Raw genomic sequence first — 144,179 nt, 5'->3', positions numbered from 1 at the left:
GTTACAGAATCCTGTGATTATTCACCTCCAAAAGAATGGAATATGAAAAGACTCTGTGAAGAACAAGAAACACACCTTGGCATTCAGAAAGTACCATCATGAAGTAAAAAACATTAAAAACTGAGTTAAATCAGGCCTTGCATGGGAATTTACATAAAAAGCGAGAGCTTTTTGATCATGTAAATGAAAGAAGAAATTCATGGGCTGCTCTGTAGTGAGGTAGGTTTTATGGAAAATTTTGGACTGTGCCAAAGCCTAGGGGTGGCCTTGTCCCACAGATGTCTGGTTCACAACTACAGTACTAAGCGTATTTCATTTCAAAAACCATGTCTGTGTTCCAGGGAAAAGTCACTGGTTTTTATTTCAACCTTATTTGGATCCATATACTTTCTAAGCTGCCATAAAGCAGGTATGAGGAACAACTCATTGAACCATATTCCTGTGGGGTGGCTGGCTGGAGGGGCATCTGCTCCAGGCAGGGGAAGACATTGCTTTCCTTGAGCCATGTCCCTCCTGCTCAAGGAGAGGACAGGTTTCAGAGCCTGACAGATGAAGCAAGTAGCAGGTTGCAGCATGAAGGTGAGGATGTCTGCCTTGTGCAGAAAGGTCAAAAGGTTGCATTGAGGATCAGCTACAGGCAGGCTTCCCAGGGAAAAAAAGACGTGCTTAAGGACCAGAGGGGACCAGGCAGAGTATGTTGCCTTTCAGACACTGAGTTAGCTGGAAAAAAGATCTTGCCCTTGATCATGCCTTCAAGAATGGGCAGAAGGAAGTTATATATTATGTACAGACACACACATATATAGAAAAGAAATAAATATTTTTATTTCTGTCTATCTGTCCTTGCCACTGATTTTTATTTTAGAAGATTCAAGCTTTAATTCGAATGATACTTGCCTTTTTTTGAGTTTAAAAGCTTTCGGTCTTTTGAGAGGACTAATTCACCTCACTCAAATAAGAAAGGCTTTCATAGAATTTTCATCATTAATAGCTTTATATTAAATCAGGCAACAGAGCTATTGGGAAACTGAAGACATCTTATGCTTAAACTGAGCTTTGTTTCAGCCAAAAGTCTAAACAAATGGAAGGGATGATCATGTCCTGCCTGTTTTTACACTCAGTAATAAAGGCAGGGAAAGGTGACATGTCAACAGTGCAACCACACCACTGGTTATGTTTACCTGTGTCATGGTTTTAGCTGGGATAGAGTTAATTTTCATCACTGCAGATGGCCTAGTGCTGTGCTTTGGACTTAGTATGAAAACAATGTTGAGATAACACACAGATGTTTTGGTTGTTGCTGGGTAGTGCTTGTACTAATCAAGGACTTGTCCAGCTTCCCATGCTCTGCTGGGTGCACAAGAAGCCAGGAGGGGAGGGGGCACAGCTAAGAGAGCTGATCCAAACTGACCAAAGGGTTATTCCATATCACGTGACATCATGCCCAGTATATTAACGGGGGGCAGCTGGCCAGGGGTGGGCTGTGATCATGGCTTGGGGACGTGGTGTCAGTCGGCGGGTGGTGAGCGGTTGCATCACTTGTTGGTCGAGTTTCTCCCTCCTCCCGAGGTTTCATATCTCTCTCTCTCATTATTGTCTTTTTCATTATATTACTATTATTATTATTGTTGTTGTTATTACTGTTCTATTTTAATTATTAAACTGTTCTTATTTCAACTCGTGAGTTTTCTTACTTTCGCCCTTATGATTCTCTTCCCCATCCCCCAGGGGTGGGGGGTTTGAGCAAGAAGCTGTGGGGTATTTGGCTGCTGACTGGGGCTAAACCACAACAACCTGCCATAATTATGTGTAGTCCTGTAATAGGATTGTCAAAGGCTTTTCTGATGGTTTATGATTATGTTGAATTTAGTTGGTCTCAACTGTTAGAACAGTTTTCACACAGTTTACACCAGACACTTTGAAAGTTTATACTTAATTGCTTATTTATGCAAAGCCACAAATAGTTGGTGAACACAACCAAATCGTTTTAGCAGACTGCCAATATATTCTTTTTCTGAAGTAAAGGAATTCTTTGCAGCAATTTTAGCAAGATAAAGTCAAATGCAGGTGATGAAAAGTTGTCCAGAAGAGGATGTAACTAATGATTTGTAAGAATTGGGTCTGTAGGATACCTTTTATAACTCTTGGGTCTGTTTTACCTAATACCATGACTTTATAGCATAGCTGCTGGAAGTGTTTTAACTGAGGCTGCTTAAAAATGATATGTTCTTCATGATGTGTTCAGTGACATTTCCTCTTGGCCTAATTAGCAGTGAGTATTAATTCTTTCAATAGTACATAGCCAAGCCACTCTGGGAAAGCGAGCTGATTTTTGTTCTACATCATATCAAACATTATTCTTTATCTGAACACTAGCTGAAGAACCCAGGCCAAGCTCTCATTTATGGCAGTTTAAATAAGAAAAATTTTTAAACCCAGTGAAGAACCAATTATATAGACTCGTATTAATGTTTTTGATCTGATATTGTTGAAGATATGATCTTCAAAGATGCCAAGCATGTGCAGCTCCCACTGACATCCTGAAAGTTGCAAGTGACTGCTTTGCTGTGGCCCATAGGTGTTAGCAAGATTCGTGGGCATGGGCCTGCTTTTTCTTGCATGAAATAGGAGGGTTTTGCTTTCTAGAGCCTTTCTTATGTTTCGGCTCTTGCTTTCAAGCATCAACTCATGATTTGACTTACCTATTAATAACTTTCTTGTGAGACTGTATTTCTGTGATCAAAGCCCTATAGGTCTCACACCTATTAAAAGAGCTCTGCAGTAAGTGATCTCATACATTTAGGGAAGGGGAAAAAATAATAGAAAAATTACAAGGCTAGAAACCTTGATTAGGCTGTTGGGTTTTGGAAGGGAGGGGCATGTTTTATTCTCATCTATACCACCGGATCCTGTGGTTGGTTAACAAGTCCGCAAAATGTCCACTGAGTTCATTTCAGTCCATGACTTTGGGCTCCATCTTTTATGGTGGTCACTCAGAGCAGAAGAGGTGGTGCATTGCATGGAGTTACTGGGCACCAAAGCCAGCTCTGGTTGGGTCACTACTATGCTTGCACTGCTTCTTTTAAGGCTTGTCCTCCATTGGTTCAGGTGGTTCCTGCCATAGTAATTCCCATAACATGCAACTCAGATAATGGGTTACAACAATTTAAAGGTATTTCCATTACAATCTCCACCCCTGGCCCCTTTGGGCCAGATTATAAGATTTAGCATTGCAGTGAACTCCTCCCCTTGCTCCTAGCCTGGCTTGGATTTATCCACAGACTGTAGTCCCTTAGGGTTGTATCTGCTCCAAATGGAGCCTTATCTATGAGCCACAGTCTCTCCAGGGGTGTACCTACTGCGGCATAGAATTACCCACAGCCACAGTTGCTTTGAGGTGCACTTGTTCCAACATGGCCTTCTCCATGGGCCACAATTCCTTCAGAGATACACCTGCTCCAGTGTGGCCTTACCCACAGCCCACATTGGAGTTCACACTGGAGTTCCAGCCTGTCCAGTACAGCAGCACAGAAATGCCAGTGATGCCCTGGCCGTCTGCCAGCCCAGGTGCATGGCTGTTGTCCAAAAAGTGGACTCGTTGCCCAGTGTGCAACGAGTCAATAATCACACATTCAGGAAAGACATTGCTAATTTATTTCAGGGTTGCACAAGTCTGGGTGCTCAGTGGTTTCCAAATCAAGCACACAAAGCTGGCTACCTCATTATATTTATGCAATAAATTCAGACATATTCTGCCTATCTAATACTTATTCATTCTAATCTACATAGGTTGCGTAATGGCATTATGTCACTCCTCTTGGCTCCCCTTCAGATCCTTCTGTGTATGCCTTCCTCTCTTCAGGGGTCCTGGGTGGTCTTTGCAGATGAAGTACCCTAAGCCTTTTTATCCATATATGGTCGTGTGTCACCTAAGGACCATTCAGGGCTATTTTCTCTTGCCAATTCTCCTTTATTTTTTTCCAAAAGGAACGTTTGCCCTTGATTAAATGGATAATGCTGATGGCTAAGATATCTCCTCTTAAGCTTAGGTTAAATATTAAAACATCAAACATTGCCTGATCAAAAAGAAAGGAGTCTAGCTTCATGCTAATTAAACACAGATAATACCTCTTCTTTCCAAGGGGGGTTGTTCTCTTACATGGCGATTGCTGTTATCAGAATGTTGCCAGGCACAGCACAGTAAGGTGATAAGCAGTATAGCAGTACAGCAAGCAGTGAAAGCAAAAAGCAGCCACTAACAAGCACTAGACTCTAATATACAGTAAGGCAAGCAAGCTCCATGGCAAACACAGAGCCTGCTAAACAGCAATAACAGCTATAAATTCAATCTAGCACATTCCAATCAAATCTGTCGTTATCTTGAACCCTTCAACCCCCCTGTTGGGTGTCAAAAAGGCCTGTTGTTGTTTAACCCCAGCCAGCAACCAAGCATCACACAGCCACTCGCTCGCTTCCCCTGCAGTGGGATGGGGGAGAGAATCGGAAGAGTAAAAGTGAGAAAACTCATGAGCTGAGATAAAGACAGTTTAATAGGTAAAGCAAAAGCCGTGCACACAAGCAAAGTAAAACAAGGAATTCATTCGCTACTTCCCATGGGCAGGCAGGTGTTCAGCCATCTCCAGGAAAACAGGGCTCCGTCACATGTAATGGTTACTTGGGAAGACAAATGCCATCACTCCAAATGTCCCGTCCCCACACTTCTTCTTTCCCCAGCTTTACATACTGAACATGACACCAAATGGTATGGAATATCCCTTTGGTCGGTTGGGGTCAGCTGTCCTGGCTGTGTCCCCTCCCAGCTTCTTGCATGCGCATACCCAGCCTCCTCACTGGTGGGGTGAGAAGCAGAAAAGGCCTTGGCTCTGTGTAAGCACTTGCTCAGCAGTAACTAAAACATCCCTGTGTTATCAACACTGTTTTCAGCACAAATCCAAACCATAGCCTCATACTAGTTACTATGAAGGAAATTAACCCTGTCCCAGCCAAAACCAGCACAGATCCCCACTCCAACACTTCAGGTTCTGCATCACATCTGAAGATGGGATGAGAGATGTTTTGAATGTGGTTAAAATCCTGCAAAAACTGTAGTTCATTCTACTGTTGGACTTACCTTGCAGAAGCCTGAAAAATCAGATCACTCAGAAGACGCGTTCTCTCCCCAGATAATATTGCTCAATATATCTTCATTTCCTGCATCCATTTCTTGATTAAAAACCTCCTGAAATTCTGGTGATTCTGTTTAAATAACTGACCCTGGGTGTGTCCAAGCTAAACCAGTCCTGGAGGCTTGCACCTCAGCTGAATTGTGGATGAAGATCTCTCAGCCATCCCCAGATACAGGCAATGCCCCTGCTGGCATGCAAAGGCCTGATCCCAGATCCATGCACCTTGTTCTCATTAGCTTACTGAGACCTGACTGAGGTCCAAGGCTGTCCACAACCAAAAATTCCTGATGAACACTAGCACGTTGACAGCTGTGAAGATCCTTGTGCTTTGTCACGTTTTGCTTGCTTCCTAAGGTTGCCTTGCACTTCGTTACAACCATTAATGAGTGATTGCAGGCAAGTCACTTCCTAAGCATTTCATGTAGGAAGTGAAAAATAAATGTTTCATTAGACTGAAGATTTTGAGTAAAAAAATTACATACTGACTGCCCAAGGTCACTTGTGATGTATATACAGCAGTCTCAGCACAGTGCTGTGTTTTGTGTTGCTGAGGACTCCGCCCTTTTCCTCAAAGAGAAAACACCTCCAGGGCTCTTTTCCCGACCTTCCTCCCTTGCATCACTCAACCTCTTTTCCCTTTCTCTGAGATGCTGTTTCAGGACTAGGGAGGAAAGGTAATAGATGAGATTAGGGCATGAGAAAAAGAAGTGAGGAACACAAGATCTTCTTTGAGCAGCTGAACATGGCCATCTCCCATTTCCCAGCCAGGTCCTATGAAAATGGTACCATCAGTCCCTTTGCCATCTCCTCAGATGGGAGAGCCTCCCTCCCCTTGTCAGAAGGCAGGAAAAGTGCTAACTGCTCTGAAGTAGCAGCATGGTCAGACTCATCCTGTCAAAGGTCAAACCCCTGCTATATGCTGTTATCTGTATGTGAATACGACCACAGGTTTAGCGAAACAAACACCTTTTCCCTGATACAGCTTATCCAACTTTGATCAAGTCATAGGATCTTAATTTATGTAACCGAGTACAAGGATAATTAACAATCATGCCAGTGATAGTACATTTATTCAAATTAAGTCATATATGAGTAATCTGTGGATTTTTTTTTTGGCCAGCTCAGATGAGAATCAATTAGCAGCCAAAATTAGACTTCTCTAAAAGAGAAGAACAAATTCTAGAGGCTATTCCTGCTTTACATGTTAAGAAGGCCCTGGGCTTCCAAGAATAATATTTACATGATTCAGAAAACTCATTTTCTCCTTTTGCTGCTCAGTTATGGAAGAAAAGGTTTTGATCTAATTGCTTTCCTTCCTTCTTTTTCTGTCCATTCATCCTGTACCTTTTGGGTGGGACATCTGCCCTCCACACCATGGTTAAGAGCCATAGCACAGCTCGTTGCGGGCAATGGACACTGTTAAGCTTACAGCTGTTTGGTTTCCTGGACATGAAAGTTGCTTGGGTACAATTATAGCCCTTAGTGAGAATTTTTTTGATAATGCCACAGCTGCTGACTAGTGAAATCCCTGCACATGAACTCCTGTGAGACTCTTCCAAGTAATTTTATGCTGTGTATTTTACTGCTCCTCTGGCAGAGGGGTACGGGAAATATGGACACAGAGGTACTGTAGTTGGACACTGAATCAATGTATGTCCATGTGGACCAACAGCCTTGTACTGGGGGTGCACAGCATGGTTCGGAGGGTTCTTTGAGAGCAGCACCTGACACTTCAGGCCTCACACATGGCAAGAAACCCTGGTCCCTCACTGCACCTGCCAAGGCAGGGTGCATACCGTGGCCAGTGCTGACCTTGCACACCAATCTGCTCCCTCCTGAAGGTCTCCCTTCTGCTTTCTTGATACCCTCCCCTGTCAGGTACATCTGCTTTGCTGAGGGCTTGGTAGGGACGGGGCTTCCTGAGGTTCGGGGCGGCTGTGTCTGCTGTCTGCATGCCCAGGGTGCAAGGGTGAACTGCTTGGTGTCACTTGAGGGCAGCAGGGCCTAAAGACACACTTTTACCCTCCTGTTGGCCCCCTAACTCCAATCTATCTGCCCTGAAGGCCACCTCCTGCTCCACAGGGATCCTTCCTGAGGCAGAAACAGGACTGGCATCTCCTTCACTTAGAATAAACATTTTCATGCATGTGCCAAGGCATGCCCCAGGAATCAAACCAAATAACACATGAATTAAATTGAAAGGTCCTACAGCAAGTATGTTAGAGTTTAGTGAGTCCTGTCCATTTATTCCTTGATAATATGAAGCTATAATGAAGGTAACACATTAAAACAATCCTCTTTTAGGCAATATTTCCAAGAAGGGATTTTTCAGAACGTTCTCCCCACCCAATCCTTGATGAAAACCCATGTGTGTCAATGGTACAGATACCAGGAAAGTGGGGACATAAGCAAGCTGAGGACAGTGTTCGGTATTGCTCTGATTCAGAGATGAAGGACAGCATGCTTTCTGCATCAGGACCTCCCTCTGCCTGGTGTTTCCCTTCTGCACTCAGTTGACCTTGAGGGAGCAAACACTGGCTTTGCAGGTCTCAAAGAACTTTAGGGCTTTTTCTGTGATTTTTCTTAGAGGAAAACAGAGATAAACTCTGTTCTACATACCTCTATTAACTGCTTTAAGAGAGATCCACATCTTCAAAAGAAACCCATAAAGCATGCAAACAAACATGCATTATTTAAAAGCAGCTGTTGCTGTAATGACTGTGTGCAAAGAATAAGAGCCACAAATCCAAAGCACCACATCCTGCAAAAAAGTCTGTGCGGATGTAACCCTAAGACCTCATTAGTCTAATGGGACTATGTACAGTTAAGCATCATGCTGGCACAGGCCAATGGCTTTAACGCTTTGCAGTCCAAAACTCAGTTTTTTCCCTTACTTCTACCAGTTGGCCCAGCCCTGGGAATGTTGCCATTGAGAGCCAGACTGGCTCATAACAGTAAATAGCTGGATCAGCTCAATTTTCTGGGTGCTTGAGAAAACTGTTAACACACACACTGAATCCCAGTCAGTAGACAATGACAATTTTTGGTCTATTTGGCCTAACAATGGAAAAATGCAGTATCAGTGATGGCTCGTACTAATTAAATCTACCTCCCTAAAATTAGGCCATATGCGATATTGACTCATTCAGTCACGGGGTTTCCCACTGCGGATGTAATGATAATGCAGAGACGGCAAGCTGAGTGGCGTATCAAAGCAAAACACACAGCAGACACACACCACCAAGAGACAGAAAATAGCAAAAAGGCACTAGGCAAAGCTCTAGAAGTACCACTTACATGATCCTGATGAAAGCTCCAGAAGGGGGATTTTTGGGTGCTGTTTTAAAAAAGCAAAGGCTCAAATATGTTCAGTTTTGCGTGCCCAAGGCACTGGAATTTGGATAACTGCTCACTGAAAACCAGTAACTATTTCTGTTGCATTTTCTGGATAAGCACTGACACCAAACAGTCACTCAAGTAAGCAGGAGAAGGGTTGGTCCCTGTAGGAGTCTTGGGAAAGACAATTTCTTGCATGACCGTTGTACAAGCTGAAGTACAGAGCCAGTGTCCCCCAGCATCAACATTTACCACCCTGCCAGGCACAGAGCATTGTTAGCTCACTTCTCACTATGAAACCACAAAAGTTATAGGTTCTTTGGTAACTAAGCCCTGAGGAAAGCTCTGAGCCCTTCAGAGTTTTTTTATTTGCTCCAGTCTGCACTGCAAAGGTGAAGGATGATGTTGCAGCAATGCTTCCCCATGCACTGCTCCCCTGAGCTGAGCTGAGCTGAGCCCAAAAGATACAGACTGCAGCAAATGCTGACTTTAAACCCTTGCTTTTCATCCCATGCCAAGGCAAAAGTTGGGATATATTATTCTGAGAGAAGGCAGAATAAATCACTTCAGCATTTGCAGAATCAGAGCGCTTTGTTTTAACATGCTGAGTTGATCTTGTCAGTAAGTTCATTCGATACTGTCCACTGTTTCATGGGAATTCCAGCTCAGGTTTGATGATTACTTGATTGACCTTTGTGAGCAAGGGTTTGGAACAAATTCAGGGTGGTGTGACCTCCACAGGACACTGCGTAACACGTCCAGAAGGCGGCATGTGTTGTCCAGTGGGACATACTGTTTTCTACAGACTCTGTCCCATGAGAGGAAGGGAAAGGCAAAACAAACCAGGATTCCTTGAGCCCTGCAGACTCAAGCCAATTCATGACAGTTCACAGAATGCTGTGAATTACTTCAAACCTATGCAAAAAAGAATTTTTGTCCAGGAAAACACTCTTCTTTTAAAAAAATTATTTTTCCCTTAAATGCTTTTCTAATAAAAGTTTTCTGGTCAATCCTAATTTTGAAATCAAAAAAGTATAACCAGAAGTTTAATTTTTTGAAGGGGACTTCATAGGCTTACCAGCCTGGACTTCTAAATACAGTAGGAAAATTTTTCTGACAATAGAATTTCAGCAAAAATATTTTTTGCTCTTGTTCAGATTTATTGAAATGAGCAGAAAAACCCAAGGAACTGTTTTGAGATCCACTTCGTTCCCATGAAAGATTACCCTGGGCTGCATAACACACTCCAGAGCTTGAAAGCATTCAGAGAGAAAAAAGACTCTAAAACCAGAAATTTCTACATATTCTGTTCTGCGTTACTTGATAAAAGGGTAATTTCAAAATAATTCCAAGGAGTTTAAATAAAGCCGGCTTGCAGAGGTACCCACAGGATGGAGAGGTTTCAGCAGGGCCTCCCCAAAGGGTTCTGATCCTGCACTTGTTCCCGTTCTCTCGCTGAGGGTGGAAAGTGGTTATTCAAATATGACAGTCACAGAAATTGCCACTTGGGCAAAAGATTAGTTTACCCAGTCTCTAAGAGGTGAACCAAAGGACAGCACCTCTTTGATCCCAATTATGAGCACCGGGGATGGGACTGAGCTTATTGCATTTGTGGTGGAACCTGACCCACCACCTCCTCCAAGCAAAGCCAGCCTCCGAGTCTGCTTTTAGTTTGCCATTGGCCATGAGGCAGCTATAGTGCTTGCCATGGCAAACAGCCTTACACTAATCGTGTGAGATAAGACCGCTGGGCAGCCCGGCCTTCTGCCCAGCTGATGTTGCAGCTTCCATCCATCTTCCTTTTTTCTCTGAAAGCAAACAATTTGCCTCGGCTTTGAATCTTGACTTTAAAACAAGAGAAATAGCTGTCTTTTTTTTTTAGCCTTTAAAAAATATTTTAATCTATTCCTTTCCGACAGCCAGATATAGCTAGAATTGCCACTAATGGGTTTCAATACATTGAGTTTTATGACTCAGTGACTGACACTCTTTATATCACGTAGGTTTTCATTTCTGTACATTCTGTTTGTCTTGATTCCCAAACCTCAAATTTATTTGCAAAGAAGAGCTGGCAGGGCTGATGCAAGGAGCAGTGTTTAAAATATATTTGTCAGCCAAAATGAGTCTGTGATATAAAGTGCCTCTCTATGGGTTTCATGAAAAATAAGCCTTATTGAAAAGCCTTTTTTGCTGGAGTTGTGCAATTACCCTGTTCATATATATGTACACAAACATACACGTGTACCAAACAAGTTCGGAGCACTCATCTGTCTTGTATGATACATGAGAAGAAATAAAATTTACTTTAAATGGATGTAAAGTTTTCCAAAGCTACAGATTATTCCAGTGGCCAAGAAACTAAGGTAAAATAAAACAGAGACCCATATTTCACTAGCATTCTTTTGGTTGCAGATGCCTAGCTATAGATAGCTGTGGCTGTACTTTCAGATGTGCTGCAATCCACAAATTTCCATGGATTTACCTGGACTCTAACAGCCATGAAACTGTAGTACCCCCTGCTTTCTGAAGCTATCACATCTCACAAGGCACAAAGTAATTTGCCTGAGGCCATGCAGGGTTTTGCAGAAAGCCCAAAACTTATTTTTCCTGTTCCGTCCTGCCCACTTCAACCAATATGTGCTCCACACCCGTTGTCTTGCTGGTAAACTGCTGTTGCTTCTGCAGTACCACTGCTCCAGCTTCTTCTTCATGTACCCCACTGATGCTGCTCTCCATGGAGGACCGTCCCAGGAGCTGGCAGAGGGAGGGAGGTCACTTTTCTAGCAGTCCCATGGAGGCTCCACACAGAAATCATCTACCCCACAGTGACCCTTGGTGGGGGGCAGCACTGATTCACATTCTCTCAGTCTCTGTGGAGTTTCATCACCTTTGCCAGGACTGCAGCACAGAGCAGTGCTCTGAAAGGAGGAGATTAAATACCCCTGAGCAATAGGTACATGCAGGAAAAATTGCCACAGGCCTTGAAAATCAGCTGGGAATGACCCAAAGTGTTTAAGGAGATAGAGACTGTCTGGGAATGTGCAGGTGGGGAGGAGAAGAAACTTTTATGGCTGACCACTATTTAAAAACTTTAACCAAAGATCAACCATTACTGGGGCCTAGTTTTGAATTAAATTTTGCTTAGAGTCATAACTAAATCATCACCAAAAAAGGATTTCAGTGGAAACTGACATAAAATATAACTGAGAGGCCATCAGTTTTTGAACATTTGAGTTTATGTATTTTTTTTCTAATATTCAAGCATGATTTGGAGTAAAGATCCTTATTACATATACAGTAATATTTTGGCTTATAAATGTCAAGGAAAGCCAGGCACTCCGAGACATGCAAAGAATTGTTTTTACTTTTTTCAAAATGAAATAAGTTGGTCCCTTCAGTGCTGTATTTTTTTTTCTTGTTAGCCCTTAAAGATGTCTTACTATGTGTGAGCAGCTGGTCTCACACTGTTTGCTTGGGTCTCCTTTCCTTTTCTCTGCATGTCTTAGAGCTCTTCCCACCCCCACCCCCACATACCCCCTCTGTTCCCTGCTTTGCATGACTGCTCAGGCCCTCCTAAATCCATGTGTGTCGTTCACCCTTTCCCAGGGACACTGCCATGCCTCCCTCCAGCAATGTGCCATCTTGCCCACCTCACTTCTCCCCCAAATTGTGCACCCAGCTTCCAGGAGGGCGTAACAGCTTTTGTTCTGCAGCACATTGGACTAGACAGTAACTAATTCCTTCCAACCTTAACGCCTGTGGCCAAATACAGTGATATCTGTAGTGAGAAGAGAATTGAACCCTGTAATTTCTGGTACCTTTGAGTACCTGTTACTTCTCAGGAGACCTGCTCTAGTAGTGGTGAGAAGGTCCAAAACAGACCAATTTACAATGGGTTCATGTCCCAGAGAAATCTGCAGGATTACTTTTATGCCTTTATTGTTTAAGTAGAAAGAAGCAAATGAAGTTGTGGAAATTAAATTATTCCATGTCCAAAAAGTGAACCTCCCAGTAGGGGAACTGTAAGTTTCAGTTAAGCTTGGAAGTGCAAATACACAGAGCTTGAAAGCCAATTTCATGCAGGAAAGAGAATGTTTCTGGAAAGGGGCTACTGAACTTTTTACATTCAAGAACAAAGATGAAGCAACCTTTTTCTCTCTTGATGTGGGTAAAGAGGCTTTCCATGTCCAGGGGAACCTGGACAGGCCCCCTCTCTGCTGGGAGCCTGAGGCTGCTTTGGCATCACCTGCCTAACTGAAGCTGTGCAGACCGAATGCGACACCCTGGGCTTCACTTAATTAGGACTGCCCTGACAAGCAGGGTCTGAGGCTCATAAAGTTTTTGTGAGTAATGAATCATTTCATTTCACCTTTAGGAAGCACGACATGTGAGTGCAGGACCAGTCCCTGGCTGCCGTTCATCTTGGCACTTGTGTGAGCTGCTGGGCGTGTTGTTTTGATGCAGCTCCTAAGGATGAAAAAAACCTGATAACCAGAAAGCTTTTCTCACTGTGAAAGTAGATAGGAAGCACTTTAAAATTGTTTGATTACTGCCTTAATATAATACTGCCTTTTACTAAACACAGTTTGAAATCCTGTTGTCAAGACCTCTAAGAGCTCACTGACATATTAAGGGCCACCTCCAGCTCTTTGCTAACCTGAGAGACACCTACTGAAGGCCAAAGGTGTTTAACCAATGCAGCCAAGAGCAGAACATAAAGCATAATGCTGGATAGTATTTTTAGAAATTACATGATTAAGTAAAAAAAGTAAATCAGTAATGGCTTTCTGAAATCCCTCTGCTGCTGCCTGGGGTGTGCAGCAAAAGGAGAGAGCTGAATGGGAGGTATGAAAAATCCTGCAATGCATGGCAATACCTCATATAATGAAGACAGCATAGGTAGTGCTGTGACCATGAGCACAGTAGAGGCAATGGGTGAAAACTGAATATTCTCCAGGACACAAGTCTGTGGGGTAATGAGGGATATAGGGCCATATAGCATTCAGACCCCTGGCTCTGTATGAAACCCTGGTGAGACACAGAGAGCTCCTTTGCCCAGGCTGTGCTGTTGCAGTTGCAGTTGCCAGAGGCGGCAGTTGGTGGCCAATCTGCCTGTGCAGGTTGGGGGATGAAGGAAAGGATCGACGAGCCCCAGCTTTGTTGCCTCTCTGCCCCAAAGCTGCTGCTGTGGGCACCAGATAAAGCCAAGCTGATGCAGGCTCGAGCCTGAGTGGAATGACCATGAGGTTGCCCAGGCCTTTCAGACTTAATTCCTTAATTCTTCCTGAATTAAGACAGCTACTTGGTGCACTTAGCTGGAGACTCTTAGGCATAACAAGAGCAAAACAGCCTGATTTCCTGGGAAAAGGATGTTAAAAGGAATCCCATTGTCTATGGAGAACTTTCTCCCAGTTTTGTAGAGAAATGGTACCACTGCAGTATTCACAAGTACTGGGTGAATTGATTAAAGACAAAATAGTTAACCGTTTATTGGTCATTACAGGCTGCAAAACTCCCCCCTTTTCATTGTGTTTTTATAGCACCGAGCTCTGCCTTTTCCTATAAAGCTCTTCCACTTTGAGTCAAAGAATCACACAGAATCACAGAATCACAGGTTGGAAGGGACCTCAGGATCATCTAGTCCAACCTTTCTAGGAAAAGCACAGTCTAGACAAGATGGCCCAGCACCCTGTCCAGCCAAATCTTCAAAGTGTCCAACATGGCCGAGTCAACCACTTCCCTGCAGAGATTATTCCAATGGGTGACTGTCCTCACTGTGAAAAACTTTCATCTCATGTCCAATCAGCATCTCCCCAAGAGCAACTTGTGTCCATTCCCCCTTGTCCTCTCCATGTGACTCCGTATAAAAAGGGAGTCTCCATCTTCTTTGTAGCTGCCCCTTAAGTACTGGTACATGGTGATGAGATCCCCTCTGAGCCTCCTTTTCTCAAGGCTGAGCAAACCCAGTTCTCCCAGCCTAAGAAATAAAGACGACTATTTGGGCAGGGAAGTAAAATTTAAGACTGTATGAAAAAGAATTTCTAAAAGTGTTATACGCCATGGGATTTGTTAAGTAATACCAGTTCTGAGAGCCAAGTGGTGTGAAAATTTAAAGTGTTTGAGGAGGAACTGACAGACCTGCAATTTTCCCTGCAGGACAGATGAAATGTCTAGAGCTTTGCAGCACGGCTGTGAGGAAGCCCCACCAGGTTAATCCTCTTCTGTTGTTTTCACAGAGCACTTCCCTGTGCCTGTCTGACAGGGCTGATCTACAACACTTGACAAATAATTAGGCAAATAAAAAAATTGTTACGTTCTTCAGCCTGTAGGTAGATATCCTTTTTTATCTCCCTTATTCAAAAAGGAAATTATTTGAGACACTTGCCCAGCAAAGATTATAATGTTTGCTATTCAATAGCTTATTGTTTAAAATCCCTGCTTCCTGCTGCTAGGATAAACAGTCATAATTCTCTATTCTATAACGTCCTCAAGTAAGTGATTTAAAGTTAGGTTTACCCTCGTTTTGTCTGAAATCAGACCACAGTTTTAGAGCTGCTGTGGACTAGTGCTGCCCATGAAGGATGCTGCTGCTCGGACACAGGGGCCGTGCAACGCTTGCTCTAGAAAGGGGTGCTGCGTGCAGGGCTCATCAGGGAGTCAGGATGTTTTGCTGTGACCATTGGTGATCTCAGGGGCAATTCTGCTCCTGGAGAAGTCAATGACGTGAGCTCTCACTATATGGGCAGCGATATAGTGTTGAATAGTAATGAATTCACGGATTATGGTATGATTTTGTCTGGGGGCTCTACATGCCCATGAGTACATATTATGTAGCAGTATGGTGAGTTACACATGGATGTTTTATACTTGCTTTGAAACTATCTTGAAAATAATTAGAACTTCACAAAGGTATTTTAAGCTATTTGTCTCCTCCTTAATAAATTTTAAAACATATTTGATAATTTCAGTAGGAAGAGAGCTCTTATGCAACATTTGGATGTGTACTTCTTGAATAATTAATTGTACCCTGAAGGGGATGACTCAGTCAACTCAAACGTGATTTGTATTTGTCTAATGTGGGCTATTTCTGTTTGTGCAATAGTTATTCCATAAAATAGATTACAAAGAGTGCGTTTAAAAATAAATTCTAAAAAGATGGAATTAAGATAGTCTTGCAACGTTAGTCACAGCGCCTAAGATATAAAAACCAAATAGCCACTAATGAACACCATATTTATTTAACTTTATAACTTTATTTTTAAATTTATATAACTTTGGCCTTTCAGTTACTGTAACAGGGAATGTAAATGAACCTCTGGTGCAGAGGGATACTCCATGTCCACAGTGAGCCAGCCAGAACTCTGCTAAACATTCCTTAGTAGGAAAGATGGGCAACTGCAGCCTTGTCATTTGCCTGTGGGCCTCATACATTTCTTGGTCTCAACAGATACAGCAGCTACTCAGCCAGGAGAAAGGCAGACCTGAGATCTGCATACTGCTCCTCTGGGTGTATAAGTGCTCTATACAAGATGGAACATCTTCAACAGCAACCTGCAATCACTGCTGCTCTGTGTAGTCCAGTGGCTCCAGGTAGCACAGAGGGTTTCTGCTTAAAGCTTAGAGGTAGGTGTTCAGACTCCCTCTCCGATGACCTCACATCTTTTGGGTAATGCAAAGCTTTGTATTCTGGACGGGATAAACATATCCTATCACCACCAGTAGATGTAGAAACATCTTGTCTGTAAACCCCAGGTGAGCGCTAAAAGTCTTACCATTGCCACACCATCATAGAATCATAGTATCATTAAGGTTGGAAAAGACCCTTAAGATCATTGAGTCCAACTGCTAACCTATCGCTGCCAAGTCTACCACTAATCCATATCTTCAAGCACCAAGTCTACCCTTCTTTTAAATACCTCCAGGGATAGAGACTCAACCACTTCCCTGGGCAGCCTGTTCCAACGTTTGCCAACCCCTTCGGTGAAGAAGTTTTTTCTAATGTCCAACCTAAACTTCCCCTGGCACAGCTTGAGGCCATTTCCTCTTGTCCTATCGCTTGTTACTAGGGAGAAGAGTCCAACCCCCACCTCGCTACAACCTCCTTTCAGGTAGTTGTAGAGAGCGATAAGGTCTCCCCTCAGCCTCCTCTTCTCCAGGCTAAACAACCCCAGCTCCCTCAGCCGCTCCTCAAAAGACTTGTTCTCTAGACCCTTCACCAACTTCATTGCCCTTCTTTGGACACGCTCCAGCACCTCAATGTCCTTCTTGTAGTGAAGGGCCCAAAAGCGAACACAGTACTCAAGGTGTGGCCTCACCAGGGCCGAGTACGGGGGCACGATCACTTCCCTGGTCCTGCTGGTGACACTACTCATTACTATATCATGACTGAGGATGTTCTGGCTGCTCTACCTAGAGGGTACTTGGGTATCTGAAGAGTTTAGACAGAAATATTTGCAGTTGTGGAGTCTAAGCCTTGAACTTTAATGCTTGCATCCCTTTGGGGTATTCCAGCCCAGGTGAAGAGGGCACTTCAGAAAGGGTGAAAAAATTACACCTGAAAAAATTTTACAGGACAGTATAAATCATTAACCATATGTTCCCCTATGTTGTACCATTATTTCCCAGTCCGGTGACTGTGAGATGTAAATACAGGATCTTTATGGTGGTGACTGTGTAAAATAGTTCCTCAGAACTGTTGAACACTGAGGTTTGACAGAATCATGGGTCTTTGAAATAGGTTTTATAAATGTATATGCTCCACAGAGATTGCTACTGAAATTTGAGTCTTGGGGTTTTTTTTTTCATTTAAGGATGGGAGAGGAAAATTGATTGGTTATCCAGAAATCTGCAATTAATAACTATTTTTCCACTGTTCAGGAGGACTTAATAGAGAAAAGGACACTTTTTTGAGGGTCAGGGACACTACAGAAGACAGTGTTCATATCTTACAAGTTTAAACAGCTTATGATTGTCATCTCCAAGCTATCACCCATAGGTCAGATCCCTGAGAGCTAACTAAAAACCATAGTTATATTGCCTCTTTAAATGAATCCACTGCAAAACTTTGCTCTGCTCAGCCCAGCCCTTGCACCCAGCAATCAGTAATTCCTCTGAAGGCTGACACAGAGCCACAGGAAGCCAATGCCAGTGAGTGGCTCCTGGCAAGAGGGCACCAATTCAGAGCTCGCTTGCCATTCCTGGTATGCTCCGTGCTTTTCAGTGGGGCTGCCATTGAGCTAACTGGCTGCTCCTGAAGTGCTCTAGAGATGCAAACTGGTTCTTCACACCTATTGGGGCAATTGCTGAAGAAATATATTGATTTTTTTCTCACCGTGGAAGCAATTTCTTTAGAATATTAAGGGAGATATCTGCTTGCACCAGTGCCTTCGATGCTTTGAACTCTCTGCTCAGTCTCAGAAGCATTCACTTTTCTTATGTTCTTTGCACCGGTAGAGAGGCTCTGGCATGGAGAAGCCTCAGTCTGATGTGCAAATAGCCAACACAGTGAAGTGTGCACTTTTACGAGCAGATTGCCTGTGTGCTGGAGGGAAGAGGCACATCCACACCGGAGTGTCAGAGAAGCCACAGAGCAAGTGGGGAGTTGGAGGAAATCACTGTTCCCTTCCTGAGCACCTCCAGTGTTATACCTGCGCCGTCCAAGCAATGCAACCCCTAGGAAGGCTGCAGTAAAACCCTTATGCTAGATACTGGCAATGAGCCCTGCAAAGGGGCAAAGTGTTAATTAAAAACAGACTCTCCTTCACAAGCAAAAGATTTAAAACCTGCAGCTCACAGCGGTAACTGCTCAATTAATTTCCAGCAGGATGAGGGCAGCAGGAGGAGTGCATCGCATAACTCATCACTAGTGCCGGTGGACTGATTTGCAGATCCGGAGAGCTAGGTACGGTGACAGGGTGGCTGGAGGCACAACCAAGCAGGAGAGCGAGGCAGCAGGAGAGAGGGGCTGAGCAGTGATGTGAGGTAAGAGATGCAGACAGCCTGAGCAGCTTCCTATGGGGCGTGAGCTGTAGATAACCCTTCCTGCAGAAAGGTGCCATGTGCGGGATGCCAGGGCATCAAGGAGCCCGTGTGGCTCTCCAGCTCCCAGTGCTGCTGGCACCAGCCTCGCAGGGAAGAGAAATGGAGATCTGGGGGACTTGCTCTGCATAGCTGCGTAGGTGGGATGAACCCCGGTGGCTGGGACTCGCAGAGGTTTCGTGCTGCAGCTGACAGGAACTTTAAAAAGCAGTAGCATTTTGTATAAATGTTACATTTGAATCTTTTTGACATTTCCCTCTTGGTGCTAATTATTTCCAGCAGCTTCTCACCATGCAGCAAATGCCTGGCACTGTGACAGTTATTAAAAACCTGTAAATGGGCTTTGGAGGAAAGTGCCCAGAGTCACCTTGCCAGGTTAAAGAGAACCTGTGAAGTAAGTAAAAATAAATTGGAGGTGAACCTGTGTTAGGCAGCTTCAGAGACTTCTCAGAGGCAGAGGCTCAGGGAGGATCTTATCAATAAGTATCTGATGGGAAGAGACAGAACCAAAGTCTTCTCAGTGGTGCCCAGTGGCAGGAGAAGAGGCAATGGGCAAAAAAATGAAAGAACAGGGAAGTCCAATGAAACGCAAGAAAACCCTTTTGTACTGCAAAGATCATCAACCACTGGCACAGGTTGCCCAGAGAGGTGGTGGGGCCTCCATCCTTGGAGATATTCAAAAGCTGTGTGGACATGGTCCTGGGCAACCTGCTCCAGGTGGCGCTGCTTGAGCAGTGGGGCTGGACCAGATGACCTCCAGAGGTGCCTGGGCTATTCTGCGATTCTGAGTTTCTGTAGAAATGTGCTGCTTTCTTGAGAAACAGCTCTGAGAGGCACTCCCAGAGGGAAGTAAAGTATGAGGGAACTGCTCACCCAGAAGCATCTAGTACCGCATTGGCGCCAATCCTCTCAGGGACTGCATGTGATTAATACTGACTGGAGTAAATGAAATACTCATCTGGAATAAGCATTTCAGCCCAGCTAGAGCTAGGTTCCATCTTCTTCCTCTTCTCAGTCCAGGAGAAATCGCATGGCTCTGTTCAGAGAACCAGTATTAAAGGGACTTTGCAGGATATACAAAGCTAGAGTTTCTGCTATGCACAAGTGAAGATTATAGACAAGACCATGAAATTTCCCTGCTTGGAGCTTCAGCTTTCAAGCAGCAAGTCCCTGAGAGCAGCGTTTGGGCAATGGTGGCACTGCACTGGCTCAAGGCTGGATTTCCACACAGCTACTTCCCTCATCTCTCTGACAGTTTGCTGTGGTTTTAGTAATAAATGACTACCTTTAGAGCCAAGCTGCAGCAGGAATTGCAGTGTATCAGAGGACAAACACTGAGGGGAATGTGTCACTTCTGAACTACTGGGGTTCTCTTAATAATTTACATGTAAATTCTGGTCTTATGGGTCTGTATGCTGTCCACACCAGGAGCTGGTGGAAGTATTGCTCCGTGGTTTAGCTGTAGTAGGTGCACAGGTCCCCCAACACTATTTGCCAGAGCTGTGCTGAGGTTACTGTTTGCATAAAGGTGTTCAAGAACATTTGGTCTTGACCAGATGCGTAGTCTCAAGTGTGCCCTTTCAAATGGCAAAGCCAGAAAATCATGGTGTAGCAAAACACAGGGAAGATAGCCTAGCAGGGCTATCAAAGCAACTGCTGGAGTATGCCCAAGATGTTTGGCTCTGTGGATCAAAAAGAACAGAGCTTTCTTGGGATCCAGGGCACCCAGGATCTCAATCTTGATGGTGCGATGTAAAAGGAAACAAAACAGGTCATCTAAACATCTAGTTTGAAGGAAAATGTCACAAGCATGGGAAAAGCTTCAGGTATCTGAAGGGGCATGCTACTGATGAAGTTTGCTAAGGATGATCTGCCATAAGTTTTAATATGTGCCCAGCGGAAGCAGTGGCTATCAGGAGGTCACTTTCAAAAATAGCTGTGGCAGCGAGTAAGACACCCAGAAACTCAAAAAAGGCTGCTGTGACAGACATCAGCCCTGATGATGTGAGGCATCCTCCAGGAAAAACCTTAACTAGGGCCCACAAAAACTGATGAGATCTGTGGGATGTGGAAATCTTTAAAGAGGCTTTACTGGAGGGTGATGTGTGGAAATCATCCACAAAAAACGGAGTCCCTCAACCCTAGCAAACAGCACAAAGTAATGGAAATGAAAGTCCCATAATGGAGATCTGGCCTTCCCCAACAGTGGGGTCTGTTCTCCTCCTGTGGGTGGCCACCAGGCCTCTGTCAGCTGCTTGCCAAAGATGAACATATTTCACCAGCACCTACGCTGTGAGGGAGGACAGGTTTGGATAGCAGGACCTCCCTGAGTGTTTTGTGAGCAACGGGGGCAGGAGGGGAAGGGGCTCTGGGTTTTTTCCTGCCACATTAGGAAAGCTAGGAACCAGAACTGTTTTGTCCAGGTGGAGGCATGCTGAGTTATGGTGCTCTGTCTGAGGACCCTGGAAGTCAGCCAAATGAGGGAGAGGCATAAATTATCCCTCTGAAACACAGGATTTGGAAAGAACTCAGGTTCAGCCCTGCCTTCCACAGAATATCTGGCATTTCTAGTTAGATTTTGGAGCAGGTTGATCTCAAGTCACTTTGTCCTCAAATATGATCTTGAGAAGATCAAACTCTAACTCCTATTTGTAATGCAGGGTTTAGAAATGGCTGAGAGCACCTCCCAGAGTGATCAGCCCTCCTGATAAGGAGACTACTGACAGATGGGTCTGGTGGTGCTGACATATCAGCTCCAAAGCTTGTTCCTGATACAAAAAATTGTTCAGTTTCTCTGGGATCCTAAAACCGTATTCAGTGAAGAGAGTTTGGCTGGCTGCCCTGAAGAGCCTGAGCTTTGGGGTCTTTGTCTTTGGCATGTTTCTTGGCCCATAAGTCATGGTGAACCAGCACTTAAGTTTGCATGCATGCAAGACCCATCATCCAAGCCTTGACAACCATTTTCTTGTCTGAAGGCCTCTGACATTGTCATGGCAGAGGAGAGCAGGGGTTTGACAGATCCTCTGTTTTGATCCATTATCATTGAGGTGGCTCTGGACTTGGACAATCACAGGATACTCGATATACAGGCACAGGACCTGAAGCACTACCCAAAACCACCATTGGCAAAACCCCAAAACCCTTTTGAGTTGAACTTTGTACATAGCAATATAACATAGGAAGAGTCATACTGAGTCAGGGCAATGGTCTGTTGAGCCCAGTGTACCTGCCCAGTATCAAGTAATAGGAGTTTAGAGCCTTAGCTTGAAGACGTTTCTTAAAAACCATTGTCTTTATTAGCCATTTATGGACCTTTCTGCTGTGATTTTGCACAATCCTTTTTTAAGTTCTTTTGCACTTTCCAGCCTCTGCACCGCTTGTCCCCTCAGGTTCTGCAGTTCAGTTTAGTGCTGACAAAACACACTTGCCTGTATGGAAACTACCCTGACAAGTTTGTTGTGTACCTCTCAGTACCTGGGTTATGAGATTGAAATATCACTCCCTGTTCTCCTTTCCTGTTTCATTCATGATTAGATGGACTTCTGCCCTGCTTGCGCCTTTTCAGATGGATACTTCTAGCCTATTTAGTCTTTCACTGAAGAAAAACTGCTCTGTATTTTTACAGATCCTTGTCACCCTTCACATTGTTTCTCACTATCTTTAGAAATAACACCAAGCAAGTTCTGGAATAGATTACTTTTGAATTTGAAAGGAAGATATTTCCTACTTAAATAAGCATTGACAAGCAAACAACTCCATGGGCCATAAGAATCTGCTTGCTCACTGGATTTAATGTTTCTGTTCAATCTCTCTTCACGTGTGATACGGACAATGACAATACAATGAGCCAGGACACATTATCGCTTCTTGGGATGTATTCAGTCCCTTCTGCAGTACAATCTTGCGTTTTTCAGTGTTTGTGGAGCAGCATGCCTACAGATCTTTCTATAAATAATGTTTCACGATACTCCATTGATGTAATTTCCTATCACTCCTTTTCATAGCCTGCTTTCCAAAACAGTTCTTCCTTTCTTTGTGAATACTTTTGGCCTCTGTATGCATTACAGACACTTTACCAAAGCCATTTCATTCTTGCCATCCAAATGTAGGTCCCAGTTAATCTCATGAGATTTCTTCTGCTGATTTCACTGGAGGCACTGCTGCTCCCTGACTAACAGGGACACAAGTGAACGGGTATGAGCCAAGGGACTCAGCAAAAGCAGCTCAGTGCAAATGGACCATTCACCTCCCTCTGCCTCCTCTAGCCCCATGGGTCATTAGGCCCACAGGTCTTTTCCTGTAAACCACACACTGAGATTTGAAAAGTATGAGGAATTTTCTTCTTCGGACAGGACTTAAATCATCAAGTAGCTAGTTACATGATGACTACCACTCTTAAGACTGTATTGACAAAGCTAGTCTTCAAACATGAACATAACATGAAACAAATTGAAATAGAAAAACTAACTACCTACAAATCAATATTGCATCTATTTTTTGCTCAATGAAATGATTACTTCAGGATGTCAACCTGAATGTGACTAGGGAGGTGAATTTGTTCTATACTGACAAGGTAGGCGTGTGCACCTGGGTAGCAGGGAAGGCAAAGCAACTGTGCTGCCATGACCTAGGACCTGAGAGCTAGAGGTGCATCAGGCAGCATTAATGGCAGAGTCAAGTGCTCTGAGTTTCCTCAGTAAATGTACGATGAGGTGGCATCAAGGAGCATTTTGCTCCTTATTCTACATTTCTCCTTCAGTTTCCTATCAACAATAAGCAGAAGCAATTTCATTAAAGCAAACTCAAATATATTTATTATCATGGAGTCCAGTGAACAAAAGCCTTAGGAGTTTTATGGTGGTGTGAGAAAACAAACCTCTTGCTGCTTTTCCATGTTTTTTGGGTAATGAACTGGCATTACCGGCTTTGGAAGCACTTCGTAGTAGCATGTTATGGTAGTCCTTACCCAGTGTTTACCTCACTTTCTGGGATTCTAACGGAATGGCGTCTTGGGCCTCTGGCTGAGACATAGTTCCAGCCATGATAACAGAAGTCCTAAACCATGAGAAATTGAGGAATGAAAATCAAATAATTTGGACTCCTCCCTCCAGTCAGCAGACATTATTGCCCGTGTTCGGGCAAAGTTGTGCTGCACAAAATGTTACCCAGCTGGCAAGCTGCCTCAGACTCCTGACCACTTTCATTCTTACAAGAGACAAAGGTCAGTTCCTTTTGGGTTTCTCCAGGCCTGGGCCATCTGCAGATGTAGGGAAATAAAAATGAATTCATGGCCCTCATTCTCACTTGTCTACTTCATCTCTCATCATTTAATTGTCCTGCTATACTGAAGGCACCAGCATTTCAAGATTTTTTTGGCTCCTAGGAGCAGATTAACCAACCACCCAAATTATCAAGAGAATGCCATGAAAGAAATAGCTTAATACATAGTAATTTTCTATGTTATAAACATTAAAAACAAACAGTCAGTCATGATTCCTAGATTTTCTTTTTCACACCACAATTCTGGAATGTCCCAGAAAAGGGAACTTCAAGCAGTAAATCAACTTTGCAGTCCCATTTTAACGTTTGTTACAGAAGTGAGTTGTGAATTCCCCTTCTCTTGCTTTGGTTTAAACATTACACCATTTCTAATCCCCTCGATTCTCCTTAGAAACATTAGTACCATTCAGGCTCATTAAGGCGCAATTTTGTCTTTAGGTTTCAGATAGTAACAGCCTTGCTGAGTCTTCTAAAACTAAATTTAGTGTAGGATATATCTTGTTTTCAGAAACACTCTGCAATCCTCCACTTGAAAAAAAATCTTAAATTTTTTAGTTCATGGAATAAAAGGTCACTTTTGTCATGCTGCTGCTAGGGTTGCATATCATTAGTTATGTCTCAAAAGTCAGAGTTTTGGGGATAGAATACTTGAGTAAATTACTGCTTCATTGCTTTCAAAACTATAAAGATGGGAATCAGAAGCGTAATGCTTACTAATACCTCCAGAATCCTTGCAGTAAAGCCCAGACCTAATAGCAAGAGGAAAGATTGGCTTTAAGACAGCTACTATAACATTTGTCAGACCAGAATTAAAAGTCTGAGTAAGCAAGCAATCAATGGATGAGTCAATAGCATCCCATCTCTAAATAAGACAGAAGCCAACAAGCGCAACACAGCATGGACCCAAAGCTACTTGTCTTTCCCTGACCTATTCTATCTCCACAGGACTCAAGGAGATGTGAAACATCATCAGTTTGAAGTTGGAAGTGATTGGACTATGTTGCAAGACCTTTGGATAATTTGATAATGACATATATTCTGTGATGGCATCAAGATTCCTAATCACGAGGTGCCCATTTGCAAATGCATTTTTCATTTGTACAAAACTAGAGACTTGAAAATTAACCTAATCTGGGGAAGCATGTCAGGACAGAATATGTGGGGTGGGAGAAGACGAAGTTTAAGCTACTTTTTAGTACAACTGACCATAGAATACTATTCAGGTGATAAAATTTTGACATGGATGCTTAAATAATCCGGTACTCAGTTTGCAAAGAGGAAGAAGGCACGAAAGGTTAAAGAAAAATGCTTTTATTGAGCTTTCAGCTCTCACAGTTCTAAACAGTAAACATAATTAACAATTCACCCATGGTAGTGGAGAATGTAGTCCTGGTATCAGTAAAATGTCTACTGTTTAAGGCACTGATAGTGGGAAGAAAAAAGGAAAAACACATATCATGGATTGCTCCTATTTAATCAGAATTTGGATCTATTATGAATATGTGCTTGCTATTCAAATGTTTAAATTCCACAAGGTACATTCACAAGCAAACGTTTATACAGCTTCAGTAATTACTGAAACAGGAATCAGTGGCTCCCCTACTTCGACTTAAGAGCAAGTACTGCATTACTTTGGAGTGGAATAAATTTTTAGCCTACTAAAAGAAATCAAAACACAAATTACTTCAGCAGTATGGCTTTAAGACCCTGTATTTGGTTACCATATAGCAAGCAAAGTTAAATAACAGCATATGAGTGCCATATACTGTCATCTTAAAAGGAGCTGCTGTACAGTATAAAAATTAGTTTAGAACATACTAAAGCCAGTTTTTGTACAAACATTTTTACGAAACTGAATTAAAGAAAAAAAAAAAACCAAACATTTTAAATATGAATCACTCTTTACATGTTGTACGCATAAAATTACTTATCTTGATGATATAAATTAGGAATACTACAAACTTTTTAAAGCTGGCATCCATATACTATTGAAACGCACACATCAGAAAGACTGAAGTGTTAGCTCTGCAGAAGTCCTTAAGAATCACATTTATACTTGCCAAATAGATACACAGCGAATTAGGTTTCCAAAGGAGCCACAGTGACCTCCCGTGGCCACTTAAGAAATCCCCATCCTTAACCTTTTTTTCCAACTTGAACACGACATCCCTCCAAGTTCTAATAAACTGACAGGTACAACAGTGGTTCTTGCTTGGACCATCTATCCCAGGAAACGACAATATTTCAGTAAATTGATGCTGTCTGACTCAAAGTCCAAACCAGAACGCAGATAAAGTTGTATGAGACATTTTAAATGTGTGACAAGTTCATTGGTATACAAAGCCCCAAAACATTTTAAAAAGAAACCAAGCATAAAAAACCAAATCCAAAAGTCAGTTAGGTGCCTTCTTCCATTGTGCTGAAGGAATGTAACAAGCAGGAACGAAACACTGTCTCCTATGTCATGAACAGATGAACAACATGAGAACAACACAAGAATCACAGTAGCGACTGTCTCTCACCTGCAGTACATTAATCAACATTTAAATTCTTCTACTGCTTATAAATCCTCCCTGTTATATCCAACTTTCTTTCCATTAAGTGACTCTTCTGTGTTTGGTGCCAGCCATGTGAAATACTCCTTCACTGGATCAATATTCCAATGCTTGTGAAACGATACTGGAATTTGGTGAGCAAGGTAGCCTTTTGGGTAGTCCATTGGTCGTGCCTAAGATGGAAGAATAAACCAAACCCACTAGTACTCAGTGATGAAGAATTTCAGAACAAGAAAGTGTCACCATTCAATGGCCTCTGTATCATTACAAAGCAATGTGGCACTGACAAAACATACAAGATTGTAACAGAGAGGTTTTTACATCATTCTATTAAATTGATTGATAGGCATTAGTTTAGATATTCAGCTCGCGCTGCAGCCATCGTGCTATGAAGTTCACTGATATTAAATATGCCCTGCTTCTCAGGATGAAATGGTCACCATCTATGAAAGCAAGTGATAAACAGTATAGTTTGTATTGCACCTTTTTTAAATATACAGTTTTGGTTCAATGATGACAAAATGATTTTGAGTAGTATTCTCCTGCTCCTCCTCTTAATGAGAGTTGCAAGCACTGCCAGTGTGATTGTAGGATCCTAATAAGGCCATAAGCAGCCAAAATACATGAAGTTTTATGATGGGGAAAGGTTACTAAATGCAGAAAATATTGTGGTGCCAGAAAACTGTGGTGTTATTCTTTACCAGGTTATATCAAAAGAGACAGAATTACAACGCAGCCACATGATGCAATTGACTTCTTAATGCATCAGGCATGTTTCATTTTCTCTGAAAGTTTAATGGCAACTAAGTGCATCATTCTATAAAAAAACACACTTGTAGCGGTCCCTGGTAAAATAACTAGATTTTGCCATTGTAAATAGGGTTTTTGTGACGAGAAATGCATGCAAGGCACACGTATTTTCTTTCTAGATGTAAAACACAGGAAGAAAATTGAGTTATTTGGATACTGAATCGCTGATTTGATGCCTAAGCTAGTAACTGATTTAATACTGCATGCCTCACCTACTTACGGTGGTATTAATGAATTCTACATGCTGCATTCTTCATGTAGTTCCCTATACATTCCAGTCATAAAATCAGGCAACAGAACTTGACATTAAGAAATTTGAATATATATATATAATTTTAATTTTGATACTAAAACTACAGAGTGTTTATTTTTAAAAATTCCATTTGAGAAATGAAGGGGGGGCTTATCTCCCTCATGGTTTTGGAAAATATTCTGATGAATATTTTGGTTCCAACAACCGAAAGAATTTACCGCAATTTACTTTGCATGGAGAGTTTTTAGATATCTGAGATCAACTTTTTTTTCTGTTTGAAAACCAATCAGCTTTTAATTGAGCTATAGGCAAAATGTTGATATGCTAATAATCTTGGAAGAATAAGATACGCTCTGATAACTATCGTATTTGCTCTCTGATAATCACACCGCTTTATAGGTGGTTGACCTTAAGATATAAATTCCCTGAATTTCTTCTTCCTTATATTTTGTGGAATCAATTACTGTAATCTTTGGGGGTTTATTTTTTTTGTGCTAGAATTTGTATTTGGTATTTTACAACAGCCAGATATATTGCTCTTGCCCAGATTTTCTATTTTAAGACCACAACCCTGACTGCTACTCAACATGGGAAGATGCCTGCTCTCCTGAAGAGTCTCATCATGTCAGAAGCCTCTGGAACAGGTTGCAGAATAAGTGCCTACCTTAGCATGTAGCAAACAGGAAACCATTAAGAAAGAGCAAACACTATTACATCACAGACACTCTAAGGATGAAGATATCTTTACTTCTGTTTCATAATACATACTCAGTACAATTTTGGATTAATGTACTTCAAGGAACATTGCACATCATAATATTTCAGTCAAGTCTTTAAAAAATAATTTTTTGGTCGACAGAAAATCCAATTTTGGTTTTCTCATTTTAAAAATATTTATTCCATAATAGTGGAATTTGTAGAATAAGCACACTTAATTTTTATTCAGTAGTCTTCCCCCCAGGGCTAATTTCTGTTTAAGGTATCTTAAATTAGAATTTCTTATAAGTGACAGTAAAGATGAATTTCAAGTGAAATTTTCTATCTGGAAAATCAAACTGCTAGGATTTCACTTTCAAAGTGATTCAGTATCAAATGCAAAGCATTAAGGATTACAAGGAAGTGCTTTGTGTTGTTGTATAATGGCCATTCCTACAAATCTGTAAAACGGGTTCTGTTCTTTCCGACTCTCCTTTAATTAGGTGGTGGGTTTTTTTAAGACAACACCTGTGCAAGACAGAAAAAATTCAAATCTATTCTAATCCACTTCTTGCAAACTGGAGAATATACTCACAAGAAAATATGGTTTGTGACCTTTTTTTCTATTGTGTTAGCATAGGGCAATTTATCATATTTATACCATTCTTCAGAATCCACCACAAAAGCAACAGTTCTGGAAATACTTTTACATCTTTTATCTCTTCGCTGATGAGATATATTTCAGAATAGTAAACACTGAATCAACAGAAAAATTGGATAACTAGAGAAGACAAATTTACTGAAAAATTTCACAGTCAGTTCTCTGTTACCTGAAGAAAAAAGTATTGTGGCGTGGGTTTTTTTTCTTTTCTTAGAGGACATGTCACAAGTATTCAAAGCACGTGGCTCCTAATTCTATTTGTTTTTCAAAGTTCCCACCTCTGACTGCATTTTTTATAAAATGTAGTCACAGGGTAACTGAAATACCTTATAAACTATTAAAGCATTGTAGTAATCCGTGCTTTGAGAATATTCTTATTTGCTTGACCAAACTTGTTCTGGAGAGACATAAGTTATAGCAGCAGCGTCTTGGTTATCGTTATTAAGCATTGATCAAGTTTGCAATATTTATGAGCATGCAATACTTATGAGTCCTGTTTTATGTCTATACTTAGAAGAATTAAATATATTTTGAATACCAGTAAAAATAACTCTCTGACCTGATGGAAAAGAGGACTATGTGTTATAGGGATTCCTAAGCCACTGAAACACATCCCAAGGACCATATCATCAGGTGCGTCCATGCTGTAACACCGGCATTTACTAGCAAGTAGTTTCTGAACAGCTATTCTGCTGAAAACCATCCTGAATAAAAAAAGCAAATGAAATGTGTGAGACAGTAACTACTACAGAAGCCAAATGACTGTAATTAATAAATATTGCTAAATGATATAACACTGCAAGACAAAATGTAGCCTTCTGGTACAACATAACTGAAATTTCAAAATTTGAGAAGTCAGTACTGACAAGTAGTGCAAGAATTATTTTCTGACACATAATTACTTTATATAATGAAAATAAATTACACCAATTTTGCCAATTGTTGTTATTCAAACAATTACTTACCTAGCCACCATTTTTACTGCAGCTGATAGTTCCTCCTAAACTTTAAAGGGATATTCTCCTCTTATTCAAATGTATTTTCCAGTTAGTTGTCACGTATAATTTAAATGAAAAGAACTCTAAACCTGAACTGTCATTCCTTGAATTCTTGGTTATACAGAGTTCTCTCCATAAGTGAAAAATGTTCCTTGAAGCCATTGCGAGGCTCTTCTGTTCATTCTAACTTTCTTGCTCATCGAAATATCAACCAGAAACTAGAGCTGTTAGATCACTATCACTAAAATAAGCTTTCAATAGACCAGAAACATGATGATGTCTTAAATTCAACAGATGAGGGAATGTACTTATGCCTGGTATTCCATAGCTTCCTTTTCTGAAGTTATGTCATCCACCCTGTCTGATCAGAATACAGGGTACTCTAGCTACTACAAGTTATTCTGAAAAGATTCAAACTCAAATTGCTGCATGGCTTCATGAGCTCATTCACGATATGAGAATCCTTTGTTTGACACTGGGACATGGCAAAGCTTCTACAAATACTGAAAACTAAGGCAAAAAGACTGACCTGAGACTATTGTCAGATTAAAGTTGTAAAAGACTCCATCACAGTCATTGCAACTTTGAAGACTGCATGTATCATAAAAAGAAAAAAAAGAAATGGAGAGCACAATAGGAAGTCACATCTCAGTACTCAGATCAATTATAGAGGGAATAATAAGCTAGAGCTTGGGGGGGGGGGGGGGGGGGGAAGGAAAAAAAGAGTCGGAACTTGTGACCAGCATGTGTTGCCACACAGGCATGATGTAAATTGCAAACATTTGGGGAATATTCTTGCTAGTTGGTTATCTGGACTGTGTCCCTTCAGTTATATAGAATTTTTCACTTACAACGAACCTTCTCAAAATCACGGTATGGAGCAAGGCAGATGATCTGTGCCTCTATCTGCTCTAACTAGAGAATGAAAATAACCCCCAGACTTTCACATCTAGATGACAGAATAGAAACTAAGAGATAAACACTAAAAAGTTATAGAAGTATAGGACTGGTAACCAACAAACATACCAGCACCAGTAGAAGGTTTGTTTCTTAACTCAAGCACAAACCATACTTAACTAAGATTGTATGCAACTATGCAAAACAACGAGAAGGCCAATCTTGTGGATGGATAAGAATCTATTAAGTTATTACAGACACAACTTTTCAGAGAGAAAGACACTGAGGACATCCAGACGTCCACACTGCTTGCTTTAGACATACAAGATGGACAGATCAGAGTCTTAAGATTGTTCTTACTGCAATATGAGCCAATCTGAAAGTTCATATACATGTTAATTTAAGCCAAATTTCACATACAATCACAGGTACCCCGAGTGTCATGCGTGAGATCAACCCACAGTGGTTTCTCTGTACGAGAAGCTATTTTTCAGGACATCAACATCAAACTCCTTGCTCAGCCACCTCACCATAAATCATCTCAGGAAGTTCAAAAACAGGAGAATCACTATCATTTTTCCCCATGCTTGGACAAAGAAAGAGATCAGGAAAGAATATTCTCATTGTGGCAGTTTGCATCCCTAGGTGTGCTGTTTTGGGTTCTCCTGCAAGCCCACAACAGTTCAGATTACAACTGTATGGGTTTTTTTAAGCAACTAACTCAACTGACTCTGCTTACTACACTTTGAATCACATTGTAAGACGGTCTCCGAGCATGCAGAATGAATTCTACCAAATGAAACAATGCTGCATGGTGCATATCAGGAGAACATGTGGTACAGATAACTGATGATAGGCGCTCTGTTCACAGGACCAGTCAAGCCAAAATGACCCCCCTGAAACAGGCATGGTCCTCAGCATCAGCTGTTTTGCTCTACAAATCTGTTCCCAGTAGGCAGCACAACTTCTTACTAGTTAGAACATTTGGGTCTTTGAGCATCATTACATTTTAATTGTACTAGGAAACATCACTCTTTCTGTTGCAACTGATTTATGTTGTAATTCAAAACATTTGCATTCAAAGCAGGGACTAATGTAGATCTCAGTAGGAGTTTAAATAAATTACCCGCCGCCTCCAGTGATATAACTATATCCTCCTGTTCCCAAGCCGTAGCCATAACGCTCTCCAAGAAATACTGGTTCATTTGGGTCATAGCAGCTGAGCAATTTTCGGAGCCTGAAGATACTGTAATATGAAAATCCATTTTAAAAAAATTAAATCATGTAGACATTCATTTTGAAACAGACATTGCTAAGCTAAATGGCATTCTAGTAAGTAGCACAAAAATGAAGAAAAATTTGGAAATTCTACAAAAACCAGAGATACAAACTTTTAAAAAGAAATTTACGATGGGTTATTTACTATGAGATGTGATCGCTGAATTTGGCCAAATGATAAATCAGCTTTAAAATATTTTTCTGAAGCAGCAAGGAAAGTTTCTCAACAAAAGTGAGTCTCATCTCAGCGAAAACATGAGAAGTTTTTTTCCAAACAATGGCAATATCTTTGCAAATTTTCTTTTCTCCTCAGGAATTGAAAAACAAAAAGGTAGATTTAGTTATATGAATATTGCTTCATCTACAGTTATAGCCTCTTCCAAATTCTTCTTCTGTCACATAATTTAATGTAAAGTACTATCCTGAACCACTTATTCTCATGTTCATGACCACGTGATCCTGCTGGTTGATCACTGTGCCTTATTTCGCTTACACTGCAGTGTTAGCTTTCACGTGAATGAGGTCTGATTTTCCAACAAAGGCAAGTCCCTGGACACCATTCTGGGTGGCTTTGACGACTGACCGTAGCTTACAGAACCTTTCTTGTGGCACATTTATGTCAGAAATACGTCTTAGAAAGTGTATGAGCAAATGACTAAAACCAATCAGCTCAGACATGCTTACACCGAAGAATCATAAAGTATGACAGTTTGTAATCATATTCAGACTATATGATTACATAATAACACTAACATGCATAGTTTTTATCAGGTTACAAGATTGCATTGGTTTTAGTATCAGTCAAGGAATGCTGAGGGAAAGTGACAATTTTTTTCCTTCAAGGAATATAAATCCACATATATAAAATAGCTGTACCTCTTAAATACAGAAGAAGAGATGAATATTGCTAAAACTCCTACTGACATGAACAGTGGTAATTCCTGACATATTGCACTGTATACCTTATCAGTGTGTCATCATCCACTATGACTAACCAAGGAGTTCTGCGAGAGCTATGATTCAAAAACCTTTCCAAAATGGCAAAAGTTTTCCCACAGTGACCTAAAGGAGGAGAAATAACAGAATATGTATATTTAAATACAATGATATTTTATAATAAGCAATTATTCATGAATTAAATATTTTACAGCACTATGCAAAACATTTTGGAAACAACTGTTAAAGTATTTGAGATACTTTTGAAGGATGTTGCAGTATGGAAATTATTTGAATTATGAAAACCTGAAAAATAATCTATATTCCAGATATCCTATTAAGCTCTTGGACAATACCTGGCAAACTGCTACTCTTAAATTTCCAGAAGTGTAAAATGAGGAAACTGTGATAGAAACATGTTCTGCAAAATACACCAAGATATCATCACAGTATTTCATGATGCACCAGGCAGGTCCACTGCTTGCCTGTGAATATTTATATCTACATTAATCTACCATACTCGTAACCAGCAACCTGATTAATTCCTCCAAGGAAAGGTCTTAACATTTAGCACAAGGCTATAATAAAGCTGAGAATTAGAACACCCTTTACTAGGAGCTAAGAAATGAAACACCCTTGTTCAGAATGGGCAGGACAAGAGAAACAGGAAATTTCACACTTCTTCTGAAATTTTTAGATCTTGGAAAAATCTAATTGCAAACAGTCTTTATTCATCTAGATCACAGTTTATTGGCTAACATGCTATCATTATGACAATTACTAAACAAGCATTAAAAAAATAACAATAAGATACTATATTTGAAGGTACTTCCTGTTAAAATATTTTTTGATAAAGTGCACTAACTCGCAGCTTAAGAAATGAAGGAAGTCCTGGCTTTGATGATTTTTTGAAACATGAACTTAAGGTACACTGACATGTAAACATTTACAACATCAAATCCAAGATTTCTATATTATATTCCATGACAAAAAAATGGACAAAAATAGCATTAGAGTAAACTCGGCACAATTTGTTTAGTTTAGAATGCCAGTAGCCCGTAAGTCCCACTGCTCCCCACAGCAACGCTCAAAGGCCAAATGTGGAAGGTCCCTTCACCCCGGTGTGACTAGAACTACTGGGCACAGATTCTACAGATGATCCACGCAAGCCCAGCAGGGCTGCTGCCTCCTGAAAACACTCACTGGCTGCACATGTCACACTGCACCTGTGCAAATGGAAATCCCTGCCTATTCGCTCTCTGCCTCTAATAGACCCTGTGGAGGACAAAAACAGGGCAGCTGAACAACTGACAAAAGAAAAACTGACCTAGTGGGCCAGATAAAGCTCATAGGCCACAGCTCTGACACCTCTAACTCAGAAGGTGACTAATAGCCTGTAGCAGAGACTATAAGCCTAGGAACAATAGATCAAATTAAAGAAAAAGCCCTAAAATTCATAAACTCATAGAAGCCATCATATCCATAGACTCTTTTCTATTCAAACACAAAGTAAATTACTTTAAAACCGTATTATTTGTCCTAAAAAGATCTTCCAATCTTAACATTTAGTTTTTGTGCTTACATCAAGACATACTAGACAGAAGCGTATAATATTTGAATACCATATGGCAAGTAGTTTATGCTCAGTAACTAGCTGGCACTGTCTGAGGTCTTTCGACATAAATCTATAACTTCTGCTACCACTGACAATCTTACTCAGGATCATCAATAACTCGAGAGTTAGTACTCTTACCCAGACTAACAACACTGACTTTTGCCTCTTGGAGTGTATCAGTGTACCATGCTTTCATATTCACAGTGTTTAGGTTTCTACTAAAAGGAACATTCTACCTACATAAGTGAACTGTACTCCCCATTCATCTGCCACGTGGCAAAAGCTTTCTTTTAGTTTAGACTGCACACATGTGCTACAGAAATACTGAATTTCTAAATTATATACTATACATGAAATATACATATCATCCATAAAACTTACCATCTTTAGACAGTTATTTGCGCAAAACTGACAACAACAGTCAACAGCTCACCTCTGTCAGTATTAGGTATGCCTAAATCTACAGTAGGAATGGAGGAGTCTGCATAATCACTGTAGTATTCAATAAGGGCAGCTTCTCTTTCCCAAGTCTGCTTTACGACTGGTACTGTAAAACAATCATTGACATTGAAACTAAGTAAATTCATTAAAATAAGTACTTGATCAAAATGTTTATGCACCTTGGTAACTGACATAGTCCTTTGCATGGTAATGAAAATGCTGTTTCAAATACAGCATCATGGTTCTAGCTGTTCATTCTTTTTTCTTTCCTACAATATTTAGAGAGAAACAATTTTACATTTTTATGAAAGCCAGTCCGAGCAGTTTTATTTATATAGTAATAAATTTTCTTTTAAAATGTGACTATAGTTTAATCCATTAAAGTAATTCATATTACACTGAAAACTGTTATGTTTACATTTATGCTAACCCAAGTACGGGATTCATTACTTTTACACTTCCTGTGGTAGACTTGATAGTACACATAAGCATGAACACTATCAGAGATCAATCATTCTTCCAGTACCAAAATTGTTGCATTTTAAAAACAGCACACCCAACTGTACAGCATGTAAAATATTCTGAATCAGAAACAGACCAAATGCACCTTTTGAAATACTACACTTGTGTTACATACATCACATCTGACAGCAACATCATGTTAATCCTCAAAAGCACCTGTCTCAAGACACACTCACAGAAGGACATTTATAAATATCATAAAACCATGGAGATTCTTTTCAAAGGAGAACTGCTTAATGCTTCTCGACAAGAGCAATCCTTTCCTTATTAGCTTGCCATTTGACATAAACATTTAAAATTGATCATATGAAATTCTAATAATGATGCTACGAATGTTTAAATTATATCCAGGAGTGAACAAATCATGGATAACACAAAAAAAGCCAAACACCTGTGGGATGTTTGGCATAGAATGATCAGATTAAAATCAATGACTTCTTTCCATTTTAAAAATTAAGTGGTCAGGACTTAGATAAACGACTACCCTGAAACATCGTGCATTCTGCTGTCATTGTTTGTCCACTTTTTGTTCTTTGACGCCATCCAGAAGGTCTCATTAGTAGCAGCTAGCTCTTTAAATGGAGGAAATATTTATCTAACTTCCCTTTGCTGCTATATAACTCTGGTGCTTGTGAACAATTCATTTTAGCCCCGAGCTGGAATCATCCATCACCTGATCTGATGTTTGCTGCCTACCTACTTGCTCACTTTTGTCTATTCTGATCACAGAGACTTGTAGGATTTATTATTCTTGACTGATCAATAGTCAGTTTGGTAAGACGAAAATGAATTGGAAGGTGATGGTTAGGATAGAGCAATAAGAACTCAATGCACTAATGGGAAGGCTTTAATATTTGGAAAAACTAGAATTCCACTTCTGTAGCATTGCGCAATGGATGATACCACTTTTAAAGTTTTAGACACTAAAAACTGCTCTCAAATTTTTGCATTAAAAATCCAAAGGGAATTACATACAAAAATGTGTTCATATAACACGACAGTGGAGTTTTGAAACATAAAGCCAGGAATTTCACAGTACATTAACATTACCACCTATGTACTAAAAAGTCACATTACATCATAGAAAAACTGCATAATCATGCATTAATTGACAGCGAATGCCATGTAAATGTCTCCCCCCCACCCAATAGAATAAAAAAACGAGTACACAGGAAATTATTCTCTTATTCTGTGGAAATGTTCTACTGCAAAAGTGTTTCTCAGAAGAACAAAAGCAGAAACCTTTCAGAAAGGCCCCAATACAGAAACATCACAGATATACAAAATGCTTCCAGTCTTCACCTGGCAGAAGAGATGCACCTGTAAAGGCTGTTTCACCTTTTCCCAACCAAGGACCTCAACCACGGTAGGGTGCTTTAACATTTTTCTGTTATTATGGACTGAGCCTCTCAATTTCTTCAGTGGAGTCCCCCTTTTTTGTATAAATGAAAAAAGTTCACCGAAGCAAGGACCTGAGCCTCACCTCAGTTAAGTGGTCTAACAAGGGGGTGACTAGCTAAAGTGTCTTTCTCTTTTCCTTGCTTGTTTTGACAGAAGTGTCACCATCCGGATTAATGTCTATTGTAAACGGAATCCCACAATACTTCGTAATTTCTAACAACTCATATGTTCCAAAGAAAGAACAACTATTTGAAATTTCTGACTAGCGGTTGATGTAAATATTTATCAATATGTATTAATACTTGCGATCCCACAGAAGTTTTAATACCGCACTGCAGAGAAACTTATAGAAGGTCAGCTCTAAGCTCTTAATTATATTTTACTTGTGCTACCATGTCTGAGTCTTGAAAGTTTCTTATGTAAACATATATGGTATGTGTAAGAAGGAGAGTTGTATCTGAGGTAAATTCTGAAGTAAAATTTAGTTGCTTTTGCACACTGAATTCCAAGCCTTAATGTTGCACTAATGCAGTTTTTGCAATACAATAAAAAATGACTTACCAGGTAAAAGGAGCTCTCTGAAGCTGGCATCCATTAAGCTTTCAAAATCTTGAGTTAAGATTATCCTCTATTGCATAACACTGGAAGCTGTGAGGAAGGTTCAAGAATTTTCCTCAGTCTTCAACAGGTGTTTCCTGAAGGGTGTTTACACTATCTTTCTGAAGGCTTATGTTCTTTTCTGACTTTCTAGGTTTGGGGGTTTTTTTTGTTTTCATTTTGATGTAAGAAAATAAACATGGATCCAGAAAGGAGAACTCTTCAGTGAACTCCAATTACAGGACAGTCAATTTTGTTTTGACAAAAGCTACTTTAAACATAGCCTAATGATTAGGTGATTAAAACACTAGAAATGTGTCTTCATCAAGTGCAGTAACATTAAGAAAAAAATGTCCATAAATCTTATTTTGAAGAAAAAAGACCAGCAACTGGCAAATAGTCTAAATTTAGAAGTGACACACCTACAGTTTTCGATGCACTAGCAAAGGGGGACTTACTTAAGAAAAGAGCTTTTAACTTCACCCTGTCCTCTGACAATAGGTGTGGCAACAACCCCCCCTTCCCCTTCCCAAATTTGGTACAACTACTAGCCATTACTTAATTTTCTTTCTTTTTTTTTCTTTTTTTGCTTGCCAAGAATCATCATTTAAATTAAGCTTATGAATAAACTAAGCCTAACGGTGACAATATTATGCACCTGGAGTATTCAAGGGTACACAAAATTCAAGTAAAATCCCAGAAAAAAAATCCATTCTTGAATTTCCTTATTAACAAAATGTCTAGAAGTAAACTATAATGGACCGGTAGGTGGCACCAAGTAGGTAGAGTGTCTTCTGTTAAATCAGTGGATTTGGAATTTTTCTTTCCAAGTTTTGTAGATACTGGATCTACCTCAACTTAGCTGAGCCTTACTGTGTATTAGCCGAAGCTGAGCATCTGTCTGTCTTTATTTTCTGTACCTCTGCAAAGGAAGTTAATACCCACTGGACATACCTTGTCGGTCTGCGCTAGGTTTTTTCCTTGGGGGTTTTTTTTTTTTAACCACGGGTATCATGGTCATATTTTCATGGTGCCTGTCATTACTGGTATAACACTACAATTTTCAGATGAAACATGCTATAGTGTTGCACATTTGGGAGAGACTTGATCTGGGCCATGGCTTGGACAAAGTACTACAGGTGACCAGGTTTCTACAAGAGACAAAAATTCCCATTCCAAGCATTATAAACCACCTGTGCACATCCAGTTGCATAGGGTGACAACAGACAGAAGCAATATGACAGTGTAAGCTGTTCAATCTTTTACTGAAGGGGAGGGCAGGACAAAAGGAAGGAGGAGGGGAGAGCGCTTTCAGCATGTTCAAATTTCTAAATCAGCCACCATACAGCTGCACAATTGTCACTGCTAGTACAAGGAACAGAACTGAACCGATTATCTGGGGGAAACACACTGAAGGATATTAATAGCTGCAGTACTAATTAATATTGCAACAGCTCCAATTTACAATATAAGCTAACTTAATCCATATTTTTAATTTAGGTGTTCAATTTCAAGATTTTTGCAAACCAATCCCTAATGATGAAACATGAAACAATGACAATTTTTTGTCTTAAACATCTCACAGCACTCCTGAAGAACTCTGAAGAGCAAAAAAATATTCTACCTAAAGAATAAGCTGTTTACAATTCTGAGTTTTCATGTTTCCCAGTGGATTTTGCACACATTTAGTCCCAAAGAGCCACAGAGACAGCGTATATCAGCTTGCTTTTTAAATACTAATTTCATAAACTATATTGCATAGAACTACTACCTTGACTAACCAACAACTTACTTCTGTCTGCATGAAATTTCTGGCATGTTTTTACAGCAACAAAGACATCTTCCTTTTTCACCGGCTCTCCCTATATGAACAGAACAAAGAAGAATTTTGTAATTGCAGGCTCTGCCTGTAACATTTTATAGGATATGTATGGCCATGCATATAATAAAACAGACAATACCTTTCCATTGTATAGCATATCAAGTAGAATAGTGTACCAGTAATACAGTAGAAAGTATATTTTTGTCTCTTGAAAAAAAGGTCACTAGTGGTTTAAAATTCCTGAAATAACATTATTGAAATACTTTTTCCACTGATGCTGTATTCTAACATGAATTAAAACACATATCATTAGGAAAAGAGAATGAGTAGTAGAACTTGTTGAACTAAGAATGATTCATCTGAAAAATAATGTTTTCTTCATTTCTTTGAAACTAATCACTATGAGAACATATTGTACTGTGTCATACTTGGAAAAAGAAGCTTAAATGCTATACAGTAGAAATCTTTGAATTTTCTCAACTGTAATAAAATCATTTAACTTTTTTTTATTCGTTTTCCTTTTTGGCACCTAGAATTTTGCTCTCCTGGAAGCATGGGACACTTTTTGGCCTCTAGCAACTGTTAACCCATAATACCATAAATGTATTCTCCTAGAGTAAGAAGAGATGGGTTGTACTTTAATGCACCAAATACTGTATTATATTTTATCTTTAGCCTCAAGAAGTTTTAGATTCCAATCTGTGAAAAAAGATTATCTATACTTCAGTACCCCATAGAAATGTTGAGAGACGTATTTTATAGATCATGGGCTGCTTAAACATTGTGGTAGAAAGGCACATTAAAGCATCTGCAATATTTGTTTGCCAGGAAATATCCTGTGCCATGGAAGGCTGAAAGTATATCCAAAAACAGATAAATGCCAGAACAAACTTTTTTTTTAAACTTACTGAAAAATATTTTCTTAAGGTTTGAGATTTTTGAAGTCAGGTATTATGCATTTTAATAACAGTTTTACCTTTACTAAGGAAATGGTATTTAAAATATGGTACTTACACAAAGCGGCAGAAAATTACTGAATGTGGTTGCACAATGATCAACCTTATATGAATTCATATCATCTGTGCAGAACTCGGTCACTGGCGTAAGATGTGGTCCTTCCCCTTTCTGCCAAATATACAGGGCAATCTATCAAAATAGAACACATTTGTATCAATAATGGAAGTGGATAAAAATTCTCAGGTCATACAAAGAAATCATATTACAGGACAAACTTAACAAGAAAACAAAAATACAGGATGTTGTAAAAGATTTGCTCCTTAGTTGGTTAACTAGCTGCATATCTGACTTCTTGTTCACTTTCTGAAGCCAATTTTTCTTGCTATAAAAGACATTCTATCAACAGACAAGTTTTAAAATTTGTTTCATAGAATTACAATTAGTTTCATATATTGAAGCATGTCAAAATGACTAATCTTTAACTTTTGTAAGAAGTGGTAAATATTTACACCTTTTTTCAAAGTAAACAAAAATCCTTATTGTGTTGCTCTTTTTAAATTATTTTCATAATTTGGAATAGCTTGACCTATTTCATCCTCTGTGGCAATTTTCAGCCTTTTCAAACAGACCCATTCTCTGATGACAATTTAAAATGCTCAAAATCAGTAATGAAACTCTGAGAAGCTGTAAAATACAATGAATGATAATGTAACAGATATGTATCCTATAGTAGACTTTTGTCCATTTTAAATGCAATGACAAAAAAGCCAGCTGAAATTTACAGAGAAAAAGGGAGAAGCAGACCAGTGATGTGTGAAGATTAATAAAACACCCCTTTGTATTTACATTCCATTCATAATAAAAATAGTATCTCAATCTGTACTTCATGACACATCAAGAACACTTAGACTTGCCCAAGCTTTCTACTGCAATACTTCTACACTGCTTATAACTTTGCCAGACTAAGTATTCAGGCAGGAAAGTTCTCTGCCGGATGCCTACCTCAGACCAGTTAAAAAATTAAAACCGTTAAAAAATAAAACTGTTCAGAAACTTGTAAGAACAAAATGAAGTTCTTAAAAATCTAAAAGGCAGAGAATACACTGCCACACACTCCGATTCTGGATGCTTAGCCTCTCTTGAGGACAGGCCGAAGATGTGAAAGCATCTTTGGATAAGAGCAGTTCGAGCATACACTCAAAATGTAGATCTGGGTTCTAGGTTTGCTTCTACCTCAGTCAGAAGTTACAGCTTCTAGTTTTCAAAAGGGTGCCTACACCAAGAAACCATAGATATTCTGGGACAGAGACTCTCCATGCTACCTCATGAAACTGAATTATGGTGCAAAAAGTAAGATTCATGGAACTAACACGACAGTGTAGCAAAGGGGAGTCTGACTCTACTGCATGGAGGGAGAACAGGACTCCTCAAAGAGAAGAAAACCAGTTCTGGGTTCTAGTTCCTGTTTCCCATGTTATTTACACTTACTCCCAATGACTCTTGTGTGGAAAACAAGTGCTTCAATGGAATATGGGACCAAACCCAGCACACACTGAAAGCAGTGAAAATGAGTCTCCTTTACACTGTTTTATGCCTACTTAGGAACTGTTAGCTTGAAACCCCACCACCCCTGGGCCAGAATTTAGCTCCTCTTTTAGCAAATAATGTGATCATTAAGCTATTATTAAGAGGGCATATTTCCTTCTCCCCAGTGTTCAGGAAGAACTCAGCGCAGACCAAGAGCATTAAGTATGGTCTGGACAGGCCCAAGTCACCAAACCAATTCCAGATTTCTAAGTTACAGACAATTCCTCAGAAAATATGAACCACTTGCACACAGCCATTTCTGGAACTTAGAGGGAATAAAATAGAAGTGCCAGTTTGTTACAGGCCCTGTTAGGACTGGGGGCAGGCTTGAGAATACAATCATATTTTTGAAACTTCAGCTTCCAGATTTGAAAGATTTTTTGACAGCAAACATCTAGGGTACAGTCACATACTAGAACACAATGAAGTGATGACTTTTTAGCAAGTTGCTAGTTTTAACTGGGCTGTCATAACTACACATGTGCTCTTAGACCCCCTCAACTGCAAAGTAAAAACATTTAGTTTGATTGCACTGAAAGAAGTTCAAATTACTGTATTTCTCCTTGTAATTGAGAGGATGCAGACAACTGGGAGCCGTGAGTACAAACATGGTCACTGCTATTGCTCAGCTGATAGCAACTTGCTAAACCACTGTAACTCAGCTGCAGGTTCTTTCAATACAACAAGTTTCGCAGTTTGCAAGTTCTAATTTCTCTTAGAAATGATTCTGAAAACACAGACGATCTTGGCGTTACAGGTGAGTTCAACAAAGTGCTAAAGGGAAAGACCACTCTATAGGGAAGAAAATGCATATGCATGAGTGGCAGTTAAGAAAAATACTATTGATAGTGCTTGGAGTAGAGGAGTATGGAAATAACATATTACACGCGCTTGCGGTAAGAGCAGCCAATAAACACACATACACATCTCCAAGGTTATCTTTTTGCCTTGTCACCACATTCACATTATGGGATGTAAATGGTTCTTGACCCTGCCTTGTAGGTGGAAGACCACATAACATCAATGGATGGGATTTCTGTGGAGCTTCCAGTACAGTTTCACAGAACCACAGAATGGCAGGGGTTGGAAGGGACCTCTAGAGATCATCTTGTCCAACCCCCTGCTTGAGCAGGCGCACCCAGAGCAGGGGGCACAGGACTGTGTCCAGGTGGGGTTTTGAATGTCTCCAGGGAAGGAGACTCCACAGCCTCCCTGGGCAGCCTGTGCCACTGCTCTGTCACCCTCACAGGAAAGTTTTTTCTCATGTTTAGGTGGAACTTCCTGTGTTCCAACTTGTGCCCTGTCATTGGGCACCCCAATGAAAAGAGTTTAAGATTGTCTTAGTTGAGAATTCAGCTATTCAGAAGGAATGTCTATCATATGAACCAACAAAAAAAACAATCCTACTGCAGCACAAAGAATATTTAACAATTGTAACTTAACATGAATTATTTATGAAAGTTCATAATGTGCTAAGATTTCCCACTGAATATGAGATCTTCAACAGAGAGCTGTAAAATGGTGTGAAGCTATCATATTTCAGAAGTGAGGTTAGACTGCCATTTTGGTTTATAGAAAAGGATGACAGGCTGTTCCTAAAACAATTGGAATGGTTTTACAATAAAAAGCCAAAAAATATTCTTAGCGTTAGACCTAGTTTAAATCTAATTTTAGATATACTAAAAATCCATTGTTCACTTCCAGTTTTGAAAAAGCATCAGCGAATATGCTGTATATTGTGTGGATACAAAAAGTCTAAAAAACAATCTACAGATGAGCAGCAGCATGACAAAAACCCTTTACCATATTTGCAAGATAGGCCTTCCATACGGAAAGTGATATAAATGTTATTGATGTAAGAAATAGGGACTTGGAAAGTAGAAGGGTGAAAAAAGCCTGATAAAGAGCACAATAAAAAACCAAGGACTAGAGGCATATGTTATCAGGACTCTGTCAAACTAAAACATTACTTAACATTTATAATTCTTCATAAAATTAAACATTACACACAATCGTTACAGATCACAGATTATATCTTTTGATTTGTTGTCAGTCTTGATTCACAGATGAAGGATGTAGAGATAAAAATTATTGAAGAAGGAGAAGATGGTGATTTATAAAATAAATGAGGGGGAATGGAACTGTCTCTAGGGAGAAACGAGACGGTGCAGAAAGAATAACTACCAGGCTGAAGCAGGTTATCAGTGGAAATAAATTTGAAATGAAACATATGCAAGGAACTGCTAACGGAATAAGAAGTGGATGGAAGTCATTCACAGTCGAGTGATCAGTTGTTTTTCATTAAGCAATCTGTGGCACATAAAAGAAATGTCTGCTAATGATTTTTTTTTAATGACACCGTTTAGAGGCTTTGTTAGTGCTAGGGTAGACTGAAATATTGGGAATATATGAATAACTTTGAGGTAACTCACAAAAAGATTAACAGTGTCTTTTAACAAGGTCTTTTATTGAGAAAAATTAACAGATGAAAGAAACACTTTGTTTCTTGTAGCAAAATGAAAGTTATGGGGGGTCCAGTTGATTTTGAAAAATACATCAGTCAAGAAGGGGAAACTTGAAATGTGAAACAATAGTTTTGGCACAAAATCAATTTCATTTAAATATACTACCAAGTTATGCTGTACAAATACACTGTAGATTTATGTTGGAAATAAGGTTTATAATCATTACAGAATAAAGATCTGGAACAGCAGCAGTAGTTTGAAGTAAGGTGGGTTTTTTTTCTGAGCCAGAACCACAATTGATAGTTGACTTCTAGGATTTTTAAAAAATTATACTGAATTCAACATCACTCATAATTTCAGGCCAAAATCGGCAATCTTATTTCCAGATTATCATAGAATCATGGAATTATTAAGGTTGGAAAAGACCTCTAGGATCAGCAAGTCCAACTGTCAACCCAACACCACCATTTCTCCTAAACCATGCCCTGAAGTGTCATGTCTACATGTCTTTTAAATTCCTCCAGGGATGGTGACTCCACCACCTCTCTGGGCAGCCTCTTCCCATGCCTGACCATGCTTTCAGGGAAGACATTTCTCCAATTTAAATATCTGGTCTAAACCTCCCCTGATGCAACCTGAGGTCATTTCATCTTGTCCTATCACTAGTGACTTGGGAGAAGAGACCAACACACAACCTCCTTTCAGGTAGTTGTAGAGAGCGATAAGGTCTCCCCTCAGCCTCCTCTTCTCCAGGCTAAACAACCCCAGCTCCCTCAGCTGCTCCTCATAAAACTTGTTCTCCAGACCATTCACCAGCTTCATTGCCCTTCTCTGGACACGCTCCAGCAACTCAAATGTCTTTCTTGTAGTGAGGGGCCCAAAACTGAACACAATATTCAAGGTGTGGCCTCACCAGTGCTGAGTACAAGGGCACGATCACTTCCCTGGTCCTGCTGGCCACACTATTCCTGACACAAGCCAGGATGCTGTTGGCCTTCTTGGCCACCTGGGCACACTGCTGGCTCATGTTCAGCTGGCTGTCAACCAACACCCCTAGGTCCTTCTCCACCAGGCAGCTCTCCAGCCACTCCTCCCCAAGGTTGTTGTGACCCACGTGTAAGACCGGCACTTGGCCTTCTTGAACCTCATACAATTGACCTCATCCCATCGATCCAGCCTGTCCAGGTCCCTCTGCAGAGCCTTCCTACTCTTGAGCAGATCAACACTGCCACCCAACTTGGTGTCACCTGCAAATTTACTGAGGGTGCACTCGATCCCCTCATCTAGATCATTGATAAAGATATTAAAGAAGACTGGATATTAAACAAGACTTCCTCCCCTTCATCCTCCCCTTCTACCTTGGTTCAGGAGTTCACTTTGGTGACAGTAGAAAACCCTGGTCTGCACAAACATTTTGAAGGCAGAAAAAATAAAAAAGCTTCAGAAAAGGTAGCACTGATCTTTCAGATCTCCCCACTCCTTTCTTCTCATATTCCTTTCAGACAACTCACTTATTCTCTGAAAGACCTAGTACCTACCTTTTAAAACTGTTGCAAACCAGAAGAAAAAAAAAATAATTCCAGGCTTTCATGGTACAAGTTGCTGAGCTGATTGTTCACACAACAGTTAGTTTAAATAGCTTGAGGAAATTAAGTCCATCATACCTAACTCTTAAGAGTCTGATTTCGAAAGTGAGTGAGGCTGGCTAGTATCTGAGATACTACTCATGTCAGCTTAAACTTCACGGATTGGAAGTCTTTCTCCTTTATAGAGCAAGCCTTAGAAGATACCTTACTGTATACAATCATGTATGTATTCATATATCAATGCAATTATATTAATGAATTATTCTATGTTTGAAATATAGTTTTAAAGTATTACAATATTCTAAAGGGAAAGAAATTAAACATGCCATTGCAGTCCACCTTTTTAGCAAAGTCTAAGAAAACCCTGTTATTTCCATTATCGTTTGTCATCATTCAAATATATAGAATTGAGACTATTTTTTCTTTCATCACATCACTGCTTACCTCATGCTTTAAATCTATTGTAAAGTCTGACTTGAGTGGTTCACTTTTCAACTTCTTTGCAAGCCTATACAATTAAAGATGAAGACATTTACTCAAAAAAAGAAAAACATTAAAAAAAGAAATCAATCACTAGTGTATGCAACAAAGTGTGGCTGGTATTACTGACCATCTTATGAGGGGGAAAAAAAAATCGCACCTGTATTTATTGCCCTAAGAAGCACCTTATATTTCTTTTTCATACCGTTTTTTTTATCTGAGCATAGTGTGATGATGCTAATATTAGTTTTCAGCAGACACATTTTGATACATTCTTCCTGCCCGTGAAGAAAGTTCTCATCATTAAAGGAAGCAGCACATTTGAAGCTCAGTATTGATCAGCATCTCAAACTTCAGACAATATTCTCTTTTTGTGTATTACAAAGCACAGTATTTAGGCACCTTCAATTTATGAAAGCATCAATGCTTGCTACAGCAAGATGTATTCAACTTCTGAAATCTATCAACTTTTCAAATCTCACTTAAAAAATAAGCATCTAACCTGAAATAAACATCTAGGTTGTCTCTATAGCATGAGAAACACTTTTGGAGGGCAATGTAGTCACTCTAAAATCCAGGAATAAAACTGCTGTCTGGGGAGAATACATTTTTAAAATGGCAAGAGATGATATTGAACTAGTTGAATGACCAGTACTGGACTAAAGTACTAACTAGCTGACATGATGTTCTTCCGATAGGCAGATTGAAGCAAAATAAATTGCACACACAGCAATGGTACAGAAATCTATTTCTGTACCCTTGTCTACTAATGAATTCCTAACTGTTTATTTATAATAATTACGCTTAGAATGTGTAGAATAAGGAAGAAATGGAATTTTATCGAAGAAGTATTTTCTTGGTAGGTTTATAGTAGGAGCAGGTCCATGTAGGCATACACAGAGCTAGTTGTACATTACTGTGCCTGGTTGAATGTCTTGCTACGCACTTTAGATCCTCAAACTAAAGCAGACTTACATTTATCGGCACAGATGCTGACAATATAGGTGGCAGCAGCAAAAGCTCAGTGTAGGGTCTGAAGTCAAATCCATGAGAGGCCAGCCTGTGCTGGTCAAGTACATCTTAAGCTGTCCGCCATAGCTAAACTGCAATCAGCAGCTTCAATTCAAAGATGGCTCAAAATTAAAATTTCACTTTGCATATCTACATGATGTGCAATAAGACCTTCAACTATACTGCAGGAACACCTTCATCTTTTATAGAAAAATATTAATCCACACAAATTCATAACTCACTAAAATAATATTGATTAGCATCTAGAAAAATTGTATAAATTAAACATTCTTAATTACTATAAATAAGCAAGAAGTGATTAAAAATTCAATTCTTACTTGTTAACAAGTGGAATGCTAAGTGCCCAACCAGCAGCAAAATCTGGAAATTTAAAGACTGCAGGATTTTCAGCAAAGGCATAATGGTGAATTATTGTAGAGTCTTCATCATATAATGCTTTACCTAAAAACCACTCCTGTAAAGGAATATAGGAAACAATTTTGTTCATCTACAGCATCCTTTTAGTGAAGGTGATGACTGCATTCATGCTGAATAAAGCAAACCTGAAAACAAAAACAAGGGAAGCCTATTCTTCACAATAATCCAGACAAAAAAAATGAAACTAAAGGCAGTTCTCTGAATTCAAATACATACTGTATTTTCAAACTCCAGCATATGCCCTGGATTCCACCTATTCAAAGAACCATAGAAGGGTCAAGGCTGGAAGAAGCCTCTTGAGATTGTCTAGTCCAATCTCCCTGCTCAAGCAGGGTCAGCCAGAGCAGGTTGCCCAGGACTCTTTCCAGTCCTGTTTTGAATACACTCCACAAGCTCTCTTGGCAACCTGTTCCAGGGCTTAACTGCCCAGACTATTGACTAGACGAGACGCTCAAAAGCATTGCATTCAGGAACTTTACATATATCCGCTTTGAATTTCCATCTGTCTAGCCTCTTTTATGCAGGGAACTTAAAAAGCAAATACATTTTAAATACCCTGATCTTCAAAACAGTTAAATGAAGAAGGTCTCAAGTATGCATTTGTAAAGTAAAAAATTAAGTAGTAGTAGCAGTAGTAAGATTTTAAATAACAGTGTTTAAGAATTTATTGCTGACTCTGCTGTATCTGAAAATAATTAACAGACTTCAATACTACTACTTGAACATCACTGTCAGTTGTCTTAATCTTTCTGTTTAGAACGGATATAAAACAAGTATACACCCAAATTTTTTGCAGCATAAGGACTGTAATGAAGGGAAAAAAGAATAGAGGTGTATATATATCTATAATGTAAAAGAAATATATAAAAACTGCTTCTCAGGCCTACAAGTACAAACAATCAGAATTCCGAATCACCTTAATGGTTATATTAAATCTTTAAAGTATGAAGTTCTTTGCATTATGACAGTAACTCAGGCTTTTCTTTTTCCTGACAATTTATCAATTCCTGACAATTCACCACTAAAATAGATTCAAAGTCAAGAAAACTGTTTTTTCACAAAAGATTCTCTTTCTCCATGCTCCCTGTCATATTTGATTTTTCTCCTCTTTTAAAGAGGCAACTACTGGCAACAATGAAAAATTCCTTCAAGGCATTAGCCCAGTTCATACACTTCACACGAGACAAAGAAATAATTTACACAAAACTCAAGACAAAAAAGGAAAATATTCAAGCAAAAGTAATGTAGAAACATCCAAAAAAAGGAGTCTAACTCCAAGAGGATCTCGCGTCTCAACAGTCATCCTTCTAACTCCAAGCAGATGTTGCTATATAGACTTAGCTAAATTTTATAGCTTCCCAGAGTTGATGAGGAGCAATGACTGAGAGTTGGCCATGGTGCAGCAGTCAGCAAATAGCAGAAGAGAGGCCTGCATGCACCAGGAGACACTCCAGCCAAAACCAACTGGCTGAGCCTGGCAAGAATATGCAAGCATGGCTGCCCCAGAGGACATTGAGCCTAGCAACCCCTCTGGCTTCCAGCCAGGACTCAACCTGCCTCCCCAAAAGGCAATAAAAGGGCAGCCCTCGGGAACTACCCAGGATGCTCATCTTGCCATACAGACTCTGTCAAGGCTATGGGGTGCTGTCTGCTTCAGGAACCCCACCTCTGCAAGGATGGCCAGGGCCCATATAAGCAACATAAGTCAAAGATATGGGATGCCACCTCTGCCAGGAACACGGACTCTCTGAGGGACCGATACAAGCATAACATGGTATGCATGTGTATGTGTATGTGTGTGTGGCACTGAGTGCATTTCCCATTAATTCTGCACATTTCTCCCCTCTTACACCAAAAAAATCTACGGATTAAAAAAAATAAACACCTTACTTTCCTTTATCTATAAAACATCAAAAATTAAGCCCATACATATACCCTTGTTGGGCTTTCACTTAATATTATTTCTGGCAATATTAAGCCACAAATCATAGTGCAGGCATTCCAGGTTACAGACAATATTCTCCAAGCTTATTTGGTCATAACATTGTTTATTTACTAGACTGCTATGTAGTACAAGTCAATCTGTGCAGGCTGGCTTTACAAGATTAAATTAGTTATATGCAAAGGAACTTACAAAGCAACTTAAAGAAAGATGGTTATCAAATTGCACACAGGCAAAAATGAGGATTAAAAAAAAAGATTTATTGCATTATGGATGACTACCATCCACCAGATGGTTAATCTGTTGTGCTTCAAAAACGGCAAAAATCACCTACCATTAATCAGAGCACTCCTGAGTCTTTCGAACACTTTAACAGCTGAAGGAATGTAATGCAACAAAACTCAGTACCAGACCTCAGAGAGGGCAGAGGAGACTTTACCTAACTTGCTAATCAATTTGATTCTACTCACTCACTTTTGTATCCCTTACTCACAAATACCAAGACAAACGTGCCAAATTGTGCAAGTGCAAGGTCCTGCACCTGGGGAGGAACAACCCCAGGCACCAGTACAGGCTGGGGGCTGACCTGCTGGAAAGCGGCTCTGCTGAGAAGGACCTGGGAGTGCTGGGGGACAACAGGCTGACCCTGAGCCAGCAATGTGCCCTTGTGGCCAAGAAGGCCATTGGTATCCTGGCGTGCATTAAAAGGAGTGTGGCCAGCAGGTTGAGAGAGGTTATCCTCCCCCTTTTCTCTGCCCACCTCTGGAGTACTGTGTCCAGTCTTGGGCACCCCAGTTCAAGATAGACAGGGAACTGGTCAAGCAAGTCCAGCGGAGAGCTACCAAGATGATCAGGGGATTGGAGCATCTCCCTTATGAGGAAGGGCTGAGAGACCTGGGTTTGTTCAACCTGGAGAAGAGAAGACTGAGGGAGGGATCTTATCAGTACTCATAAATATCAGATGGGTGGGTGTCAAGAGGATGGGACTGGGCTCTTTTCAGTGGGGTGCCCAATGGCAGGACAAGGGTCAATGGGCACAAGTTGGAACACAGGAAGTTCCACCTAAACATGAGAAAAAACTTTTTTCCTGTGAGGGTGACAGAGCAGTGGAACAGGCTGCCCAGGGAGGCTGTGGAGTCTCCTTCCCTGGAGACATTCAAACCCCACCTGGACATGTTCCTGTGCCCCCTGCTCTGGGTGCACCTGCTCAAGCAGGGGCGTTGGACAAGATGATCTCTAGAGGTCCCTTCCAACCCCTACCATTCTGTGATTCAATTTAGTTTAACGTTGCTGCCACCTTCCATTATGAATGCACAGGTTGAGACAATCTTCTGTTGAAACACAGAATCACAGAGGGGTTGAGGTTGGAAAGGACCTCTGGGGATCATCTGGACTAGCTTCCCCTCCTGAAGGGGCCACCTATACAGCAGGTTGCCCAGGACCATGTCCAGACAGCTTGCGCGTTATCTCCAAGGATGGAGACTCCACAACCGCTTTGGGCAATCCGTCCCAATGCTCAGTCACCCTCACAGTAAAAAAGTTTTTCCTCATGTTCAGATATAATTCACCATCTAAGTGCTTGCCTTGAGGTCTTTACATAAATGTGATACTCCTCACTTTTGTGAGTTTTGTAGTTTTACTGCAGTCAATAATGTCCTAGGTTATCAATGCAGGTCATTACCTTAACACTCCTCCACAGTCTCTCATGATGCTTTCACACATCTGTTTTCACTCGGTATTACATTCATATCAGTTTCAATAGTTCTGTTACTAATCTCTACGTATCCAGATTGAAAGCTGCAAATTCATCAACTATTCACATGTCCTTTGCAGACCTTTTATTGTGATTAAAGTATACCAGCTTTTTATTATGCAGACTGCTGTCATTTTAAAATGAATAATGAATGAGCTCATTCTGGTCTACCTCATCTTAAATTTTGTGACAATGAACTACTACTGTATATAAGGAATCAGTTATAGACTGTTACACTAAGATGACAATTACTATGTACAAAAGCAAAATATTCTATTTTCCTTTTAAGGTTGGAGCATAATTTGTTATTGTAAAAGAATTTACATGTAATGCAAAGGAGAAATTAAAACTGGCATAAGGGCTTCATCTAGAACAAAAATGTTTATGTTTCTGAGAACATCGATTAGGAGGTGTTTCTGACACAGAAATAAATGGATATTCCAAAGGCCTGAATACATTCAGTCAGCCATTTTGAAAAGTGTTTAAAAATGTAAGATCTCTGAATCATTATGATTACCATTTTAGAAAAAAACTGTTGAGAAAACATGACAAGGCCATCTGCCTGCAAAAGAAATAAATATGCTGAAGTGAGACCTGAAGCTGAGTTCAATACTCAGTCAAGGTAACAAATAAGAGGCAAAACATGCTTCAGAGAAGATTTTGGCTTCTTTTATTTCAGACAAAGGACGGACATCAAGCTGAATTTTTTTCTGAACACTGAGAATTCTAAACATTACCAGCTTTTGTGTCAGTTGCATTGCCAAATTTACTTTGTTCCTTGGTGACTGCATTTTTTTTTTGTTCTGCAAGTCTTTTGGCATTTCTTTTCCAACAGGTAGGGAAAACTGTCTTATCACCAAGACAGTTCAGAAACAGAATGCAAATAAAATAGCCTACTATATTAGTTCAGAGACAGTTAGTCAAACTAACATCAGTCAATCTGTCTGATGATAATCAGAACTGATGACAGACAGGAAAATGGGGAGAGGGGACCACACAGCAGACTATATTCATCTTTTTACTGATACTGCCTCATTTTCAGACTACCCACAGAAGGAATCTTTCCTCTGCTCAATTTTAACAGTTCTTCAACAGCTAGACAGGCACTCATCCTGCTTCATGTTAAACACCTTGCTCACTCTCAGCCTCAGCCACAGAAACCTTTCTCCCTATTTTAAGATGTTTGGATACATCTTTTCCAATGCTTGGAGCTCTGAGCTATCCAGGCAGTGTTATCAAATTAAATTCTGGACCACAGAAACTGTTCTGTAAGTAGGAACTCTAAAATCCTGTATTTATACTTTTGTACTTAAAATGATTCCACGTTTCATCTAAAAACCCATTCAAGCACATTCAGAAGAAAGTTAAATATCTAGATTTTTCTTTCACCTTAGATGCATCAAATCTTCCAAGTGTTTCTAGCAGCTTTACAACTTGTATTCTTGTATCTTCTTCACAGAAGAAAATCCATGAGGAGTTCCCACCATAGGTAACAGAGAAGCTAACAAAAGAAATTAACATTTTACTAATAAACTGGCTTGTGAACAGAATGATAGATTCAACCCACAATCCCCAAATATAAGTACTTTGCAATCAATTATTCTTTTACACAGAAACATAAACTTCTACTACTAACTTAGAATTATATATCAAAGGCTACAGTGAATGGATAAAGATATTGCCTCCGCTGCTATCTATTTATATAGCACCAGTTATTCCAGAAAGAAGGGAATAGAGATACATAAAAGAATGTCCACTCAGAAATGTATAGGTGCTACAGGTCTAACAGCCATCTATGAGTTCAGTTTATAGGTAGGTTAAAGTTACCTTCCCCATAGTACCTTAACTTTCTTCCAAGAAGCCCCACTGTTGGGCATCTAACACCCCTGCAAAAATCACAAAAACATCTAATAACAGGTTTTCTCACAGCTGTTTGACAATGATCTTAATCATCATCTGCAACTTAAAAACTTCATTAGCTTTTTCAGTACAGTGAAACTTCACAGATTGAAGGGACTCCACTACCTTCCTCAAAGCTAACACTAATCTCTATGCAGGATTCCTGACTCCAGAAAATTCTTGTTCCTCATTTCTCTACTCCTCCTACCTTAATTCTTCCACTAATTAGCAAAACAAAGCCTTCTTAATTCATAACATCCTAATGGTAAATACCTCCAATCTTTACTTGTCCAGTTTCCTCTGCATAGCTTTTACATTGATTTAATTAAACACATCATCTGAGGAGACGGATAAAAAAATTAGCATCTATAAACATTACAGATTTCTTCCTCTAGAGCATTGTCTACTGATGAAATCAGCAATGAAAATAAACAACAGAAATGTAAGTCAGCAAAAGTAAGTAAAAAAGGGTGATAGGATCATTTATGTTTTACGGAATGGTATTTACAAAAAAAAACAAACAACCAAACCAAACCCAACACCCAAACCCACTATCTGAAAAATACTTATGCTAGAACATGTAATACATGTAATACCTGCCTCTGCAGGTCTTTTAATTACATGCTAGAAGCACCAGATAGTTGTCAGGTGTTAAGCTAGTTCAGTCTTCTTTCATCTGGGACAAGTCATTGTGCTGGTTTTGGCTGGGACAGAGTTAATTTTATTGACGATAGCTAGTATGGGGCTGTGTTTTGGATTTGTGCTACAAAAAACAGTGTCAGTAACACAGAGATGTTTTAGTTACTGCTCAGCAAGGGCTTGCACAGAGTCAAGGCCTTTCCTGCTTCTCACCCCACCCCACCAGCGAGTGGGCTGGGGGTGCACACAAAGCTGGGAGGGGACACAGCCAGGACAGATGACCCCAACTGGCCAAAGGGATATTCCATACTGTATGATGCCATGCTCAGCATATATACAACTCGGGGAAGAAGAAAGAAGGAGAGGATGTTTGGAGTGATGGTGTTTGTCTTCCCAAGTAACTGTTACATGTGATGGAGCCCTGCTTTCCTGGAGATGGCTGAACACCTGCCTGCCCATGGGAAGGAGTGAATTAATTCCTTGTTTTGCTTTGCTTGGGCACACAGCTGTTGCTTTACCTATTAAACTGTCTTTATCTCAGCTCATGAGTTTCCTCACTTTTACTCTTCTGATTCTGTCCTCCTTCCCACTGCGGGAGAGTAAGTGGGCAGCTGCATGACACCTGGTTGCCAGCTGGGGCTAAACCATGACAATTATCTTCCCATAAAGCTACCTTTCCTCTGTGTCTTGCAATGGTATTTGATTATTCACTGCTTTCTGTTTATGATACTTCATCTGCTAAACTATAATAGCCAGAAGAACTCACAATCCATTCACCCTTTTAGTTCTTAGAAGCATATACTTGTTGCCTACCCAACACTGAAATCGGGGCAACTCTCTACCATTCAGGCAAGCAAACAAGATACAATCGCTGGGAAAGACACCTTCTAGCTGTTCCTTCTAAAACTTGCCAAACAAGTACAGAAAGGGTATGAGACATCCTCAGGTTTTAAAATAATGTACAGTATTCAATGCCCCGTGAAGACTGAAGGCTTTCCTCTCATGCTTTAGAGCTCAGCTAGAACTTTAGTAGAGAAATATCTCGATTTACATGAAAGCAGGCAGGTGAAGGGTAAGGACAAAACACTAGAATGACCCCATGAAAAGAATTACTGCATCTTGTGAATACAGCACATGCAAGTTCACAAAAAGAATGATCTGTTCATCTAGCTATTGATGGACAAACAGAATGATATTCAAGGCTAAGTATTTAAGGCCTGCAAAGAGTCTTTTGTAGATCTCACAGCACATAAATCTGGATTTCAGGTTGCAAGGAGCCATTGGAGATACTCAGGCAAGATCCAGTTTGGGGGTAATAATTTCAAAATGGGATTTCTTCTCTGCTTAATGAACGTAGTTGCTGAGAAGAGATGTTATGGGCCTTCTGGAAACAGTAAGGGTACTGTGTCATAAGACATCCATTGATGTATTATTACATCTTCTAAAATGAAGTACTTTGTCAAAATTAACCTGTGCCCAAGAACTAAAAATTAAGGATTGTCATAACTGTTTAGAGGCCTCCTTAAAAAAGCTGACAACTAAAGAGCTGAGGAAAACCATTCTTCTGAAAGCAGTTTTCAGGTAAGAATGTATCTTGTATGACAATTCCAAGCATCATCAGCTGCTGCAGAATGGGCTGCTCTCCCTTCCTCCTCTTCTGTCCACTGAGAAAACTAAACAGTAAAGCCTCACAACATCGGCATACTTCTAAACTACCCCATATCTTCGTTTTGCCAAAAGGGGTAAGTGGAACAGCAGACACAAGGAAATCCATGTTCCTGAATTCTCAAGATGGAAATCTTCCACTTAAGATTACTCTCCTGACTTCTGAAGAATTTTCTTCTGCTTTATCACACAAATGAGCATTTGTATTTTTGCTTCTGAGTTTTGCCATATTTTAAGAGCTGTATCCATAAACCCTATCACCAAGACATACATAATTCAGAAGAGGAGCCACTAGGTCAGTGAAATAGGACCTAAGAATGAAAAACAAAGATGACTGATAGTTGGAACATCATCTTCCAGTTTTTCAATTTACTTTAAGTCTCCTTCTGCTTCATTTCACAGTTTATATGTATCTCAAAGATAGCTACTACACAAGCATTATTTTCATGTTTCTATGCACACAGAAAGCAATGGAAAGCAGAAGGAAAGGCATCATGTCCTGCTACCACTCTGATGAAAAAACCTCAAGCCAAAACAAAAACATCCTCTGAATAACTCTAACAAATTATATTAACTAAATTAAGCCTCAAGAGGCTGCAGAGCCTCTGGCATCATTTCAAAAGCAAGTTTTAGGCAAAGAATAGCCTTCAGCACCATGGAGCTTTAGGAGTTTCTGAAACAAACATCATTACTTCCTGAAATTTTGCAATATACTATCATGTAAATGCAGCATGTCTTCCTCGGAGACATCTGCAAAAGCTAAGAAGAAAAGATATTTGATATTACCTGTCTTCTCTGACCATCCTAAGATGAAAACTGGCCATATAAGGTTCTAAAAAGATGTTGAAACCTACACCTTTTCACTATTGAGGCATACCACCTCTTAGAAACACTGTAAGCAATAAAAGATAGAAACCCCAAACAGGCAAAACTATTTATTTTTTAAAAATTATTTATCCACTTCATTCAGCCAAGTAATCTGAAAGGTCACAAGTTCTGAAATACCTCACCCCTTACACTGTGAGAAGTGGGATCAAATATGAAATTACAGATTTTTAAAATGGTATTTTTTGACTAGTTTACTTCCCTAATAATTTTAAAACTCACAATGCTTTGAAGAAGGAGTTGGTCAGTTACATTATATTATTGTTGCTCTTTCATTTAAAATAGCTTTCTCTTATTTAATGAAATTTAACAGAAAATTGTTTCGCAAAACAAACAGCAAAAAAATAGAGTAAGAAGGTGAAAAGATAAGGTTGCAACTTGCATTCCAAAACTTTCCCACTGAAAAAAGATGTCTAATTAATATTTATATTCTTGGTTACAAAAAATTCCAAAAGTAACTGGCATTCATTATACTTACTCTCTCATTAATGGTAATATTGTCCATGCACCTTCGTGCCCATCCATCTGATGAATAAGCAGAACCGTAGGTAATTCCTTTAAGAAAAACAAAAATATTCCCATTAAACTTGAATTATATGCACTTTTTTCCCTAAACACCAACTAATCTTAAAAAAATTACTCTGGCATGACTACTTAGTTCTTCATTGTTTTTTACCAGCAAGGAGACCTGCAGAATTGATGACTTAGGATAGGTACAAAACAAGGTGACCTACAATTTAGGGAAAGTACTTCTTTCGACTCTTTATTTCTTAACTCTTTGTTAGATACAAAGCTAATACATTTCAAGTTAAATGTTTTGTAAAGGTCCCATGAAATCAGCAATATATCATCCTAATTTCCTTACCACATCATAAAATCCCACCACTGTAAAGAAAGACTTATAAATAACGTAGGGTATTCTACAAAGGCTTCTGTTGGGCAATTACATTACACAGAGCTTATGTGAGAGTTCTACCACTCTATACTTTGCTGAGTTCAGCTTTGACCTCTCACGTTAACATCAAGACGAAAACCCATGGATTTACACAAAAATCAAAATGAGGAGTTAGCACTTTTTATTCCCGAAAAAAAATCAAAGAAGCTTCCTACAAAGGAAAAGCTTTTCATAAATTTCTTTGCTCTTTTGTTATCTCTTTGGTGGGGCAGATTCTGATGTCTAGCAGACAAGCTGTCATTCTGGGGTAGTTCCCAAGAAAACACCCTTTAAAACACAGTCCTCTGATAAAACAAAGTGCATCATTTATTCACTAGATTAGACATGTAAAAAGTGGGATATTTATACATATATCCCTCTACATATATAGGCAGTATCTTACTCTATTGATTTACTGCATTTGGAAGTACAATTCTCTGCTGCAGCATCATTAGAGTCTCAGCTGCCTCTACAAAGATCTAAATCCTTTGGGTTAGGTAACTGTACCAGTACTGAAGCAAAAAATCTTCCTGCCAGAAAAGCCTAGCCTCCCAGTTTATCTAAACTTCCTCACCACCTAACTACATCCCATTACAACAATTAACCTAACAAAGCACTGCACTTTAACCTAAATGATTTTATACTAGCAAGTAAATGATCATCCCACCTTTCCATTTTACAACCTGTTACGTGATTAAAGGCTCATCACCATAAACACAAAGCAGCACAGAGGAACAGTAACAGGGTAGGAGTGCCAGCAATGTAACTGGAGAAAAGGGAGCACCCTGACCCAGCTCCCCCCAAGGCTGTCCCAGGGGAGCCATAAGCCTGTCCAGCTGTGACCCTCACTAGCTAAAGAGAAGGAAAAGGCTCCCTACTCACCTTATAGCCTGACAAGGGGCTACTGCCTACAGGGGCATAGGACTCATTACAGGATTCAGAAGAGCACCTTGGGATGGCACAAACCTTATTACGAGATGCTTAGGGAAGACAAAAGACCAGGAAAAGAGGGATCAGGGTGGTTTGAGGAGGAACAACCATTGGTAAACACAGGGAAAAAAGCGGTTGGTCACTTGAAACAGATTGCTGGCTGGGAAGCTTGTCTGGCCATGCCCTGCACGGATCACTGCAGTCTGTCCTGTCATCTTAAATTCCATTTGTAACTGCTGGGCAGGAGGCTCTGTGTGTCTCTGTGTATTTGAAGGTCGGAGCGCCTGCAACTGGAAAGGGGACCTTCAGGGGAGAGTGGGGTGCATGCATGGTGTGTGTGTGTTTCGGTGTGTGTAATTGCTCATGAGCATCAAGATGGACTAGGAGTAGAAGAGGCTTGGGAGCCAGGTATCAGAGCAGCTGCAAGCCTGAGGCAGACACTGGGGAGACCAAGGGGCCTAACAGTTGGTTACTGAAAGAGACAGGAGGTCCCAGCTACAGGAGAGCCTCTGGGGTGCAAGGGTCAGCTACTGATAGTCTTGTAAGTCTGCACCAGGTACCAGAAAGACCCATTTGCATGTGTGTGTCTGTGCATGAGGCAACAGGGAAGCCAGGGGTCAACTAAAGGATACTATGAGTGTCTAAAGCTGCTGGGAGGATCCATAGCGTGTGCACGCCTGGGTGTGGGCATGCAGGAGCAGGCCTGAGCACCAGCAACCGGCCTAGCGCCGTAAGACACACAGCAAGCCTCACATGCCCATGCGCTGGCAACTGCAGAGACTGGGGATGGGAGACCAGCAACTGCACGGACTGAAGGTCAAAGACCAGCTAGTGGAGGCATCTATATTGTAGAGATGTATATTTATGTATACACGTTCCACAAACAGGCTTTCATCCTGACCAGCCCAAGTGAAACAAGGTCAGGACATTGGTGCAGTCTGTGTTTGTGAGAGTGCTGTGGTTTGTTTCTGCTCATCGAGGTGGGTGACAGCTTAAGTATGTACACACAGTGTGTGCTTGCGTGCTACTGGCCAGACCTGGGGACACTGAGCTGCAGCAGCCTCACCTCGGTCAGGCTAGCAGATTTGGCAGCTCTTACGACAAACCATCTTGACCTCTCAAAGGCCTAATTCCTTCCCACTTATACCATGCATATGCCAAATACTTTTGTTTGATGAATGCCTCCTATGAATATAAGCCAATTCTATTAACATAAAATTCACATTTAAACACAAAAATTATGCATTCTCTAAGGAAAGCTGTTAGATAAAGTTCACACTGCTTCCTGATTCTGTCAAGTCTGCCTTAAATCCTTTTTAAGGGTAGTTAAGCATAGCACCTAGAAATACATAAAACCTTCAAATTTCATGCACTAAAGAAAACATCTGTACCACTCTAAAGAATAACCATGTCCCTCAGGAGTGCATTGAGCCTATAAAATGTAATACTTTACTGTTTTTAAAAATATTTATGCCATTGTAAATGACCCAAATTGAAAAGAAACAATGCCAAAACTCTAATTTGGAGGAGGATATTCAGCTGCACCTAAAATATCAGTGGTTCTGATCTTTGGTTCTAGTTCAAGCCAACCTATCCAACACCTTTCTGGTTAATTTCACTTTACTGCAAAACCAAAGAAGTCCAGAGGTTTTTTAGCAGAAGTAACAAATCTTAGTAAAAGTATGCTTAACATCTGGTATTTCGCTAACCTGTAACCACTTCATGGAAAAACATTAAAATATGTTTGCTTATGGGATTGCAGATAGGAAGATAAAAGGGTAAACCTCTGTCTTTACAAGCATATTTCTTTTTACAAGCGTACAAACCCTGCAGTTATGCTAGTATTTGTATGCGGCCACATATTTCATGCACAATAGGAGCCAGACAGAGATAAAAGTAGTTAATATATTCAGTGTCTATATCACACTAAAGGCTGAAGTTGTATTCATTTTAGATACAAACAACATTTGCCTGTGCAAAAGGTATGAAGTAAATTACATAATCTAAGTAGCTGTACCATATACTCAGGTGTCATCTCTAACAAAAAAAAAGAACCCCAACCTAACTCTTTCCTTTGTGCAGATCAAAGGAATGATGATAAAGAAAAAGCACTCTTTCTGGAGATAATGTGATAGTTTTGCAAGGTATCTTTTCTTTTTGACGGTCACGTAAGCCTGCTCTCTTTCTCTACCCAACTTCCTCTAAAACATGAAAATACATGTCCTGTATACACCTTTCCTCCAAGCATCTCTAATAATGTATCAATTCTGATTTAATAATGGCGATGCTTAAAAAACACTGTACAGGTAGAATGGCCTCTTCCAAAGACAGAGGAGTGTCTCTGTTGCTTTTCCTTTCTCATTTTATGTATTTTCAGTCTGAACCTAGTGGAAGTGGACTGACCTATTAATTTTATTTATTCTACCTTCAGTACCAGGACAGAAAAACGGCAAAAAGTACCCGATACCACCTTTGGGGAGTGAAAGGGCAAGTGCAGGCTGGCTCATCAGGGGATGGCTAGATAGTCCAGGTAGTGAGAAGAAGCTTACACACTGTGTCTGTGTACAGGGATGCATTTGTAAGAGAGTTTCATGAGATACTGTATTCACTGGTTATTTTATCTTGAAACTGTTGTTTCAACAGTTACACAGCCCATATGGTTTCACACATATTAAAACTTTACATATGACATAAGTCAAATTTAATCTAAAAAGATTTTAATCACTTTCCAAGACCAAGAAACTATCCTCCCCACTTCCAGATTACAATTGCAAACTCTACACAGGAAAAAAAAACAACGAACCTAAGTGTGAATAAAGGGGTTAGATCCACATCTTCAATTCAAAAGACATTGACACAGCCTCATACATACCTTTACAATAATCTGGTTTTATTTACGCAAGTCGAAGTACAAAGATGCTAGTGACACTCAATTTCACAGCAAATCGTCAACAGAACTGAAACCAAACTTCGGGCCTTGAATCTAAACGTTAAAATACCTCTTGATTAACATGTGAAAAGCCTTGGGGAAACAGCATATTGTCCTGGTTTGGCCTGGGATAGAGTTAATTTTATTGACAGTAGTTAGTATGGGGCTGTGTTTTGGATTTGTGCTACAAAAAACAGTGTTGGTAACACAGAGATGTTGTTGCTAAGTAGTGCTTACACTGCTCAAGAACTTTTTCAGCTCCCCGTGCTCTGCTGGGTGCACAAGAAGCTGGGAGGGGACACAGCCAGGACAGATGACCCCAACTGACCAAAGGGATATTCCATACCATATGATGCCATACTCAGTACATAAAGCTGGGGGAAGAAAAAGGAAGGGGGGGATGTTTGGAGTGATGGTGTTTGTCTTCCCAAGTAGCTGTTACATGTGATGGAGCTCTGCTTTCCTGGAGATGGCTGAACACCTGCCTGCCCATGGGAAGGAGTAAATTAATTCCTTGTTTTGCTTTGCTTGGGCGCACGGCTGTTGCTTAACCTATTAAACTGTCTTTGTCTCAACTCATGAGTTTCCTCAGTTTTACTCTTCCGATTCTGTCCTCCTTCCCACTGTGGGGGAGTGAGCGAGCAGCTGCATGACACCTGGTTGCCAGCTGGGGCTAAACCATGACACATATCCAATGAAGATGATGATTATTCACAGTAAAAGAATTGCTAAGAAATAATTAAGAGAATTGCTAAACTGAAACAAGTATCTGATATCTTTCTGTACTGCATGCAATTTCATATTAATCTACCAAAACCTATGAGACATGCACAATTATTAGAGAACAAAACAGTATGGTGTAAAAAAAAAAAAAACACCAAACAAGAGAGCTAAGATTTCATAGACTACAAGGCCAAAACGTACCTCTGAGCACTCAGGATGGCAGGGATCATCCCCAGCTAAAATGGGACTTCCAGAGCAACAGCTAGGTCATATCCTCTAAGACCCCCTAGCAGATCTGTGCTTCCTTTCTTTTCCACTGAAAGGAAGAGTCCACTGAATTTCATCAAAGCATAACTAAACCTTGCCCTTAGTGTACGGTTTAGTGAGAACATGGTTTTTAGAAGATAGCTCACCACTATTTACTGTATGCCCTATGTGATATAATATTTTAAGACTCCGTACAAACAGATAGGGAACTGCGGTGAAATGCAAAACAATAATATAATATGTTTGCCAGTAATATGTTTATTGTTATATTACTGAGCCACCTGATCAAAGCAATTAGCAAACTTATATTATAGAAAAATACAGTAGTGTATAGGAATCTGCTCTTAATAAGTCCAGTATACTAGTATCTGTAGGTGCCTTGCATATATCCCTGTGCTTTTAAAGTTTATTAAACTGCCTCATGAAATGCAAAACTGGGGGCAGGAGTGAGAATCCTAACCCCTAGATGCTGTTGTTGAATTGCATAGTTCCAGAATTAGAAAGTTTTCCTAGTTTTTGCTCTATATGCTCTAAGAGCACTTAACTTTTTCCCTACACTGTTATCTTCCTTACAAAAATGAATACTAAGACACATCCAGAGCTAGCCTATCTACCCTCTTCTCAGCCCTCCCTTGGGAGGTTAAATAACCAAGGTCTTCCAGTCACCCGTTATGACTACTTTGACAAAGCAGAGCTGTGGAATACACACTGAAGTCTCCTTACAGCTTCATTTTCACAAACATACCACTTCTGTAGACACCCTGAAGGATTTCTAAAATGACAGAAAGTAAGAGCAAATCCCCTACCCCTAAACCTAGTGGGTTAGCCAATTTGCTAGGAAATGCCACCATCAAATACTACACTGTACACTATATCTTCTCTATATTCTAACAATTGGCTTCAACATTGAAAACTACAATACATATTTCAAATATTTTTCATGTTTTAAAGACATAAGTATCAATATTTGTCAGAGCACCAAGTCCAAAAATCCAGGGCAAAACATTACTTCAATATACCCCTTCAATAAAACTCATGAGTGATTTAAATTACTATTTTACAATACAACTGTAACAAAAGTACTTTGCTTCTGTTTAACAAGTCAGTTATTTGGGAGCTTCTCCAAGATGGCCACGGCCTTTTTAACATTTGCTCTATTTCTTTCTTTAAGCTGTTTTCATAGAACCATAGTATAGTTTCGGTTGGAAGGGACCTTTAAAGGTCATCCTGTCCAACCTGACCTTGAATGTTTCCACCTCTCTGGGCAACCTGTGCCAGTGTTTCACCACCCTCGCTGTAAAAATTTTTTTCCTTGTATCCAGTCTAAAACTAACCATTATCCCTTGTCCTATCATAACAGGCCCTACTAAATATCCAATAAATAGATGTTTTGTTTTGCTCCTCAGAAAGCCTAAAGTAATCTACTGTCTTCCATTAGAGAGAATCTCTACTTCTGTTCTATTCTCAGATGCCTGGTTATAATTTTTAAAAATAATTGAATTTTCATAATATATTATGTGCGGTTTTAAACGGTTCAGGGAAAAGCCATAGCAGTACCCTGCTTTCATAAATCAAGAGCAAGATGCTGTGTGTAAGTCTGTCATCAATTATCTTACATTAAAGAAAAGATGCAAGTGTTTACCCAATCATATGGAGGTAATAGCTGTAATTTAAGAGAGTGATATGAAGTGTTCCTGACTATAACTTCAGATAAAGGGCATTTAAAAAAAAAAAAAGAACACTTTTAATGAAGAGGAAGTGATTTTATTCCTTTCTTCCTACTGTACGTTACATCAAAATCCTCAGAACACAATTTAGCTGCCAGAAAATATACTTGAATGAACAACCAAAACACTGACTCCTGACTGCCTGCACGCTAGATCCAACAACTCATTGACTGGGAAAATAGCTACAATAAGTATTTGTATCTGAAGGGACTTTTTAGGCAATTAGCTGGAATATTAATCCTTACGCAATAAACTATTTCATCATCAAAAAGAAAGCTTTCTACTGCAACATATTTCTGTCTCAAAAACCTATAATCATTGATGTAACTTTGTCATGTGGGAACGATGCTGGTAGCCACTGAGTTTTTTTATTCTACTGGGTTGCTCTTCAACAATAGTCAGAGTAAATATCAGCATGCATGTTACAATGGTGGCAACTGCTAACATGCTGCCTAGAGTTCCCACAATTAGAAAATCAGTAAAAGGTCCAGTAAGGTTTTTGTGATCCAGAAATTATTCCCTTGTGGTCAGTAGTAATCAGTGTTAATTTGGTATACATTATGTTGATGTGACACCACAAGATTTTCCTCAACTACGAGTACAAACAGTTCTCCTGCAGCAAACTGAAAAACAGTCATACAAATAATTTATACCTGTGCACAGGTTTTCCATGATCAGGAGCAGAACATGTGTCGACATCAATACAATTGCCTCCAATCCTGCAGACAAAAACCTGAACAGATCAGGTGTCTGATTCAGATTGACCAGGACATGGGAAGACTCAAGAAACCACTAAATTTAAAAAAAAAGTCTATCAACCAATTAATTATGCCCCCCCAGTTAGTCAAAAACCATAAAATACTTCTAATTTCATCTATTTTAAGCTAGTCTGGGCTACATGTTTCAAAGATCAAAATAAAGTCTGGAGTCTTCCATTAGTGCTTGCTGGTAAGAGTTGTCAAGTCCTGACCTTTCAAACTGAAAAATATAAAAATCTAATTTCATTCTTGTAATTACTGAGATGTGAACAACATTCATAGGTATTGATCCATTTGAAAATTATTATAATGAATCTTAATTCCTAGAAAAAAAGGACTTATTTACTAAATAAAGTTCAAACCTAATTGCAGGATTGAGACCTAGACCAAAAGCAGCTCCTACCACTTCCTAAAACACTGTCTCATATATTCAATCTAGATTAGTCCATTTTTGTGCATTTTTTTCCTACTCACCACACTGTCATGCATCACAGAATGCACAAATTGTATTTCTTTGGGATGAAACTAAACCAGAAGATGTGCTGTAACCACTAATGGACTTCAGTTCACAGAACTAGTCCAAAGTAAAACCCTTTGAAATGCCATGTAACACCAGTGCTAGCTCCTCACAGCCAACTGCATTGTTCTACGTATTTGCTCCTACTGCACCAAACTACTTGCTAATGTAGAAATAGTCCAAATATTAGTCCAGATGTGCCAAGTGAGTATGGCACATCTGCTATACTTTCAGTTAACTGGGATTTAATAAAATAATAATGAAATAAATACACGGAATTTGAGTCAGTCTAATATTTAGTTTAAGCAGCAGTCTGACTTTTGAAAACTGAGACAGGTATTTGAACCTGCTAATCAAAAAGCGTACCTTTGGAAGAAGACACAATCAATGTAAGATTTCTCACCAATTTATTCTGCATCTTCTCTTTCCTCCCCTAGTATCCCCTATCTTCCTTGTTTTATCCTTTTGAGAGTTAACGATCACCAACATCCCAAAGTCTTATTTTGTAACAAGAAAAAAAAAAGTGTGGAAGAATCTGGAAAAGATTTGAGTGTTTATTATAATAAATGCTACCAGAGATGCGTATAATCAGACAGTAGCCTAGAATGACAATAATAAATTGCACTAAAGTGCCATTTGTTTGCTTATCACTTGCGTGAATAAAAACCAGTCAGGAATACTGTCTCCACAGCTCACAGTATGCAAGAATTCTGAACAAAAGCATTCATACAGAAGACAGACATGTGATATACAGTACACAGCTATTATTCATGAAAGTAAGTATTAATGGTGATCCATAATAATGTTGCCGACTGATCTGAATAAGATAATTTAGAATGCCTGTTTGAGACATATTTTGTTTTTAAGTAAAAATTCACCTCACACACTAATATTATCAGCCATAATACTAAAATCCATTCTCAGACAGAACATACATAAACGCTTCAAACTACTAAATTAAGCTATTTATGGGATTCTGTTGATTCTTTTATTATTAGAAAATTGTCCATTCAAAAATCTATAAAGTCTATTCTAACATTGGATGGTTTACAAATTCCACGTTGTAGACACAAACAGACAATGGCTTACTTCTGTCTTCTGCTTTTCCCTCCCTTTAGGCTATAGAAACAATATAAGCTCACTAACCTTCAACTTTTTATTGCAGTATCTACTGAAATTCTTAGCCTCACAGAGTTTTAAGAATTCCCATTTCTTAGTAGATTTTTATATTCACAGACAAATAAATCTGAAGCATTTTTCACTAACAGCAAGTTTGAGGCAGTCATCTCCCTAGATAAATTAATGTGATACGTGGGGCAGCAGGTCCCTTCCCCCCAGTAGTCTCTTACCAAGTAAACCTGAAATACATTTTCCAACTTAGGAAGAAGAGAACAAACAGGAACAGAACAGAAAGAAGCTTCCACAAGGCAAGATATTTGGTAAACAAAGAAAACTATTAACATGTACTGATTTTAAGGGTTAATTTTCATTATTTAGTAATTCTAGGCTCATGTATACTTGAGAGCAGCAAATAGGGCACTCTACTCAAAGATGACTGAGCAATTTCAACATAGCAGAGAGCAGTCACAGTGGAAAAGGAAACTTTAGATCAATCTCTTATTCATTCTTTACTAATAAAGATACAGCTTAGTCAAACGCTTTCATTCAAATCCTATGGCGTGTGCAGAGATTGCTGCAGAAGGGGCCGACAGGCACCTTTGCCTAAAGCACTTGGAACTTGCCAATTTCACATATATTTTTTTGTCCTGACATGACAAGTCATCTCTAAGGTGACAGGCCCAATTTTCTGCATACAAAAGCCAATGCAGTTATATCACGTCTGACCAGGAAAGCAGCTATATAAAAACAGCATATGATGTGTAAGGCAAGGCTGAGAGGAGCCCATTCGTCACTGCTAAAACTGTTACAAGATCTCATTAGTGCACTGTTATCCAACTTCTACAAATTCTTTCTAATCTTCTAGCATTACAGCGTAGGTAAGTTTTACAGTTTCAAGCACAAAATAGTTAACAGGCTAGACATCGATTTTGCTAATAATAAAGCCAGTAACTGTCAAAAGGACTCTGGTACCTTTGCAGAATAAGCGTGGGCATATCGGAAAGTCAGAGATCAAACAATTAAAACAAAAAGCCAACAGAACAGCTGGAGAAAGGCAGAGATAAAACAGAAATCAGTCAAATTTGTGAAGACCTGCAAGATGACCTTGAAGAGAAAAGATTCAAGACAATTCTGAAATACACTTTCCAAACTAAATAGTAATTTTTATACATCTTTCCTGAAACACTTTCAAAAGGTTTGATTTTCAGAACATGGAGGCACCTCACCCTTCAACAGATCAGAATTTAGAAGCACTTCAGAAGTTAAGCACCTAAATATTGAGGCCCCAAAATGAGCAGTTGCATTTTAAAATGCAAATCCTAAAAGAAATTAAGCATTATGAAGACAAGCTTTGTACTCAACAGGAAAGAAAATGACCAAGAACCTGCTGATATCAGGCACTGTATGTAAGCAGAATAAGTAATACATCAGAAAACAAACAAATGCAGATGCTAATATGGATAAGGAAGGGGAAAGATGAACTTCATACACTGACCACTTAAATGCACACACTTCTTAGAGACAAGGTTTTTATACTGCAAGCTGTACCCACATAATAGAAGTTTTGTAGACAAATTTGGAAGATAGCCATAAATATGAAAGTTTTGGTTGATGTTACAAATGGAAGTCAGGCAAAACAGAAGCAAAGGGGGAGAGAAAAAAGGTTGGATAAAAATTAAGGTCCAACTAAACTTTATACAGGAATCTGAAAATGAGGGTAAGTCTGAAATACTAAGTTAATCCATTAATTTGTTTTCTGTCTTCTAAAGAAAAAAATTCCAAATTATACAAGATGCACGTATGCAAGTTTAGGATAAAAGTCAACTAGTATGGCAATATTTAGGTGTTCATTCTCTAAATGGAAAATATTGTCAGTAGGGAACAGACAGACACATCTTGTTTCCAGAATTTTCTATTCATAAAAGAGAGATGATCCAGGGCTTTTAGTACTTACTGGTACTATCATGACTCATGCAATACAAACAGAAAAAAGCATCACAAGAGCAACACATACTGGGTACTACCATACTCAAAGCTTTTGGAGGCAGATTTGTGCGGTTTCAGGAGGCCACCAATAAAGGCTGGAACGTCTTCCTCCCCTTCTTTCACTGCAGCACCATGTTCCCTCATTGCTCTAATTTTTTGAGTCCATGAGGGACCACCTGCAGGGACTTCACTTCTTTGAGACAGTAAGAGTGCCAGATGCTCCAGGTACCCAACCAGCATCTCTGCCCTCTCCACAGAGAAGTGCAGGACTTGTCATCTCAGCAAGATACCTTCACACAGTCGATTGCCAGTCATGTGCCAGATTCATCATTTTGCTGGGGAAAGAGCCCTGCTGATCAAAGACTAGCAAGACCTGGGCCAAGTAGAGTGGCATAAAAGATTAATATCACAGATGACATGACAGTATCTTCCCTAACAGCTCTCGTATAGACTGGCATCTACGAAGAGGGAAAACCGATGGAAAGCTAATGGAGAAGGTATGCCGAAGAGCCTTGTTTTTTCATAAATAAAATGAACAAAAACTGTCCACTGCCTGGCAAGATAAACTGTTACATCTTAAGGAATAAGCATATTAAGAACTAAGGTGATAAGCACATTTCATGAGGCTACAGGATTTACTTGACATGATTAAATCCTTGCAGAAGAAAAGAAAGCTGTTGCTAGGAAGGAAACAGACTGCACACTAACATTTAAAAAAAAAAGACACTAGATCTAATAACACTGGGAAATAAAATAATTAAAAGTTATGCATACAACATAACTGTTCTAATCAAAAAAATAGTGTTGATCTAGATACTGTGGAAAACCTTTCCATAAAGACAACCTGTTGTAGACATGGAGATGGAGGGGCAGGACAGAATGTAGCCTGACACTTCACTTAAATATAATCAGTTAAACCTTGTTAAAATTGCAAGATCCAAAAATGAATCATTTGATCAATCTCAGCTGGAAAGCAGCTTCCATGGCATGGGAAACCATTATAGGAGGGGGAGGAGGAAATAGGGTTTCCAGACTACAACCTAGAATCTGAGCAAGTAATCTGAAAGTTGAAGCAACAAATATATTACGGATTACACTGCACGTATGGTATTAATTTGCTTGAGACCATTCAAAATTAAGTCTATAAATATTTCATCTAAGTATACAGATCAGTTTAAAAACAACTCAGTTGCAGTGAATGAGCAATCTTTCCACTAAATTTTATAACCACAACATTATTAACATGCATGTGAGCTTTACAGTAAGGTAGCAGTTCAGACCTACTCCGAGAACCACTGGGAAATTTTAGCTGTAGAGCTTGTTGTAGGTCAGAAGAGGAACATATGCCTGTTCATTTGTGAAATACCTCTAACAAGGAAAAAAAACCCCACTTCTTATTTTCTGTCTTATTTATTTACTTACTCTGAAAAAAACCCCACTTTCAGAGTTGTTTCCATCATAGCCTGATGGTATTAAAAATCTCTTTCAGGTGAGATACGGATGTAAGAATTCATTGTGGGAATAGTATCAAACAATAACAGAGGCTTTTGGACAACAGAACTTCAGCTAGCTTCACTCCAGCATCTGAAATCAGATGTGGAAGTACAGCTGGGAAGAACTTCAGAAAACATTAATTCACCCAAAAAGGAATGCATGTCCCAATGGCAAATTAAGAAAAAAAAAGACAGTCTACAAATTCCCTGAAAGTAGTCTCTCACAGACAGCCAAAACACGAGCAGGAACAATTTGGAGGCAGATCATTTGGACAGGAACATAGTGATGGCTTAACATAGATACATTAAAATTCAAACACACTAATTATACTTTTTTTCTCTCTCCAACACTTTAACAAAGAAATCTTCCATATTATTGAAATAGCGCAATGCTGCCATCAGTACAGCCTACGCAATTAAAAATAACAGATTTTTAAAGCATATATGCCACGCTCAACAACTGGCACTTTGGCAAATGGTATTGTGGCCATGAATGCAACGACATAATAAAACAAAGCTGAGATAGGCACCAAGAGGCTTTTCAACCGTAGAGATGCAGCAGCTAGGATACTGAGTTACAGCCAATTTGTGTTGGAAGCAGAAAAATAGAATCTTCTGTAGGCATGATCCCGTAAGATAACAAAGAGACTGAACTTCTGAGGCACAGACCACTGGCAAAGGCCAGCTGGGTTTCTGATCATTTTTGTTCCTGCTGCGCTTCAGGAAACAGGATTTTGCAAAATTGTTTTAAATAAAGAAGAACACAACTATAGTATGCTCCTAACATTTGTCATCTGTTTTCATATTAGCCAAACTGGAAACTGGGAGATTAACATAGAAACAATGTTATGAAAATTTAATGAAGACGTTAACTAAAGCAAGTATTACTCAAACAACATAATATGCAGGTTTTCTATGTACAGTTCCATACTTTTGACTCTACTTGTTTCTTTTAAACTGGTATTAGTTATCACTACAGTAACAGTCCTCAAACTCACAAACGAGCAATATTCCCCTTTATATGTAGGGACAGTTTAAATCTGTGAAACTTCATTTCTATGAGATGATACAAAGTATAGGATTTTGCTCAAAACAAAGTAAAAATACTGCAAATTATAGTTACAACGCTTCTGTAAAACAGAGGTCATACTTCATCTATTATTCATATGGAAGTATGTGATACTCATTTTAATTTTCCAATACTCCATGGTATCAGTCTTAAAATCTTATTCTTACATTCTTGGTTTTTTCAGTTTGTTGGTTTTTTTTTTTAACTCCATAATGAATAGTACTAATTTGCTGTATTTCTTCTGGTTAATATACAGATGATGCTATTTAGTCTCTCTGCTTTTCAGGAGAAATAAATTTTTTTGAACATAACGAATCGGCTAAAGGTGTTCAATATAAGAACCTTCAAGAAGGAAAAAGAAAAAAGAGCATTTGCTCTACTATACCAGTTTTCATAAAGAAATACACAGACCTTTGTCTTCAAAACAGTGTCACAATCCCAGGCAGTTAAATAGCATTAACTGCATCTAAAACAGTTAAGGTATGCATAACTTTTAATTATTTTAATTTTTATTTCAGACAAAATGTATCATTTCTTAAAAACTGTATTTTACCTCTCTTCTAGTCTTCAATGTAATAGCTGAAACAGTAATCCTGGTTTTCAATTTTTTACAAAGAAAGAAAGGGAAAAGTCCCAAATATTATCATTTCACCCTCTGACAGCTCCCTTATTCTTATCTGGTGCTTCTTAGGAAGGCCTAGTTTACAGAGCTTCTTTAATGCTCTGAAATCTCAGAAAATTTTCAGGAATTTTCTTCATTGCTATGTTCTAACTGAAGAGTTTTGGTTAATATTCAATAAATCGCTAGATATGCTTTTAAGCATGAACACAATACTGACATCTACTGGTGACTGGAATTATAGATTAGTTTCACATAAAATTATTTCAGTACAGAGTAAAAGAAAATAAATTGACAAAATGCTTGTAAAGATTAATATAAACATGAATGCGAGTGATGTAATCTATTTTAAAGCAATGCAAATATTCTAGTTTCATTAAATAACACGAACTTAACAGCTGGCTTCCACTTCTCATTTTAAAACAGAGGAAAATAATAACTAATGAATCCTTAAGGACTAAACATCTATTGTTTGGTCCTGTGACTACAGGCAAGTGAGCCTGATGATTCAGTTGATCCAGTCCTTTGTTTCAATACAGCAGTTGTCCTTTAAACACAAGATTTAACTTCCTTTGCCTGAAAATAATAATTTCATATGAGTTCTGTTTAATAAAAAATGCGAACTTCAAATGTTGATGTGCGGAAGTTAAGAAGCCTTCTGTCTCTTCTCCATAGTTAGTATTACTGGGTCATGCCTCACGAGTTGACAAAAACAATCAAGACATGGCAAGTACATGCAGGCTATGCTCACTGTTTCCTCTACTTTGATGGCTTTCTCCTGTTCCCAGATTTCAGGTCTGAAATTTTTGGTATGATGTATTTCCATGCTTCTCTAAGATGCCATGAATGCTGTTTAACAGGTACCTCTTATTACTGATAAAAGCATCACCATTTCAGCATTTCAATAAAGGAATCTCCTTAATTAAAAGTTTTTTAAAAGGCAGTTCAGCTTGCTCAAGGCAGAAGTACTCACAGGTACAACTCTTTGATTGCAAAAAAAGATTTTACCTCTCCCATAAAACATGCCTAGATTCCTGCCACATTGAAACTATTTATACTTCCACTTATTGATCTTTTCATCATTCATATTCTGCAACATCAATTTCAGAACTCAACTAAAATCCTTGTTTTCAACAACCGAAGCCATAATCCTCTCTGCATGCATTGTAGCTGAACACTTGCCCCAATCCCAAAGAGGACTCTGAAAGAGCAGAACTCCGCAGAACAAAGGCTGTTCACATGACTGATTTCATTAAGGGATTAAAAATTGCATTTAGAATGGATTTCATTACAACAGGTTTGATAAGCTTGGATAAATGAAGCCTAAAACATCCAGGAACCTGATTTAGGCACTCCAAGACCAAGATACTTAAGATGATTTAAATCAGACTTCTTTTTCCTTTCCAAAAATAACCTGGAATTGAAAAATGGGTCCAATAACCTCACAGCAAGCTATTTCATGTCAGGGATGTATGCCTCTTACTTTGTTCTATTTTTATAGAAGACAAACAAATAACACATTGTTTATGTACACTTAACTTTCAATGTAAGTCACTTAAAAACCTCTTCTCTCTAGGCTAAAGCTTTACAAGTAAAATTTCGTATTAAAGTGTTAAGTCAAAACCAGACTTGTACAACACGCAGCTCCCAGGCCAACATGGCCCACCAGCAGGCAAGAGGCAGAGAGCTTAGTCTGCAGTGGGGTGGCAGAGGAACAAGGATTAGTTAGGGAAGGTACTGCACCAGGGAGGGAGCTAATACTGACCCTTGGCAAGAGAGCTGTGAAGACTACTGTTGTAGGAAGTAGGGAATCCTGTGTCAGGATTTTCATGCCCACATACATTGCTGCTCTGCTGCCACAGTGCTACAGTTGTGCAATGAAATTCTGACAAAATCTGCATTACAGCATCTTCATTGGCTCTAATAAAACACTCAAAAATTATTCTAAGTATTGCTTAAATGCTATGTTTTTCACTTCATAAAGAAAGCATCTGACTTTTTCTTAAAGGCACACTCCAAGACTTCCTTGTTATCACTTTTATGTCAAACGCCATTCAAACACACACAGTTATTATACAAAAAGGTAGATAGTTCAAATTAAAATTATTTGGTGATTCATCACAGCATACAATTAGTAAACAGCCACTGAAACAGTTCTCTCACAAGCACACACAGAAGACAAATTAATAAAATGGATCCAAAAAAAGGCGCAACAGAAAACTATTTTTTTAGTAAAACACAGTAAAAACATACATAACAAGGTGCAATCTATATTATCTAAACATACCTTTCCCAGATCTGCAGCCTGTTTTAAAATATCTCTTTTTAGATCTTCTGCTCTCTTGGAATGAAAAGAATTACTTTGACTCTGGATGATAAATACAATTTCTTTTAATTCTGTGAACCAGAAAATAAGAAGATTTAAGGCAAAATAAATTATTTTCAGTTTTGTTCCAAGGCTACTGAGAACCCAGGTGGGGGGGGGGGGAACCTATTACATAGCAAGCTATTTCTTTAGTTACACAAACTTTTCATTAAATAATAAAAAGGCATAATTTAACAGACAAAAAAATCCAAACCAGTCCTTTTAAGGATTAACACATAAAAAGTATGATATGACTAGTAGATGTGCAGCAACAAAGAAACTTATGCCTGCAGTTAACAGTAGCCACAGTCATTAAGTTCCTTTTTCTCCAATATACCAGCACTCATTATTAACAGACTTAAAATGTGTTAGTCATAGAGCAGAATCTGCCCTCGCTATGCAATGGATGAACACGAAATGGAAGAGATGCTTCCTCAATAAAGAGCTTAAAACCCTACCCAGAAACAAACATCAGATGAAGAGAGACTCGTGTGAGAACAACGAGGTACTAGTTTCATCTGGCAGGACAACATCAACCCCTCAAATGCGTGCTTACAGTGTTTAAATGCAGCACAGTTAAGAACTTTCAACAGGAGCGGAGACTGTGAGAAATTTAAAAGAAAATAATGAAGTAGCTTTGCAAACATTTATAGACTGAAAAAAAATGCTGATTAAAAAATACAAGTAGGTGATGAAGGCTGATACCATGGAGAAGCTGAAAACAGCCAGATTTGTTGATGACAGATAGAATAATCTCTCAGCACTTCGAAAGCTAATAAAAACAGGCAGATTCAATCCCATTCAGAAGCAGAACACAGCAGAGGATGAAAAGGTGAAAGGAAGAGGGGAGGACAGATGCCCCTTCCAAAATTCTGAGGAAGTTTGACCTGTGCTGCACAGCCCACCCAAGACCAAGATATAAAACCTCTAGGAGAGCTTTCTAAGCTTACTCTAAGTAAGAGTTACTGGTATTCCACTGAAACCAAACCTTCAATGAGACACAGGAGATGGCAAATTGAAGACAGTCCAGAATGAAAGTTCAGTAGAGAAAATCCAGAGAGTTACGTATGACAAAGCTGCCAGATTTTACTACAGGCAAGGTCTGTGTGAAGATAAACATCCCAAGGAGAGAGCACCTTAGAGAAAGCACGGGAAACTTCTTTTCAGGCAGCACAGTATTTCAACACTTCTAATCTGCAGTTTCACTGCAATATAAATTCAAGTTTTACTTCATGCAATAATTATTTTTAAAATGTATATTCTTGTATCATAGATCAACTCAACCTAAAAGGCCCTTGTTCACAAGATCTTGACCTCTAGGTTAAAAATGTTAACTCAGCAAATAGAGCAGAAATGAGTGAAGAACAGCGGAACAAAGATGGAGAATAAATGTCCAAAGCAGGAAAATAGTAGTCACAAGGAGCGTAAAACTGAGCACATGAAGAAGGATCATGAGAAAAACAGTGGCAACAAAAAGAGCATTAACCCCAAATATCTTTGCTAAGATAAGATGGCCATGTCCAAGACCTGACCATCGATTACATTCGTTTGTTCCTCTGAACAGTTACTTGTTAATGTAGTTAATGACAGCTCAAAGTTGCAGTTTTATGTTTTTCTACCTTTCCCCTGATACTCTTTCCCTCAATGTATTAGCTTCTTCACCAAGACAAACTCTGAAAACATAAAATTCTGTGAGGTTTCTGGTGATAAAGTTGCAGAGATGGCATAAGTACTGACAGATATTAGTTCTGATTTCACATTTTTCCCCACGCAGAGTTCCTTCATGCTCTGACCCACCCAAGCTGCTTAAAAAAACATGCACAATAAAAATGTCCGAATAGCAGCTATTTGCTATCTAGCCAGAAATTTGCTAGATTTCCATGCAAAAATTAAAATTAGACTTCAGTGATGCTAGTGAAAGTCAAAAGGCTAAATATACATGCACAACAGTGAAAATAGCCCCAGAGATAAAAGCAATAACTATACTGCTGTAAATAATTACTGGTTTAGTATCAGTACATTTACAGATATGCAACCATCTGAATTACACTGTTTCACTTACGGTACATTTCACAATAGCTGTGATATCCCACAATAGAATACTTTCCAGGAGTAATCTAATAACTGCTTTGGTGTTAACTGCCTTAATCCAATGGCAATTGGATTCCTCTGCTAGTTGATAAAAAAAATATTCAGTGTATTAAAATATCGGTGTCATCACTGCATGGATGTTTTATAGTCCAGCCAAAAGATGACCCAACATTGGTAAGTGGCATCACTGATCATTGCCATGCCATGGCAAACACTGCCAAAAGGTAGAGAAGGCATCAACAGAAAAGACAGATTCCATGATGATTTATAGCCCAGATATAGCCACCCTAACTTCAAACACTCTCAACACAGTTTGAGTACTTCTGATATTTCTATTTCCTGAATTTTACTAAACTACTTACCCTAGTAACATCCAAAAAACCCCTTTAAAATCAATTCCAAACCACCATTTTTAGTACACTTGATTACTTCTTGAAATTAGAAATAATAATAACCAGTTATTCTCAAACTTCACACCCTTTCATAGTTTTGTAATACATAAAAAGTATGTTGCTTACCACTTCAGAACTCTTGATGTGTCTTAACACTTGCTTAACCAAAATAAAAAAAGGTCATCACTTATGCATTTGCTCTGATACTAAAGAAAATACTTATTTAAATCTTGCATTTTGTTCTCACCTTTCCACCCAAACTTTCCTCGCTAATTCCTAGAGAGCCCAGATAAAATGCAGAACTAGGCCAGGCAGGATATTAGAAGGATATAACTGCAAGAAATACTTCTGATCCTTTCAGAATATTGCAGGTATTTGCAGATCAGACAAAGTATAACATCACCATATTTGCAAGAATCAAATCCAAGAAAAAAAAACCAAAACAAAAAACCCAAAAAAGCCTCAAGGCTACTTCATTCTTCTTCCCTCATTTAATACACAAGTTAAAAAACAAAAAAAAAAAAACAAAAAACAGCCAAAAGCTAGTAAATACTCTTGTGGTGAGAGGAATATCTTCAGAGAGAATGACTCGACCCACCTTGAATCTCAGTCACCGTCTGGAATCGCCCCTCTCTTTCCACAGACTGCAGAAGGAATCTAGAGACCTCATGCTCCCAAGCTCAATGCTTCCTTTAGTTCCCAAAGAAGGCGAAACGCTTGTACACTAGCCTGAAATAGCCAGTGCCTCACTTCAAGAGGAGATTTGCTTTTGTTATTCAAATGTTCTAAAAGCTGAAAATACTGTTGGTCAACAATATGGACTACCATTTGGGACAAATACATCCACCAGTAGAGTACCTGTACATCCACCTGAAGGGCAAGACTCTTTGCCATGGTATGGCAATGATGACCCAACATTGGTAAGTCACATCATTGATCTTTTGGCTGGACTATATCATATCCATGCATGAAACTCTTTGCACACCAGCCAATCCAGAAAGCTACATCACATTCTGAGTAGACAAAGCAACCATTCGTACATGAAGTTCAGTCTCCTCTGTATTATACTTATCTTCCCAATGACTAGGATATCAAGATGTTGATACCCGTCTTCAACGGCTTGGCTAAGGACAGTTAAAAAGACCCTTTAAAACTCTGAAAGTAAAACTACAAATCGTAACTCTGCCTCCTTGTTACAAAGGTACAGCTTATTTATACGGGAGAAAGGGTTTTCTTGTATAAGTTTGAAAAAGAAGAATGAAAAATATCACAGGAACTAAGAACCATCAAGAACTTCATTCTCTGATTCAAGTCCTTCCTTGATTATACCCACCAAAATGGGTTAAGAGAGACTTAAAAAACAACAACAAACGAAACTCTTTCTTAAGAGGAGGCAGAATCTCATTTAAAAAAAAAAGACAACAAACATTAGAAATTATATATTACATCAGAGCAATGGTCCATCTAGTCCAGTGTATTGTCTTTAACAGTAGCAACAGGAAACACTATGTAGGGACACCAAAAGACATTCATTTTCTCCAGTGTTCCTCATACTCTAACAGCATCCCCAACTATTGTACCAGGAAATGCCAGAAGCCACATTGCTGCCTATTTGAAACTGCTGGTATGGTCCACTTCCACTACCTCCTGTGGCAAAAAGTTTCTACATTTTGCTACCTGCTGCATAAAATACTTTTGTTTGTCTGCTTTAAAGTGATCTCCTACTGAAACAAACAATAGATGACAGATGGTAGTTACATCACTAATGTACCATTGAAGCATTCCTAAATATAACTTTTCTAAGTAATGAGATTATATTAAAACTTATGAAAACTGAGCATAGTCAGAATCCAAGAGAGTCTTGTCCATATGTCCCTGGTGTTTTATGAAGTGAGACTCAGCAGGTCTGCTGGGAGTGATGAAAGCAGCAACCAGCAACTGGCTGAGTGGAGATTCCACAGAAAGTGATTAAAGAACACAAAGAGGAAATGGACTTTCTTTGACACCAGATAAGGATGGGTGAACAGGGAAACAGAATACCAAAGCTTCTACAGAAAGGTCCTGACCTTTCAGTGGTAAAACAGATTAATGGAACAGCTGACTTAATTATTTTCCACAAAAGTGGTTATCTGTGTTAGGGACAGAGCTTGCAACTAAGTCCAAAAAAAAAAAGCCAACAAACAAAAACAAGATCTCAGCACCATTCAGAGTTCTGTTAGCAACTCACTAAAAGCATGCTAAGTCTTCCTAGTGTTCAGCTTTGATGTCAGAATGAACTTGCAGCTGCTCAGAAACTGCTGCAACAGAGACATGGTCAAGCTGGCTCTTTTTAAAAAAAGCGCACCCAAGTGCTCAGGGTTTAGAAGAGTGACCAGTACCATAACAGTCCAAGAGGCTTTAAGAATTGAACTGCTATAGTATAGCAGAGGCAGCACTAGGTTCAGTACAGAAATTGCAAGTCCTTATCTCAGGTCTGTAAACTTTTTGCTGAAATGACATCAGACTTGTTTTCAGAAAAGGCAGTAGCTTGCAAAACTTTTGTTCTCATCATTTATGTCACATGTCCAGTAAAAACATATTTTACACCTCAGTATCCTATTAATGTTTGGCATTAAATACTTGTTTCCAGATATTGCAAAGTTATTACAAGTACTTTATAATAACCCTAGTTATTACAAGTACCATGAGAGCCTAGCAGAACTGTAAAATTCAGTTTCATGTCACATTTTTACATGAACTACTACCAAGTATCATGAAATTTGATTTTAAAATACAGTGTACTCCAAAAAGCAATGCATCATTTTCATAGCGCAAGCACACATTTTCAGAAAAACGCTTAACTACAAGAATTGCAAACACAAAGATAGATCAAGAAGCTTCTGTTTGATGAGACTATATGAGTAAATAAAAAAATGAAGTTTTGGGGAATTGGCAGTTAACTAACAATGCTTTTGAGCGTTTAGGCACTGTTCACACAGTCATCTTTCAGAGCACAACCATATTTTATTTATACTAAAAAGGAAGCCACAAGTGAAAACAAATACAGACTATGCAGTACTTACCTCTGCTTCTTTTACTAATTGTTCCGCTTTTTTCAGACTTCTAGAAGAAAGGAGAAAAATCAAAATAAGGATACACACAAAAACTCAAATATTTCTGTAGAGACACAGGGAGTCAAAGCATTCATCAGACTGTAAATGCATACATAGAGGTTTTAACTCAAGAACTAAGGTTTTTTTATTATTAATAATAATTTATTAATATATTATCATTAATTATTAATAATATTATCATTAAGTAATAATAATATTATCATTAAGTAATAATAATATTATCATTAAGTAATAATAATATTATCATTAAGTAATAATAATATTATCATTAAGTAATAATAATATTAATAATATAGATTATATTTATAATTAATAATGTTAATTATATTAATAATATGAATTAATAATATTATTAATAAAATAAATATTAATAAAGTAAAAAGGTTTTCATCATCAAGAACTGAAACTGATCATCTATATGTTTGTATACTATTACACTTACTTAGACAAGACAGCAAAAAAAGAAAAAAGGGAAAGAGAATGCTTTTCCATATATCACGGTTATCATTACATCATAGTATATCACTCAATTTATACCGGAGCTCTTTACGGTAATAGTAACAATGTCTTTTTTTTTTTTTCTTATAAAAATATTTATCTCCTGAGCACAAAGTTTGGAATATGGAACTCTGTAATACAAACACACCTGTTCAGTATATAAAAAAAAAAAGCCCACACACTTTTACTCATTTGATCCACTATCAAGCCACTACTGAAATACAATTCTTAAAGGAAGACTTAAAAGCATTTTATATCAAGACAAATAAATATGAAAAAGTTGTACATAACATGACTTCACTGGGATTTACTCAGGTATCAGATACATTTATGATGGAATTTTAACAAAATGCTGAGGAACAGACAACAGTGACATTGCATTTGCATTGTTAACCAGGAAACCAAGACACACACATAAAAATATCTTAGGAGCATATTCAATTGCTTCTAAATAACAGAGGCTGGGTGGAGACCTGTTGTTTAAGAACTGCTGACTAGTAGAGAAATAGGACTGCAGAAACAGCTCTGCACTTCCTACAAAAGTTGTAGGAAGAAAAACAGAGCCTTCGTTGATGGCACAACTTCTCCCTGGTAACAGCACCTCAGTGCTTCTCCACATGTAAAATCAAGATGGTCTTTACTAATTGCACAAGGATGTTGTAGGATTTACCTTGGTTCAAGCATTTTAAGACCTTCAGACAGAAATCCCATACAAGGCACTCCTCAGTAATAAGCTCATATATAGTTTTCCTACCCTTGGGACTTAATTCCTATTTATAAATACATTTTTTTATCCCCCTCTTTTTTTTAATATCATATCCATCTAATCCTTTTAGTCCTACTTTATCAGATGATCTCTCCAGGTCTGACTTATACACTGAAATGCATAACCTACAACTTCCTTGGTAGCCATCTGTAAGACCTTTTCAAGAATGACTGCATTGCATCCATGCTTATGACCCTTTTTTGCTGACTGGGTCAATAAACTTTAAAAAAATTCTTATAAGACTAAGTAATTTTGATGACTGTACACAGTACTGCCATCTTACAGTGTAATATACACAGTAACATTCTAATTTAATAACATTCTAAGTTAATTGATATCATAAACAACATGGGAAGATTAATTTTCAGTGCAAACAAAGAAGTATGTGTTTTGTGGTACACACTGCGATGAACAACTGTATGTTACAATTACCTTTCTTAAAACACAAAACAAAACAATTGTTGCCTGTTACATTCCTGGTAACACACCAAGAAAAGGAGAAAAAAAATTATTTTGGCCTGAGCAGTTCTAAGGAGGCACCTCTGACTTCATCTGATGGAAGGTTTAGAAACTCTAAAATAGTAGGGAAGCTTTCATAAATTATATCCTGTATAAGAATGATAACATTAAACAGCTGGATTGAGACAATAATGCAATTTGACAAACTGCATCTTAGAAGTAATGAAACGAGAACGACCCAGTCTCCCAAATACGCTGCAGCGGATCAGCAGTTTGCAATAGGGAGATTTTTAATTTATGAAAATTACTGTAGATATAGCAATCATCATCAAAACCAAAAATTATTTAGAAACACATATCTCTGACCATACTTGTATTGCATCTGACATGAGATCACTAGATCTAAATGGCAGTTATAGATTCTAACTCTCAATTCATTCCAGTACTTTGATTTTATTTTCTTCCCTTCAATCTCTTTTATACATGAACAAATATGTTATAAATAGTTACCTATAAAAAAATTGGTAGACAGAAGTCTCTTAAAGGACATACACGCATACACAGCTAACACCCATTATGGTGTTTAATGGTCAGTACTAGCCCTACTGTTAGTTCCTCTAATCTGTTAATTTGAAATTTCATACGCAAGCTTTGAGCCGTGACTTGGGTAGCAATATGTAATAATGCTAATTTAGCAGAGACGCAGCCATTTCCCTCTCATTTTATTATATATTTAACAAAACCAAGAAGAAAGGAAAACCTGTCTCTGAACTACTAAAGGTTATATACTCAAAATCTATTCTCAACAGCAGTAACACTATCAATTTGTAGAAGCTATGCAAAATCGCCAAGGTTTTATTACTGTAAATTCCTAATGCACTCTTCAGCTGATCTGGGAAAAAAAGAAAGTAAATTGCATCCTAAATTATAATTTTATTCCACAACAAAACCACAAAAACCTAATTCTCTTAATACAAGTGTCAATATAAGTCATAAAATCCAGCGTAAGAAACAAATCAGAAGTGCTAAGTTTATCCTAGTAATTCTAAGAATCCATAGGATAAATTAAGATCCTAGTAATACTAGCAGAATAGTGCTACATGCAACTTGCGCCCATTAAAGGTCTCTTATATGCTACACAAAACAGAAAGATATCATATGACACACAGTACCACTGACATAAATGATCAAAATAATGTCACAGATATTCCGCTTTCTGCTCTGGTCTCTTCCCAATGATTTTGTAATGTCTGTAAAATGTTCCTGCTCTGGCAATTAAAATTTGTTACCTGCAGCACTGGTAGTTCAGTCTCATCTTCTGCACCTTCAGGAATTACACTTACAGCAAAAGCTGAAAGAAAAATCAGACTTTTTTCATATTATAGGAGCTCATTTTCACACTTGACGAAGTTCTGCAGCAGAGAAAAAAAACATTTAGGTAGATTTCCACATTAAATGATACTATATTAGTAATAATCTTTATGAGCATAAGACAGTCCATTCTTACAGAATTTATACATTTGCTGCCCGACAATTCTATTCCCATACATTGCTGAAAAAAAATCACTCTTTGATGTGAAGCCAATTTATCTTTGCTTCAAGGCAAATAAATCCCTTTTTTTTTTAAAAAAAATAATCAAATCTCTTCAGTCCAGTAGTTCACTTGACAACAGCAAAACGTGCTATCACATGGGAGACCTGAGTTCCACTCTAGGTTAAAGTTTGGATTACCAAAGCTTCACTTGGAACCACAGAAACTGACAGCAGCTGACTGAAATTTCTGTCAAACTTGAAAACGGCTGTCATACACTTTGAATGCCATCTTTGAACAACAGTCAAACTTTTTAATGTATAAGAGGCCCAAATGAATGTTTACAAAAAGAACGGAGACCTTAAAGAGCTAATTTAGACAGACCTAGCATTATCTTAAACCTTTTATGCTGAGACTACCTTATGCATACACTTCTGGTTTGTATTAGGAAAATAATCATGAAACAGGGTTCCAGCTTTTTTTTTTTCCTTGTTGATGGAGTCATCTAATCAATTTGTCTCAACTTGCTCATTTGTAAAAGTAGTTTCATTTAACGTAAGAAAGCGTTGCTAAAATTCTTCATAAGGAGTCTTTTCTTAAAGGTACTAAAGAGATGCAAATGAAAGTAAATTGCTATAATTTGGAAGGAAGTCAAGATACTACTCATCACGGTCAAATAGATGGTTTTCTTAAAAACTGGGGCGGGGGAAAAAAAAAATCAACAGATTCAAGCGGAGTGTCTCACTGCAAATTTAAGTTATTTATTGCTTGAAATTGATTTCAAAGTGAATTGCTAGCAACTGCCAATTCCTTTGACACGCAAGAAACCTGGAATGTAGGAAAGCAAGAAGACAAGATTTTTCAAAGTCTGTGGCGCTACATCTCTGAGTACCTATAGCCCTACGCTTTTTCAACTGGAGACCAAATTTCATCAACTATATTGTGTCCCTTGCTGACAGCATGTTCTGATCATTTTCCTCCTTCTCTTCCAACGTAACAGTACTCAGGGCTCCAGTTAAGAAATATCTTCCCCTACACAAACCAGATCCACATCTACTTGACATGATCCTAATTACAAGATCAACACAAAACACCCTTATTCCACAAAATGTATTAATTACATAGTATTAACCTGAAGAATTATCACCTTATAAATTCGGCTTATTTGCAAAACTGAACACAAGCAGGTTTTTCATGACTTTCAGTTTTTAATATGCAGCTAAGGAATGGCACACGAGACCTGAAACAACTGTGATTGACAAGGGATGCTGCCTCTCTCACCACAACATTCAACAACCTATGCCACACTGCTTCTAAGATTTATAAAATATTCATGCACATGATCCTTGAAACAAATCAAACAATACTTAGATAACCTGGAACAAAACCAAAGACCTATTTCATACTGTCTTTGAGAAGACAGATAAAGCTCTTCAGGGAATTATTTTAACGATCTACTTTATCTTCATGTTATAGAACCACAGAATTGTTGAGGTTGGAAAGGAACCCTGAAGATCATCTAGTCCACTCTTGCTGCCCAGAGCAGGATGCTCAAGAAGGACCTTGTCTAGTCAGACCAAGTTTTGAGTATTTCCTACAACAGAGACTCCACAAACTCTCTGAGCAACCTCTTCCAGTGTTCAATCACTGTTAGAGAAAATAATAAATTTCTTGTTTAAATGGAATTTCCTGTATTTAATTTTGTGCCAACTACCTCATGTCCTGTTAAGCACCACAGAGTCCGTCTCTGTCATCTTTACTGTCCCCCACCAGTATTTACACATTGGTAAGATCCTCCCTGAACCTTCTCTTCTCTGGGCTGAACAGCCCCAGCTCCTTCAGCCTCTCCTCTTATTGTCAGGTGCTCTAATCTATTCAAAATCTTCATGGTCCTTTGCTGCACTCACTCCATTATGTCCATGCCTCTCTCGTACTGGGGAGCCCAGACCTGGACACAGCACCCCAGGTGTGTCTCACCAGGGCTGAGCAGCGAGGAAGGATCACCTCCCTTGACCTGCTGACCTCTTCCCAATGCAGCCCAGGAGGCTGCTGGCCATCTTTGCCACAACGGTGCACTGCCGGTTCACGGTCAGTTTGTTAACCACCAGGACCCTCAGGTCCTTCTCTGCAAAGCTGCTTTCCAGTGTGCCCCAAGTGTTTAGTGGTGCATGGGGTGACTCCTCACCAGGGACAGGACTTGGCATTTCCCTTCATTGAACTTGGTTTTCCAAGTTTCCTCTTTGTCCACTTCTCCAGTCCACTAAGGTCCCTCTGAATTGTAGCACAACCAGCTGGTGCAACAAACCCTCCTGTCCATTTTGTATCCTCTGCAAACTTGCTGAGGGTGCACTGTCTCATTGTCCAGGTCATTAATAAAGAGGCTACACACTACTGGAGCCATTATCAATGCCTGGAGTGCACCATGCCAGTGATTAGACCCTGTGAGCCCAGCAAGTCAGTTTTCTGTCCATCTCACTGTCCACATATCTAGATGATACTTCATCAGTTTGAGTATGACATAGGAAACAGTACTGAACTTGAAGCTGAGATAAGTAACATCCACTGCTTTCCCACATTCATGAAGGCAGTTGTATCATCACAGAAGTCTTTTGGGTTAGTCAAGCATGATTGCTACTTCATAAAAACATGCTGACTTCTCCCAATCACCTTCTTGTCCTTTGTATGTTGGTCTTGTCCTTCCCTGTTTGGCAATTGTATCTATGATTATTTGCTCCACCACCTTCCCAAGGACTGAGGTGAAACCGGCCCAACCTATAGTTTCCTGATTCTCTTCCTTGCCCTCCTTGAAGACAGGAGTGGCATTTGCTCTCTTCTAATCTTCTGAATCTCCCCCAGTCACCATGGCCTTTCAAAGATTATCAAGAGTAGCCTTGCATTGACATCGTCAAGCTCTGTCAGCACTTGCAGGTGCCTCCCATCAGGTCCTGTGGACTTCTATACATCCAGTTTGTTTAAATGTTCCCTAAATTGGTTCTCCACCAGTGAGAGTAACTCTTCTTTGCTCCAGACTCTGCCATGAGTTTTGGGGGCCTGGGATTGCTGAAGATGGGTCTTACCAGTACAGACCAAGGCAAAGAGGTTTTGAGTTCCTCACCCTCTTCCATGTCCTTCTTTTAACCAAGTCCCTCCCCCGTTTAGAAGGCAGCGCACATTTTCCCTAGTCTACCTTTTGCTGTTGATACACTTGTAGAAGCCCTTTTCCTTGCCTTTCACAAGTTGAATCCCTCACCAGATTCAACTCAAGGTAGACTCTGGCTTTCCTAACGGCACACCTGCACTCTTGGACAGTGCCTCCATATTACTCTTGGACTGACCTGACCCTGTTTCCACCTCTTGCATCCTTACTTTTTATGCTGGAGTTTTGTCAGGAGCTCCTTGTTCATGCATGTGGGCCTCCTGCCATCTTTGCTCACCTTCCTGCATGTGGGGACAGACTCTTAAGCTTTTAGGAGGTGAACCTTGAAAATCAACCAGCTCTCTTGGACCATCTCCCATATCAATCCTTCCATACTGTTGAGGACAGGGGTAGACCGAATATGCCTGACTAAAAATAGATTTTGTTGCAGCTGCCCTGACATACAGTGCAACTTCAACACTCACACATCATTTCTTAAACAAACCAATATTACCACGAACATTAAAGTCTCTCTAAATACCATTATTCTTATTCCCTGTGGTTTCATACATGCAGCCTCCACTTCTTTCCCAACAAATAAACATATTAAAATGACTCAGTATATTTTACATTAAGTATTTCAGGAAGATTTTTTCCAGCAAATACATTTTAATGATAAGACAGGAACTGTTCAGACTATTTTTAAACTACTGAAGAACGATTCACTAAACAGACTACCAGACCCCTGAAGACACCACCAAAAAAAAAAGCCTCAAGAGTCTTCACCAACAGTAACCAAGCTTTTCACTCATGCAGACTGTATGAATTTATTTTAGCAACAAATATGCCACGGCCCCTCCACTGCCTTATTAGCAAATCTGCTATGCGCACGTAATTTGGTACAAGTAAAGCAGTCTTCAGAAGTAAACCGTAATGCACTTGTGGGGTAAGACTTGAATTTACTAACATATGGCCCAGACTGTTCTGGCTAAGCAACCTGATCTCTCAGCCTGGAAATAAATATCCTCTTCTAAGGATTTACTGGGGAAAGGGCGGCACGAGAAGAACATGGCATATAACTTATCAACAAAGGGGCCAGAGGATAGGTAGGAAATACAGTGCCTGGGCACAAGTGGACGTCTCTAAGATGTCCAAGATGAATTCATCCACCCACAATTCACTCCCAAGAGGTTTATGAAAAAGGTGTGCCCAGGAGTGGACCACAGGTAGAAAAATTCTAGCTACACAAAGCAGCTCATGACCAGATCAGTTGGACGACACAGGTAGAAACTGTAAACTCTCCACGGCAAGGATATCTTTTTGTTGCATGTAAAGTACACACGCACAAAGAAGGATGACCTATGTCTGGGAGCTATCAGATGCTGCTATAACAAAACAGTAATTTTTGATGTGCAAACATCATTATTAATTCAGACAACTACAACAGATTTCCTTCAGTATAGAACTCCCTAAGACACACATCAACCTCTGCAGCTCAAGGTACTTTTGCTAAATCCACAATTTCATCTAGTCCCTTTGAGTTTTTTGATGCAATGCAAGCATACCTCAGGTGGACCACTGACTTACCATAGAGCATAGAGAAAATACATTGCAAGAAGCCGCTGATTAGCTGGTAAAAGTGTAAACTGTGTAGGCACCACAGTAACCAAAAAGGCTAGGGTGATTAACTGGATGATTTCTCACAAACAAAGCTATCTAAGCAGAAAAAAACAGCAAGGCACTGTCTTAAGTGCAACCCATAATTTTGCGTTTGTCACTTCATTATTTAATGCGTTGTGTACTTTGAAGTTTAACACAGGTAGCTGTTCACATCATTTGGCACAAGCAGACAGAAGCTAAGTGTGTCAATTGCTATGCCTCCCCTCCTTTTGCTAAATGCTCAAGAACTGAGAACAAGTAAGAAAGTAAAAATTTTAGAAAGGTTTTAAAGCTCTTTATTTTCATCAATCTTATCTTTATTTCCTTTGAAAGCAGATCTGAAAATGCTAGACAACATTTTTTGGACCCATTCAAAACCTGGAAATTTAATCAGAGAATGTAACATAAGCAGCTTCATTTCCTATTTATTTTTCTCAAGTGTTCCATTATTTCAATTAAAATTTTGGTGAGTAAATAGACTTGCTTATAACACCAGAAAGTAAAACTCAGTCATTTATGTTCATTGTTCAGCAGCTGAACTGCAGGAATATGTGCCAACAAACTATTAGGAAAATGGATGTAAATATTGTAGTATTAAAATACAACATACTGTATAAATATATTTGATGTTATAATACCGTATTATAAACATAGAAGTGATCCTTTCTTCAGTACTACCCTTTGGAGTGTAAACAACTTCCAAACATTTACAATTTTATGTCCTTTATGTGCAAAGGATGTTAAAAACTGAGGAGTTAATGCTTTTGCTTTCACAGACAAAATCCATTTAAGGCAGAAAGGGAACACTTCTATTATCTTCCTCCTTTATGGTCTGATTCAAGGCTGACTGACCTCAGAGTCATTCTAATCACCTCACCGGCCTGTGGGTCAGTTTAAATGAGCTACAAAAAAGTTACGAGCTTATGACCTACGTATGGCAAAACCATGACTGATAATAACCACTTCAAATAATGAAAGCCATTGATTATGTTGTACAGAATAGACAAAACATTTGAAATATAATTTCTTTACGCTTCTAATTATAATTTAATGGAAAGCCTACTTTTGTTTTGGTTGGGCGTTGGTTGGGTTTCTTCCCCCTCCCAAGTTTTCAAAGAACGTAAGATTCTATGGATTGACACGATTCCAGAGAAAATCTGCACTGACACTGTCAAAGAGACAGGATCTTCCATAATGAGACTGCCTGGGAGTGCTAGCAAGCAAAATAAATTAGTTTCATGTATTTATATGCAAGCTTTTATAATATTTCTTCATTGTTGCTACCTTATCAGCATCAAAGACCCTGGTCTAGCCAGGTAAGAACAAAGACGCGCAGATTTATCAACCCAAGATGGGCAAAGAGAAAGGGGGGGGAGAAGGGGGTGATGTGAGCAAATTTCCAGCATCTGAAGCTTTTCATAAAATAAAAGCAACTCATTTTATTTCTTTACTAAATTTCTTCAAGCTATGGGAAGAAGACAGCTGAAATTACCACTGAAATGTCTAAATGAGTGCTGTATACACCAGTACCTCTACAAAAGGCAAGCAAAGAAAAACAGTAGAAGAAAAAGCATAATCATTATCCCTTCTGATTGTCTAGAAGTTAGGCCAAACAAAATCATCTGAATACGTTTTCCCATTCTGCAAGCTGCCACCTGCAAGCTGGAATTTATGAAATGACTTAACTACCCACAGACAAGCTGTTTTCTTCTGTGAAATGCAATCCAAATTACTTCTGTTTTCCAAAAGCAAAGCTGATTGTTTTGCAAACTTACTATCCTGGCCATCTCAAAAGCACGGGGTTTTTGAAAGAAATTTATTTATGAAAGAAAGGACTTTTATATAAAAGGATATTTTAAAAAAAAAACCCAAACCCAAACCACTACCAGAAATCCAGGATACTGCAATAAGCTTGAGGTGAACAAATTCTATACAAGCATTAATCAAGACCTACAAAACAGGAGGTAATTGCACAAACAAGAACCCACGTTTCAACATTTCTGCCTTCTACCTGCATGTATGTATGTACAAAAAATATACATATACACGGGAAAAACTGAAGCTGCTGTTCTCTGACTATGATTACAATCCGTTTCAGGTTACAAGTACTATAATACCTTGTCGAAGCACTGGAGCAAAACTACTCACCCCAGAAAGAATGAAATACAGGTTTAAGAAAAGCAGTAGCATATGAGGACTCCTCCAAAAACTAAGCTGCGTAGGTGAAAGTAAAAGTGTTTTACATGAGAGAAATCAAAATATCACAGTTTTACTTTGCTGAAAACAGGATTTATTTGTACCAGGTTTTCGCTGCAGGATTTTGATCCACAAGCCACGGTAGCAGAAGAGAATAAAACCCAAAGGCTCAGAACAAACCGACAAGCCTACGCTGGCAGAGATGGAAACGTTCAGTAACAGAAGTAATGAGAAACAGAACAGATGTAAACATTTATTTCTGTCTCTTACACTCACGGCAACAGCTCCTAACTCCAAGAGCCTGTAGCGACCCACCTGCTGACATACTACTAACCCGCCTCTTTTAATCTTCTCCCACCTGCCCAGACACATTAAAAACGTCTCTAAAATATAGTAATATGGGTTTGGTTTTTTTCCCGCTATGCTGACATTTTCACCGGGCGGTATCACCTTCCCACCTTCTCTCAGCAACACTCGGTCATTAAGGCGCTATTTCACACACCAGCACGAGTGGCTTCGCGGTGGGTTTAACCAGTTGTTTAATGAAGACTTTCTCACCGGAGCGGCCGGCTGCTGGAGGACCGGCGCCCGTGGCGAGGGCTTGCCCCGGGCCCCGCACCGCCGCGGGCCCCGGCCGAGGGCGGGAAGGGTCCGAGCGCGGGCCGGCACCGGGAGCCCGCCCTGCGCCGCTCGCTGGCAAACTTCTGGGGACGGGGCACCTCCCGCCTCCCCGCCCGCTCCCCCTCTCGGGGCGGGACGCGGGGTGAGGAAGCGGCGGCTCCGGCCAGCCCCCGCCCCGCCCCGCGCTCACCGGGCTCTGTCCCGCGCCCTCCTCCCCCTCGTCGCCCCCGCGGAGGGGCCGAGCGTCCCGCGCCGCCCCCCTTCACCTCGCCATGGCGGCCCGGCCCGGCCCCCGGTCACTCACCCCGGGTGCGGAGCGGCGGGAGAAGGAAGAAGAGGTGGGCGCACGCAGCGAAGAAGAGCCAGCGACTGCAGCCGGGCTCCCGAGACATCTTGGCGAGGGCCGCCGAGCCGCACGGCAGGAGGAGGAGGAGAGGGGCACAGCGCGCCCGGCTGCCCGCCTCTGCCGCAAGAGCGCGGGCGAGCGGCCTCCGGCTGGTAGCGGTGCCGCCGGCAGCCCGCCCTCCTCCCGTCCTCCCCCCCCGCCGGGCCCGGCAGGACCGGGCGGGCGGGCGGGGGGGGGGGCGGAGCGGCGGCCGCGGCGCCCTCTGGCGGGCGGAGGCGGGAGCGGCGGCGCCCTCGGGCCCCCCGCGTCCCCTCGCGCCCCCCGCCGCGTCCGGGCCCGGCAGCAGGCAGGGCCTCTGCCGCCCCACAGCCCTCCCGAGCCGGCCGCCGGCTCCCCACGGCACCCGCAGCTCCCACAGACCTATATATGGTTATGGATAAATAGCCATAACCACAATCCAAAAAAACATCGCTCCCCGTAACCAGTACTGATCATCCAGCAGCTGTTACCAAAACCAATAATGTCTTTAATCACTGTGAAATTAATCAATGTGAAATTACTAACTCCACAGAAAGTCATCCAATGAGGTTTCTAGGTTGTCCAATTTAGAAAAAATAGGGGCTGTTTTGGTTATTATCTTCATCATTCTCCTCTCACAAATTTAAATATTGTCAGTCAAATGATACCCAGCACCCTCAGGAACCTGGTCCACGATAACAAGTGGCTTCATTGATCTCTAAAACGACCCTTACAAGCCGTTACCCCAAAAGAGCAGGTTGCACCCCCAGACAGCCATTTCGTAACTACCTGTGTAACCGGGAGTGGGGACACGGGGCGCAGCACGGGGCAGGCATGCGAAGCGAGCGAAGCACAGCCTTGGCACCAGAGGCTCCGCAGCTACGAACAACCCACCCATAGCTGGTTAAAGAAATGCAGACCTGGAGCCTCACAAAACAGGTTTTAGGGGTAACACGAAGAACAGAGAAGTAGTATCTAACATGCATAAATGCCACGATATAGACAGTAATTTGAGTGTAACAGAGCTGCAGACCAACGAGGAAAGATCAAGAGTGTAAAACCTTGTTCGCAAACAAAAAATGACCCCACGTATATCCTGGAGCAAGGAAGAAGAACCCATCCACACAAACGTCAGATTTGTCCCAGTGAAGCCCTCCACGTGCTGACAACTTGCTGCGACGTCCCCCGCACACCCCAGAATGAAACTGCCAACCTTCAGACCCAGGGGAGCAACAGAAGGGTGAGCAGGAAAAGGAGTAGAAACCCAGCAGTGTGTATAAAACTTTCACTGCGCTGTCATTCTTTCTTCTTCTGTAGCAGTTAGATCTGTATCAATAATTATTAGGTTCTTCACATTTCAACTATAGCAACAAGAAATTTTTGGCTTTACTTACATATAAGGCGTGCTTCCTCTTTGCCCTTACACACAATTCTGAGCATAACACCTTGTGCCCCAAGGTAATTTCTTACACGCTGGGTATGCATAGACATGAATTCCAGCCAGGTCTATACATATACCCTTCCCATCAAATACCTCCCAAACAGAGCCCTCCTACCAACCTAACCATTCCATATGCAGTGGTCTCACTGGAAAATGGTGCAATGCCCAGGTCATCCATAAACTTCCCATATTTCTAATCCAGAAAAGCCAACAGCATGGGACCCCACTTGGACCTTTCCTCAACACGCTGCAGCTTTTAGATCTACTGCATTCTTTTCCTGACAGACCAAGCGGTTACAAAAGGGTACCTTAAGTATGCCAGAGAGGTGATTTTGAAGATGAATGGAAATCTCACAGTGATAAACACTCACTCTCACTGCAAGTTCAGGCAAGCACATCTGTATCACTGTAAATAGAAATCTATTAGCCAGACTTCCTTGGGGTATTAGACTTGCTTCATGTACTTGCTACCCTCCCTTGCATTGCAGGGGGTTGAAGAGAGAGGGAAAATGGGACACAAGTGTGAGCAACCACAGCTTGTTATCTGCCTGACAGAACAACTGCTTGTTGCTGACGTTCTGATTCACTAAGTTACTGGCCTCAAAAATAATAATTCTGATGCAAATTAAGTAGAAATGTTCATACTACATTTCTCTCTCTAATTCTATGTGCGTGCTCATTACCAGGAAAAAAAAAAGTGTTAAGTTATCCTTCCACTTCTATACCTATAGCAATATAAAAGGTGTGAATCCTTCTGCTTAACATGGAGATCTGCATTTGCTTGTTTTTCCTTATAAGTTTCAGCAGTGTTTCCTGCCCTTTCTCCCATTTCTCTGTTCTGTGCTGGTTTCCATAAGTATTCACGTCACAAGGATCATGCCCACAACAGCTGGGATAAACATAAGACTTTTCACTTTCAAAATATTTAAGATACACCCATGTTCAAATGTTTTCCCACGCCGGAAGTCAGTAAGGAAAAAAAAACCCTGACCTTTTGATGAGATGTAATCAGTGTTTTGGTTTTTCACAAATATAGGAGAAATTTCATTGTAACAACCTCCCTAGAAACAGGGAACTCTACCATGAAAACTAATGTTCTTCAACTGTTAAGAAAAATAGCACTTAAGTGTTTTGAACCTTATATTTGGGGCTGGGAGGAAGAAGGAGGAAATAAACCTTTTTCTTGAATTCTACTCTATGAACAAACTCAGATTGTGTGTGTTTGTTGTTCTAATTACCCCGCTGAGAATTTCCACCTCAGGATGAAAATAATGAACTTTCTGGTAAAGAACACAGAGGTTCAGACCACTACCAAGCTTCCTCTCCTTAGAGTATTACATATAACTTACATGCATAAATAATACCAACGTAGCACTGTTGCTGTCCCACCTCTCAGATTAACAAGGAGAGCTGCAAATAGAAAAAAATCCTGACAGCTATATATACATAAAGTTATGCATAGCAGATTTATTTTGCCCTGATAGGATATCTTTTACAGATATTAAATACAATTCAACATTTCAAATTAATTATTCATCACAGGTGAGATTTTTAGAAGGAAAAAAAAGCAAAAACCCAGCATTTTTTCCAGAATGAAAAGTAAACCTGGACTTTGTGGAAAAAGAGTAACTAAAATAATAAAGTAAATTACTATGTTCTTTGAAGTATTTATAATGCCATGTATGTTACAGCAATTTTGTGTCAAAGTTAATACATTTTACTTAATCATATTTAGTATTGTAGCATAAATTGTGGGATTATGAGGCCTGTGGCATTTCTGAGGTTGTTTTTTCTTATGGATTTGTCAAAGCTTTGCTGATTTACTTCAGCTTGAGAATTTAATGCGAGAAGCAAAGCAACGTTTCATCAAATGAAAATTGTCAGTGATTAGAACAGGGACAACTTTTCACCTATGATTTTGGTCCTGAAAACACTTTATGTGCATAAGCAATGAAGAGATCAACAGGACCATTCACATGGTATTTAAGTCCTTACACATCTTTATAGACCCAGCATCATTATTTTAACCTTTTTTATGAATCAATGGCTACAGGAAATCAAAGAATCTGGAGTCCCATTGGAGAAATAAGCTTGAAGTTATGGCAAGTGTTTATATTTTAACAAGCAGAAAGATAAACTTCCACAATATATACAAACCCTACTTGTATTCCAACTGTGTCGTTTGGGCTAATGTGTTACTCACCCATCCCTTTACGTAAACCGAGGGACAGCCAGCCTTCCTAGCTGAGAACAAAAGGCTCAGATTGTCATGTCAGAGAAAAAGGGAACAGTGGGAGAAGTTCAGAGACAGATGACAACAGCGTCCACTTGAGACTGACCAGGCTGGCATGTGGTTCAGGGGTGGTCTGCCCTCAGGCACAGGCAACCCAGCAGCAACACAGGATACTCCATTGGCTCTGCCACCTGTTCCTATAGGAGGACTATAATATGGGAGAAGAAGAGAGAAGTTATGAACCAGAAACAATGGCAATTGCTGAGTTAGAGAACTTGACTGGAACTGCTTTGTTGTTTTGCCATTTGAAAAGTGTTTAACCAATCCAGGAATGACAGTGTAGTCACAAGTTTTCTTGCAATGGATGGGGCGGGAAGGCCTTTTTGGCAGAGACAGGCCTATTCACATGAGTTGAGTTCTGCTCCAGTCTTCCTCAGGCTGCTGCGGTTTGACGTCTCTGTCCTACTCAGCAAGTTACGTAAGCAGGGACATAACTTTAAGCTACGACTAATCCTGCGGAAATCAGCAAAACCAATCCAAATGAGTTCAGAATCACACAATTACTTTTTGAATCACAAAATGCACCTGGAAATAGAGTTTCTCAGCTTTTGGCTACTCAAGAGAGTAATTCAATGACAGTTCCATTCCATTAACATCACAATGTCCAGCTAATACCCTAGGAGTACATCTACATTTGTCAAATGCTAGGCAGTGAGTTTGAGCATGGGAGCTCTAATAGTCTGAATTGCTCAGCTATTAACTACGCTCCCTTGTCCCATTTGGACCACTCTAGCCCTCCCCAGGAGAGAGGGGGAAGCCCTGAGTGCTGTCGACATGACTCAGTGTGTAACACTTGGCCCAGGACTTGCCCCATCTTGTTCAGAAGAATTGATGAAGTTGCAGTATCAGAGCACACGCATGCTGTAAGCCTGACAACTGAACCACTGAGGGAGATCAGTGCTCCAGTCAACACCTGTGGTAGCCCAGAGTGTAGTCTAAGTTTAGTCTCCTTCTTGGGTTAATCTGGGAAGTGCTTGCTCTTAATTAAAATTTGAGGACTCCATCCTGAGGTAAGCCTTAGGGCACTCAACCAAAGCTTTATAGAGAACTGATCTGGGGCTGTAGCACAGGGACCCAGAGACAGAGTTCTGCCAAGCAATTTCTCATGATAGAGACTGCTGTTATTAGATTACACACTCTTTACAAAAGACCCGGAAAAACACTGTGATGCGATCAGTCTCAGATTCTTAGAAGACTGTAAAGATGGATCAAAGACAATTCCTTTCCTATGGGGCCAATAATGCCTGCTTAACAGCTCCTCTCTGTCATCTGGCACAGAAATACCGGAAATACCTTATGTAGCCTATTCTCTGAAGCTCGTGATAGGATTGTCCAAGAGGCAGAGTATATACACTTGGGGGAGGGGGAGGACACAGGTATTTCAACATCTTTGAACCATTACAGACTAAGGCACGGATGAGAAACAGGAGATCTATAAAACCATGGAACTTGACACAGATCCCCAGAGTGCCTTAAAACAGCCACTTAGACACGAGTGCTTCCATCTCCCTTACAGACAACACCTTGAAATTTCTAATCGGATCATTCTTATAGACATCACTGAAAATCCATTGCCTCCGGATTGCCACATTCCAGCTGTGGCTTACTTTCTGAAATGCATAATCTCAAAGAAACAGCATGAAGGAAACCTAAAATGGTTATGCTTATTATTCAGATAGCATAAAGAATATAACCTATAGCTGCCGCTTTGTCAAGTTTATATATCTTAAATTTGTGGTTTAAAACACACAGTAGCGGTAAATCAACAGGTCTGTGGGAGAGATTCAAGCTTGGAATCCAGAATCCTTTGGAAAGTGAAACCAGGAACTAAATTCCCTCCCTCCCTCCCCCTTATCCTGCTTGAAACCTTTCCCACTTCTTTTCCCCCACATCAGTCAATAACTCAGCTATCCCTCCTTCCCACAGGATCATAGTTTAGTTGCGGAATCTGATTCTTCTTCTTTCTTGCCATATTGGTTCAGACATTAAATTTCATTACTAGACCTTAGAACATCCTCAGATGTTGTCTACAGTTCTTTATTCTGCCTGCAAAGTCACCGTGTTGGCTTTAGTCATTCTGCACTCCTAAACTTCTACCTCCTCTTTGGCTTTGTTCTAACTACAGAATATCTAACCTGTCAAAAAAAACCTACCACAAGATTATCCAGTCTACCTGAAAATTACTATACTAACCTGTCATGGTTTTGGCTGGGATAGAGTTAATTTTCTTCACTGCAGCTGGCCTAGTGCTGTGCTTTGGACTTAGTATGAGAAAAGTGTTGATAACACACAGATGTTTTAGTTGTTGCTGGGTAGTGCTTATACTAGTCAAGGACTCTTCCAGCTTCCCATGCTCTGCCGGGCACAAGAAGCTGGGAGGAAAGGGGGCACAGCTAAGAGAGCTGATCCAAACTGGCCAAAGGGATATTCCATACCATATGATGTCATGTGCAGTATATTAACTGGGGGAGTTGTCTGTGGGAAGCGGCGATCACAGCTCAGGGACTGGCAGTGTCAGTTGGCAGGTGGTGAGCAGTTACATCACTTGGGTTTTTTCCCTGGGTTTCACCTCTCTCGTTATTTTCCTTTTCATTATATTATTACTATTATTACTGTTTTATTTTAATTATTAAACTGTTCTTATCTCAACCCACAAGTTTTCTTGCTTTTGCTCTTCCAATTCTCTCCCCCATCCCACTGGGGTGGGGGAGTGAGCGAGCGGCTGCGTGGTGCTCGGTTACTGACTGGGGCTAAACCATGACATAACTGTCATATCAGAGGAGGAATTCAGACCGTCAGAGTCCTGTGGAAAGGACCTTATTATCCCTAAGTTAGCATTAATATTTTGTAGCATGCAACTATGTACAATTATAAAGTTTTCCTTTTCTACTTCTGGAAGTGCAGTGTTGTCTCCAGTTTTACTTTATGAGATTACTTTTAATATTAAGTAATGTGATTAGAAATTTATCTAAGGCTCAGCATCTATCTACGTTCAGAATTTACCTAGGTTATTTAACCTCGTGTGATGTTGACAGGAGCATTCGGTTATGACTTATTTTTAGTACAACATTTCTGAAAAGCTACGGTATAAACTCTCTTCAGAATCAGACCTGCAGACAAATGTCTGCTAGGTTAAAACTAGGGGGAAAATGCATTATTTTCATTCCTTGCAACTGTCGGGTGATGAAAGGAATACAATTTACACTCCTGTCTTTGTACTGCACACAGTCAAGGAGAAACAAGGGTAATATTTTTACAGGCAGATGTAAAGGACTAAAGCTTTTCAGTCTCGATTATAAGCCAAGGGCACATTGCCCACTCCTTTGGTCAAATGAACAGCTTCCCTAAAAGAACTGTCAGACTTGATACTCTTTCCTGTTTTGTCTCCTGCTGCTTCCATCTGACACAGAACAGCCTCCACCAAGCGTAGCTGAGCTCTTCATATTTTCCCTGCTGAAGTGCAGCAATTTGAAAATACAAAACATTAGTCCTAAACTACCTGGTTGTGTTCTTTATCAATAGATGAAAGTATTACCTTGTCAACTGAGAGTCAAAGTATAGATGAACAGCAAGGGATTTAACTGAGCAAAACCATGTAGGAACAGAATGCTTCCATACATTTTAAAGAGCTTAGTGGCCGTATTGGCTACTTTCCCTGCTTCTATTTCTACAGGAAAAGAAAAAGTGGTATAAAGAATCACCTGCCCTTGTCCACTGTGTACTAAGCCATAGTGGCAGGAAAAAACCAAGGTGAACTGCTCAAGGAACACTGGAGTGGATGGTCAAATAATGTCTTCTGAATTTAACGGGCTGTAAATAATGTGATCACTCAAGCACTGACTAACCTGCATCAGCTGTTGGGATCACTGCCTCAAGATGTCCCATGTCTCACAAATGGCTTCCACATATTTTGTTTTACCTTAATACAGCTGCAGTGTAAACCATGATGGTTCAGGAAGCAACTCCAAAGTTGTTATGACATCCCAATTTGGCAGGAAAAAAACAGAAATTAAAAAAAAAAATGAAAAATCCTTGGGAGTAGAAGAGACGAGTAGTCACAGTACCATCTAGAGATGTTCAAAAAGTGTGCAACATTGGAACTAGGTTTTAGATCCTGGAAAAATCTATCATGTAAGATGGTAACACCAAAGACTTTGAGATACGTCTGTCTTAGAGCTTTTAATGCCAGTAATCCTAAGAAGTGCAGGGGGCTTAGATAAGAATGCCCTATGCAACGGCAGGAACATAAGAGCTAGTTTCTTTAGCTGAAGTAGCTGTCTTTTGAATCAACTTGGTGTGCACAATAATCATGCCCCTGAACTAGTAGGGTTGGAAAATCTCCACTAGCTGGTAGGTTTTTGTATTTTATTTTAATATAACTAGATTAGGCATAGTTTTTTCATTTTGTCATCTGTGTCTCCATAAACATTTGGAGCCCCGTTATGTATTATAAATATTTTGTTCTTACCTTAATGACACTTGAGAGAAATCCCATCTCCAGTTGAGATATTAGAAATGCCAATGCCATAGGAGTGGCTTTCAAACATAGATACTCTCAGAGCATCCCAGCACACGGTGTCAGAAAGCTAGTAAGTTGCATGGACTGAGAAGCAGAGGGCTGGTGTGTTGAGGAATCATCTTCTCATGGTCATCATCAGCCAGGAACATCATCTGGTGTAGCACAGGAAAACAGGAGGAAGTCTGAACCTCATAGATTCCAAAAAAGCTTCTGAAAATGATGTCATAGCGTTACATTCTGCCCTGATACAGAGTGATAAATACAGCAGTTGCCTTCCCACCAACAACTCTGGACTATACAGGCAGCTACTGGCCTTTTTTATCACTGTCTCAAACAATTCCTGGGGGGCACACCTTCAGCATGTTTGCAGATGACACCAAGCTATCAGGGAACAGTCAAAACCCCGGAGGGCAGGGCTGCCTTTCAGAAGGCCCCCAATAAGCTTAAAAAATGGGCTGATAGAAACCTTATGTTGCTCAACAAAAACAAGTGTAAAATTCTGCACCTGGGTCAGAATAACCTCATATAATACCAACAGGCTGGGGTCTGGCTGGCTAGGAAGCAGCTTTGCTGGAAGAGGCCTGCGAGTCCTGGTGGTGAAGATTAGCATGAGAAAGTAGTGCCCTTTTGCAATGATGAAGGCCAACTGTACAACAGGCTGCATTTGAAATAGCACAGTCAGCAAGACAAAAGAAGTGATTAATACCCTCTGCTTCTTATCTGGAGGCAGCAAGTATTCTGTACAATTTTGGGCCCAGCACAAGACAGAGTGTCAAACTGGAACAAATCCACTGGACAGCTGCTAAGTTGGTTAAGGGCTTGGAACACATGGTGTATCAGGCAGGTCCAAGGTAACAGATTGATCAGGATAGAAGTAAAAAGACTAAAGGGGAATCTAATTGCTGCCAGCAATTATTTAGAGAGGGAAAACTAAAGATTCATCTCAGTGAGTGCACAGCAAGAGAATAAGCATTCACAAGTTGCAGTACAGGAAGTTCTAAATGAATATAACAAAAAGTCACAGAGATTAGACATTGAGACAAGTTGGCCCAGAAAGGCTAAAGAATCTCCATCCTTTGAGACATTCAGAACTTATTGGACAGGAGCCTGAGCAACTTCAGAGGTAGCCCTGCTTTGAGCTGGGCGTTAGACCAGATGACCTCAAGAGATCCTTCAAGACCAAGAAGGTCAACAGCATCCTGGCTTGTATCAGGAATAGTGTGGCCAGCAGGAGTAGGGAAGTGATTGTGCCCCTGTACTCGGCACTGGTGAGGCCACACCTCGAATACTGTGTTCAGTTTTGGGCCCCTCACTACAAGAAGGACATCGAGGTGTTGGAGCGTGTCCAGAGAAGGGCAATGAAGCTGGTGAAGGCTCTGGAGAACAAGTTTTATGAGGAGCAGCTGAGGGAGCTGGGGTTGTTTAGCCTGGAGGAGAAGGGGCTGTGGGGAGACCTTATCGCTCTCTACAACTACCTGAAAGGAGATTGTAGTGAGGTGGGTGTTGGTCTCTTCTCCCTAGTAACAAGTGATAGGATGAGAGGAAAGGGCTTCAAGCTGCATCAGGGGAGGTTTAGATTGGATATTAGGAAAAATGTCATTCCTGAAAGAGTGGTCAGACATTGGAAGAGGCTGCCCAGAGAGGGGGTGGAGTCTCCATCCCTGGAGGTGTTCAAAAAACATGTAGATGTGGCACGTCAGGGCATGGTTTAGGGGGCATGGTGCTGTTGGGTTGAGGTCTTTTCCAACCTTAATGATTCTATGATTCTATTCTATGGTTCCCAGCATAAATTATTCTCATTCTGAGATGGTAAGGAAAAGAGTAGAAAATTACATGACACCGATCTGGCACATACCTATGGACAAAATCAGTCTATATTTTGGGGTCAGTAAACTGTCTCCAAGCACAGAAGTTTGCATTTGCTGCCTGCTGAGGTCTCCCCCTGCTTTGGTAAAACAATGGTTTAACATAATTATTTGGCAGAAAGGTCAGTTGTTATTAAAGGAAAACTGATTCCTTTCTGAGCTTGCCAACTCTCCTTGCTCGTGAAGAAAGTCACCTGAAAACTCTCCCTTGACATGAACAAAACCACAAAATCATCCTCTGTGCAATAAAAATAGTTTTAATTACGTCTGAAAAGGACTTCTGTATCCTGGTGTTCTTCGCTCAGAGGTGGGCATCTGCCTTGTCCTCTTGACTGGGGTAAGGGGAAACACGGGCTGGAACAGTTAACCAGATGAGGAGCTAATTGAGCAAAACTGATAGTAGGAACCAGAGCACTCTTCGTTCCAGAAATTTGCAGCTATGAAATGGCCCTTAGGAGCCATTGAAGTCTGATGTCACTTCAGAGCAACTGCACTCATTGCAGCCTGTATTAGCCTCAAAGCAGTTTTAGATTATGTCCACTGGCAATTGCTCCCTTAGGTCTATTTCATTCTGCTTTTGATACAGGAAGTCAAACGGAACTGGATCACAAAAACCACAGAATATCACATGTGGTACAGAACCATTCAAATACAGCAACATCAAGTAAACATGACACAGAGGAAGTACAAAAGTCAAAAGATGTTTAGGAGATGATGTCAAAATCATAAAGAAAAATACTGCCCAAAAGCCCAAAATATACAGTTCTAAACTAAAACCACTCAGTTAATTGTTGGGAAAAACTGCTTTGTGGATGTGCCCCATAGGCTACGCTGATTAACAGCCATAACAAATCTGTACATACCTCTACAGAAACCACCACCAGTCCTGAGAAAATGCCTATGAGATACACGGTCAACCTCAGTAACCGAAGCTTTGTGTAGATGGTGTGGAAAACAACTAATTTGTTGAATTTTACCTAAAAAGCTGTAAAGACTTGGTGTACTGAGTCTGCCCAGGATGGAGTTAACTTTCTTCACAGCAGCCCAGATGGTTCTATCCTTCCCGGGAGTTGAGCAAGAAGTTGAGAGGGCACACAGCGAGGACCCAACTGGCCAAAGGCATATTCCATACCACACAAAGTTATGCTCAGCAATAGAAGCTGGGTTAGAAGGAGGTGGGGGGTTTGATTTCTCAGGTGGCTCTTGCTGGGAGACTGGCTGGTCATTGCTCTGCTTTGAGAAGTGGTGAGCGATTGCCTTGACATCACTTATTAAAAAGTCTTTTATCTTGTCTTTATCTCAACCCACAAGGTTTCTTGCTTTTGCTCTTTTTCTATGCAGTGCCCTGTTGAGGGAGGAGAGGGAGTGAGCAATCAGCTGTGTGGGTGCTCAGCTCTTGCCCAGGGTCAACCCACAACAGTTGGTAATGATCTTCTTTAAATCAGCAACAATTTGTCTTTTCATCACCATTATCTGGCAGTGAAATTTACTGTAACAGATCAGGGATCTTGGTCTGAATAATAAGTGCGAAAGACAAATTATTGTTTCCAGCAGATTAATCTACTACAGAATGTACAATATTAAAACCATGAGTTGGGATTGGATGGGACTTAGAAGACGCCTCAAAAGGTCATTTCATTTGTATCTGCTCACAGCAGGACCCATGCTGCCTCTTCAAAGCGTGCAGACCCTGGAAATCAAACGCATCTTTCAGTTGTGCCAGTCATTGACTCCCAGTTCCTGGCTGACACTGAGCCCCAAACCCAGTGGGGCCAAAAGGTACAGCGTCAGCTGAGTAGACCCTACAGAAAGAAAAGAAAAAATACAATCCAGCACATCTCTTCTTCAACCACAGTCCCTAGTCAAAGAATAAGAAACACTTTTATGCAGATTTCTATTTATGCCAAAATCGTAGTATCTTTAGGTTGAACAGCCAACATACGTACAAACAAGGGGGTTTTTAGTTAAAAAAAAATCACTGTTATTATTGCAGTGTTCGTCAGAATGTTTTCCCTCAGCTAAGTCAGTCCTAACACCGATCTATGTAACCCCACCATTGCTCTGCTATGAGACTTTCTGAAAAAACTGCAAAACTTAATTCTGCACTTTTGTCTCAAATACAGCCATAAACTAAAAATTAACCCAAATGCTGTATTCCTTTTTACTGGCTCATTCAGTTCCACAGTAATAAACACTGTGTAACTGGTCAATTTTCAAAATGCCGTCTCTGACAGTTTAATTAATCTAATGGCAAAATGCTATTAGTTATCTACTATTATATACTATCTGAGTATTTTACTCTGTACAATAAATTTAATGAACCCTGGAAAAAAATGTATACCAGTAGCTAAAAGAGGTACTTGTCATATGCTTTTATACCAGTAATACTTTAAATTTGAAAGTGGCATACATAGGAATGTCTCCTGATCTGGAAAAAACTTTGTATCTGCCAGCAAGGAGATCAAGATCCAATTTAAAAGACCTAAATACATCTTAAAAAATAAACTTTGAGGAGATCTTCCACTTACAGAAACATATAATGGTATCTGATATGTAGCCATGTCACCATGCAGATCAGCTCTTAATTAAAAAAATAATATTACACTGAAGCTTTATTAAAGACAATAAAACACACAGGTGCTATTCCTGGTTTTTACATTAGTGTACAGCTTCACTACAGGCTGGCTTGGCCACAGGCACACAAAAGCAGATTAGCTGTAAAGGGTATCTTTCTATTTCAGTCAAGAGCTTCACAGAAGATCTGTAGATCAGCACTTGAAATCAAACAGTCCCTTAAACTAAGCAACATCTGTTTCTGGTGAAAAATCCATTACCATTTAAAGCAGATGATTACTTGAAATCAAGCTAAAAAAAGAAGAGAAAGAAGGCTACTAGTTCTGCTTTTTGACTTGCCTTATATAGTTATGCTAAAGGAAAAAAGGGAGCTGAGCCAAAACTGTAAAACTTTAGCTAGAAGGCATCAGTGCAGTGGCTTACGTGAGGCAATGGTGCCACCCAATGTCCAGAAATTATACATAAGCTTGTTTTTCTTTATTATAGAATCATAGATTCATTAAGGTTGGAAAAGACTTCTAGGATCATCAAGTCCTAGATCATCAACCATTAACCCAACAGCACCATGCCCCCTAAACCATGCCCTGACGTGCCACATCTACATGTTTTTTGAACACCTCCAGGGATGGAGACTCCACCCCCTCTCTGGGCAGCCTCTTCCAATGTCTGACCACTCTTTCAGGAATGACATTTTTCCTAATATCCAATCTAAACCTCCCCTGATGCAGCTTGAAGCCCTTTCCTCTCATCCTATCACTTGTTACTAGGGAGAAGAGACCAACACCCACCTCACTACAATCTCCTTTCAGGTAGTTGTAGAGAGCGATAAGGTCTCCCCACAGCCCCTTCTCCTCCAGGCTAAACAACCCCAGCTCCCTCAGCTGCTCCTCATAAAACTTGTTCTCCAGAGCCTTCACCAGCTTCATTGCCCTTCTCTGGACACGCTCCAACACCTCGATGTCCTTCTTGTAGTGAGGGGCCCAAAACTGAACACAGTATTCGAGGTGTGGCCTCACCAGTGCCGAGTACAGGGGCACAATCACTTCCCTACTCCTGCTGGCCACACTATTCCTGATACAAGCCAGGATACTGTTGGCCTTCTTGGCCACCTGAGCGCACTGCTGGCTCATGTTCAGGCAGCTGTCAACCAACACCCCCAGGTCCTTCTCCGCCAGGCAGCTCTCCAGCTACTCCTCACCAAGCCTGTAGCGCTGCATGGGGTTGTTGTGACCAAAGTGCAGGACCCAGCACTTGACCTTGTTAAATTTCATACAATGGGCCACGCCCATCAATCCAACCTGTCCAGATCCCTCTGCAGAGCCTTCCTACCCTGAAGAAGATCAACATTCCCACCCAACTTGGTGTCATCTGCAAACTTAAGGAGGGTGCACTCGATCCCCTCCTCCAGATCATTGATATAGATATTAAACAAGACTGGCCCCAACACTGAGCCCTGGGGAACCCCACTCGTGACCGGCTGCCAACTGGATTTGAACCAAGAGCAAGCAAAAAAGAAAAAAAGCCACAAACCAAAAAACCCCATCAAACCATATGTAATGCTTATTAGTTATCATACCTGTATGTCAAGGCTTGGCTCAGATGTAAGATTAACAGAGGTGGTAAATTTCAAAACAGGCAAATATTTCATATTTCTTTTGTTTCAGCTGTAATTATGTGTAAAATGGCATTAGCATGGCCCGGGTAAATCCAGCCAAGCTGCCAAAACACATTGACCAGCATTTTCCTAAGGTCCTCATTGTTTCAGTTTCCCACTTTTTGGGCTCACCCCATTGGGGCCTCTCATTGGGATCCGTCTTCAGCACGTTCCAAAGCAGTGCGTGGACTTTATTATGACACTACTAACATCAAATCTCTTGCACAACAATCCAGTTTTCATCCATGGAGCCCTGAATATAGCCCACATTCAAAGGACAGAAACTTTTTAGAAATGCAACTGTCCATTACTATATAGAATTCAAACACTTTTATCATATTGGAAAAGTTTACCAGGAGATCATTAATGACAGTCGCTGTTAAAAGCGTACATCTCGGTTTTGTTTTGAATTTTGCTCTCATCCTTCTACTAGAGGAATGTTACATGACTATGTCTGAAATAAAAAAAATGCTCTGATAAGCATATACCTTTCTCTTGTATAAGTAACTTTAAGTCTGTAAGTAAATCTAAACAACAGCTTATTTATGCTACTTTGCAGAACATGCTTCCTACACTATAAAGCATGCTCTCTGAGCTATCTTCAAGTCTTCCAAATCATCTACAAATGTAAATGCAAGAAACTACACACAGCAAGTCACACTTAAATTTACACAACACATCCACACCACAAAAAGTAGTCTTGTGTTAAGATCTATATCCCTGTAGTAGAATGCTCTGATAGTTTTTCAGATATTACTGCTTTCTTCCCACTTGCTAGCCCTTTATACAACCATGGGTTTGTGCTGCCTTACTTTCACCTTATTCATAACTGAGTGTTAAGGTCACCTAATAAACAAGCTCCCTTCATAGACCCTTAATTTCCAGAACACACATAACATTTCTTAGTCAAGCATATTCAATCTTTTTTCTTCTTCAGAAGAATAATTTTCATAGTTTTGTATGTGCCACCTTTGAGACATTTTTTGAGGAAATGGGAGCAATTTGACCTGTTAAGAGCAATTATTGACCCTGTTGATTTTTAACTTTCAGTATTTGATATTCTATCCAAAAGACTTCTGTATGTTTCATATGAAGAAAGTTTGAATTCTCCAAATACATTTTATTAACAGATTTCTGTGGCAGCATGTTTAAGATAGTCACAGTGGGTCATAGTCATAGGTATCTAGCCATAGTCATGGGTGGACTGTTTGGTGGATAAGGAATTGGATGGTTTTATCCAGAGGGTAGTGGTCAATGGCTCGATGTCCAGATGGAGACCGGTGACGAGTGGTGTCCATCAGGGGCCAGTACTGGGACCAGTACTGTTTAATATCCTCATCAGTGACACAGACAGTGGGATCAAGCGCACTCTCAGCAAGTTTGGGGATGACACCAAGATGAGTGGTGCAGTTCATGTGCCTGAGGGATGGGATGCCACCCAGAGGGTCCTGGACAAGCTTGAGGAGTGGGTCTGTTAGAACCTCATGAGGTTCAACAAGGCCAAATGCAAAGTCCTGCACCTGGGTCGGGGCAACCCCCAATATCAACACAGGCTGGGGGATGAAGGGATTGAGAGCAGCTCTGCCAAAAAGGATTTGGGGGTACTGGTGGATGAAAAGCTGGACATGAGCCAACAATGTGTGCTTGCAGCCCAGAACGCCAACCGTATCTTGGGCTGCATCAAAAGCAGCACGGCCAGCAGGTCAAGGGAGGTGATTCTGCCCCTCTACTCTGCTCTGGTGAGACCCCACCTGGAGTGCTGCGTCCAGCTCTGGAGCCCTCAGCACAGGAAGGACATGGAACAGTTGGAGTGGGTCCAGAGGAGAGCAACAGAAATGATCCAAGGGCTGGAGCACCTCTCCTCTGAAGAAAGGCTGAGAGATTTGGGGTTATTCAGCCTGGAGAAGAGAAGGCTGTGGGGAGACCTTATTGTGGCCTTTCAGTACTTAAAGGGGGACTATAGGAAAGATGGGGACAGACATTTTAGCAGGACCTGCTGCAGTAGGACATGGCATAATGGTTTTAAACTAAACGAGGGTGGATTTAGACTGGACATAAGGAAAAAAAATTTTACAATGAGGGTGGTGAAACACTGGCACAGGTTGCCCAGAGGGGTGGTAGATGCCCCATCCCTGGAAACATTCAAGGTCAGGTTGGACGGGGCTCTGAGCAACCTGATCTAGTTGAAGCTCTCCCTGCTCACTTCAGGGGGGTTGGACTAGATGACCTCTAGTGGTCCCTTCCAACCTAAACCATTCTATCATTCTATTCTATTCTATTCTATTCTATTCTATTCTATTCTATTCTATTCTATTCTATTCTATTCTATTCTATTCTATTCTATTCTATTCTATTCTATTCTATTCTATATATTTATAACAGCTAATTTATTCTAAGTATAGCTATAGGCGTGCTATAAAGGTAACTTTAATAGTACTCCATTTGTGGCAGTTGTTGACTTCGTGAAAATACAAGCAGGGAAATAACATACCTATGTTTCTTTTTAGAAAAAAATATACAGGTATTGGATTTATGTATGTATAGGCACAGTCCCATGCACACACACTTTTAAAAGATGTTTTATTATATGGTCTTTCAAAGCATGCTTACTGCAAGCTGTAGTGTATATATATCTATATAGTTAGTTATCTTTTCATACTTTTCAGGCCTAACTGTTTAGTCAGTATATCTTCAGTAAGTTAGTGAAAAAAAATTAATTTCTTAGTGTCTGTACAGAAGATACTGATATTATATTGGCTTTGTTTTTTTTTTCTTTTTACATAAGTCAAAATGTGAACAGTCTTTGAAGTGCTTGGGATATTTTCTAGTGAAAAAATGGCTTGGATTACTGTCAGAAATTCATGACAAGTACATGTCATACTAATATTGCAAGTGTTATTTTTAAAACACTCTACCAATGTTGAAGGCACAAGGAGTTTGCATAATCTGTGCACATTTAATTAGCACTGAGTCATATAAATGATACATAATGATTTGGCAGCATATTGCCAGATGGTTTGCTATCAGATCAGGTAGTAATAACTTAGCTTATTTTTCTCCATTCACCCCCGCCCTGATTTTCATTTATATCCATTTTAATTTCTCTACTTAAAAATAACATTTAGTTCCTCTGATTTTATATACATGAACCAGACAAAAAACACCAATTCATTATTTTTAAAACCAGACTGCCTCCTTGCTTTGCAATTTTTTTGCTTTTACAAATGCAGTTATTTCATTAATTGCACTTAGGCATCAGAGAGTTTATGTAATCTAATTCCATATTTACTTAAAAACTGTTCAACTCTTCACTACTTCCAATTAGTGATGTGCAGCTGGTCACCTACATTAAATTTGTTTTGTGCCATAATCCTATTGTCTGATTATTCAAAACGCTCCTTGTGTCTAAGCAACAGGGGGAAAAAAAAGAGTTATGAGGGAATTATAAACACAATCACTCAAGGTAAAGTATTTGAGACTCATGAACACTTAAGGTTTAGCATTGTTTGAATGTTCCTGAACTCCATAATTCTGTATCTTAAAGCATTAATGGGACACTTACCATCCTGTAATAAGTTTATAAAATACAAAGTAAACAAATATAAGTGTTCTTTTTCCTAAAATCTTCACGTTTTCTAGTAGGACAATCCTGTTGTTTAAGTGAAAGGATGAAAGCACCTGTACATATAAGTGAGTAGAACTAAGTCGTTTACAATAACCTTGGCACTGTAACATTTAACTTACCTTCTCCACCTTTGCATTATTTAGTTTCAGTCTTAGTTTTGTGTTTTTCTAAATCCAAAGAACACTTAATCAACATCAGACAGTAATGGCAGTTTCCTAGCAATCAAAGCAAACATTCACAATTACAATTTTTGAGGAATTCACATTAACTTCAAAAGCAAAACCTGCTCCATTTTAATTCATGTTTTATAAGCACACAGATCTATTAGTGTGAAAATAAAAAAACCCCCACAACATAGAAAGAGGACATCCTTGTATTTGGATTAAAAAGTTACTTTTGGATTAAAAGTCTTATTCAGAGTGTCAGGAAGATAAAGCATCACCCCCTTGGTTGCTCTGGAATTTGGATCCATGCTATGCTGTGTGTTAAAGTATGCTGATACATGGGCAGAACCGTGAAGAGTCACATTAGAATTAGGCAAGTGCTAAGGCTTTTGTCAGAAAGCAAGCAAAAATCTATCAAGTGAAGTTTATTTGCCTTACCTGAGAAGCTGTGCATTTTGTTTAAGGTGGATATTCCCCACAGTAGGGATGCTCTGAACAATTTAGCTCAGATGTCAAACCTTTAGAAAGCAGTGCACATTGGTTGCTATGCTTCAGACTGCTCACACTACCGCCTTGGTGACATATCCCTTTCCTTCTGTCTTTCTTGCTCCAGGATAAGTATGCGGATCGAGGTATTAACAACGATAATACTGTAGAACATTAACTCTTCCTATACAGAAGAAACCAAAAAAAGGCCAAATGAAAATACTTAGCTATTTCACAAGCATAATGCATTACCTATTGCTTCATATAATTTAATAAACATTTGGCATTTCATATTATTTTCCTCATTACTATAATCTTTGTAACTTCATTTACAAAATGTTTATATACATGAAAATAACATATATCATACAGTAGTAACATAGCGGTATGAAAATCAGTGTAAAAAAGGAGCTGCAGTACAGCATTGTACAGTAAGGGTGGGACTACTGGAGCTAGTGAATTAATTCATATTTCCAGAGAATCATAACTTGATAGGAATGTCAGTCCTTCTTTGGAATAAGCAATGATCTCAAATGCCCTTTACCCTTTAAAAATTATCCTGGAAGCCAAGAACAAATGAACCCTAATCTCCTCAGGTTTGTATTAAAGACCTTCTCAAATCATGAGAGACAGAAACGGTGCAGATGCTTAGACTGACCAGTATGTCCATCATGCGCCACCCTAAGAGCCAACTGCTCACCATTACAGAATGCCAGCTGCTGCAAACCTGGCATAGGCAACCTCCAGATAGATTAGAACAGTAGCATGGGCTGGAATGCAGCTCAACCCACAAATGGAAAGTGAGAACGTATATAAATACATTCAGAGAAATGATACAGAGACCTATTTACTTGTAATGCAATGTTTAGATGTTGCTTGCCTATGCTGGGATGCGCTTTCCTGTTTCAAATAGAACATGATGATTATGTACAAAGAATGCTGCCTCCACTGTCCCAGCAGAGCTCCTGTACATCTGTTTGGGCCCCTGGCAACACAGCAGAGATCTAAGTACTCAACAGATTACTGTGTTATGTTCTGTGATGCCTGGCCTTCCACAGGGACATTAGCCGGTCCTCTTTAGTTCACTTAGGTCATGTTTTATAATGGTAATATTCCCTGTACAGACACTAATGTCATTCTACCTCCACACCCCATGACAGTTTACCAACAATAGGATTGGTTTAAAAGATAATTCCCATTCCCGTGTCAAATTCAGTTTCTTAACACCTTTATTAATGCTCTGGTATAGGCCACAACATAGAACATCTGGTACCAAATACAAAAATAATCCTCTAGACCCACCCAGGTACCATTTTAAAGCACTGCTTGCACTTATGAAGGCCAGATCACTCTTTTCTCCAAGTCAGAATGTGGGCATGTTTAAAGCAGCCCTTAACTGTCACAGACAGTAAGAGCACCTACGTAGCTGAACACCGCATGCGTGCTGAGGAATAAATGAAAATTCAAACCAAATACTTTTTTTGTCACCAAACTACCTCCTTATTTGCCATTAGCTAAATGTGTAAGTAGACAGAATATTTGGGTAGACTGAGCAACACTCATCCTAACTTTGCAAGGCAACCTTAAAAAGCTGAAAAACATGCGTCAGTCATTATATTCTGGTAGCAAGCTGCAGTAGTTGGTGCATTGCAAAAACACAAAGGTTGAAAGACAGCAATGAGAAAATAAAAAGAGCATCCAGTGTAAGAATACAATATCCCACTGAACAGTGAGAAAGCAGGAACAGCAGAACCTTCCTCTTCCCTCCCCATCAGCATTAGGATCCCAGGCTATGTGACAGGTACCAAGGAGAACATGAATAGAAATTTTGCATCAGGCCAGCATGTCTATCCACATGGCCATTCAGTAACGGCTGATGTGACCATCCAGGGGAAGGGCAGCACACCGGTTGTTCTCAGTTTCTAAGCTCACAAGTTTCCAACACAAGAAAACCCCAGCAGAAGTTAGTTACAGTGTTTCCCCACCCCCCCATATAAGACAGTTCGTTGTCCCTTGGTAACCCATACTACCTCTAGTCTGGAAAGAAGCGGCACCCAGAGTCTCCATATCACTGGAAATAAGAACCAAGAGTTTTGAGGGTTTTTTTCTAGACTTTTTAAAGAAAGTTTATCATCTCACCTCTACAGCCCTTGGTAAATCACAGTTTTAACAATTCCAGTCTTGATGGCTCTATTCAGAACATCAGTCTAGCCAGAGAGATGCGAATCTTCTCACTTTCAGGCCTAACCAGTGTGTTAACCTTAGCCAATCAATGTCGTACCATTTCTTGACGGCTCTTTGATCTTGTATTTGTTGACTTTCATCAGTGATGAGAAACAGGGGGTTGTTATTCATGGCATAACAGTCAAACTTGTTTCCCCACAGAGCACTTCATGCTGGTTCATGAGCTCTGTCTGCAGCCACAGGGTTTCCAGCCTGTGTTCCACGCTGGCAATGTGCAGCACTGGCTACCCTTTCAGAACAGCCCTCACCTCTGTTTCGGCTGCCCCAGGCCCAGCCTTAGGGACCATCTTGAGCAAGCATCTTACCACTGTTACAGACCTCAGCAGTTCTTATCTTCCCTCTAATCCTCCCCTCACCCTCAACACCACTTAAAAGTTCCACGCTGGGAATCCACCTCACAGATGACGCAAGTCACTATCAATATGTCATTCTACTCTAGTCCAAGCAAGAAAAATTTTATTCCCATACTGGGATCCCAGTTCACTGAAGCCACAGCTCAATCACTACACTACACAACCCTGAACTGCACCATCAGGCAGATGGTGCCAGCAGAGTAATTTCCAAATTCACTGCTGAGCTTAACATTTTTCTCCCTTTAGAGACCAGCTGCAAATCTGGGCAAACGGTCAAGTTTTTCTTATTTCTATTCATGGATAAACAATTTACAGCAATGAGAAAAAGCAAAAGGAATGTTTGGTATCTACTTTTATAATCTATGGTGATACTTAGACTAGGGGGTATGCTGTATTTTTATCATTTGCCACAACAGGATTTTCTAAACAATAGCTGAAAATACTAAGCACCCAGCTTCTTGTCAGATAGGGTGAAGGCTGGCATGCAGATGAACTGGTAATAAAGGGACTGGATTTTCACTTTCAAGCTCTCGGGAAGTATTACCCAGGATGCAAGGACTTTAGACACTCACAAAGGTGGTGGAAGCATTTAGAGCATTTCTGTATCACCCAAGAAAAAGCAGGATATTTAAGCACTTAGGTACTTTGAAGAAGTCTACCTCCTCATTTAAAATTGGAAGTGCATGATCAGGAATATTTACCATGTGAAGTAGGGACAGGAAACCTCCTCAACATACATCTTAGCGTTTGGCCAAGCTGTCAGCTCATTCTGAAGGTGTAAGTTACATCCTCAGCAACAGTCACACAGCAGTCTCAAAGGATGTGTCAGCTATGTCGCTCCTTTGAAACAGGCAAGCATTATTTTAGGGGACCAACTCCTCCCCACGTATACTCAGGAGGGGGTCAAGATCCAACAGAGAATGTTTCTCAACTCTGAAGCGTAGCTTTAGCAGAGACAGATTGCTACAGCAGAGTATTTATAAAGGGAGGAGGGGCAGAATACTGACATTTCGCCTGTTCCACAGAGGGACACGCAGGACTCTGCATGCAACCATCTCTCCCTGCCCTTCATAACAGCCGGGACCAGAGGGCAGCATGTAACAGATGTACTGCTGACAAGTGAAATCGCCACCTGCATACCTGCCGTGCCTCCATATGGAATGCGGGAGGTTAAGTCCTGTCTGTAGCAGGGTATGAGATCCTGAACAGTTAGAGCTAAACAGCTAGGAGGCAACAGGACATTTGTTTTACAGTGGGTTGTGGCATTGGACACAGAGATAAAGGTCCTCTTAAGGACGGCAAGTGATATGTAGCGTTAATATATTTAACCTGCTCAGTTACTTTTTGCTAGCCCTAAGATCACCCAACAGCACAGTGGGAAAACACCTATAACAATGTGATAGTCGACTCTACAAAGGTTTCCCAGTGTATCAGTGAGGATATTGTCACAGAGAGCTGCTTGTCTTCCATTCTCCCACGCGTACAGGCTCAGCAAAATACAAGTTCCTTGAACAGCCGAGCCGAGTTAACACACTGGGACAGCAGAGCACCGCTGCCCTTCACCTGTGCCCCAGCGGATCCCTCCCGCAGCCGCCAGCACCGAGCGCCGTCCGCGCCGCCCCACCCCACCCCGCCGCCATGGCTGGAGCCCTTCCCCCCGCCGGTAAAGCACACGCCACCTAGGCGTACCGCCATTTGCGGCACTTCAAAGAAGCCCCAGCGCCCACAGCGCCATCCCCCCGGCCTTCCAAACGCTTTTTATCTGTCAGGGAGCAACAGCAGAGCTCTGCGCCCGGGAAAGAGGAAACCCCCCGGTTGTCCTGGGGGGAGAACCCCGCTGCCGCCCCTCAGGAGCGCCCAAACAATGCGCAAAGGGGTAGCTGCGGGGGAACGGGCTGGCTGACTGGGGGAGGAAGGCGAGGAGACCCGGGAAGTACGGCCATGAGGTAGCACCAGTACTCGCTGCACAGAGAACCCGTTTAACTGCCGCCAAGAGGCCGCCCGCGCTCGCACTTCCCCGCCCCCCCCGCCTGGCCCCGCCCCTCCCCCGCCGGCTCTGACAGAGGCAGGCCCAGCCGCGCCCCGCCCCCTCCCCGCGCGGAGCCGGCGGCGTCCGCCGTCGCCATGAGAACGGCCCGCGTCACCGGTCCCCGGCGCCGCTGATTGGTGGGAATTGTTCGAGAATGCCGTCGAAGGCGGAAGCGGAAGCCGCACGTGGAGCCGGTGAGTGGTTGCCGCAGTTTCTGGAAACTTCGTCTCATTGTCATATTTAAAGCGGCGGTGCCGGCTCCGCTCCTCTCCCTCCCCTCCCTCCCGCCTGCGCGCTGAGCCGCCGCGCGGAGCCGTACCGGGGCCGAGCCGAGCCGGGGCAGGGTGGGGGCCTCCCGCTGGCGGCGGGGCCATGGCCGTGGTGGGCTTTGACCTCGGCTTTCAGAGCTGTTACGTCGCCGTGGCGCGAGCCGGCGGCATCGAGACGGTCGCCAACGAGTTCAGCGACCGGTGCACACCGTGAGTGAGGAGGGGGGTGCGGGAGCCGGTCAGGGAACTCCGCCGGCGCTGGAAGCTTCCAGGCGGGTGTTGGGAGGGCTGTGCGGGGGCAGCTCGGCCCCCGCTGCCGCCTCACGGGCCCCCCAGGAGGCTGCTAAGGGGCGCGGGGGGCCGTTGTGGGGCGGCGGGCACCGGCTAGGAAGGGGAGGGTAGTCCACGGTGGAGAGGGTGCTCGGTGGAGGGTGCGGCGGGCTGGGAAAGCCGGCGGTTGGGGGCGGGGGAGGGAATCCCCGCCGGGACGGCCGGGCTGAGATGGGACATGGGACACAAACACGCACGGGGGGTCTGTGCGGTCGGGTGAGCTCAGAACGGCCCCAGAGCAGCTCCTCTTTAGCCTTAGGCTGGGTGTAGAGAGCCTCGGACTCAGAGCAGCAGTTAGTCCTGAAGTTAGGAACAGCCAAACGCAGGATTTAGCCTGGGTGCGAGCTCTGAATTGCGCCCGTGGTGTTTAACCGTTTGGATGAACCATTATGAAAAGCCCTAGATTCGAGCCAAGGCGTTAAGACCGATCAGCCTTATCGTAGCGTCTTAGCACAAGCTGGAAGAGCCGCACTTTCAACAGAAAGGCTTTGGTGTTTTATTTGTAATCGTAGGAAACGCATCCGTGGTAGTCCTCAGCCGCCTTTATCCTCAGCACTGAGTTAATTAGCCGTTGTTCTTTTCAGATCAGTGGTTTCGTTTGGATCCAAAAACAGAGCTATTGGTGTCTCGGCTAAAAACCAGGTAGGTCCTTTCCTGACATTTGTGCATAACAGTAAATCGGCTAGTGCCCACTCCTCGAGTACCGGTGGGTGTGGAGAGAGTTGGCTCTCCATAATTAAAACCAAACAACTTCATTTTCCTCGTCAAGCCTTTTATTTTAGAAATGCTGCGCTATGCTGCCGTGCTTCTATCAGAGAAATGCAGGATCTTTTTGCTAGAACGTTACTGCTCTCTCTTTCATTAATGGTAGTATTTTCCAGTTGAACACGTTCCTTTTCTGGCAATGTAAGGTCATTGGGTTTCTTTTCCTGATGGCTGTATGTAAGGTTTTCCTTACACTTGAAGGAAAACATTTTAAATGCTGTGTATAGTTTCTCAAAACTAGATGCAAAGGGAGAGTCTTGGCTCAGATTCTTAAAGCTATTTAGGTACTTACTACCTTTGGTTTCACTGAAAGGTAAAATTCCTGTGTCTTTCGGGGGTGTAAGTCCTTAGGGTTGATCTTGTTTTTTGATTGAGGTGCTCTGAAAGATTGAATGTTTTCTTCGTTAAAGTAGCATGTTCAGTTTAAAAGGAGAGCTTAATACCGACAAATCTTAGAATAACTAAATGTAACTGTTAAATAAACCTTCAGGTATTGGATTGTAGGTTGTTACGTAACTGCTGCTGGTGGAGATGAAGTGAGCGGCTTTCACTGGCCTGTGCACATCTCTCCCGTGTGGTAAAGGGACTGCAGTGGGTTTCCACGGAGAGACCACTAAAGGAGACTTTTTTTTTCTTGCTGTATTAGCTCGTCTCTTAATTTTGCACAGCCAAGGAAATACTAATAGGTTACATGTTCACAAACACACACACACTTTCAGTTACAGGATAGCATTTGGAGTAAAGTGTATATGCTTGTGTTTTTTTCCTTAAACTTCATTTTACCGTTGCTTTTGTTTATATGACTGCTTTTAGTGTTTCAAGTTGGAAACTAGTGTGATTCATCAGTATGCAAAAATGAGTTGTTACTCAAAACAGCAAGTGATCTGAATCCTGTGTGCTCTCGAGTGTGTTTCAGCATTGTTAGATCATTCCAGTAAATGCTCTTGAAAATGTGAAGTAGATTCTGTCTCTCGAATTGCATGTAGAAGCATGTGTGTGCAGTGATGAACACCTGTGACTTCAGTTGCCTTCCGACTAACCTTTATAAAATGTTATTATATTGAGTCGTTTGAGCTTGGCTGTCCTAGCAGTTGAAACTACATTTATTTGCCAGAAGAAAAGAATGTGATACTTAAGTGCTCTGAAATCTTTTTTCATTTTATTTCTCTTGCTGTAAGTGGTCCAGTTTGGCTGACCACCTGAGATGTATCTAGTGTTTCTTCTGTAAATGTAGGAGTTTCTTGACATGGGCAGCTGAGTGTGATATTTTCAGTGTTGTAGGGTGTAGTAGCTACTTAAGAAGTAAAATGATCCCTTTTGCTTGAATGAGTTTTAGTTAAAAAGAAAAAAGAAAAAGAAACAACAAACCACCACAACCAAAGAACCCCAAATAAAAAACCCCACAAAACAATGGATGGGGGGTGGGGGGGAGGGAACCAAACCAGTTTTTGACTGGTGACTTCAACAACGTGATTATAGTTGAGAGCGCTCATAATACTCAGAGGTGCTCTCTTTAACACTTGAGCAGCTGCTGTTGGATCAAATTTTCAGGGAATTGCTGTTTCCTTTAGGTAAGTCTGGTAGCATTGGAGATGAGAGCAATGTGTTACTTAACAGCCCATAATTCTCAGCTTTCTTAATTGTGACTAAGCAGGAAGATATTAAAACACGCTACAGACCTAATAGCATACAATTACTCTAAAAATATCTTAAGATTGTTCTCTTAGAAAAGGTTCTGAGCGTAATTCTAAATTAGGCTATAAAAACTACCAGAATGTTTGTGCTTTTCTGCTCACTGCATGGTAATTATTTTTACTTCTAGGTTCTTCAGCAATACAGCTGTCAATTACATAGCATTCAAGTACTTTGAAGTTATGGCTATACAAATAAATGAAACCATGCTGGGAAACAATCTCGGACACAGGAACTTAAGTACTCTATTGCATCAGAGTACTGGAGTAGTTCCTGGCATGTTTTTTTGGCCTGTACCAACTTGTGCTCTTAATTGCTGAGCACTGTTTGGTGATTAAAATAAACCAGGGATGATTCCCAATAAGGACTTTGTGTCTGACATCTTTCTGTCCACACACAGAGCTTTCTGAAATTTATTGTTTAATAGTATGGGTATGGCCTGCTGCTTTGTCAGGGAGCTTTTCTGTTGGAGAATAGTCATAGTTGCATAGTATCCTAATATAAGGTGTAGCCCAAATTCTTCAATTCCAAGATGGAAAATTTTGCTTGCAATAAGAAATGGATGCTTTCCTTTGAGGGTATTGAATGCTAGAAATCATCCTCTGTGTGCTTATCATATGATGCAGTCTGTTGGTGCCTGTCTAAATCTATTCTGGAGAGAACACACTTCTGTAGTCTCTCTGTAATAGAATGGGATTAATTATACTCTGACATACCTGTGGTATCTCTTTTAGGCCAGTCTAATCTAATTTCTGTTCTGCATTGCATTCCTGATAATGTTTCTCTAGGTCAGTTGGTTCTGTGGGGAGCTTGCACTGTAGTTCAATATATACTTTTAACTGACATTGTTACCAAAAATGAGTCTCATATTCCTTGCTGTTATCTATGCGCTGTATCCTTCTTTAGTCTGGTGCAAGAATTTGAGTGACTGCTAGGTGAACATGAACAGGGAAATGATGTGGGTTGAAAGTAGCTCAGGTGAAAATAAGTAAGCATTGAAATGTATGAGGAAACTTACTAACTTCAAACTTAGTAACTGTGAAAACAGTTGTTTGTGCTTAATGAAATGTGATTTAAAGCGAAGGTGGTTGGGATTGAAGTGCCAGTTTATGGGCATTGCAAGTACTTGTGAAGCTGGCTCCTGTCTTTAATTGTCTGAATTTTGGCTAAATTAAGTGACTAAAATAGTAGGCACTATAGATCCTGTTACTGGTCGCCTGATTGCTTCAAGGTTTTAGAGATACTTGTATAGTGCTTATAATACTTTATATATTGTGGTCTGTAAGTATCTGTGTGTCTGACTCATAATCTCCTGTAGTAATGAGCTGATATAAAGTACCAGATAGTAATTACAGGTGTTACAGAAACAGATGTGACGAGTGAACAGTTGTCTTAGAACTTGGCTGATGCTTGGGGGCATACAGAGTGGCACTGAACATTGCAGGTTGATTAAGAGTGGATTTCTAAATATCCTGTATTTCTTTACAGCAAATTACTCATGCTCACAACACAGTATCTAACTTCAAGAGATTCCATGGCCGTGCGTTTAATGATCCCTTTGTTCAGAAGGAAAAAGAAAAGTTGAGCTATGATTTGGTTCCTATGAAGAATGCTGGAGTTGGAGTAAAGGTAAATTTTCAGTGGACCTTTTTGGGTTTTCTAGCTACATTTAAAAGTGTACTTTTCTGCAGCTAGTCATGGAAGTATGGGTTTCATTTGATTACCCTAAGGGTTTTCTTTAACCTTTCTCTTAAAGAGGAGCTCTTGTATGAATAACAGCTTCATCTTTAAATAGTGGATGTTAACTATGAAATTAAGGTTCGTTTGTGAGTAATTGCTGAAATGTGAGCTTCCCTGTTGGCAAATTGGGCATCCAGCTCAAACATCCCTGCAGAAAAACTGTGAAGATAATGACAAGGTCGTATGGTTTTACTTCAAAGTATTAACCTTCCTGTCACTCTTGTGTGGAATGCATTGCAACAGTCTAATAATGTGGCTGCAAATTCCTGATAAAGGAGGAGTCTAGAATAATTGATATGAGTGACATGTTTGTCTTTAGTGGACTGCTGATATAAGTTACTTGCAACAGATGTTCAAAACCAGTTTGTACGACATTGCAGGTTTGACTCTTGCTTATGTTTCAAGGAGTTTGCTGATAAAATGTCAGGTTTCCCTAGAATAGGTGCAGTTAATAACATCATACCCATTTACAGAAGTATATAAAAATATTGATAATGAAGTCCTGCTGGTATAACAGATGATGCTGTTTCACTAATGAAGAGCTGTGCATTTAAGACTGGGATGCTTAGAGAATGAGAATAATTTTTCTGTTAAAACCAAAATGCTTTATTTTTCCCCAAATTGGACTGATGTAAATAAAAGGTAAGTGCTATTTTCAAGAATCAGGTGTAACGTGTTCCTTCACTTCATCATTTTCCATTTGTTCTGTTACACAAAAATGGTTATTGAAGAATAATTTCTTGGTAAGGGAGCAACAAATAAACTTTTTGCTGAGCATCATCTTAAGCTTTTAGTTGTTTTATGTGCATAGGTGAAGTGTTGTTGCACAGCTCTTCCTTTCAGAGGCTCTTCACATATTTGCGCAGAAGCATAAAAATGTCAGAAGATACTTAGCAAGTAATTCTGGATGACTTTGCTGTTGGCAGCAGTTTGAAAATTGATGGCTACTTTTACTTTTTCGTCATTATGCTGTGTGGCCATATCTAGTTTTAGTCACATTTTAGACTTGTGTCACTTTTAAAATCACTTCCTAGCCATTTTCTTCATCTACAGACTTGATATGGTTCTTGATGTTTTAAGTCTGTGAAAATTGAATTATTGCTTCTGTAGACAGTCAACTGGGAAATTAAATTGTAAAGTGAAGTTCTATAATGAAATAATTAAGCATGTCATGATTGATAGAGTATTACTCAGTAGTGTATCAAAAAAACATTAAATGTAAGTAATTTTTCCTTCAATTGAAATAATGGATTCATTTTACCTGTTTCTTCTATCCAGGTCATGTACATGGATGAGGAGCATATCTTCAGTGTGGAACAGATTACAGCTATGTTACTGACTAAATTAAAGGAGACTGCAGAGAGTAACCTGAAAAAGCCAGTAGCAGACTGTGTTATTTCTGTAAGTAGTTGTAGTGCGGAGGAACATTATGTCTTTTAACTTCAGCTATTGAGGGCATTTTGTTTCTATTCAAGTAGAGGAGAAAAGAACACTGCGTAAGCAGTTACAAAGGGATTAATTCTAACTAGCTTTAGAGCTTTTGAAAGAAAACCCAGGGCTGCTTCCGTATTCCTGACCCACTTTATGAACTCATTCTCATGGAGATGACTGAACTTTAGGACCTAGAACATTTCTGGGATCCAGGTATATACCTTTTTACTGCAGCTTGTTTCCATGACTAAGCATGCTAATTACTCATTAAAGACACCTCTGTTTATCAAAGGTTGCCCTCTGGGAGCTGAAAACCTTAGTTTCTGTCCTTTTCATGTTCATCCTCTCAGTAAGTTAATGTGTTTTTTTCAGTTTATGACTGCACAGAAGATGACCTCAGAGTACAGTGATTCCATTCCAAAGCCTGAGTAGAAAATAACATCTGCCTCTGTTCTCAATGACTCTTTTAACAAGTCTGTCTCATGTTGCATCTAGAAATGTTTAGTTCTGTTACTATTAGAAGAGCTGCTTTCCAGTACCTGGAAAGTTAGTATCTTTTGGTGTAGTTTCTGATGCTGAGGACATCAGAGGTTGCCATCCAATGCCAATACTAGACATCTGTAGCAAATCTTCAACAACATATTGCTTCAGAATCTCTTATCACTTCTTGCCCAAAGCAATTTTGGTCAAAACAGATTCTCTTTAGTTGTTATCCTTTATTTCTTTGCATCTTTCACATCTGTAATATTGCTGTACTTTTTTCCCCCCTCTTTACTTTCTTGGACAGGAATAAATCTATTAATTTCGATTACAGTTATTCCATGTTTCTATCTCCATAATACCCAGTTTCATATTTTGCACAAGTAATTAAGGTTCCTAGCATTTGTAGTGTCTTACTAGTGCGTGCTTATGTAAACTAGCCGATGCTTGTTTAATTCCATCTTGGCTTGACTGCATAGAATATTTGAAGTCTGTTCAGTACAGTAGTTGGATGTTAAAAGACTTGCAGTGAGCAAGTGTACTCAAAGAGGAGGAATAGATACAATTTTTAAGTGCATACCTTCAGATAAACTGTGATGTTTCATTTTCTGGAAATAACTTGCTATTCTCACCTCTTTTCTTCAGGTTCCATCATTTTTCACAGATGCTGAAAGGAGGTCCGTTCTGGATGCAGCTCAGATTGTTGGATTAAATTGTCTTAGATTAATGAATGACATGACGGCAGGTAAGTAGGGTAAAACAGCATCTTCTGCAAGTGAAAGATGTGATAGAGGGTGCATTTGGTGACTCTTAAGAAGCAGGGCCGACTTGAAAAACCAGACATGAGACATAAATGTTCTAAAAGGTGGTTGTTCTTCTGATTTAGTCTTTCATTTTAATGTCTTTTGTGTGAAGGGGTAGAAGAGATGAAGCTTTAATAATAGTTATCTCCCTGAATACTTATTTAAGAGTCACCACATGTGTCTGGGCTACCTGTCCATTTAGTTTACTGTCCACATTTCATGGAAGGTACCTTATGATGCACAGTTGTGGGATTTAGGCACTCTTAAATGTCAACACTTAATAATTTCCAAGGGTTCACACCTTTGCTGATATGTTTGGAACTCTAAAAACACATTGGTGTATTCTTACTTCCTGCATTTTTCTGCTTGCATCTGGTGAGAGAGCATTTGTGCCATGTTTTTAAATGGCATGATAACTAGCACTTGTTTCCTGGGCGTAGAGTTGGGAAGTTGAAGTCTCTACCAGAAGGCAGTTACTGCTTTGCTCCCATTGTCTGCATTAGTTAAGTAACTAGGGAAAAGTTTACTTTGGGAGAATGTTCCAGGTGAGCATTTTTGGTGCATACCAGCTGCATTCATACTTTTGAATTTTATATTTTATTTTAAGGAGTAAAGCAATCTTAAATATGCATTGATGGAGTGGTATCTTAAAATGTTTTCCTGGAATCGGGTTTAGATGAATATCTACATGGTACAGGATTTCTACTAAATGTAGTTGTTTTATTAGTATTATCTTTACATTGAACATCATGTATTTGCACCTAAGGAAAAGCAAATCTGACCCTATCATTACAAAAGCCATAGCTGCATGTTTCTGTCATCTAGCTTTAGCTTAACGCTTTGTTTCTTTAGCAAGAAGTGCCACAGAGAATGTGTGATAGTGTGAACTCTTGAGCTGGGTGAGTGTGGACCTCACACAGTAGGTAGACTTTGTCCTGTGTGCCTGTATTCTTCTGAATTTCTGGGCTTATACGTCTCCAAGTTGACTGCAGAGAGGAGGAGGAAGGAGGAATATCAACCCTCTAACCTTCAAATTCCATTTTCAAAATGTTTCTGAAGAAACTTTGTATCCATAAAGGAAAAAAAAATTAGTTCAGCACTCAAGAAAAAAAGTTGTTTTTCAACCTTAGCAGTCAAAAACAAAGCCCAACCCCTTTCTATATTGAAGCAGAAGTAATCCTTCACACACAATTCAGAGATGACCTCTCATGATGGGGTGACAGGCCTTGCCGAAAAAGGCACTGTCACTTCCTTTTTGTTTGGCAGAACAGATCATCCCAGTCTTTGGCCATGCAAGAATTTGAGAGTTTTTGAGAACTTTTTAGCAAGGAACTTAGAAGCTTTGCCATTGGGATGAACAGTCCTCACAAGAGCAGATAGCTCTTTCATCCCCTCAGCAGCACAAGTAGCCTTTCTTTACTGTGTAGCACACAGCATTTCTAAACTTCTTTTCTTTACCTTGCAAGGCTAATGAGTACTATCCAAGATTTTCTAATTTTTTAAATGTAACGATCTTTGATTAGATCTTTGGAGGAGGGGTCCTGAGATACAGTAGGGCAGAGAAGAAAAATAGGTTTGTTTTGTTGTAGGTTTTTTAATGAAAGGCAAATTCTGCTGTGATTTACCAAGTTTTGATCATAAATTTATTTTTAACTTGGAAACAAGGGCAATGTCTTCAGTCTACTAAGAAATACAAACATTATGTGAATGAACAGACCAATAAAAAATTTCAGTCAAATCTAGATCTCAAGGATATAACAGATATATTTTGTGAAATAGAGTTTGTTTTTAATTAATGACTGCTTGTGGGAGGGATTAACAAATGCTGCTATTGGGTTTGTATCATAGAATGTTTAAGGTTGGAAAAGACCCTTAAGATCGAGTCCAACCGCTAACCTGTCACTGCCAAGTCCACCACAGAACCATATCCTCAAGCACCAAGTCTACCCTTCTTTTAAATACCTCCAGGGATGGAGCCTCAACCACTTCCCTGAGCAGCCTGTTCCAGTGTTTGACAACCCTTTCGGTGAAGAAGTTTTTTCTAATGTCCAACGTAAACTTCCCTGGCACAGCTTGAGGCCATTTCCTCTTGTCCTATCGCTTCTTCCTAGGGAGAAGAGACTGACCCCCACCTCGCTACAACCTCCTTTCAGGTAGTTGTAGAGAGCGATAAGGTCTCCCTGCAGCCTCCTTTTCTCCAGGCTAAACAACCCCAGCTCCCTCAGCCGTTCCTCAAAAGACTTGCTCTCCAGAGCCTCACCAGCCCTTCTCTGGACACGCTCCAACACCTCGATGTCCTTCTTGTAGTGAGGGGCCCAAAACTGAACACAGTATTCAAGGTGTGGCCTCACCAGTGCTCAGTACAGGGGCCCAATCAGTTCCTTACTCCTGCTGGCCACACTATTCCTGATACAAGCCAGGATGCTGTTTTGCCGCCTTGGCCACCTGAGCACACTGCTGGCTCATGTTCAGGCGGCTGTCAACTAATACCCCCAGGTCCTTGTCCGCCAGGCAGCTTTCCAGCCACTCCTCACCAAGCCTGTAGCGCTGCATGGGGTTATTGTGACCAAAGTGCAGGACCCAGCACTTAGCCTTGCTGAATTTCATACCATTGGCTCTGGCCCAATGATCCAGCCTGTCCAGGTCCCTCTGTAGGGCCTTCCTGCCCTCCAGCAGATCGACACTTCCACCCAGCTTGGTGTCATCTGCAAGCTTACAGAGGGTGCTCTCAATCCTTTCCTCCAGATCATCAATGAAGATATTAAACAGGACCGTCCCCAACACTGAGCCCTGGGGAACACCACTTGTGACTGGCCACCGACTAGATTTTGACTCCATTCACCACCACTCTGTGCTTGGCTGTCCAGCCAGTTTTTAACCCAGCGCAGCGTGCACTTGTCCAAGCCGTGAGCAGCCCCCAAAGATTCCACACAGATGAGAACAAGCACACTAACTGCAGGGGAAGTTTATTAGACACCAGAATACATAAATCTCAGGTTTCTGACCAGTGGGAAACTTGGCGGTCTTGTTCCAGATGGTCTGCAACTACTGCTTTTGCTGTGAGGGAGGGAGTTGGTGTCCCTTTCACCTCAAGTGAGAGGATGTCAGTGTGACTATAAAATATTGCTTTCAGAGCACACATTCCCAGCCTTCCTTACCGCCTTCTCTAATGCTCTAATTCTCTTGCCTGATAATCTGTCTAGTTATCTTCATTTGGGGATTTTTTATCCTACACAAATGTACATTCTTGTATATTCTATCTCATGCCAAAATCTCAGCCTTTCTGACATTACTATGTAGCCAAGACTCACTAGGGTTTTATTTTTTTTTTTCATTTACTGCATCAGCCTCCTGCCTGGCTTTGACACTGCTATCCATCCAGAATGAATGCTGCTGCAAACTGTTCTGTCCTTTCACTTCATTATCCTGTGTTTATATGCCCCTCTGGCTTCTGTTTTGCACTTTTGATTCACTTCACAAACTGTCCCTGCCAGATATTCCTTATAGAATGAGGTTCTTCCCTTTTGCAGCCTCTGCTGACCATTTACACTACTCTCAGACAAAACCTTCCTACCTGGGAGATATTCCTTATAAACACAAGACTGAATTTGGGTTTTGTTGTAAAGATGCTCTGTGTTTTTGATTACTATGGATTATTCTGCAAAGCAAAAAGAGTTTTAATAAACAGATCAAAATAGAAAACCCTGAAACAGATCTTGCTTCTTAGTTTTGCACCCTTAAACACTTAAGACAGCACATACATGACTGAGGAGGGATGTTTTGCTTCTCAGACCCTGCAACATATGCTAACGAAATAAAGCTTCCATGCATAGGTAAGACCTTGCATAGATGTATGTCTGGATTTGTCTTACAGCTCTTGATCCTACAGCTTAATGTTCACAGGGATGTGATGGTATGCGATTGGAGACTTACTAGAGATTGCATTGATAATATCTGGCACTTGTTTTGCAGTGGCTCTGAATTACGGAATTTATAAACAAGACCTTCCAGCTCCTGAAGAGAAGCCACGGATAGTTGTGTTTGTTGATATGGGACATTCTGCATTTCAAGTATCAGCCTGTGCATTCAACAAGAGTAAACTAAAGGTAGTAAGACTAAATGAAAATAAAAAGGTTTGAGATATTAGAATCAAATAGCCTGTAAACCTGCCTTGTTTTTAAAATTCTGAAATAATGTAGTGCATGAGAAGTGGCAACGAATCAAAAGATGAAGATTTTTATCACTGTCCTTCATTTCATTAGGATAGTTTTGAATAGAGGCTGTAAATTCCTTGCAATACACCAATGTATGTTATACGGTACAACTGCTATAATTTAGTTTGTTTTATCTAAACGGCTGTGTGTATGAATTAAAATTGTGAATATTTAGGATTGTTGCTGAGTTAACTTAGTCACTTCCACTGTAAAAGCAAAGAGCAGTTTTTTAGTGATACCGTTGATTGAAGTACTTAAGCTTGTACATTGCAGATAGGCTGACTTGTCCCCAACCTCTCTGAAGCAAAGGCCTGCTGATATTGGAAGATTACTATTCTATTTGAGTTTTACTGAGCATAAGACTAAATAACTGTGTGCTTTCAAACCAGGTACTTGGCACAGCATTTGACCCTTTCCTAGGTGGAAGAAACTTTGATGAAAAGCTAGTAGATTACTTTTGTGCAGAAATAAAAGCAAAGTACAAACTGGATCCAAAAGCAAAAGTTCGAGCTCTTCTTCGTCTGTATCAGGAATGTGAGAAGCTGAAGAAACTAATGAGTTCAAATAGCACAGAAATTCCCCTAAATATTGAGTGTTTCATGGATGATACTGATGTATCTGGAAAAATGAACCGGTGAGTTCTATACAAGACAGGCAGTTGCTTTGGTGGCTGTATTTCTTAAACAAGTGTTTCTTTCCATGTTTGAAAGAAAGTTACTGTGCTAAAATTAAGCACAAGTGCTGAATAACTGTGGTATTTTTTGTAACGCTAGAAAAACTAAGATGTAACATAATGTTTAGCTACCAGAGCAATGTTTCAGTGTAATAATGCATGCATAAGAAGCTTGGATTCTTTCTGTAGAATGACACATTCTTAAAATCATGGATTGATGCATCCAAACCAGACCCAGGGGGGATTGGCTGCATATTTAGGCCTCCTGCATATTTTAGGTAACCTAAATCCTATACTGATCTTAAGATAGCAACAATTGAGGCTTTGTTCCTTTTTTTCTGTTCTTATTGTACTGTGGATATTGGCAGAGAAATGGAGGACAGAAACAGGGGATGACTTGGTTATGGCCTGAGTGTAAATGAAGTCTGTGTGTGTCTGTTTCTTGCACACTCTCACAGGCACAACTTAATTTGTAGTAGCTGTTAGTCCTGTAACTACTGCCAAGAGAGTGGTAGGGTTTTCTTTGTCTTCCCTTCAGTACTTAGGCAACAGTTTTTTCATTGTAAAGGGAATTCAGTTTTCTGTATTCTTATCTGTAACCTCTGCTGAGAGGCAAATACATAGCACCTGCCCAAGCAATATCTTTATCTTATTTAACTACATTGATAGCAGCATAGGAAAATCTCTAAGCAGCTGTTCATGTACTGCCTTGTATATGGTTGTCACTTCAGCCTAGTCACGGGTTTAGCTTTAAGTCTCTTTGCAGACGTGGTCAGCATCAGTTTGGAAACAAGAATTCCAGGAAATCTGAGTGGTGAAACAGGCGTTCTTTGGTTAATTCCATTTCTTTCCTTAGGTCACAATTTGAAGAATTATGTGCTGACTTGCTGCAAAGGATAGAGATGCCTCTCCTTTCATTAATGGAACAAACGCAACTGAAAGTAGAAGATGTAACTGCTGTAGAGATTGTGGGAGGAGCAACCCGTATTCCTGCTGTCAAAGAGAGGATTGCTAAATTCTTTGGTAAAGATGTCAGTACAACACTGAATGCAGATGAAGCCATAGCTAGGGGCTGTGCTCTGCAGGTATAGTACTGGCAGCACTTGACAAACATAAAACGTTTGAGCGTGCTTTTTTGCTTGGCTAATTCTTCAGTTATGAGAAATGGCAAAAGTGGTCCATTTTAAAAGGCACAAGGGAACGAACATACATGTTCACTGGGTCTTCTTATGGGACTATGCTGTTTAAAAAGTCCAGAGTACTGCTCTGTGGTGCAGTACTTTACTGGAAGTGCTGATGCTGGGTGTATTCTGTAAGTAGTCCACTCTTCTTCAAAAGAACAGCATATAGGGATCTTTAATGAGAAAAATGTAAGTTGCTGTCAAGCTGAGGGAAGAGCTATATATCCATAAAGTGTATGAGAAGTATCTATGGAGAGCCCATAACATTGCAAGCTTGCGTTTTCTAGTATTCATCTTTCCATTAATGTGAAACAAACTTATTCTATCTCGCCCCTACTTTTACAGTTTCCAACTAGTGAACTGTATTTTACAAGCAAACCATTCATTCTGCCATTTTCTCCTCCTTTACTTAGTCTCTTATTTCACCCTCTCTTCTTTGACTTGTTTCTTTACCCCATCTCACTAAGTGCTAATTGCTTTCCATCACTAGCAACTAGTTGTCTCCAGGGAAAGAAGCAGGACCTGTAAGATAAACACCACTTCTTTTAGTACTAAGTAATGCAGCACTTCCATTCTTTACAGTCATGGTATTTAGTTAGTGTTACCTTTTTTTCACAAGCTATGGTAAAAACACCACTAACCCAAAGGGTAAATACGCTTCTGTATGAGATTTGTTTTCTTATCATACTCCGCTGAAATCAAGCAACTTGCCTAGCTCTGTTTTAGTAAAGTCAACTCAGTTCTCATGTTTAAAAATGCTTAGCTGTCTTGGGCAGGTGGAGCAGAGCAGTTAGCCAACTTTAATGCATGTCTGTTTTTTGTTTAGTGTGCAATACTTTCTCCAGCTTTTAAAGTGAGAGAATTCTCTGTGACAGATGCTACACCATTTGCAATATCTCTGTTGTGGAACACAGAAGCAGAGGACACTGAAGGGTAGGTAGCTTAAACTACGGTTCTGTGAAGCTTTTGGCCTTCATAATTCAAGGATGTTCTTGGTTGCATTTAAATAGGAACTTGGCATTCTGATGCAGAAAACCCATAGGCCGTGTACCAGAGATGGTTGACAGTGGAGATTGTGTAAAGGCATGCATTGAAATTTTAACCATAACTCTTCATAGGTTAAGAAATAAAGATTAAAGAAATTTTGATTGAATGAGCTACCAACCAATATCGTGTCTTGCATTGCTCTTACCCAGTTGTCAGGTTTTGGAATACAAGATGAACAACTGCTGGATCCTGATCCCACTTTCGTTTCCGGCTTTTTTTACTCAAGGTGTTCCTAACACCTGTTTGGATTCATGTTTTAGTAGGAACATTATGCACTATGTAAATATTGTGAGCCTTCATGGATGCTGTTTGTCTGGCTGAAAACAGAAGCAAGAATTTAACTCCTAGAGTTTCATAAGAGAAATTTCTTGCTATTGTATTCTGGCCTTTCTGTTATTAACTCTGCCTGTGGGAAATCCGGTTACTGTCTAGGATGTAAATGTCTGAGTTTAACTTTTTGGGAAGTTGAGTTCTACAGGGAGCTGTTCATACCTTTGTCATATTCTCTGTAATTCAGCCTTTTCTTTTTTGTCCGTCTTCTGTGGAGATACAGAACCTAGTTGTTCTGTCACGTGCTTCTGAGAGAAACCTGTGCGTTCACATTCTAGGTGAAACTCTTATTTTCTCACGTTTAGGTTATTAGATGAGACCCTTCCATAGTTAGGAGACAAAACTTAGTTAGAAATTAGAATCAGACTGGCATAATAGCAGACAGACCTTAGAGGAAGAACATAAAATAAAGCTGGTTGTCTTTCTGTCATATCAAGGAATGAATAATAATCTGGTGTCAGAGCCACAGAAAGTAAATGAGTAGGGAATTAACAGGGCTATAATTAGCCTTTAGAGACTGACTGAGGAAGGATGCAAATTATGATTTAAATTATGCTATTCCAAGCTCAGAATAATGTCTTTGCAGGAAACAAATTTTGGAGGTCTGCTGATAGTCTGTCACTGAATTGCCACCTACATCTAAACTTACTTGCTTCTGAGACTCAAAATTAGTGGAATAGGATGTTTTCCCATTACAGTACACAACAGTAACTTTTTTTTCTCTTAGAGTAGTGAAGTATCTTTCTTAAAATTGTTCAGAAGGGTAAATGTATCAAAACATGGTGACATTTCTCGAAAGAGTTCTGACCCTAGATCACAGCCTTTCATCTCTCATACTCTGCTAAAAGTGATATTTTCCTCTTAATTATAGGGTTCATGAGGTATTCAGCAGAAATCATGCAGCACCCTTTTCCAAGGTTCTTACATTCTATAGGAAAGGTCCATTTGAGTTAGAAGCTTTTTATTCTGATCCTAATGGAGTCCCATATCCTGAGTCAAAAATTGGTAAGTAAATGTCTGGAAACGGTGTTTTCTCGCATTGTTTGGTCTTAAATCAGTTATGTAACTGTGTTGTGTTACAGTATGGTTATATGACATACATTTAGTTTTTTGTGTCTGGAAGACTCAATTTTCAGTTCTCCCATTCCATAGGGAACTGAATTTGGATTTATTTTAATTTTATTTTTCTAGCTTCTAAAGTTGCTTCAGCCCAATAAAGAAATGAGGGGAAACTATAGGCAAATGCACAGGTCTAGAATAGGGCTATCACTGCAAAAGGTAACTTCTTAATTTTTTGTCATGGTTTAACCCTAGCCAGCAATGAAACCCCACACAGCTGCTCGCTCACTTCCCCCCATCCCCAGTGGGATGGGGAGAAAATCAGAAGAGTAAAAGTGAGAAAACTTGTGTGTTGAGATAAGACCAGTTTAATAATTGAAATATAGTAGTAGTAATAATAAAAATAATATACAAAGCAAATGATGCACAATACAATTGATCACCACCCACTGACTGATGCCCTGTCTGTCCCTGAACAGTATCACTGCCCCCCCCAGCTTTATATACTGAGCATGACGTCATATGGTATGGAATATCCCTTTGGCCAGTTGAGGTCAGCTGTTCTGGCTGTGTCCCCTCCCAGCTTCTTGTGCACCCAGCAGAGCATGGGGAGCTGAAAAAGTCCTTGACTAGTGTAAGCACTACTTAAGACACTGATGTTTTAGTTGTTGCTATCAACATGATTCTTAAACTAAATCCAAAATGCAGCACTATATCAGCTACTAGGAAGGCAATGAACTCTATCCCAGCTGAAACCAGGACACTTCTAAAATCTTTTCTGTTTTTTGCTAAAGCAAGCTAGGAATACTTGAAAAACATCTCCTGCTTATAAAAAATGAATGCATCTTGAGTAACTAGTGGTTGTTTTTTCTTACACTTTCTGGGTTTCACATAATGCTGAATAAGTTTTATTCAAGGCAGCCTGAAATAGTGGTAGCTAGAAGACTACAGTATTGATTTGAATTGGCTAGGTAGCATTTATAAGCAGCTCTTTCATCCTTTTTGACAAATTATAATATTAACAGTGTTGACACAAAGAGCTTACAGTGTAGTTAGTTAGAAAAAGATAGTGATAGTAAAGACAGGCCAATTAACTGCTCTTGAGTTCTGAGCATGCAATTAAATGTATGTTTGCATGTAAAATTAAGACAAAGCTATTACTGGCTTTCAAGTAATTGCTTGGTTTTGTTAGAAAGCTCAACTATTTTTTTTTCACAGTGGTAGAAGAAATGACAAATCCTGGTTAAGTATTTGACAATACAGCTGTCCTGCACTTAAAATACAGTATCACCAGAGCTGTAGTGTTAAAGATCAGCTTTACAAATATTCTTAAAATGGGTGGGGAATATATAGGGCAAACACATTTCCATCTGATTTACCAATATTTCAGCTAATACCTAGTTCACTACAAAGTTACCAAAAACTATTATCCTAACAGAAAACGTCAGGTTTTTTCTCTACTTCAAAGTAAATTAGGTGGTTGTTTCACTGAGAGTCACAAAGTTCAAATACCATATGTTGTAGAAACCAGCACAATATTTTGTAGCTACAGAAACAACAGACTTCCTTTCATGTTAACTCTTACCAAAAAGACTGATGGTGAGATTTGTGAGTGTTTGGTTTATATGGCTTTAACAGATGGGAAGATATTTAACTGCTCTTCCGCAAACTAGTGAGAACAGAACTGAAAATCAGATGGGTTTCAGCTCACTCATCAATTAACTCTCTGCTCAGAACAGAATTGCTAGTAGTCCTAATGGGTGAGTCAGTAGTTCTGATGAGACTACCAAAAGGGAGGACAGGTCACAACTCCACTATTACAGGGATTTACAAGAGAGGGGAGATTATATTCTTTAGCCTGTAAAGCAGGTAAAAGCTTATATGCATGTGTTTTGGGTCTATTGGTGAAGGAATGGTGTGCGTGAGGATGTGTATATCCAGCCTGTTATTAAATTGGTGACCTTGTACTTTGCAACTATACAAGCATTGTAATCACTAGGTCACTGTTCTGGTGATGTGTATGTAACCATGTAGTAGGCAGGAAAAAGACGTCTGCTCTTAATGTCACGGTGATCTGATTCTTCATATACTCTTAAACTAGTTGTCTGTCTGCTTCTAAGTTTCACAATGTTTGTTTCAAGTATTACAGGAGTTACAGAACAATTACATTCTGCCCTAGAGTAAATGGTAATAGCAGACTTACATGGATGTTAGAAGCTGAAAAGAACACTTGGGCAGTAACTTGTGATAAAAAGACATACCACTTAACACTGGCATTAGACTAAATCTTTGTGTAGTTTTCTTTCATCCCACTATAGCATCACAGATAGCACAAGTAAGGAAAGAGGAGTGGGCTTTTACTTTTTGTATTTATATCGTGGCAGGAGAACCTACCCTAGATGATGAAAATAAATGTTCTCCCTTTTTGATTTGTAAGGTAAAGTTGACTGCAAAGCAGCATACTTCTTGGTTTTTATAGTATTCTTTTCATTTTGGGGACCATGAGATTAGCACAGAGGCTTCATCAAATATTTAGAAAATGTGTCCTCTATGAAAGAGGGAGGTGTTTTCCTGGCTCTGTAATATTACCTATTTAATTCCACTGTGTAAGTATTGATTCTTTTGGTTTCAGGTAGGTATGTTATCCAGAATGTGGCAGCCCAGAAAGATGGAGAGAAGTCTAAAGTCAAAGTCAAAGTCCGTGTCAATACTCATGGCATTTTCAGTGTGTCCACTGCATCCATGGTAGAACCAGTTAAAAGTGAAGAGAGTGAAGATGTCGGTGTTGAGACTGAGGTGGAATCTCAGGACCAGAGACCTGTTGAAAACTCAAGTGATGTAAGTTGTCCTTTCCTGTGTGTGAATGTTCTTACTGATGAAAGTGTGTTCTGCTTTTACATACTCTGGAAGAAAAATACCTTCTTCTAACGAAGTAAAATGACATTAATTTTGAGATGTGTATAGCTGTTGGGATATATAATTTCTTTATAAGAACAGGAGAAAACAAGTGCTATGATGAAAGTGTGTGGACTTCAAAATCAATTACTGGGCAAAGTGCCAAATAGCAGCAGGTGGGTTGCTTGAGGGTGGGGTTGCTTGCAGCTGCCATTGTTAGTGTTCCAAATGGGAAGACTTGGTTTGGATTATTAGTCACCCACGTTCTCTGTGTTTAAAAGGGTTTCTGTGTAATCCTTTGTACAGTTCTGAAACTTCTTGTGGAAAGGAGGGCTGGATTGTTTCCTACAGCATTGAGGCAGAGGAGAACACTGGGGAATAATGCAACGTTGTTATGGTGTATTTGATGTTTTAATAGTTTTCTGAGGGGGAAGAAAACTTCAAAGCTATGACTCAATAAATTAAAAGCCACTTCTTGTAAGAGAAACTGGGTAGCATGTGCACACATGCACACAAGTGTTATGCTGCAAGCCTGGAACTGGTAGCATTTTCACTAAGTCCTCCTGAACTTTCACCTAGTCTGTATCTCCGTTAGTTAAAGCGTGTGTGTTTCTGCGTGTGCACAGAATGCTTTTTTGTAGGGCACTTTGTGCAGTATGTGCGTCAGAAGTGAAGTGCCCTATAACTTTTATTAAATACAAGTGCACATGCCTTCTACATCCTTTGTGCCTGGGCTTTCATTTCAGAAAAATATCCAGCAAGAGAACAGTGAGGCTGGAACACAGTCCCAGGTACAAACTGATGGTCAGCAAACGTCACAGTCTCCCCCTTCATCAGAACCTCCCTCTGAAGAAAACAAAATCCCAGATGTCAAAGTGAGTGACCCTTTAACTCTGTTGAAAATGTTATGCTATATAACGGGGACTCTAAAATTGGTAACATATTCCAGGATAAAATAAGGAGGTTGGTGCTTGGAACCTTTTTCATTTTTATACCTTTCCTATTGTGAAAAATAATGTATATATCTTGTGATGATTTTCAGACAGTTTGCAAAAGAACTCCTGCAAGAAGTCGTGCTCTACCACATACCTGTCTTTATGCAGTGTTGTACAGCTAATTTGTTTGGGTTGTAGACATTTGAATTTGTTTAACAGCTGTTAGAGGCCAAGCTTATTAGGCCTGCTGAGAGAAGTTGGGATCAGGAATTCATAAACCTAAGAGGAAATAATCTATGTGAAAAACATATGCCTGCATGGTATTGCTAGCAGTTTGCTCTTTCATCTGTATAAGATGAAAAATGTTTTGGGTTAAAATCTTGCCACTGTCAGCATCACCAATGAAGTGTTAAGCTACAGATGGGCGCTTTGGAAAACCTGCAAACATACTGTGTATCTGAAAAATGTCCTTCCTGTAGCTTGGTACTTACTGTCCATGAAATAAACTGTAAGCAAAGTAGGATAGGAGGTGGAATCCCTGAAGAGAAAGTGCCTCACAAGTATATTTTGAAGATTCTGGAAGAACACAGAAAATCTTTGCATGTTCTTCCTGTCAATGCTGCTTTTGTCATAGTGCTGATTTATTGGAAGGGAGTCAGGAAAATTATCTTATTTTTCTTCTCTCCAACTCAGACAAATGAGAAGAAGGGTGATCAGCCCCCAGAAGCTAAAAAACCCAAGATAAAAGTGAAGAATGTGGAACTACCTATTGAAGCTAACTTGGTTTGGCAGTTAGGAAAAGATCTCCTCAATATGTATATTGAAACAGAGGTGAGTTACAGCATGGTTTAGACTGCTTTCTTGATTGCAGTTATTAACCATTCATCTGCTTTTCAAGGCAACCTCTGATCTTTTACTGTAACCCTGGAGTGTGGACTCAAAGAATTTGCAGTGAGCTAATATATAGTCCAACTCTAACGCATAACAAATATTAGTGAGAAATATTGAAGTGTTGTTTATAGTGATAGGATCAGAGCACTGATCCATGGAATTACATCATAGATTAGTTCAAGCTGTTGTAATCTGGAGAAGTGCGTCACATTTCTTCAGCTGAGACCACAGTTCAGCAATGAGAATTCCAGCAGTTACATGAGCCAAGGAAATTGGGAAATTACTGTGTTTTACAGGAGCTGTGCTTTGCAGAATGCTGTTTGTGTTTTTAAATTAAAATATTTTCTGTGATTGTACAGGGTAAGATGATTATGCAAGACAAACTGGAAAAAGAAAGAAATGATGCAAAGAATGCAGTGGAGGAATATGTGTATGAGTTCAGGGACAAGTTGTCTGGACCATATGAAAAGTTTGTTTGTGAAAAGGTAGGTTATGGTTTCAGGAGCTTCTGAAAATACTGATACCAAATACATATTTTGTATTCCTTGGTGAAGCTTTCTCATAGCCATCCTGGAAACAGCTGAACATTGTAACTCGTTTGAGTGATGGCTGGGATGGAGCCAGAATTAGGTTCAGGCTTAGCAAATAGTACATATCCCTGAAAATAAGTTTTGTCACAAGTGGAATAAACCTTTGTTTCCAAATAAAGTTGGTGACTAGAAGGGAAAGCTGTGTTGCTGTATCTATAACCAAAAACATGAATTAAAGCCACCCCAAGCATTGGCCTAATCAAACACAAAAGGCTATAAATGCTACCTCTGTTGTAGATGTGTGTGTTCAGAAGCTGGTGTGGTGTAACTGACTTAATTAGGCAAAAGCTGCAGTAGAAATGTAATTTTTATGTAGGAGGCAAAGAAATAAAGTTTATATTTACCAGTGTCCTGTTACTGTGAGACACTGAGTCAAGTGGTGCATATTTTGATGTTTGACATGTTGAATTATATTGATACATAGGATCTGCAGGGATTCTCTGCACTCCTAACAGAGACAGAAGGCTGGCTGTATGAAGAGGGAGAGGATGAAGCTAAGCAGGTGTATGTAGACAAATTAGAGGACTTAAAGGTAGGTCTGTTAGTAGGCCCAAATTGCAAAATTTCCAAATTATCACACAAAACAATGTTAATGAATCCAATAACACACAGGAATTGCTTTTTCTAGAAATTAGGTACTCCAATTGAAATGCGCTATCAAGAAGCAGAAGAACGACCAAAGCTGTTAGAAGAACTGGGACACAGGCTCCAATATTATGCTACAATAGCTGCAGAGTTCAGGAATAAAGTAAGTGGCCTCAAAGTGCCTTTCTTCTACCACATAGTGTTTCACTGAGGCTCACCAGCTGGCGGAGGCTTAAATTCACTTTCACATGAGCTGCAATCTGCTCTTATGTAGGTTACAAATTTAACACCGCAAATGTTTCCCAGTACTCAAAAAATCTTGCATAGTGCGTCATATCTTCAGTTGCTTGGTACTTCTGGAAGTTTTCAGGCCAAAAAGGATATTCTTATAAAGAGTGAGGATTAGCCCTTTAAAAGCTAATCTGACTTTTATAGAAGTGTGCTCTTCTAGTTCTTTTGGGAACAAGAATTATGCATGGTGAGAAGCGTTCACATAAAAGGTACTCAGTATAAACTAAACCATCTAGGTTTTTTAATGTATATCAGTGTTTGGGGTTTTTTGCTATTGATATTTGAAGATTACTTTCTTGATAAGCATTCCTGCCTTTTTGAAAATTTACTCCTTGGGTTTCAACTTCATGAGTTTTAATAGGGCAGCTCACAACACTCAAGCTAATTCAGTTTGAGATTGAGACTTGCATCAGGAGCAATTATGTCCTCACAGCTATAGATTACAAAATTGTTATCAAGTGAAGTCCTTCAGTAGTTTTACACAGTCTTGAAATAACTAGCATCATTGAAAATAGCGCATTTAAGACCTGAATCCATATTTAGAATTCTTGACTAAAATCATATGTTGTGTTGCTGGGTAGGTCCTTCTCCTGATATCAGTTAATTGTGTAACTGTGGCGTTGTAGGGAATGCTCCTAAAATTGAACAACCGATCCTTTCCCTTTCTGTGTACAGCAGAATCGCACTGTCTAAACTACCTTGGGCCCATGTAAGGCCCTCCAGGAAGTGGGTGGTGGCTTTTTTTAGCAATGCTGTTAAGAATGTTATATTTTGTGTGACCTGTTTGTGAAGCCTCTATTACCTTTGCAAATGAGGTTTCTTGTTTGATTATTGGGCAAAGGAAGCTTTATTTTGACATCTGTATTTCTTGTTGCCTTTTGCTGTAACATCTGGCTCATTGCCAACTTCTATTTATTTTGAAAACCAGTGAAGATTATAAATTGTAAATAATTGGGATGGTGTTGTTGGCATAACTTGACATTAATAACTAATAAAAAATATTTTTTGTTTGGGCAGGATGAGAAATACATCCATATTGATGAAATGGAAATGATGAAAGTAGATAAGTGTGTTAGTGAAGTGGTAGAGTGGATGAATAATGCTGTGAGTGCACAGGCTAAGAAGAGCTTAGATCAGGATCCGGCAGTGCATTCAAGTGAAATTAAGGCAAAACTACAGGTGAGTACCAGAAGAAACTAATTTTAGAGGCTGGTGCTAAAGCTAGATTAATATGTCACCCTCCCTCTCCCACAATTTCATTTTACTGCTCCAGTGTTCTTAAAGGGTAGTTAGAAAGTATGGACAGAAGAAGATTCAGTAGAAAGCAGAGGAGCTATACTATACTGTATACAATTCTGTGGAGGTTGTTCACGTTTTATGTCTTTTGGTCATGTTAAAGACTCAGGTTATCTTTCAGTCTTACTGGTAGGCACAAAATAATCTTGAAAAAAACCCATTTGAAATCCAGAAGATTAAACTGAAGACCTTTGCCCACAGAACTTCAGAAAGTAGACCAGTTAACTTATTTCAGGGTATAAGAAGTACTTGTCAGTTTGGACTCGGGAAACAAACACAGAAGCAAGTTTTAAATGGTCTTTTGGGCACAGGACTCTTCTCACTAGTGAAGGTAGTGGGTCCTAAATACATGTACTGACCACATCTTTTCCCTTTCTTTTAGGAGTTAAACAACGTGTGTGAGCCTGTTGTTACACAACCAAAACCAAAAGTTGACTCCCCTAAGGAAGAAAACCCATTAAATGAACAAAGTGATTATACAACTGAAGACGTGGGAGATGACAAAAATTCTGAAATGCCTCAACAAAATGGCGAATGTCATCCGGGTGATCAAAACACCATTAGCATGGACTTGGACTAAACCACTGCACTTGCAGCAAGTTATTTCATCCCATGACAGAAGATATTTTTGCTGTCGTATGTGATGGGGGGTGGGAGTGCTTTGTTTCGGGAACTATTTATATTTTTTTCCTAAGACTTGTCTGGGATATGTTGTATTATGGGAGGAAGAATAGTGATAGTGTTGGTCATGACTATCCTAAAAGGAAAATTGCCTTGGTAACTTTCAGATTCCTGTGGAATTGTGAGTTCATACTAAGCTTCTGTGCAGTATTTAACCATTTGCATCACTAAAGATGAAAAGAAGCCCTTGCTCTGAAATATACTGCTCCTTCAAAAGGTTGTAATTGAAACCTTCGTAGGCATTTGTAGAAGCCAAGGTAGTTTTCTTTCGTCTGGACATCTAATTGGGTATGTCAATAAAAAGCCAGTGTCTGTCCCGTTCATAAGGACTTTCCAGAAGAAATCCTTCAGTTCTAAGGTTTTTGATTATTGCAGTCCAAAGCACTTATCAGATAATAAGATGGTGAAATGTGTTAGTAGCATGCAGAAACGCTTACGTTTCATCTCTTGCTAAAAAATACATTTTTCATGTGGGGTACATAAAATGAAGGAAATGCTAATTCTGTTGGTGTTATTGTGAAGCTTTTTAATGAGCTTTAAAATAAAGTTCATTTTACTGATATCACCTGACTTGCTGGGTTTAGCTGTTTTCAGTACTTCTGTTGCCTTTTTCATTTTGTGACGGGCCATGGCATGGAACAGTTGTGAAGTGAGTTGAAAGTAACTCCGCTGCTTAATGAGTTATTTTCTTTGCCCAAAGGGTTGTACACACCTGCAAGAACCTGGAAACTTCAGAGGTGTTAAGGCATAGGACAAAATTTCTAACACATATAGCCCCATAAACTTAGAGACAGTAATCTGCAGTTCAGAATAAGATGTTAACACCTGATTGAACTTAGGCTAGGCTCTGCTGCCTTCTGTTACAGACTGAACTGAAATGGTAAAATCAGATTTCAGCCCGTTCTGCCAAGCAAGTGGCTCTAGTTGGACCTTGGTAAGGGTTTTAAGAATTCCTCTCAAATAAATCTCAGTAGTCTATTGAAGCTTATATTTAGGTGCTTGGAGCAGGGGAGGATGCTGAAAGAGACTGTTTGTAGCCTCTGCTTTAGACATCAAATTACACTAGGGAATCAGGCACCTGAAGTACTGAGGGAAGTATTTTTCCTGGAAGCATATTCCAAGGGTGTTCTGTCTACTGGTGTATTGGAGCATAGATGCCATATATAGCATGTGACACCAGATGCTGGAAGACCAGTGTCACTAAATGCAAGGGTGGTTTGTTTGGGGTTTTTTTTTTGGGGGGTTGGGGTTTTTTGTTGTTTGTAGGTTGTTTGTTTGGTTTTGGTGTTGGGTTTTTTGGGGGTTTTTTGTTTTGTTTAGTTTTTTCCAGGAGAGTTACTGTGGCTCCAGCAGCGTTTTGTCTGTGACAACAAAACCAAAAGGAGAAAAGAGAAATTAGTCCTCCTGGAGCTACATAAGAGGGGAGTACAGATGAGAGAGAGGACTGGTGCTTTCTAGGGCCAACTAATCCTTCCTACTCATGGCAAGTGGTTTTTTTCTAGCTGGTGCTTTTTGTAGCACCCTAAGTCTTCTCACAGCCAGGGGCAGGAACAATACTAAATAGGGTGTGTGCAGCTTCCCACAGTAGTGCCCAATTTTCTGCACTGACTATAAGCAACTGGATTATCAAAATGCAGATCCCTGTTACTGCCTGGTCTTTTCCTCTGCTGATCTGTTAGAAAATTGTGTACAGTAGGTAACACTAAGAATACTTCATTCTCCATCCTTTTCCTAGAGCTAAAGAATCAGACCAGACTTCATGTTTGGAGTGTGGAAGAGTGCTTCTGTGTTGGTAACAGTACAGTGGTAGCACCAAGGGTTAAGTTTTTGTAACAAACTACTGCTTGCTTAGATCGTTGCTGAAATGGAAAGTATGGTTCTAGCACCACAAAAGGGGTGAACTTACACTGCAAAATCAGTAGGATGCCGTAGCAGGAAGCTGAGCCTGATTAGAGGAAATCTTTGTAGAGACATTTAAGGTAGAATTCTGTCAGAACACCTAGTCATGGATCTACACAAGGCAGCTCTGCTGGCCCTGGAGTGATGGGTTGTCATGTGTTCAGTTATCTCTATGCCAGGTACTGCTCTAGTTTTCCTCTAAAGAACCTTCATAAAAGTATGCACCAAGAACAGATGAATCTGGGTTTTGTTCAGGTTTCTGGAACATTAACTGTTTCTTAAAGGTGTGGTAAGTGGTCCCTCATGATTAAGTGGCTTATTTAAATTCTTAGAGTACTTGTGCTTTAACCTGAGGTAGGGGGCGAAATGAAAGAAATCAGTGATTTAACTTTTCCTCCTCTTCCCTCCCCACAACTTAATGAATTTCTTCTAATTTACCTTTTACCAGATGTGAAAATCACATGTGTGTGTGTTTCCACTTTGATCTCAGCGTCAGTCATAGGGAGGTGAAGATGTTCAGGATGGCAGTTTCCTTCATGCTGCAGCATACCAGAACAACACCCAGCAGTGCAAGGCATAGATTGCTGGCCAGTTTAATCTTGCTGCCACGGGCATGTAGTGGCCTTAGTGTGTCTTAAACTTTTGTGGAACATTTAGTTGGTATCTCTTTTTTTTTTTTTCTTCCAAAAGAAAATAACTTAATTACTCTAAACGAAGCTTTTGAAATTCTTTTGGAGTATTTTGGATAGTGTGCATAAGCCATTACATTTCCTTACAATGTTGTTCTCTAAGTTCATGACTTTACCTAAGTCTTTACAACTGTTTTGCTATAGCGGCATAACTAATAGGGAGAACTTACATCAGTATTCAATGTATTTTTATTTTTGGGGTATGGTTTTCTCAAGCTGTGTTCTGAGACTCCCTGGACTCCACTTCTTTCAAAGGTCGCAGAAAAGTGTCCAATAAATACAAACATTTATTTCTTTTTTAAAAATCTCTGCAAAGTATACAAGGAGGTCAGATGCTCACTAAAAATGTGTAAGGGTGTGAGTGGAAAACACTCAAAAAGTATTTAGATTACCTTATTGGGTCATTATTAACCTTAGTTATGTATATAAATATTCCTTAACTGCTGTTATCTTCCTGAAACAAGACTTGTGAATTAATTCTGTCTTTATTTTAACGTTTATAAGTTAACACACATCAAATTGCCTGAAATTCAATCTTTCTGTAATTCTGAGTCTTAAATTATTTGATCTTACATTAAAATACATGAGACTTACCAGAATTGTTGTATTTTATTTTGCCATTATGGTTTTTTTGAAAGGTTTAGTGGAACTAAAAATTGTCAAATGATGCACAGTCTGAGAAACTATTTTCTAAAGCCAAATTTTTAGGTATTTTAAGCCACTAAGGGCCTAGCACTACAGAAGGATAAGGACAAAATAAATAATAAAAAGTAAAATCTTAAATTTGCTTCTATCTAGTGTATAACCTCTCTCATAAAGATTTGATCTATAATGTTTTGATGGACCACCAGTGCATCGACTGACTACTCTTACAGTTCAAATGACAGGTATCTTGCCCCTCAGTGAAATGTTCCTTTTATTATTTATTTCTCCTCCCATTTTTGTGATAGGTTTTACTTTCTTTGTGGATGTACGTCATGAAAATGATTGAGCCAAAATAAGATAATATCTCTGGAATACTAAACACTTGCTGCATATATAATGAAATTTTCATTTATCAGATGGTAGTCTAATACATCTCACGCTGGATTTCATCCTTTTGTTCCTTAGCTGTTGTAGGAGATGCAAATACATGCCCTAAGTGCACCGTCTTGTTTCCATTGCTTGTTTCACTGAAGGAGTGTCATGGTTTTAGCTGGGATAGAGTTAATTTTCTTCACTGCAGCTGGCCTAGTGCTGTGCTTTGGACTTAGTATGAAAACAATGTTGAGATAACACACAGATGTTTTGGTTGTTGCTGGGTAGTGCTTGTACTAGTCAAGGACATTTCTAGCTTCCCATGCTCTGCTGGGTGCACAAGAAGCCGGGAGGGGAGGGGGCACAGCTAAGAGCGCGTATTCAAACTGGCCAGAGTGGTATTCCATATCATGTAATGTCATGCCCAGTATGTTAACTGGGGGTGGGGTGGCAGCAATCGTGGCTCGGGGATGGGCAGCGTCGGTTGGTGGGTGGTGAGCGGTTGTATCGTTTGTGTTTCTGTTTTTTTTCTTTTTTTTTTGCTTTTCCATTTTATTATATTATCATTATTATTATTATGATAATAATTATAATTATTTTTATTGTAATTATTAAACTGTGCTTATCTCAACCCACAAGTTCTTTTGCTCCTCTGATTCTCTCCCCTGTCCCACAGGGGTGGGGGGAGTGAGCGAGTGGCTGCATGGTGTTTAGTTGCCGACCGAGGCTGAACCACGACAAGGAGGCAAAGTGCAAGCACTGGAGAGCTTGCTGGCTGCATAAAGAAAAGCTGCTGCCTGTGCACAAACATCAGGCTCAGGCGTCCCTGGAGCTTTGGGTTGCTGATCTGAGTTGAGGACTTGCAGGACAGCAGATCCTTCTAGCACCAGGTGAATGGGCAGGCGCTGTGGGTCTACCAGTACTTCATAGGGAACCCAGGGCTGTTTCCAGGAGGCATGCGTGGAAACCTCCGAAGGCTCAGCCTGGACTAAAGGTCCTGGAGCACGGGGGGAACATAGCCATGGGAGGAAGTGCACAAGGAGGACTCATCTCAAAGCTTAGGGTAATACAAGCTGTAAAGCTGGTAGGAAGACTTCAGTTAACTTCTGGGGGGAGGAGGAGCAGGAAGCAGGATCACAACATACACATAACAGAAAGCTCAAATAGGGAAAAAATCGTCACTCTCCTAAATGGGCTGTAAAGGAAGGAAGGACTTCTGAAGGACATTGTCATCTGTGACTGATCTTTGGCTCCAGGCTCTTTATTAATGTGAATTAGGGCTACTGGTTCTCTTAACTCTGTAGGCGAGGATACTGGACTGCCAGGTGAGTTACTAAATTTGAGTGGATGTTTTAACTTCTCTGTTACAGCTGAGCACTTGTTTACCAGGGTATCTACTGCTCTGGTACAGAAATGTATGTGTAGAATGCAAACATTAGCTGTATTTTGTATTTCACTGTGATTAAGCTACAGCACAGTTCTTTGAAAAATATTCCAAAAATAGATACATGTTTATGTAATCTTCCAAGTCAGATGTTGTTTATTCCATGGACCTTGATCAGTCCCCCAAACTGGTATTGACTTCAGTGGATGTTACTTCAGATAGTTTTCAGCTGACTTTCAAAAGTTGAAAAGGAAACAAAACTGCATAGAAGAAAAAAGGATTTACGCATAAAATTTCCACAGTTTTGGGGCATAATAAAATCTCTTAACAACTACATTTTCAGATTGTGAAGTGTCTTAAAAGCTGACCTCTAGTTCTTCTGGTTGAAGGAAGTAAATTTCAAGTATTGTTTGACCATGTTCTTCCTCCTCAGAATGTAGGATGCATATGCGAAAATAGAAAAAGCCCCAAGGTATTCCCTGTGGAATGAAGAAACCCCATCCTGTCCCTAGTGACTTAAAATACAGATGAAGACTAAAAGAGAAGACGGAAGATTTAAAAGTATAGGTCTAAACACTTAATGCGGTCCATAAATCTATGCCATAGAGACTCACCCACCCATGGCTCCAGCAGTAGGGTGATTAGGAAAGGCCACGTTGGCTTCCTGCAGGTATTTCTTCCCTGTGCCTCTGCTGCGTGCCATCTGCATGCTTACCCGTTAGCATTACTCACCCATGTGTTCTCAGCCAGACTCCAGAGATGAGCTGTGCCATCTATAGGTGAGGACAGCAGGACTCTCTTCATCCATCACCTCTGATCTATTGAAGCAGAGGCAGAACATCAGGTAGGTGCACACGTGCCTACAAGGAAACCA

The 144,179-nt window shown here is 40.0% G+C and overlaps 2 protein-coding genes across 3 annotated transcripts; one reads left to right on the top strand and one right to left on the bottom strand.

The window, feature by feature from the left end:
• Positions 1 to 25,135: 25,135 nt before the first annotated feature.
• On the bottom strand, positions 25,136 to 91,074 carry B3GLCT (beta 3-glucosyltransferase). 2 transcript variants are annotated; one of them, XM_075084624.1, is made up of 15 exons: positions 90,832 to 91,074; positions 82,674 to 82,735; positions 79,611 to 79,650; positions 73,988 to 74,097; positions 57,108 to 57,184; positions 52,931 to 53,042; positions 47,747 to 47,883; positions 46,362 to 46,425; positions 40,337 to 40,468; positions 39,293 to 39,362; positions 34,973 to 35,086; positions 32,951 to 33,050; positions 31,837 to 31,956; positions 29,375 to 29,519; positions 25,136 to 26,568 (listed from the first exon to the last, which is right to left on the bottom strand). In XM_075084624.1, exons 1-15 carry the CDS (start codon positions 90,917 to 90,919, stop codon positions 26,401 to 26,403), a joined length of 1,539 nt encoding a protein of 512 aa, XP_074940725.1. In that variant the 5' UTR covers positions 90,920 to 91,074; the 3' UTR covers positions 25,136 to 26,400. The 2 variants fall into 2 exon arrangements, with proteins under 2 accessions (XP_074940725.1, XP_074940732.1); XM_075084631.1 differs by lacking the exon at positions 73,988 to 74,097 and having other exon boundaries at positions 90,832 to 91,068.
• A 23,220-nt stretch (positions 91,075 to 114,294) lies between these two features.
• Positions 114,295 to 138,886, top strand: HSPH1 (heat shock protein family H (Hsp110) member 1). Its single transcript, XM_075084609.1, has 18 exons — positions 114,295 to 114,617; positions 115,322 to 115,379; positions 118,683 to 118,823; positions 120,213 to 120,335; positions 121,491 to 121,590; positions 125,621 to 125,754; positions 126,252 to 126,496; positions 127,392 to 127,620; positions 128,543 to 128,649; positions 129,965 to 130,098; positions 132,785 to 132,990; positions 133,794 to 133,922; positions 134,676 to 134,813; positions 135,233 to 135,358; positions 135,888 to 135,995; positions 136,092 to 136,211; positions 137,357 to 137,518; positions 138,018 to 138,886. Exons 1-18 carry the CDS (start codon positions 114,511 to 114,513, stop codon positions 138,213 to 138,215), a joined length of 2,565 nt encoding a protein of 854 aa, XP_074940710.1. The 5' UTR covers positions 114,295 to 114,510; the 3' UTR covers positions 138,216 to 138,886.
• Positions 138,887 to 144,179: the final 5,293 nt, after the last annotated feature.

The sequence above is a fragment of the Phalacrocorax aristotelis genome, chromosome 1 (assembly GCF_949628215.1).
Source record: "Phalacrocorax aristotelis chromosome 1, bGulAri2.1, whole genome shotgun sequence".
NCBI classification, from domain to species: Eukaryota; Metazoa; Chordata; class Aves; order Suliformes; family Phalacrocoracidae; genus Phalacrocorax; species Phalacrocorax aristotelis.
Note: the sequence above shows the minus strand (reverse complement) of the source record. Positions and strands in the feature narration are given on the sequence as shown.

What these genes read in the sequence shown, in the direction of transcription:
- B3GLCT (XM_075084624.1), bottom strand. Translation starts at nt 90,919, where the DNA reads ATGTCTCGGGAGCCCGGCTGCAGTCGCTGGCTCTTCTTCGCTGCGTGC. An exon ending in CTGAACTACCAGTGCTGCAG is followed by an intron (nt 79,651 to 82,673) that starts GTAACAAATTTT and finishes CCTTTCTTCTAG; the next exon opens with AAGTCTGAAAAAAGCGGAAC. An exon ending in CAATAGATTTAAAGCATGAG is followed by an intron (nt 40,469 to 46,361) that starts GTAAGCAGTGAT and finishes CTATTTTGATAG; the next exon opens with ATTGCCCTGTATATTTGGCA.
- HSPH1 (XM_075084609.1), top strand. Translation starts at nt 114,511, where the DNA reads ATGGCCGTGGTGGGCTTTGACCTCGGCTTTCAGAGCTGTTACGTCGCC. An exon ending in ACAAAATCCCAGATGTCAAA is followed by an intron (nt 133,923 to 134,675) that starts GTGAGTGACCCT and finishes TCTCCAACTCAG; the next exon opens with ACAAATGAGAAGAAGGGTGA. An exon ending in ACAAATTAGAGGACTTAAAG is followed by an intron (nt 135,996 to 136,091) that starts GTAGGTCTGTTA and finishes TGCTTTTTCTAG; the next exon opens with AAATTAGGTACTCCAATTGA.